The sequence below is a fragment of the Homarus americanus genome, unplaced genomic scaffold, assembly GCF_018991925.1.
Source record: "Homarus americanus isolate GMGI-L3 unplaced genomic scaffold, GMGI_Hamer_2.0 scaffold57965, whole genome shotgun sequence".
In the NCBI taxonomy this organism is placed as follows: domain Eukaryota; kingdom Metazoa; phylum Arthropoda; class Malacostraca; order Decapoda; family Nephropidae; genus Homarus; species Homarus americanus.
In genome coordinates, this window is record NW_024725031.1 from 1865473 (window position 1) to 2009651 (window position 144179).

A 144179-nucleotide genomic window follows, 5' to 3' on the forward strand; every position below is an offset into this window, starting at 1 on the left:
GTTATTATAATAATTAATAACAAACACAGTGAATTATTCTGTTAAAATACCTATTATACTTGTGTCTGTTTACACAAGTGAAGCTGTAACAGATAAACACCTTCCGAGGTTTACATGACAGACGCCTCTCTACCACACCGCGGGGCTAACCATCTGACTCCTGCTGGTCAATAGTTCAGCCCCATAAAGAACCAGGCTCTTTTAAGTTAAAATTCCAAATATTTTTTTAATAAATCTCTGATAATTTAACTATTCAAATATTACAGATTTTAACAATAATTTACCTTATAGTGTGTATTACTGTTAACGTATATAGGTGTATTATCCTTAACACAGTCAGATATGGTATTCATATATATACCTGACGCAGCTAAATAATGTTATTGGAAAAAAAAATGCGAGTTTAAGAGTGTCTGAGTGTGATGGTTCAAGGTGAGTGACACTAATAGTATGGTGGGGGGCCACTAACAGACTACGTTTTGTATTCACTTTATGTTATATTTTCCGGAACAATAAAACACGCTGATAACCATAAACTAATTTCCTTCATTATATTGTGTTACATTAAGTTCATATTACTCGTAGAGAAGTTAACAAAGAAGTAGTTTTTCGATTCTTTTATATAAACTCTGTTGTACAATGATTTAAATGTTGTTGATTTTCTGGGAAGATTTTTATCAACTAAGTTAACATCGCCTCAAGTTAAGTACGGCGGAAACTGTAACTTAATGAAAGGTGCTTAAAGAACTCTGCCCATTCAAGCGCCTTAAAATATATATTACCATTATTATCATTACCATAACCCAAGCAATAATTCTTACTTCCTGGCATAATACCCACCCACCCATCACAGCTCATCAGACACAAACATCCTTACGAGTTTGAATATAATGTAAATTCCTTTTCCTATGTATATTGTCTCATGTATATTGTCTCATCTTAGGTTACGTTCCTATGTTTTTAATACAAGTAAAATATCAGTCTTTGTCGAGTGGTTTCAAGGTAAGGCAGGTCTCCCTTCACCCTTGTAGGACGTAAATACTCACCTGTGGTACCGATTCATTTTACGACAGCCTGAGCTCACTAGTACACCTCCAGTCTACGCTTACGACCGCTACTTGGTGTTCTCACAGATCATGGTCTAAATATATCTCAAACAGACACTTAATGACCCATAAACCACATGGTTCTTTATTACATCATTTACACGTTGATTAAAGACGCTAATCTTACAAAGTCACCCATAAAACACCAGCCATAAAGACTCGCACAGCCTCAGACTATAAGACTCGAAACTATAAGACACATACCACCAGCCCTAAGACAATGGATCACCACACTCATTTCACCAAGTTGCTGCACCACGCCTGGCCTCACCATACACGTTAGCCAATAGACCATTACTCCAAGTTTAGTGCCAGAGTAACAGACGATCACCAAAATCTCCTGGTAATAAAACTCTTTATATGGACTATAAGACTATGCCTACGACAGGTAACTTTTCCCAAAGTCTAATTAAACCAGACTTTGATTTTTTCCATCTACTATATACCTGAAAGATAAAGTCTCTACTAGTCTTTAATTTTTTTACGGTAATCTTTATTAGAATTATTTTCCTTAACCTTTACAGCAGCAGTCTTTATCACACCTTGTCCTAATACCTGTAGAGTAATACTAGCAATATATTACAGAATTAAAAGAAGCATCTATACTGTATCAACATATAATCAATTTTCCTAAATGTTTGTAAAATTATCTAAACAATGTCAAACTTCAAATTATCTCACCGATTAATAATACTTTAGTCATTTCCCTCTGTTTCCTTATCATAAGTTATCCGTCTATGCTTCATCTTTATATCTTTATCTACGTATATTTTTGTCATGTTTCTCACCGGTTCTTTCTATCTCATCAGTTGTTCGTGAACAGCTTGAGGTCCTCTTCAATAAAAAATAATATATATTTTTTTGTAATTATCTCGGAGGTTTCTCATGTTCATTTTTCCTCTTCGTACTCTTTATCTCATGTTATGTCTCTCCTTCCCTATCTTAAATAGTCTCTCCCTCCCCCCTATCTCAAATGGTCTCTCTCCCTATCTCAAATGGTCTCTCTCTCTCCCTATCTCAAATGGTCTCTCTCTCTCCCTATCTCAAATGGTCTCTCTCTCTCCCTATCTCAAATGGTCTCTCTCCCTACCTATCTCAAATGGTCTCTCTCCCTATCTCAAATGGTCTCTCTCCCTGGCTATCTCAAATGGTGTCTCTCTCTCCAGCTGACTTGTATTCTATCTCCCATCAATCTAACCCTTCAAGTTAATTCCTCTATGTAATAATTTCTCCTCTACCTTACACCATCCTCTCTTCTCCCTCTTAAGCCCCCCCCCCACCCTCCCATTTTCTCCTCCTTAATTCTTTTTTCTCATACGATCTCTCTTCTCTTTCCTATTCCTCCTACTATCTCTTCTTCTTCCTCCTCCTCTCCTTCAAGATGTTTTTATAAATGATGCAATAATGTAACCACCTTTAAGTCTATCCTTCCTCCTCTCTTCCCTCTTCCTCCTCACCTCCTTCCTTCTCCTACCATCCTTCCTTCACCTCCTCTCCTCCCTCTTCCTCCTCACCTCCTTCCTTCTCCTACCATCCTTCCTTCACCTCCTCTCCTCCCTCTTCCTCCTCACCTTCTTCCTTCTCCTACCATCCTTCCTTCACCTCCTCTCCTCACACCATCCTCAGCCCTTCAAGATGTTGTATAAATGATGCGATAATCTCTTCTCCTTTACAGCCAGGGAAGTTTTTTCTCCCCTTAGCCACAGGAGGCTCTCTAGGGGGTAGATTGGACGCGGGGCTGGTAAAGTGAGATGCAGGTATTCTATGGTGTCGAGATACAGGTATTCTATGGTGTCGAGATACAGGTGTTCTATGGTGTCGAGATACAGGTGTTCTATGGTGTCGAGATACAGGTATTCTATGGTGTCGAGATACAGGTATTCTATGGTGTCGAGATACAGGTGTTCAATGGTGTCGAGATACAGGTGTTCTATGGTGTCGAGATACAGGTGTTCTATGGTGTCGAGATACAGGTGTTCTATGGTGTCGAGATACAGGTGTTCTATGAGAGAGAGAGAGAGAGAGAGAGAGAGAGAGAGAGAGAGAGAGAGAATAGCCAGTCAGCGAAGACGTAAAAATACACAAAAGACACATAAACACAAATAACGTAAAATTACACAAAAAACGTAAAAACACAAAAAACGTAAAAACACAAAAAACGTAAAAACACAATAAACTTTAAAAATACACAAATATACACAACAAGAGTCGTAAAGATCAGACCCTAATAAAACGCGTCACACTCCACCTCCCGGAACGAGGAACAATGTGTTGTAATCGAGATAAAACTCCATCGGTAACTTGTTTTAGAAAATGGGGATTGTGCCACACCGGATGTTTGGGAGAGGGGTGTGTCTGTCTGTCTGTCTGTCTGTCTCTTTATACATCAGTCCTGTCAATCAGTCCCCTTATTCATTTATCTGTCTGTCTGTCTGTCTATTTATCTATCATTCCTTCTGTCAATGAGTCCACTTATCTGCCTGACTGCCTGTTTGTCTATCTGTCGTCTGTCTGTCATTCCTTCTGTCAATCAGTCCAATTATCTGCCTGCTTGCCTGTCTTTGTCTGTTTAAGTACATAAACAAAAATATATACAGAAGATGAGGCCTGTATACAAATAGCTAATACATGAACACAATAAAAGAACACTGAGATAAATAGAGAGAGAGAGAAGAGAGAACGAGTGTATAGAGAGAGAGAGAGAGAGAGAGAGAGAGAGAGAGAGAGAGAGACGAGTTGACCCGATCCTTCCATTGTCTAAGAAATTTTATCACTATTTTTCCCGAAACATCACCGTTTGCCTGTCGTGTTGTGGCGGTGGTGTGTAGACTATGTGAGTGTGGGATATTTGATTTTCTCGGCCAAATATTGTGGGATATTTGATTTTCTCGGCCAAATATTGTGGGATATTTGATTTTCTCGGCCAAATATTGTGGGATATTTGATTTTCTCGGCCAAATATTGTGGGATATTTGATTTTCTCGGCCAAATATTGTGGGATATTTGTTTCTTGGCCAAACAAATTTAATTCGTGGATTTCTGATTCGTTATTCAAAGACTCCGAGATGAGCTCTTTGATCCAACCGTTTATCTGATTCGAGTTTGATTCGACATGCTTTCAATCAAGGTTGTTTGATCCAACCCTATTTAAGTCGACTCCATTTTATTCGAAGCAGTTTGATTCAACCTTGTTTGATTTCACAATGAATGAACCAAGAACAGCTAATTCGACACTCTCTGGACAGACTACGTTTGATTCCATGTTACATATGATACTGATTCAACTCTTTTGACCGAGACAATTTTTGACTTGTCACGTTAGGATTCAATATTACAAAATAAAAATAAAATCATACAAAAAATCAAGAAATCACGCAATAATTACCCATACAAACAATGAAAAGAAAAGAAAAGAACAATAACAAAAATACAATTCAGTTATAATTTCACCTCACATTAAGAACGAGCATCACATGACCTTCATAATTCTCTCAATGACATTATCTACCCTGGGCTACGTATTAATTATAGTGAAATTAAATTACATTACGTTTACCTGATAAGAGATTTTAATTACCACACGTTGCTTTTCCAGATACCGTGAACCCATGATTCTCAACTCTTGGCATCTAAGGTTCAAAACATTGACCTTAGGGTTATCAGGACTGGTTGAGGTCATCTGATGCCTGTAAGGGTCATTATCAGGACTTGTTACGGGGGAATCATTTTCTCTTTGCTTCCTTGTAATTAGTGTCATAGTATAACAGGGGTCATTACGAAGAGGTATTTTGAGTGATTACATTCAAAGAGAGAGAGAGGAGAAAGAAAGAAGAGAAAGGGGAGAAAGAGGAGAAATATGAACAAAAAGAGAGAGAGAGAGAGAGAGAGAGAGAGAGTAAGGAGGGGGTGGGTAGGTAAGTAATATAGGCTAAGGTTAAAAGGAACAGTCTTGCCAAGTCCTTGTGAACAGCTGTTACCCCGGACATAGGCGTGGCTCGGCCTCCCACGCTCACCTGCTCTCTCTCTTTTACTTCCTTTCTTTTATCTATGTCTTTCTTTCTGTCTCCCTTTTATCTGTCTCCCTTTTACCTGTCTCCCTTTTACCTGTCTCCCTTTTACCTGTCTCCCTTTTACCTGTCTCCCTTTTACCTGTCTCCCTTTTACCTGTCTCCCTTTTACCTGTCTCCCTTTTATCTGCCTCCCTTTTATCTGCCTCCCTTTTATCTCCCTTTTACCTGTCTCCCTCCTGTCTCCCTTTTACCTGTCTCCCTTTTATCTCCCTTTTACCTGTCTCCCTTTTACCTGTCTGCCTCCCTTTTATCTGCCTCCCTTTTATCTGCCTCCCTTTTACCTGTCTCCCTTTTATCTGTCTCCCTTTTATCTGTCTCCCTTTTACCTGTCTCCCTTTTACCTGTCTCCCTTTTACCTGTCTCCCTTTCTGCCTCCCTTTATCTGTCTCCCTTTTACCTGTCTCCCTTTACCTGTCTCCCTTTTACCTGTCTCCTTTTTTCTGTCTCCCTTTTACCTGTCTCCCCTTTACCTGTCTCCCTTTTATCTGTTTTTACCTGTTTTTATCTGTCTCCCTTTGATTTGTCTCTCTTTTTATTTGTCTATCTGTCTGTCTCACTTCCTTTTATCTCTCTCTCTCTCTCTCTTCTATCAAGTCTTTGTCTCTCTCGTCAGTGGTCGTCCTTTACTCTACATTTTTATTATTTTTTTATCTGTCATTTCTTGGCAGTTCTTATTTGGATTTCGTGAACCTCTTTTCTGTTTATCGATTCCTTGGTGCTTAGATTATCCAGCGAAGGACAGGTGTGTGTGTGTGTGTGTGTGTGTGTGTGTGTGTGTGTGTGTGTGTGTGTGTGTGTGTGTGTGTGTGTGTGTGTGTGTGTGTGTGTGTGTGTTTTAAATTATGTCATAATAACAATACGGAAATATAAACACTCTCACCTACATAACCCTTCCATAGAAAACTAAATATTATTAAACAAATTCATGAAATATTATGGAAGGCGTTTGTTATATATGATAAAAGTCTTCCTATATACATACATTATCTAAATATATACATTATTCTGTGTACATGCCGGTATACACATCATGTATACATTATTGAGAAACTTATGATTACAAAGACACAGATCGACAGACAGACACAAAAACAATCTCTATCCCTACCTGGTTGGAGCCTGGCGGGGGGTAAAAAGTGAAAGGAAACACCAGGACGTAAGAGGTAAGACAGACAGACAGACAGACAGACAGACAGACAGTAGGTTGTGGATAGCTAAATCATTAAAAGAAAGACAGAAAGACAGTAGGAAGGCCACACGACAAGAGACAGACAGACACACACACACACAGTAGGACTTGAATAGATAAATCACCAAGAGAGTCAGACAGATAGATAAACAGTAGGATGGTCTCACAACAAAAGAGACAGACAGACAGACAGACAGACAGACAGTAAGACGGTCACACACCAAGAGAAACAGACAGACAGGTAAGTAAAACGTGGACAGCTGCCCGCCAGGACATCTGATAGAGAGAGAGAGAGAGAGAGAGAGAGAGAGAGAGAGAGAGAGAGAGAGAGAGAGATATGAGAATGAATAAACACCAGGAGGGAATAAATGACCCAATGTGTCGCTTTGATTAAACTATCTGGTATCTGAGGTTGTGTTTACATCGCAAGGGGGAAGGGGGGGGGAGGGATAGTGGGAGTATTACCCGACCATTCATTACTGGTTGTGTGGTTTTGGACACGCTAGTCGAGTCCTTGCGTGGGAGGAGTGTAGGGCAGTGTACGTGAGACCCGGAGACCTTAAAAAAAAAAAAAAAACTTTCCTGAGACATTGTTGTTAATCTCTCGTGTCTATTTGTCGGTGAGGGTTTGTCCTAGCCTGACTCAAAGTAGTGGAGATTACGTCTAGCATCAGTGTTTGGGCGAGCCAAGCATCCAGCACTGTTTAACTTCCTGTGTGGACAATATGTGTTCAGTGTATTCTCATTTACGGATTTCCTGAAGATTAGACACCCTAGTTTATTTATTTTGAAGATTAACCAACTTAAAGCTATCTAAGGAGGACTAGATTAGGTTAGGTTAGGTTAGGTCAGCGTTAGGGTGGCTAATTTTGATGTGATATAAGCTGAGGGGTTAATCTTCAGGTGATCCCCCGTTCACTCAGCTTAGCTCATTAACGTGTATCTCTAGATCGGAATTTATTTATGTGTCTAGTATATGACAATATTTCTCTATATATGATTCCATTTCGAGGTCTATACTTTATTTATGTCTAAGCACGTCTATATCTGTTCCTCTGTCAACACACATCTCTCTCTCTCTCTCTCTCTCTCTCTCTCTCTCTCTCTCTCTCTCTCTCTCTCTCTCTCTCTCTGAGTGGTCCAAACACAGCCACATGACCCCAGAACCTCAGGAGGTGACGGAGACCACGGTAGGTCTTGGCAGGTGGTAGCTACAACACTACAGCAGGAGGCGCAGGCGACGTTAACACAGCAGGGGAACACCTAACCCGGGGCATCATTATCATAATCAAAGATGAGATGACCGTCGTGGCGCCATCTACTCTCACCTATTTGGTCATACAGAGAGAAAATAAAAATATCTGGGTCTATCAATCGTCTTATTTACGATTCATGTAGACGAGATAAAAAAATACGATTTAAATACATTTGTGGGAAGAAAAACTCTAACTCCAGATCGTGGATATATAATGAACAGTAGCGTAACCTGGAAATATGTTGTTTACCTTCTGTTTACTTAATACAAGACTCACGAGGTGAATCAAAGCACATTCTATAACTTCACAAAACATTAGGGAAAAAAAACATAATTCCAAATCTTAAAAATTCAATAACAAGAAAAAGATCTACATAAAAAATAAAACGGAATTTTTTATTCGTTTCGGAAACAAAAAATATCTCGCCAACTGATTTATTTTATTTGTTTCTATACATTTTATTCCAGCATGTCAACAACGGTAATAAAATCGAGAATAAATGAATAAATGAATAAATTAATATAGTAGTTATTGATATTTGTATAGTAAGGATAATCTAAAGTCAATTACAGAGAGGTTTATAAAATACCCCATCGGGATGTTTGTATGTTTTTAAAATGGTTTTATTTTTGTGAGGTTTAAGGTATTTATACGTATTACAAAGGTTAATTTTACAGAGATTTAAAACACAACCCAAGAAGGTGTTTTAGACTTTAGTAAAGGTTAAGTGAGAGAGAGAGAGAGAGAGAGAGAGAGAGAGAGAGAGAGAGAGAAAGTATGATAATGAAGGCATTTGTAACAGAGATAGATAATAAAGATAAAGTTTATTGGGTTTCAGGTAGTCAATTATAGCGCTGGTATTCCTGGAAAACTCATCTTGTACTTAATTTCATCATCTGTTTTTTTTTATTTACTATTTCCTGAGGTATGCAAGTTGAGTTTTTTGTCTGTCTGTCTGTCTGTCTGTCTGTCTGTCTGTATCTGTCTGTCTCTGTATCTGTCTGTCTGTCTGTCTACACCCTCTCTCATTCTGTCCTTATATCCTTCTCACTCATCTTCTCTACTAATCTCAAACGAAGGGGATGTTATATTCTCACACGGGTAAGAAGAATTCACCCAGCCTCAGGTAACGATACGATTCAATTCTCACTAACCTAACCTAACCCCTCAACAGAAGACAAAACTAAAGTCTATCCACTGACACAATAAACTATCCACTGGAAGGCTGGAGTGGATGAGTCCAGATACAAGGTGACAAGGTGCATTCAATTTATTCGGATAGATATATGAATTCATGAGTAAATTTTGGCTGACAGTACAGGTAGCTTAGTTCTCAGGTGGTGACAGTATCATACAGGTGGTGACAGTATCATACAGGTGGTGAGAGTATCATACAGGGGGTGACGGTATCATACAGGTGGTGACGGTATCATACAGGTGGTGACGGTATCATACAGGTGGTGACGGTTTCATACAGGTGGTGACGGTATCATACAGGTGGTAACAGTATCATACAGGTGGTGACAGTATCATACAGGTGATGACAGTATCATACAGGTGGTGACAGTATCATACAGGTGACGGTATCATACAGGTGGTGACAGTATCATACAGGTGGTGACAGTATCATATACAGGTGGTGCCAGTATTATACAGGTGGTAACAGTATCATACAGGTGGTGACAGTATCATACAGGTGGTGACAGTATTATACAGGTGGTAACAGTATCATACAGGTGGTGACAGTATCATACAGGTGGTGACAGTATCATACAGGTGGTGACAGTATCATACAGGTGGTGACAGTATCATACAGGTGGTGACAGTATCATACAGGTGGTGACGGTATCATACAGGTGGTGACAATATCATACAGGTGGTGACAGTATCATACAGGTGGTGACAGTATCATACAGGTGGTGACAGTATCATACAGGTGGTGACTTAACCTAGATAAAAATATTTGTGTGTCAACAAACTATTTAACTTAATATTGTAAGGCTGTTTGAACGACTTGGATAACTGGCGATTAGTGACTAACAGATTAGTTATTAAGCGAGTGTTGCAACTAGCTGATTAACGACTAAGTGACTAATCAGTAGTTAACTGATTTGTGATAGTCAGACTAATTGCAAAATGACTTTGATTAGCTATTAACTGTGACTGATTAGTGACTGAATGACTGACTAACCACCTGAATGAATGATTAGATACTGAACTACAAACAAGGGAATAAGTACAGTACAGCGTCGTACCATAAGGAGAGTTACTAAGTCTTTACAATGGCTCAAGGACCAATGAAACTGAACTCCTCGTTGGGAATAACTTTTTATAACTTGGACTAAGAAGGCATGAAAACAAGACGAACAAAAAAACCTAAATTCTATTATATTTTTTAATTTACAAACACCGATTTAATGTACCTCTTTATGCTTTAGATAAAACAAACACCATTTTGTTGTCTTGATTTTGTATACTTCACTTATCATCAAAGATAAATAATTATAAATAAGGAGGTAACGAAAACTGGATAGATTAATGAAAAACAAATGTGGTTAGAAAAATACAAAAATTAAATCATATATTTCGCGCGCAAAAAATATCAACCTTCATCTCGCAAAATTCAATATAACATCGAGCAGCTGGCATTCCCCCACGGTGACGTCATATCAAAACAAAAACAATCCCCCTCCATATGGTAGTCGTGTGGAGGCTATAAATAGGAGGGCGGGGTAAGTCCGGCGGGCAGTGTGACGGCGGTGACCCTGGAGGAGAGGTCGCCTGGTACACCTCTCTGTCTGTGTCTCTCTCTCTCTCTCTCTCTCTCTCTCTCTGTCCTTAATGGTCCCACAATTACATTACAACTCTCATATTCACTCAGGAGGAGGATGGTAGGGGTATATCCTATTACAAAGGGAAGGTAAATCCTAACACTACTCCTATGGTAAAATGAGGATGAGTGAGGTTAGAACAGGATGGAGGGATTTATTCTGTCGATAGAGAAGAAAGTGGGATTTTTTTTGTCTTATTTATTATATTGTGATGTGAAGTATTTTTAGTTGTATTTTCTGTCTATTTTAGCTTATTTTTTTTCGTTGTATTTTTTGTGTTGTGATGTGAAATATTTTTGTTTGTAGTTTTTGTTTGAAGTTTGTTTATAATGTCTTCTTACAGTGGTGTGAAATGGCTAGTTTTTACCGTAGAGTGAAATGGCTGAGTTTTTTTTTTTCCTTACTCTTGTGAAAAAGTTTTATACCGACCCGGGCCATGATGAGAAATATAATGTGTCTTTTTCATATTAGTGACATATGTGATGAGAATTATAATGTGTCTTTTTCATATTAGTGACATATGTGATGAAGAGGTATAATGTGTCTTTTTCATATTAGTGACATATGTGATGAGAATTATAATGTGTCTTTTTCATATTAGTGACATATGTTTATTTTAACCTTACGATTGTCAAATATTTTCCCTTTCGACATATTTTCTTAGTCTTACGATTGCCATGTGTGTTTTTCTTACGATTACCATATGGGGAAAAATGAGCCTTTGCACATTAAAAAAAATTGAACACTGACACGTTAGGAAAATACGAACCTCCCCAAAAGATAAGAACAAAATTGAACCTCTTTTGAAGTTTTTAATAAATAAGATAATAAAAATTGAACTATTTGACCTAAGTATTTCCTTTCTAAAATTCACGTGACATTAACGTATTACTGAGCTGTCTTAACATGTCCCTCTTAACACCTATTGTAACGTGTTTTAAACTTGTCTTAAAACATAACGTCAATCAAACATGTCTTGGTTTAACTTTAAATTACGTCTTTTAAACCTAACGTGCCATAAAATTGTCTTGTGTTGCCAATATGGTATATTGTACCTATCTTTCTATGTCATCTTCATTTATTTATTTTTTAATATTTCATTAAACTTAATACATTAGGTAAGGATTAAAGGATTAAACAACAATAATTCCTTTGAAGAATTATTTACAAATCTCTCTCTCTCTCTCTCTCTCTCTCTCTCTCTCTCCCTCTCTCTCTCTCACACACCTTACTCCAATGTCCCCCCTGCCAGTAAGAAATCCATTAGTACGTTCATGAGTCAAGCGGACCCCATTTCCTCTTAAACTACACTACTTACATATATTCTTATCTCATAACTAATAAGTGAACTTGTGTTACACAGTTGTTGGTACTCGCTATCTGCCCTTATGTTATTTATTCTTGTAGTTGCTTGGCAGGATATATGTACGTACGTGTGTGTGTGTGTGTGTGTGTGTGTGTGTGTGTGTGTGTGTGTGTGTTTCTCTATACATTAATACAAACAAATGTATAAATAATCTAATCAAGAAAAATATCTTGAGAGTAGAATTAGAAATAAAAGAAAAAAAAACCTTTGCGGAGTAAAAACAAATAAATTCAATAAATAATTGTTGTGACATTAGGACTCGACTTGATAGATAACAATAACACGCGAACAAACAAACATATCTTCAAACATAAACACCAGATAAAGCAACAAACGTAAATGGCTAGAAAATACAATGACCAGTGTGATGGCAACAGTGAACCTAGTAGATCGAGAAGGGGAATAATCAGTTATATATATGTGTGTATATATATATATATATATATATATATATATATATATATATATATATATATATATATATATATATATATATATATATATATATATATATATATATATATATATATATATATACATATTTTTTTTTAATAACATTTAACGTCAATAACATTAAAAATATTTAGATTTCACAAATAAAATTATATCTGAAATTTCTTATAGCAGGGGAAGGGGTGATATAGAGGGGTTATATAGAAGGGATGATATAGGGTGATGCAGTAGACGGTTTAAAGCAGTGGTTTATATAAGAGGCGGGAGACTAGTACCTCCAAGAAGGGCTACAGTGAGTTACTACCATGATGCTTCACATCTACTGTATGGTGGAGACCTTCACCCAGCGTTGGTCTGATACTGAATGATCATGATGATCATGATGATGATCATGATAACAGTGATGATGATGAAGATGATTATGATGGTGGTGGTGATGATGATGATGGTGATGATGATTTACGTAAAAGTTTCAGCCAATTCGCTGATCCAGTCAGTCAGTCAGTTAGTAATAAAATTGGTCAATCAGCCTTATGTTTTTAAGTTCAGGCTTACAGTATTCTTTTCAGTTTTACCTTTCAGTCTGAATTATTATAATATCTAGTTCCAGTTTCTTGTTCAAGTATGCATTTTCAATTTTCAGTCTAAGATTTCATTATTAATATTTTATTTTGGCTGTAATAGTCAATGTCAGTTCACAACCTCGAATATTCACTCTCACTTTCCACTATTTTTTGTTTTTACTTTTTTCCTCGACCTTTTATGATTTGTTTTATCTTTAATATCTCCATCATATTCTAAAATGTCTTCCTCAGTTTTTGCAATTACACTTCGAGGTGACAGACTTAACCATAACAAGCCCTTACCCCTTAAAAGTCACCTTAAACGGTATCGAACCATCGTTAACTGAACCATCGTTAACTGAACCATCGTTAACTGAACCATCGTTAAACTGATCACACCTGTAGAGAACAACCCACTACGCCACCGAGGCACCGTAAAGCCTTAGGATCATATTCGTAAAATTTTGTATAACTATTGATGGAAATATTTTTGTTGTGTAGTTTTAACATTTTCGACTTGTTGGAGGTGAGGTGAGGTGAGGTGAGGTGAGGTGAGGTGAGGTTAGGTTAGATCTATCTCACCCTTCAGCAACCCTTCAAATTGTCTCCATGAATTTGAGTCAAGTATTGATGAGTCCTCGCTCAAAAACCTGCTTGTGGGAGGGAGGGAGGGAGGGAGGGAGGGAGGGAAGGAAGGAAGGAAGGAAGGAAGGAAGGAAGGAAAGAAAGAAGGAAGGAAGGAAGGAAGGAAGGAAGGAAGGAAGGAAGGAAGGAAGGAAGGAAGGAAGTAAGGAGGGAGAGTACAGTGAGAGGGAGAGACAATGAATGGAGAGTAAGGAACGGAGTGAGTGAGTGAGGGAATAAGCGAGAGTTTGACAAAGAGAGCAGCTGTTGTCCTTCAGGCCTTGTTGGTGAACGTGATTTATGACCATTGGGAAGAGCGGTGTGAGAATGCGGTGTGAGTATGTGAGTCGAAGGTATGGATGGCTGGGTAGGTTGGAGTGGGAGGATGGGGTGTAGTATGTGGTACGGGGATAGTGAGTAAAGGATAAGGCTAGGTGGGGTGGGGGGATGAGGCTAGGTGGGCGTGTGATGGGGGCTATGAGGGTAGGTTTTAGTAAGATGGGGGAGAGTGGGTGAAACTACCTGTTGATACTAAATTTACAGTCCTTTGTTATTGTTGCATAGTTTACACTGTTATTGTTGTTTATTCTGTGATTCATTTATTAATCCTTTGTTTATACCTATATGTTAAGCAGTAGCCATGGGTTTTATAATATAGAACATATACTAAACTTCTTCACCATATTTATAATTATCATATATACAGTACATTTATTTAACTGTTTATATAATCAATCATTAACTAAATTATTTTTTCATTTATTAAATTATTAAGTCACCTCTACAGCTGTAATTGTTTCATACAGTGTAGTGCAAAAGTAGGTATACGGTAGTTATTTTCTTTTATTTTTATTTACAGGTAAAGACATATATGAGAATTGATTATGGTGAAGGACAACCCAAGCTTTATGGTAGTGGTGAAGGACAACCCAAGCTTAATGGTAGTGGTGAAGGACAACCCAAGCTTAATGGTAGTGGTGAAGGACAACCCAAGCTTAATGGTAGTGGTGAAGGACAACCCAAGCTTAATGGTAGTGGTGAAGGACAACCCAAGCTTTATGGTAGTGGTGAAGGACAACCCAAGCTTAATGGTAGTGGTGAAGGACAACCCAAGCTGGTAGGTGAAGGACAACCTGCTGGTTAACCCAAGCATGGTATTGGTGAAGGACAACCAGAAGCAATGGTAGTGGTGAAGGACAACCCAAGCTTAATGGTAGTGGTGAAGGACAACCCAAGCTTTATGGTATTGGTGAAGGACAACCCAAGCTTAATGGTAGTGGTGAAGGACAACCCAAGCTTAATGGTAGTGGTGAAGGAAAACCCGAGCTTAATGGTAGTGGTGAAGGACAACCCAAGCTTTATGGTAGTGGTGAAGGACAACCCAAGCTTTATGGTAGTGGTGAAGGACAACCCAAGCCTTATGGTATTGGTGAAGGACAACCCAAGCTTTATGGTATTGGTGAAGGACAACCCAAGCTTAATGGTAATGAAACAAACTCATGGGAAGGAAGCAGGAAAACCCCAAATTAGATTATAATTCATATTTGTTTATTGACAAAATTTAGTCTTCTGGAAATATAAGATTACTAAGTTCTTATTGTATAAATGGTTATATCGTTATACAAATACTATAACATATAAGAAAAAATAGAATCCTCCAACCATATATTAGAATCCTTTAAGAATCCTAAAACCATATCTCAGAATCCTTAAAAAATTCTTCAATCGTATACCATAATCCTTTACGAATCCTCCAACAAGTCCAATATAAAATATAAAGATTATATATAATTTACCCCCGTCTATATATAATCAACCAATAAATATGTTATTATATGTATACTAAAACCTCTAATAATATTGTCTATATAGTTATTTTTTGTTTAAGTCATTGATATCTTGTGAAGGTGAAGTTTCCTGTAACTCAAGACACTGTACCGAATAAGGTCATGCAATATAAGATAACACGCAAGAACCCCCAAAAAACTACTCATCATTTACATATTGTTCATATTAATATATTTTCTCATTAATGAAAATGATATAAGCAATATTTAGTGTGGTGAGATGGGCAGTGAGTGACGTATTGTGTACTACTGTGAGGGGAGGGAGATGGGCAGTGAGTGACGTATTGTGTACTACTGTGAGGGGAGGGAGATGGGCAGTGAGTGACGTATTGTGTACGACTGTGAGGGGAGGGAGATGGGCAGTGAGTGACCTATTGTGTACTACTGTGAGGGAGGAGATGGGCAGTGGTGACCTATTGTGTACTACTGTGAGGGGAGGGAGATGGGCAGTGGTGACCCTGTGTGTACTACTGTGAGGGGAGGGAGATGGGCAGTGGTGAGCCTGTGTGGTGTGCCCTATTGTGACTGTGAGGGGAGGAGATGGGCAGTGAGACTACTGTGAGGGAGGGAGATGGGCAGTGAGTGACCTATTGTGTACTACTGTGAGGGGAGGGAGATGGGCAGTGAGTGACCTATTGTGTACTACTGTGAGGGGAGGGAGATGGGCAGTGAGTGACCTATTGTGTACTACTGTGAGGGGAGGGTTTTATAGTCTGTGATTTATATGGAGTTTAAATACTACTAATAATAATGGTTGCCCCTCGTGTTGGAGGATGGCCGGTCCAAGGGCCACCTATGGGCGTGAATTTGCTTAAGGTGTAGAAGATGTCGCCAACACAACAACCACACCCAAAGTTAACGAGTTGCATGACCCAGTGTTAAGGAATAATCCGAGAAGACCTGACAACTCGCCAACTGCACTGGCTAACCATTACCCCAGAATACGATCCGTAAATCGACTAACATCCAGGTCCCCACCTACTGCTGGGTAGACAGAGGCAAATGACGCAAAGAAACCTGCCCATAGTTTCACCCTGCCCGGGAATCGAACTGGAGTCCGCTCGCTTGCGAGGCGAGCGTGTTGACCATTACACCACAGGTCGAAAATTTTACTCCGACGACACACACACACACACACACACACACACACACACACATTTTGCATGTGTTCGTTTTCTGATTAATCATATAAATAAACCCATTATATTAACTAAACAATCAGATAAACAGACAGACGAGACGAATATGAGAAACAAATAGCATTCTTTAGTCGAATGATACTCCCATATCTGATCACTTTACTGAATGAAAAATAAATAATGGTATCTTACAACAACAAGGCAAGTTAAGTGACACTAGTTTTCAATCGTGACGTAGAAATGAATAATAAAATGTATAACAATAATGAATACTTTACTGATGAATAAGTTGATGAGTATGAGGCTCTACATGACCATCAACATATTCATAATGATGATAACTAAGCCTCCTGGTGAGTATAATTAGTTGTTATAGCGAGCTTTAATTTGCAACAACTCTTAAGATAAGCTCATGGTGGCTGTACTATACACACACACGCGCGCGCACACACACACACACAGACCAAGGCACTTCCAGTTCCCAATAAATATAAGCTGCTTGTCTTTTCCCTGATACCTTCCCCGGACACGCAGTTAATAAAAGGTTAAAATATAGTTAAGAATATGACGTAGGAAGATAAGGAACGACCCCGACGCCGCCGCCGCCGCTGAAGCCCCTGCGTGTCTGGGACCACAACGTGTTCAGGATCTGGTTGTAGCTCCGATCTAAATTGTGTTTTCCATTTGCCACGCCCAGCCGACAGGGTCATAGAGTCGACCCGGACAGTCACTTACCCGGGGACTTTAGCCTCTACGCAACACAAACCAGGGGTGCCCGAGAGCTTGCAAACGCAGGGCGCATGCAATAGTTGTGATGCTCTGTATACATTATCGTTGCCTTCCCGCTGAGCTGAAACTTTTCCCGTCGTTTTCGTCGTCTAGGTGATGCCAGTCGTGGTGGGCTGAATTAGAGGCATTACTAGAGGCAGACCTACCCCGAGTTACTTTTATCTTGAGGCCATAAGGACGAATGATGAGGTATAATGACACGATCGACGACCATCTGGATAGGTACAAAAAAAAAAGGAGAGAGAGAAAGAGAGAGAGAGATTGGTTTGAGGTCAATGGGACAACACAGTGGTATGCCGGGAGAGAAAAATGCGCTGAGACGTCACCTTGCGGGCGGGGAGGGTGGTGAGGAGGGGTGGTGAGGGGTGGTGAGGAGGGATGGTGAGGGGGTGGTGAGGGAGGTGGGAGGCGAGGAGGAGTAGTGAGATGAGGAGGGAGGCGTGGTGAGGCGAGGAAGGGTGGTGAGGTGAGGGGATGGGAGTTGAGATGAGGTGACGTGAGATACGGGTGGTATGGTGAGATAAGGGAGGGTAGTGAGGTGAGGTAGGGGGTAGTGAGGTGAGGGAGGTGAGGTGAGGGATGGGAGGTGAGGATGGGAGGTGAGGTGAGGGATGGGAGGTGAGGTGAGGGGATGGGAGGTGAGGTGGGAGGTGATGGGAGGTGAGGTGAGGGATGGGAGGTGAGGTGAGGGATGGGAGGTGAGGTGAGGATGGGAGGTGGGTGAAGGATGGGAGGTGAGGTGAGGATGGGAGGTGAGGTGAGGGATGGGGGAGATGAGGAATGGAGGTGAGGTGGGATGGGAGGTGAGGTGAAGGATGGGAGGTGAGGTGAGGAATGGGAGGTGAAGGGAGGACATGGGAGGTGAAGGGAGGGCATGGGAGGTGAAGGGAGGGCATGGGAGGTGAAGGGAGGGATGGGAGGTGAAGGGAGGGATGGTAGGGTGGATGGAGTTAACATAGTGGGTGTTGATGATTAAGAGAAGGGGTTGATAAGTGGCTGTGGTGGATAGTATGGATTAGATAGACGGATAAGGGATTGGTAGGGATGAGCTGGCGTAGTAGATGAGGTTTGGTGTGGGTGTCGGGGTGTGATGGATGAGTATATGCGTGGATGACTGGGCGAGGTGGATGAATGAGTGAGTAATTAAGCGGATAAAATGACCAGGATGAGTTTGTGGGTATGATGGGTGAGTGTGCATGATAGGACGAATGGATGTGGTGGTTGAGTGGGTGACAGGATGGGTGGGTCGAGGGGGAATAGAGACAGGTTGGATGAAGGTGAAACTGGTATGTGGACGAAAGAGATGAGTGGGCATGATAGAATGACTGTTTAGAGAGCTGAGTGGACATGATAGAATGACTGTTTAGATAGCTGAGGAGACATGATAGAATGACTTTATAGATAGCTGAGGAGACATGATAGAATGATTGTTTAGATAGCAGAGTGGGCATGATAGAATAGCTTCTTCATCTTAGTGGTGTTTACGTCACACTCCTCCACATCTTTGCCCACTCCACAATCCTCCTACATCACTCCACCACATCTTTGCCCACTCCACAATCCTTCTACATCACTCCTCCACATCTTTGCCCACTCCACAATCCTTCTACATCACTCCTCCACATCTTTGCCCACTCCACAATCCTTCTACATCACTCCTCCCACATCTTTGCCCATCCTTCTGCCCATTCGTCACTCCTCCACATCTTTGCCCACTCCACAATCCTTCTACGTCACTCCTCCACATCTTTGCCCACTCCACAATCCTTCTACGTCACTCCTCCACATCTTTGCCCACTCCACAATCCTTCTACGTCACTCCTCCACATCTTTGCCCACTCCACAATCCTTCTACGTCACTCCTCCACATCTTTGCCCACTCCACAATCCTCTCTACGTCACTCCTCCACCGCTACCATCCACCCTTCGCCTTGTTCTTACTTCCTTCACCATTCAACCTCCACTCTTCCACATTCTCCTTGTTTACCTCTTCTTCTCCTCCTCCTCCTGTATCTATCTTCTCCTCCTCAGCCTCTTATCATCAAAGTTTCTTCTTATGTGTTTCTTCACGCTAATTTTCACTCTCTTCTGTACACAACACGAGTCAATATTGCCTTTACAACACGGGTTATGGATAGTATTTTTACAACCTGGTGCTTAAAAAAATAAAAAAATAAAACTGTCTCAACAAGCTTATTAATTGTCAACTGGTCGTATAATAAACTTGATGATCATTATTTATGTGATAATATGTTATACAAATGATATACCATGGATGAAAGTGTGAATATATTACTTACACAAGGTATATATTAAACCACCATTAATATCATTCTTGACTTGATAATGTGTTCTCTAACTGTAAAAAAATGTGTGGGTGTTTTTGTGGGTTCCAGTTCCCGTATGTGGGGTTTCAACATCCATAAATCCCATTATTGTAATATAGTCACTGATTCATTGTGTCTTGAAGGTCGTAATGATAACACGAAGTATCATGCATGACTTATACTTCAACTTAGGTCGATTTCGTTAAAGGTGTTTTGATTATGGACGCACAGTGTGAATTAAACTGTCCTTTTTATCACGGTAACCCAAGATGTAATAAGTACTAATGCCAGTGTTAAGTGTACGATAATCTTCAGAATAGTAATGTAACAAATAGTGTTTACTCGATGGGTGTTGTAGCTTTTATCTGTAGTAAGGTCTTGTAAGTCTTTATGCGTTGTTTATAAGAGTATGTGTATAAGTCGTAATATCATGGATTCAGAGGAGTTGCAAAATATATAAATATCTTCAGGTGATCCTACACGTCAGTTCAATTATGAAAACAACGGTTACAACACCAATCAACCGTCTAGGAATATAATTTTTTTTTAGCGATTGTACTCACTGAAGACACGTCGACCACAACTATATTTTAAGCAAGAGAAGAGACGGGGTGTAGAAGTAACTAGAGTGCAGACTGACAATTTACAAGTGGTCCAGGAATTATTACAAGAGTCCAGTAAAAATTAATTACCATTGCGTCAAGGATTCATTAGTTTTATGAAAATTTTGTTGAGTCAGTAGGTACAGAGTGACCAATGCTTTTAGGAGCCAAGAAACTAAATAAAAACTTAAAAGGATATTATGATAGACAAATACACAAAAGTTACTTACACACAGGTAAAGACATTAAGACACGTTTAATATCAAAGGGGAGTACACCAAGGTGACATTATATACCCGAAGGTTTTTACGACGGTGTTGGGGGGGAAAATATCCAAATAATTGAATTGTGAGGAAACAAATTTAACACCAATGTCACCCGAGTAAACCGACAATAGCTGAAAACACGACTACAAGAACTGAAGCAAGACGGAGGACTAGGATTAAACATGAACTTGACTAAAATTAACATTAATCAGGGTCAAAAGTCTCCTAATCTATGCACGTCAACAGCACAAAACCAGATGAAGTAATGAAAGATAAATATTTGATCGTTGTTGATGTCTGTTCATGCAAACCAGTCCCAAGTAAAATGAAAATTCCAATAAGACCTTGAACTCATGCACTGAACCAGATACGATACAATCAATAGTGACAGCGAACAATAAAGAAATGCTAGCAAGTTGGAGTTCAATTCTTAATGTAAAGTTCCTTGCCTACATCAACTTGACCTTCGAGAACTGCTCAGATATTCAGGTAAAAGACGACACAGGTGCATGAGTGATGTCTAAAAACTGCTTCTATATAAGGTTATTTGAGGTTTATTGCGAGAGGAGGAGGAGGACGAGGGGGAAGAGGAGGACCAGGACGAGGAGGAGGACCAGGACGAGGAGGAGGACGAGGAGGAGTAGGAGGACGAGGAGGAGGAGGAAGAGGAGGAGATGTGCTGACAGTGTGTGTGTGTGTGTGTACCTAATGGATGGTTGGCCAATATGGATCGAAGGAAAGAAGGATTCCTTAAGAGGGGGTGAAAGTGATATGACATGCACTACTGTGGGTGATACTTGTAAGAGAATCATACCAGCTGTGGGTAATACTTGTAAGAGAATCATACCAGCTGTGGGTGATACTTGTAAGAGAATCATACCAGCTGTGGGTAATACTTGTAAGAGAATCATACCAGCTGTGGGTGATACTTGTAAGAGAATCATACCAGCTGTGGGTAATACTTGTAAGAGAATCATACCAGCTGTGGGTAATACTTGAAAGAGAATCATACCAGCTGTGGGTGATACTTGTAAGATAATCATACCAGCTGTGGGTGATACTTGTAAGAGAATCATACCAAATAGTGATATTTGTAAGAGAATCATACCAGGTGTGTGGGTGATAATTGTAAGATAATCATACCAGCTGTGGGTGATACTTGTAAGATAATCATACCAGCTGTGGGTAATACTTGTAAGAGAATCATACCAGCTGTGGGTGATATTTGTAAGAGAATCATACCAGCTGTGGGTGATACTTGTAAGATAATCATACCAGCTGTGGGTAATATTTGTAAGAGAATCATACCAGCTGTGGGTGATAATTGTAAGATAATCATACCAGCTGTGGGTGATAATTGTAAGATAATCATACCAGCTGTGGGTGATACTTGTAAGATAATCATACCAGCTGTGGGTGATACTTGTAAGATAATCATACCAGCTGACTCTAACATTTGTGGATAAATCAAAATTAAAGTCTAAGACCGTAGTAAACTGTCAGGTATTAAATATGATGAAAATTCATAAAATCCAATTTTGTTGAATAGTAGACCATCATATGACAGTAAAATGACTACCAACTTATATCTAGGTTAATAGTAAACCATTTAGAGGTAATAAACATGAGGAGTAGTAGTTTATGTTCCGGATGGTATTAGACTATTCTTGTGTAGGAGTGTTAGGTGATGGTCTGGTTTGATAATAGACCATCTGGTGTTGTGTAGGATGGTGTGGTATGGATAGTGAAGGATGTTGTGGCATGGATAGTGAAGGATGGTGTATGGATAGTGTAGGATGGTGTATGGATGGTGTAGGATGGTGTGGCATGGATAGTGAAGGATGGTATGGCATGGATAGTGAAGGATGGTGTATGGATAGTGTAGGATGGTGTATGGATGGTGTAGGATGGTGTGGTATGGATAGTGTAGGGTGGTATGGCATGGATAGTGTAGGATGGTGTGGCATGGATAGTGTAGGATGGTGTGGTATGGGTAGTGAAGGATGGTGTGGCATGGATAGTGTAGGATGGTGTGGCATGGATAGTAAAGGATGGTGTGGCATGGGTAAGACAGTGACTAGCCACTAACTTGCCATGAGTAAGGCAGTAACTAGTAATGAGTAAGATAATAACTAGCCACTAACTAGCCATGGGTAAGACAGTAACTAGTAATGAGTAAGATAGTAACTAGCCACTAAATAGCCAAGAGTAAGATAAGACATGAATCAGACATTGACTCGTCATGAGTAAGCATTTTGTTGATTAAATATACACATTAGCTAACACGTAAATAAATGGTGGGCCAAAATCTATGTTTACAGGAGTCTGACCTTCAACCTCTCAAACAAAAACAAAAGTGACAAAGAATACTTGCACAACCATCACCACCAACAACAAAAACAACAGCTCAATAAGTAAATAAAAGCAAGAATGGTAGAAACAAAAATATATACATTAATATATAAATAAAAGTAATAAGAAATTTAATAAAATATAAACATATAGCATAAAATAATAGAATAAAATAATGGAAAAGTATTAACCCCTTGAGCATGATTAATTAACCCGGTAAGATAGTTAAACCCCTAAAGTATGATAACTTATCCCTTGAGTAAGATTAATTAACCCGGTAAGATAGTTAAACCCCTAAAGCACGATAACTTAACCCTTGAGTAAGATTAATTAACCCAGTAAGATAGTTAAACCCCTGAAATACGATGATTTAACCGCTTGAGTACGATAAATTAACTCATTGACAAGTTTACAATTACTTAATCTCTTGAGTACGACGTCTTGACTCTTTTAAATATAATGACCTTTTCATTTTGAGTACGATTACATTGTACTCTGGAGGAGAGGGGATGGGGGTAAAGGGAGTGGCTGTTTATACTCAAGGGTTTTATTACCTGCGTCAACTAATGGTATATTTTACTGTATCTTCTAACTTAACATCTGCTTCAAATTCTTATATTCATACGCAGTGTTATAATAAAGATCTATATAATTTCAATGGCAGTAAAAAGAAAATATCACCATACAAAGGAAAAAATAATTGGATTGTAAGGGTTAAGGCGCCTTCTTCAAATGATTAAGTCTGTACTCAAGAGGTTAAGAAATTTTTATCCATAGACTAAGCTCTCTGTACTCAAGGGTTAAGTCACTGCACTCAAGGGTTAACTCGCTGTATTCAAGGGTTAACTCACTGTATTCAAAAGACTACCTCACTGTACTCAAGGGTTAACTCACTGTACTCAAAAGACTACCTCACTGTACTCAACGGTTAACTCAATGTACTTAAAAGACTACCTCTCTGTACTCAAGGGTTAACTCACTGTACTCAAGGGTTAACTCACTCTAATCAAAACATTACCTCACTGTACTCAAAAGACTACCTCACTGTAATCAAAGGTTAACTCACTGTACTCATGAGATTAAAAGCCATCGTAATCAACAGACAAATACACTGTACTCAACCACTAATCCTCGTTTTAAAACTACAATATCCCCTGTACCACAAACAAACACAAACACTTCACCCTCTCACCACTTCATGTCAACCATTACCTACACTTAAAAGGTCGCCAAACTGAACTGCAAATACAAACCACCAAACAGAGGACAATAACTGCGAGAGACTTGTAAATGAGTAAATGAAACGTGGGATTTGTGCCCGTAGAGTTTGATCGTGGTTTACTCTGTTTCTTGTGCTCTTACGATACGTCCATTGGCAAGGTGAGTTAAGACGTATGCCATGGAAGTTGGTTGTAATATGGACTGTGGATATATCTGGTTGTATTGAGATAGCCAGCACCGAGATAGCCAGCACCGAGATAGCCAGCACCGAGATAGCCAGCACCGAGATAGCCAGCACCGAGGCAGATCTAAGTTTAAACCTATACAGAATATTTTGGATATAGGAAGTATATCATCCGTCATCCTTAATTACTCAACTACCAATGAATGTATTAACCAGAGGCTTAAAATACCAATTAACCTGATCTTCAATGGTCCACAAAACATAAAACAAAAAAGTGGTCCGTAAATTTTGATGATGTCATTAAATTAACTTTTTGTGAACTTATCGACCGATGATTAGTGTGTGGTTCAGGAGGAAGGTCTTTGCCAGAATCTATTGCATTGAAGGAATCTCATTTTCCATTACTTACGACTAGATGTTATTGGTAATAGAATTAGACTCGTAATACCTTAGTTGCCACATGCCAAGGGATCACGGCGAGTCTCTAAGGATTCTCTGTTTATGTGGCTCCTCTTCCCTCAGTAGCTGCCTAACCTAACCCTCTATTACGGAGACGCCTTTGTGTATATAATATTTACCAAAAACCCTGTGATTTTATACAGCTCAGAGGGGACCCATAAAAGGGGTTAACTAATATATTTCTTATTACCATCACAACTCTCTACGTAAAGGCAATGTAATATAATACCAGTATATAATTTCTATGGTCCTTTTTCATTAACCTGGTACCAAAAGAACACAAAACTAGTCATTATTTTCGCTTTCATCTCTACAATAAAAAAAACTCACCTTCATGGCAGAAACATTAAAATACAGCGATATTCTTTGTACTGTATGAAATTAATAATAATAATTTATTGGCTGCGTTAATCATTCTCTTAATCTTGACGAGACTGAGAACGGTATCCGTGTATCTGGGAAATAATTTTACACGTGCGTCTTTAGGTAGAAATGATCACGGGTTATCAGTTGAGGTTAAACATCATACAAAGTAGCTAAGTTTAATATCATGTGAAATTGAAATGTTTGTTGGAGAAATGAGGAAGATTGATAAAGAGGAAGATAGAAGGTAGATGATGGTGGTGATGGTGGTGATGGTGGTGATGATGATGATGATGGTGGTGATGATGATGATGGTGATGGTGTTGATGACCATTGAGTTAATGTTTTTTTGTGTTTATGTTTATTTGTGCTTGTGTTTTTTCTGTTTTTTTTTTACTTTGTTTGTCAATGTTTTGTTGGATAATTGAATAAAGTTTATGTTATCTGCACACACACACACACACACACACACACACACACACACACACACCATCTATACAATAATTACAACACACTAAAGTACTTTTGAACAGAGGCAGACGCATATCTCCCTTCCACCACACACAAGAGCCTAAAACAAACATTCAGTACTGATAGGGAGGGAAGGCGGGAGGAAGGGGGGAAGGGAGGCAGGGAGGAAGGGAGGCAGGGAGGAAGGGAGGCAGGGAGGGAGGAGGCAAGGAGGGAGAGAATGGCTAAGTAACACACACACACACACACACACACCACATCCCACACACACACATGACCCCACACACACGACCCCACACACACCACAAACCACACACACCACATACACCACAAACCACACACCCCACATACACACACCCCACACAAACCACCCACACACACACAAAATGCACCTCCAATTGGGGTCATTCATCAGAGGCAGCAGGTGGAGTAGGGTCGGTAATACAGGCTAAGACCCGTGTGAGGGCGAGGCTACGTGGCTGTATCTGACCGTGTCATCTCACAAACGCTGGGATGAATGTCTCAGGTTTATATTGTCTTGTCCGCGGTGAAACAGACGGCTGGCTGAGATACCGTTCGGAGAGAGAGGTGTTGGGTGGTGGAGGAGGAGGAGGGGGGAAGGAGGAGGAGGCGTTAAGTGAAGAATGGCGAAGACGGGATAGTAAGAAAAAGGAATAGATGGTGGGTGGGAAAAAAGGGAGAGTGGGGTGGGAGAGCAGGAAGACGAGAGGAGGATGGGAGAGAGGTATGTAAGAGGGAAAGTCGAAAATGGCAGTAAATGAGAGGATGGTCGAGGATAGTAGTGGCTAGAGAGAAGGTGACAAGTAGAGGAATGATGAAGGACGGTAGTGGTGGGTAGCGATGAGTAACGAAGAATGACGGCACAATAGACTTGTAAGAATGATAGAAGAAGGAGATGAGATGCTAGTAGGTACTAATTTACCGTGGGGGTGATGGGTGAAGGACATCTAACCACGGAAAGGTTTAGGCCACGGAAGAGAGAAGGAGAGAGATATTACCAGCGACTGTGTGATGTTTGATGACGTGGGAAGTACTGTGTATATCTGGCGTGCGTCAAGGTCACATATTTGGTCTCACACTCATAGTAATTTTGTAAGAGTAAACTCCCCAAATTCGGCAAGAGACAGGTGCTCCGGGAAGGCCTTGTACCGGACGTGCGCCTCCTGCCGTGATCTGAAGGGTGATAAGGTCTCGCTGTTGTTTTTGTCTCAGTGTTGATAGCAAATAATATTATGCTGAAAAACACATCTATTATTTTTATTCACGATTGCGTGCCGGGGTAAGATTATGTTTTTATTACGTGAGTTGCATTGGTGATGATATTTAACAGCATTTTCCATAAATAAAGTCAACATTTTTTAATTTATTAGCCACTGACTTCGATAAACCTGTTAGTTATTCTTTTTTTTTTCTGACCACAAGGCCACAGAAATCATTAATACTTTAAGAATATAAGATCATCGTAATCGTCATTTATATCAAGATATTGCCTTGCCTGACTCACTGAAGAATGTTGTGGTGTGAAAAGAAACAAAAACGAAACAATTTAACAATAGTATGTGAATTTTGATAAGAAAACATTAACTAGGAACAAGAATACCTCTCAAGTACTCGATCACATTGCACTTACGCATTTTTTTTTATTCTTTCAGGCATTGTAAATAAGCCTCGTCTGGCTATCTACGAGGCCGGAACTGATCGGCAGTGTTATCAAACCCACATAAGGAGAGTCAAGAGTCCTGCAGAAGGTAACCAGACACGACTACTACTACCACCACTTAGCGTGTTCTTCCCCCACCTTCTTCAGTGTATTCCTCGTACTGTGGTGCCTCGCCTCCCCTTATAAATCTGTGTTGTTATTACTAAAGCCAACAAGATCGCGTGAGTAGGGCGGCCAATGATGTCTTTTGTATCCATGTTAGCAAAAATGTCTACAGCAGGTTTGTACAAGTTTTTTTAATGCATCATGTCTGAACGCAGATGTATGTATGTAGCATGTCTGTACGCATTGTCTACGCAGCATGACTGTACATAACAAACTCAAGAACAGAAAGGGAGACAACATTCATACTTGCAATATACACACATCAAAACATCCACTAAACCTGTCATGCTCTTAAGGTCAAATGGTAACAAATATAGGTCACGGTCTGGAAGAATAGGTACAGCTAAATTGGCACCAACTTCGAGTGGAGTGCAGATGGGCGATGTATTTAATATTGGTTTATTAACTTGTATGAGTTTATCCAATTTTTCGTCAACCTTCTCTAGCCAGCTTCTGTCTTCCCCTGTAAATGACAGTTGTTGTTGCTGTTTTAGTCTAATGAATAAATCTCTCTTGCATTAGTTTTCCCTTTTCCTCATTATCTTGTTATCTTGTTATCCTTTTATTCCCTCGTTAATTATTTTTTTCTTTACTTGTTCCTCCTTGTACGTCTGAGTGACCGCCATTACTCCCGCTGTTCCTGATATTGATAATTTTCTCTTTGTTGTGTTCAATGTCTCTCTATTTCGTATTTTTCCTTCATATCGTATTTTCTTTCTTTTTATTTTCTCTCCTTCAAGTCTCCATGGCCTCTGCCCTCCTCTGTATGTCTCGCTTGAATGACCGAAGCCTTGAAGCAGGTAATGAAGCCTTGAAGCAGACAATGAAGCTTTAAAACGGATAATGAGACATTGAAACCGTTAATGAAGCCTTGAAACAGTTAATGAAGCCTTGAAACAGTTAATGAAGCCTTGAATCAGATATTGCAGTGATGAAGCAGGTAACACAGCCCCGAAGCAGATAATGAAGCCTTGAAGCAGATAATTCAACCTTTAAACAGGTAATGAAGCCTTGAAACAATTAATGAAGCCTTGAAGCAAATAATGCAGCCTTGAAGCAGATAATGAAGTGTTGAGGCAGGTAATATACTCCCCAGGTATCAGAGTCGTATATCATACTGTCACTCTTATGGAATTATACCCAATAAAAGGTTATAAAAACGGGTCATTACTCCCGGCCATAAAGGAACTCCTGTTGATCTAAACCTTTCCATTTCGTTCCTATGTTTATTATATTTACACCAACTTACCATCACAGTTGCTTGTTGCTGATGTGATTGTTTTTACCTTCCTTCGAGGGTAAGTGCCAACGCCAGCAGATAACCGGAGTTAGTCTTTGGCATAGCTTTCCTAGCCTAATCTAATCTAACTTAGTCTTTCCTAACGCTATCTAAGCTAATCTAAGGTAAGCTAATCCAACCTAACATATTCTAACTTAACTTTTCCAAACCAATCCTCACCTAACCTTTCCTAACATAATATAATCTAACCTAATCTACTCTAACCTAGCCTAATCTGCCCTAACCTAACCTAACCTAACCTAACCATTACACCATTATCTAGCAGAGTAACAAACAGGTGGTGGTCCAATGAGCCTCCGTCTTAAGACCCCAAACTTAACCTAGTCGAATTAAGGCCTAATTCACATACTCTAATCCTAGAGGACCCAAAAGCTAATGGACCTCAAATCCAATTAAACTAGGGTCTATTAGGATTGGGCTTTATTAGGACCGAACCCTATTAGGACTGGACCCTATTAGCGGTGGGGGGGCCCATTCGACCTGCATTCCTTCCTTCGTTACCCCCATAAAGTCCTCTACACACACACACACCTTCTTTAATAAATAATCTTTCCTCTCTTGAAATATCATTCTCATGTGTAACTAATTCTAATTCCGTTTAACTTTTCTTCATTCCATACCATCTTAAAGGGTAAAAACGAAGCACAAATGAGTAAAAAAAGATTCAACACACTTTGCCCAACTTAAAACTTCCATTCCAACGCCAAGCTAATTTCTATGACGTTTTTATTTGTCCAGATATATATACTAACTCTATAAATGCTAAGCAACCTTAACCATACGTCACCTTACCTACGATAACCCAACCTGACTAAATGTATTTGTATTGGTGAAGTAGTTGTTTGATTTCCATTTGTAACATTAGTAGGGATTCTTCGGGGTTTTTTTTTTTTAGATATCTGAATTCCTAAATCCTGGTAGTACTTGTGGTAAGGATTCTCATTTTTTTATTATATCAGAGTTCCAGAGTCCTATAAGTGCCGGCGGGAGCGATTCCTAATTTCCCAGATAACAGGTTTCCTAAATCCCGTTAACAGCAACGGTAGGGATAACCTGTTTTCAAGGTGACTGAGTTCTAAAACCCCGTTAGCTGTGGCGACATGTTTCCTTATAGATACCAGGATTATTTAAGCGTTATTTGTCATATCCCAGGATGACTACTAGTGATAATATTCAATAGCTGAGAGCGCTGGCATTCCTCACGGTCAAAACACGAAGGCTTCAAAACTGATCAAATCTACTCACTAGTTCAGCGCCTCAGTCAATGAATGTAAATTTGTTAAGTCACTCAAGGATATTACTGGCGGTACTTAAATATCCCATTGGCCTTTCTGACAAGGTCTATGGTCACTCCTACCGCTAGTAACTACCCTCCCTGGTAATTTATTGGACTGTTGGTGATTTTTAATCGAGGTCGTCGCCGCTGGTGTCCCGCTCACAATCACATACACCTTCAGGTAAAATTTATTTCCTCCCCAAGACAGGATTCCTGGAGTTCGAAGGACCGCAAAGAATATCTAATCTTACAGGAGTCTTTCTGCGTCTCACACCAGGGGCTCGAGCAGGTCCAAATCCAGGTCTCTCTCTCTCTCTCTCCTCCTCCGATGTGCTTCTCTTAATCAATTATCGAATGTTTAAGTTTAATGAGAAATCAGCGAGGTCGATTATACGGTGAGGTAGATCATACGACATGGGGGTAGAATGTTGACGAGTCGCTGACATAGATTATACAACACGGAGAGGTAGAATGTTTGCAAGTCACTGAGTTAGATTATACAACAAGGAGAGCTAGAATGTTTACGAGTCACTGAGTTAGATTATACAACACGGAGAGGTAGAATGTTTACGAGTCGGTGAATATCGGCGGGGTAGATTAAGCAACTTTGCGATCCAACACCAACGACTTGTAAGGTAGACATTTCAACAAGAGTTTAAATTGGTATTTTGTGATGCGAGACACTATTATGCCAGGAATGGGTCAAAATCAATTACCTGCATGTAGAGAGATTGTCGTCTTCCTCCCTCCCTCCACCAGTCTTCTCTCTTCGCCTCCCTAACTCCCCCCGACCCCCCCCCCCTCAACACCTCTCTTAGTGTTCGACTCGGATTCTGAGAGGATCATACGTCTTTGTAAAATACTTATGAGAATCCAACTTTGTGGTGAAACCTAAGTTGACCAAGTAGATAGGTTCTCTTGTTTCCAGTATGGGTAAGAAAGAGCGTGCGATCGTTTGAGAATTTCAGCCCAAATTCTAAACCTTCCGTTGTTACCCAGGTGAGGTTTGCCACTCAGCAGGTGACCTCAGTTTACGATTTGGCGAGAATTCTAATTTCTAGTTGGAGACGTACTTTCCTGCTGGGGAAAAAATCGTGAAAATAAACGAGCAGTTAATGACATTTTCAGATTTAATGTCTTTGGAAAGTAGTTTTAGTGAGGTTCAAGAATTCGCTTTCCTCCACAACAATCTTCAGGTAAGGTCGTCCCATTAATTATTAATTTCGGCAATGGTGAAATTTGTAGGTCATGGTGTACTGGGCCTTACTTAATCTCTCAAGTCTCCCCTAATGAGGATACTATTCCGACAAGTTGTATACACGTGTACTTAAACACACACACACACACACACACACACACACACACACACACACACACACACAAACACACACAAACACACACTCACTATAAAGATACAATTTTCACTTTAAATTTTCTCAGTAATGTTTAAACATGATGAAAACTACAGCTCATGGCTACTGCATGTAATACACAACAAATGAGCAAAACTTGGTGCTAATTTGTATCGTTGAGCAAAAAGGAACCACACACAAAAATAATCTTTCCCAGCGACTGACAGTGGTCGTAAATTAAGATAATAAGATATAATGAACTTACTAGCTGTGTGTTGCCTCGGTCTAGTCTGAGGTCACCACCTCCTCTGACCCTCACACGGTTTAATATATTTACATTTATTCATCTATCTGGATATTGTTTTTTTTTCTTTGATACAACTAATACGAATAATCATAAACATCAACTGATTTTCGAAATAAATACCAACAATATATTCCCAATCAAGTTATATACAAATAATAAATAAAAAATAACTCATCGAATATACCAAGATTTTGAGAAGTCTTTTAGGAATGACTACACATTATTGACCAGACGAACAAATACTGTAGGTCCTAATAAGACAAGGTAAAGATATTCCCGTCTTAAGACAAAAACTTGCTGACTGAGAGTTACAAACACTGAGGAAGGACAGAATGTAAACAATGGAAATAGACGCTGCAATATCAACACGTAAACAACAACAAAAAAGAAGGTGGAGACGATAACAAGAATAAGAATTAGACAAATACAATATCAAGGATGAAGGTGTCAATAACAAAAACAACAACAACAGAATAATGAAACGATATAAAAAGGGAACAAAAATACGAAAATAAAGACAATAAGCAACATAAACAAGACAAACACAAGGATAAAATGTATGTGAACATCAAGAATATGTAAGAAAACAAACACAAAAACAAAAACGCTAGGTCAAGTAACAAACAAAAACACACACATAAAAAAATGAGAATTTGGTGAGGAAATCAAGAAATACAAAATATCACAACAAACAAACAAGAACAATGACAGTAAAATCAAACAAAAACACATACACATAATGGGACGAAATCAAGAATAAACAAGAAAACAGAAACAAAAACATAGATACAAAGTCAAGAATAAACAACAAAAACAAAAACAACAAACACAAAGACGAAATAAAAATAAAGAAAAAAAACAGACGAAATCAGGAATAAACAAGAAAAAAAACGAAATCAAGAATAAACAAAGACAAAAACGAGAACAAAAATAAAGCTACATTACCATCGACAAGGAAAAACACGAATGACTTTTACTGTAGCATCAACACATCTTCAGTAGTAAGGGCAGACAGGTACAGTTACAACAGGTACATGAATCTCGCCTTTACGCACGTCTACAGTGATCTCAGGTGTAAGCGGCCGCACCCTCCACACATGACCAAGATAGATGGGGAGGGCAAGAAATGGGTAGATAGATGGGGGGTGGGGGTAAGTGGGTAGATAGATGAGGGGGTAAAGAAGTGGGTAGGTAGATGGGGAGGTAGAGAAGTGGGTAGATAGATGGGGTAGAGAAGTGGGTAGGTAGATGGAGGGGTAGATGGAGTGGGTAGATAGATGGGGAGGTAGAGAAGTGGGTAGATAGATGGGGGTAGAGAAGTGGGTAGATAGATGGGGGGTAGAGAGTGGGTAGATGGATAGATAAGGTTGAGAAGTGGGTAGATAGATGGGGAGGTAAAGAAGTGGGTAGATAGATGGGGAGGTAGAGAAGTGGGTAGATAGATGGGGAGGTAGAGAAGTGGGTAGATAGATGGGGAGGTAGAGAAGTGGGTAGATAGATGGGGAGGTAAAGAAGTGGGTAGATAGATGAGGGGTGGTAAGTGGGTAGATAGATGGGCAGGTAAAGAAGTGGGTAGATAGATGGGGAGGTAGAGAGAAGAAGGTAAGTAGAAGAGTAGAAACAAGTAGGAAAGTACTTTAGGGTAGACAGAAGTAGGTAAGTAAGTGGACTATGTAAGTAAGGTAAAGGAAATCAGTAAGGTATATTAAAAAAGACAACTATGCCCTCTAGTAAACGTATAATATAGGTCAAGTTGATAGTTATATAACATGTATATATGATATTATAGTCCAGTATATACAACGTTAAGATTAACTCCTTCCTCCTATCTCCCTCCATCTGTACCTGCACAAGCTTCCCTCTCCCTGCTCCCTCGACACCTCCCCAGTCCTTCCTCCCTTGACACCTTCCCCCTCCCTCTTCTCCCCCTCCCTTCTTCTGCACATTCCCCAGTCCTTCCTCCCTCGATACCTTCCCCTTCCCTCTGCACCTTATCCCCCCTCCCCCCTCCATCAGCGCCTTCCCCTGGAGGGTGGGAGGTGGCCGGAGAGGTACACAACCCCAGGTAGTAGCCAGCAGGTGGACCCAGAAGGTCAAGCGTAGCACGCGTCGCCGCCGTCCACGTGCAAGCAAGTCACGCCCAGCCCCCGGCCCGCCCACCGTCTCCTTTGTGTCGACTCAGGGCCCCACATATGACCCTCTTGAGAATTATCATTTTGTCCCCGGCAGGTATCCCAGGCGTGCACATGGCTGGGAGGACAATCAGCTGGGTGCAAAAGAAATATGTCTCTCTTATTCAACTCCATCAGAAACGGATCATACAATGGAATATCTTTGCATAGTAAAAAAAAAAATATATATATATATATATATATATATATAAATGGTTTGAATGAGCTCCGCTGTGTTAGCAAGGATGCATGAAGGCCAAAAGCTACATATCATAAGTTCTTCCTGGAGTTGGTGATTTTTTTTCCCCTCAGGATGTCTTGACTTAAGCTGTAGTGAGGAGTGATGCTCAGGGAGGGGAGGGAGAGGTGGTGAGAAGATGTTAGGGAGGAGGTCAAGACAAGAGGCGGCTCCACCAAGACAAAGTAACTCGCAATTTTCCAGACCATCCTTGAGACGGTCTACGTGAGGGAATCTGTGAGTTTGAAAGACCAACTAAGACCTCCCCTCCGTCCTCTTCCTCCCCTGACCAAACCCCCTCCCTCGTATACCTCCTACTGCATTCCCACTCCTCTACCCCACTCCCCCTTCCTGTCCCCCACTCCTTCTACCCCCACCTCCTTTCCCACATTCCACTCCCTACTCCCCTCGGCAACCACTCCTCCTCCCTACTTACCTCCCCACATCCCAAATCATCCTCCTCAACTCCCCTCCCCACATACCACATCCTCCTCCCCACTCCTCTCCCCACGACTCAAACTACAGGAGCGAGAAATACAACCCAGGTGGAGCTAAAGTTATATCTCAGGGATCATTTAATTAGCTCGTCATGAAGCATTAATTATACTCGATTTGAAAATGAAAATAGATTTTATATCAAGGCCAACGGCGATCCAAACAGTTATTACCAGTGGCCGTACATCACAGGCGGGACGATAAGCTATGCGAGGGAGTTGTCTGCCATTTTTACACACACACACACACCCCAAACACTACACTTCCATCACACCCAGGGTACGTTTTCATGCCCGCCTCGTATACCCAGCACCCACAGTTGTATATACCCAGTCTGATATACGCATACACACCGTTGGATTATGTGACAAGAGACCACTGCTGAGGTTAAGGTGTAGTGACAGTGACGCAGGGAAAAATGAAGAGAGGAGAAAAGGAATATATAAGAATAGAGAAGATATGCTAAAGATGGTTGACAAGAGAAAATAAGAGAGAATAAAGAAGAGAATGGAGGAGATATGTTAAGAATACTAGAGAAGAGAAAAGAGGAGAGATTAAAGAAAAACCCAAAATTATCTAGAAAACACTTAAGAAAATAAACCAATACAGAGAATAAGTACAAGAAAGAAACAAGAGACAAAGGAAAACTGAAGCCAACAAGAAATAAAATTGCAACAACATACACCAACACGTCCTGCACAGGTTATTGGAATTTAAATGATATTGTTAGTGGCCAAACTAGGGAGGGACGGGGTAGGGAGAGTCCTCAAGGATAGGTCAGTCAAGTAGACACATCAAGAGGTCAATATTCTGTTTATTTAGTTTCATTGATGTATACAATAAAATAATGTTGTAGGATTTTTCTGTATTTGATTTTTTCCCCCATCTCTCTTCCTCCCTCTTTATGTTTGTCTTCTTCTATCCATTTACTCTCTCTCTCTCTCTCTCTCTTAGCCTCGTCTGTCTGTCTGTCTGTCTCCCTATAAACACACCGATATTTGTACCTATATGCAAATACGTTACTAGTAAAAGAAATATATTAAAATTAGGAACACCACGACGCATATGAACCAAAACAAGATTCAAATGAAATCACGTAAGACCGCACCAGATTTCATGAGGATTCCTATTAAGGTGACGTTGAAAGTCTTGCATTCATATTCTATTGCAGTGAAATTTATCTAAGTGTTCGTGGTCGTCAAATTATACTACGAGTTTTTGGTCTGTAGAGATTTTGAATATCTTCTCACTTTGAAATTGTCCTCGGGAGAGTTTATGGATGTGATTGCATTTCGACCAGACCATCAGGTATTGCTAATTGACTATGGCTTTATATTATCAGGTGAGAAATCTGGTTCCTCTTTACGATATATAAATAAATGTCACACTTAGAGGCAGAATATACCTTAGTACTTAGATGAAAACAAATCCTATGGGGACTAAAATTCAACAAGACCTCGTTACAACTTCTCTGTTCTGTGTTTTTGTACTTTGCTCCACCCCTCCCCCCTTATCCCCTACTCTCTCCAGGTGAGGGTGAAGTACGTGACGGTGTAAGCTGCTCTTAACGCTACTTACCATGAATACTTTTTATCAAATGACTATCGCTAGCACATAATTCAGACAATTCATGGTAATTTTTTTTATGTGAAATAGTACTGAAGCGTCTATTTTAATAAATGACAGTCATTACTCTTAAACGTAACTACCATGAGCGAAGTTCCTGACCATTACCGATCACCAGTGTGCAGTAAAGATTATGATAGATCTGTCGAGTACAATTGTTATGATTAGCACCAGATAATACGAAGGTTATTTCCATGAGGGAAATGCCACTATTAGTTGTGTCTGTTAGTAAGTTGGGTCGTTATTGTGATGAATGTCCTGTATATCTTCTCGTTCTTCCGTTTGCATTAATAATTAAGAACGTCATCACAGCGATGTTAACCCCATTATTTGCTCTGTTTGCTTCAGGAAGCAAGTAGGTCAATGCTTCAGGTTGTCATGTCTGTATCTTTTCCGATGACGCAGTCACTCTCCTCAAGTATGACTGCCGTCTGGCAGGTCAGTAATTGGGGTGATCACGTGAGTGATTTTACTGATTTCGCCACCAGTCATTGTGATTAATTTTCGTGACATAAGAAAATGATACAACAAGGTCATGATGATATTTCGTAACATCATTCTTAATTTCAGGGTCATTCCATCGTTCGTTTTTTTGCCCTTCAAATTGCCTGGTTCATTGTTCATATACTCTGAATCTGCATCGTCACTAATTTCTTTTCAAGGCTGCATTGCTTGCACTGTAAAGCATCTGTAGATCCGTCCATGTGAAGCTGATGAAACAAAAACTCATCTGGGAGATAAACCATGACTCAGACACCAGAGGGTAAACAAAAACTCAAGTTCCGGTTTCAGAATCCAGACTCGAGGTACAGTAAGAAGAGTGTCTTCACGCACAGCACAGCCCAGCCCACAGGTGGAACAGTAACAGTGCCCACCTGTAACCCCTCGGCTGGGTCGTCAATTTGTAATAATCCAAGGCTCTGAGCTGGAACACGAAGGGATAATAATCTAAGGCTCTGAGCTGGAACACGATGACATAATAATCTAAGGCTCCGGGATGGAACACAGGAATAATAATTTCAAGCACTGAGTTAATAGTATTTGTCCTCACAATTCAATACGTAGGATACGAACATAAATTATATAGACTCCATAAACTTAAGACTGGAACAAGTCATAACCCAACACTCATGGCTGGGATAGAAGTCGTATGGCAATCCAAGAGTCCTTGCTGGAACAAGTTATAATCCAAAACCTGAGAATGAAACGCAAAACAAACCGCTAGGAAACAATGAATCTTGGAATGCGAAACAAAGGCATAAACCCCAAACCCCCAAATCTGACCATTGTAGAAAGTTATTTATACGGAGCCCTCAAGAAGACAAGAACAAAGAACAGTTTTTATACAGGACCCAGTGAAGAAATCAAGACCCGTGATGTATTAATGACAACCTCGATATTGTAGTCCAGATTGAAGATGAGGTGTTCGATGATGGTAAGGTTCGGTACAGGTGAATAATGATTAAAGAGACTTATTTTATTTATGATTCATAGTTCACAAATAGAAATTAAAAACAATTCTAGTAGTTTACGTGAATTTCAGCTGAGGGCAAATTACTTACTTCTCACTACTCTTAGACGTGAGAGATTTAGACTGGGATTCTCACCTGATAAAAAGAAGGTAGCATTAAGTCTTACTATAACTTTGCCTTATACGAGTTACCGTCTGTGGGATTAATTAACCTCATCTAATGAAGTAAATATATTTGTGCGGCGCTAAAAACCTGACACCTTGGTTTAAATACAGTACCAGGAAGAAAGGTTTCCAGCACTGAGTCTACCAGTTACTTACCTCTTAGGTGTGGAAAGAGAAATTCACTTCTCTTTAATGAGTTTTTCATGAGCCATTAATGCGGTGTAAATGGTGGCCAGACTAACAGTTTCTGGGGAAGGTTGGAACAATAGGGTTCTAAACATTTTACTGCCGATGCTCAAACATATTATATAACAACCAGGAAGAATTTATCAACTCTTTGTCGGTCTTTCGCATTAGTTTTACAGCCGGGAGAACAAAAAAATTAAACAGTCTTTTCCTCCCTGCGACACGGTGGTAAACTGGGGCCAGGAGGGGCAGTAAATGACGTGCGTACCTTCTGCCGCTACACACCACTACCAACCTCCAACACTAATAAAATAAAAGACACATCACGCTTCCCTCTTAACACACATCCTAAACTCCTTTTTCCTCCATCCAGGTCGAGTCCCGTTGCGGCTGATAAGGATTGACGGACGTCCTTTATGTCACAGTAAAGGATATTTTTCACTCAGGTAATGGCCTATTCTAATCTGGTCTCATTTATGGCCCACCTCTCAGTATGTCTTCCGGACCAAACCGTGTACAAAGCCACTACGTCAGCGTCTATTGTTGTATCACTGTCAGCGGCGAGTAATGACTGGATTTTGAAGCTCTCAATTACCAACTTCGAAGTCTCATGTGTAAGTTGTCCTTGATGGTTGATAGACTGTAGGAAGAAATGGTGGTGGTGAAGGAGGGGTGGTGGTGAGGGAGAGGTGGTGGTGAGGGAGGGGTGGTAGTGAAGGAGGGGTGGTGGTGAGGGAGGGGGTGGTTAGGGAGGGGTGGTGGTGAGGAGGGTGGTAGTGGGGTTGTGGTGAGGGTGGTGGTGAGGGAGGGGTGGTGATGAGGGTGGTGGGGAGGGAGGGTAGGAGGCCATAAAGAAAAATGGATGCTGTGGAGAGATTCTGTAAGATAAGGAAGGGTTAAGGACCTTGTAAGGGTGTGGATAGTGATCTTAGTGAAGGGTGTGGATAGTGATCTTAGTGAAGGGTGTGGATAGTGATCTTAGTGAAGGGTGTGGATAGTGATCTTAGTGAAGGGTGTGGATAGTGATCTTAGTGAAGGGTGTGGATAGTGATCTTAGTGAAGGGTGTGGATAGTGATCTTAGTGAAGGGTGGTGTGGATAGTGATCTTAGTAAAGGATGTGGATGTAAAGGAACAGACAGTAAACGTGTGAAGATAAGTGATCAACTAACTAACTGGCATGGTGATGAAACAAGAAGATCAAGACTTGTACAAATGGCTCTAACCTTCATCACATCTGTTTACATCAGGATAACGATCAAATCCAAACCAAAATTACGATTTAAAAAAAAACTAAATTTCTTAAACTCGTAGAGAAATATTAATACCATATTCTCATCGTCTGAAATGTACCAGGTATCAGAAGTAAACCATGATTCATTGGTACATGAAGAAAAAAAAAAGTTGGGATATTTATGGTGAAATGTGAATTGATAATTACAGGTGACCTCCAGGTGTCGACCTTGTACACAGGGATATAAACCAAGTTAACGAGTTAATGATAATGAACTTCCACAGATCTGAAGGACGATGGTCGGTGAAGCGAAAGAACGTGATAACTTCATACCAAGGTAATACGTGATAAACAATGATCATATAGATAAATAGATAAAGACGAGAAACAACAAAAAATTACTACTACCTTGGAAGCAAAGGATAATATTTATAGATAAACCATAAATGTATAACCAGCTTGAATAAAAAAAAATCAATCAATGTATCTTATTAATATTATCCAGAATCATTTCACATTTTTTTCCTCCTCAGTGACTCCACCCAAGAATACAGCGACTTGTTTTCCTTTAACAGTATTGTAATTGTCTCTTATAATTTATCCATCAATCCCTTTATTTTTATTTAACGACAAATCTTATTCTTATTAGTTGCATCAGGCAGCTCTATGAATACCAGTCTTAACTATAGTCATGAATGAATGATCTTTTTAAACCCTATGATGACACAATGACTAATTCTTGCTGGTTTATGTATAGTGACCTGCATTGACCTTTCATCTACACTCTTGATTACTTCGCTACACATCGGTTCTCTACAGCTTCTCTACATAAATTTACTACAGTATACCGTCTACACTTCTCTCTTTTTCATTCACCTAAAATGTTGAGTTACTTCCATTTAATATATTCTTTCCCATAAATGTCGCCTATCACGCTTTATAAATATGTGGGTTCGAATCCTACATTGGGCAAAGGGGTATAATGTCGCCTACAACTATTTATAGGTATGTGGGTTCGAATTCTACAGCCATAGATTCCTTACACCCAATACCGTCTCAGTTCACAGTCGCTAATTTGCACTTAAAGAGATTGGACTCCCCAGGTGTGTCGAGAGTGTACCGTAGCCGTAAGCAACATGACGGTCCAGTCTCGTTCAAGATTCTTCGAACACTGCTGGAGACAGCTGGCAACTCAAGGCCGTTTGTTTACTATAGTACGTAGAAATAATATAATGTGAAACAACAAAACCCAACCATTAATTAAGCAACGGGGAACTAAGTAACCAATCACCGATCACTTTTACATTCATTCATAATTTTTACTACCTACTATAGTAAACAAACGGCCTTGAGCAGCCAGCTGTCTCCAGCAGTGTTCGAAGAATCTTGAACGAGACTGTACGTAAGTTAAGTTTTCCTTGTGACTGGAGATTTAACAGACGCATCTAACTGTCTGATTTAAAGGACAAAGGTATCAATGTAGAAAGAGAGAGAGAGAGGATATATAATGTACTTCCATATCACGAATTCAATTAATGATCCATGAATCCAGTGGTACCTGTATAATCATTAATCAGTCAATTTACCTGAAAAAAACCTGTTTTCCAAAGACGATAAAAAACGTAGGCAAGATGATGCTTCCTACCATAGTATATGTTGAACATCCCTCACGTAGGACAAACATGATCAGAAAAACTGGCTCTCTCTCTCTCTCTCTCTCTCTCTCTCTCTCTCTCTCTCTCTCTCTCTCTCTCTCGTTGTTACAGCTCAAATTAAAATAATCTTTTATTGCAAATTTTCACAGTGGACAAACATGAAATTACAGAGCTTATCGATACAGTTATCTCACCATTATAGTCAAAATTATGTTTTGTATTTATGATGAGGATAATTTCATAATGACCCTGTTACAGACGTCAGCTGGCCACTCGGGTGTAAAGCTCCGGCTGGACTGTAATATGATAATTAAGGTTCAGGACTTGCATTTTCAGTGCTCTTAACTTAAATTTTTCCTTAAGTGATAAGGTGAGAATGCATCTAGTTGGTGTTTACTCAAGATACGACAAAAGAAACAGACCTAAATATCTTAAAATTATCACGATGACTCGACAGTAACTACAGCGACTTGACACACGGAGCTTTGAGGATGTAAAGGCCACAAGACCGAGAAGAAATAAAATGGCAAATTTAGCGTTTGTAAACTAGGGTCATTATACACCAAGTGAGTGTTGGAGAGATATTTATCCTATCACTTACGTCAAAATGCTGCGAGATATAGAGACTGTCAGCTCATATATTGCCTTATTTTTGTGGTGGGAGAATTACCGTTGATAATGGAGCGATACATAAACATGCGGTGGTAATTATTCTAAATATGGTAAGGCAATTAGACCTTGACATAAAGTTGAGTATGTTTAGGTTAACTGGTTCTTCTCCGGGGTTTATTGTCGCCGTTCTTCACCTGAGGGACAGTTATGTTTATTAACTTTCTTAGGTGCTACCGCGTCACCTGCGGCATCTCATCATTGTAATTACAAGTTGTATTTCAGGGAGATGAAAGGCTCACACCTGCTTTATTAGCTGTGCTAAAGCCATAATACCAATTATTCGGGAGCATAATTCCTGCTGCATAACTTATTGTCGTAATCTCAAGGCTGATTATGTTAATGGGGGTGTGGCTTTACGATAATTGTGTGTAATGTATATAAATACATGCAGCTCTATATACAGTATATCAGCTGACACACACAAGCGAGGAAAATGGTTGATCATATATATATATATATATATATATATATATATATATATATATATATATATATATATATATATATATATATATATATATATATATATATATATTATATATATATATAATAAACGTGTGTGTAACTCCTATCCTTTAATGATAAATTACATCACCAGCAAGACAATTATTTACTAACCTGTTTTAATTTCACGCTGAGCGAAACACTCACAAACCTCGCACAGGTAAAAAGAAACAAGACAACACATAACAGCTCTATCCATCTTGACGACAGGGGCAGCACGCGGCCCTCCACCTCTTATCTCACGAAACACTAGATGATGTGGGTGGAGGGTGACGCCCCCTTCACCTCTCTCCATCTTCCCTCCACTGACAGCAACTAATACAGCAATCAGGTGATCTCCCTCCACCATATACAGATGAAGATGGATGGGTATGGGACGTTTACAGGTAACTTATTAATTACACCTGTCTCAAGCTCAGCTAGGAGTCGCTGTAATACGTAATGGGTTCAGGCTCCCGGGGGCCTCACCCTAGTGCACCTCCTGGCCACACACGACGTACACACACACACACACACACACACACACACAGCACAACACCCAACAGTATCGTTCCTACACGCACAACAATCAGTATGTAGAGCGCAGGCGGCCCATCAAACATTTACCTAACCTCAACCCAGTTCACTCCACAAGTCTCTCTCTGTTCCGTGCATCCCCTTCCCTTCCACGGTACAGATGTCTCGCGATGTTGAAAACCTCTACACGTTCACCAACATTCACCTCACACATTTATCACCACTCTCCTTTTGGCACTAATGGCTTTTATTTTTAGAAATTTTGATAATCATTTGAAAAAAAAACCTAAAAGAACGTGTTATACTTATGGGATCTTAAACAATATTTCTAGTTACGTTTTTGAAGACTTTAAGGCTTTACATAATATACTTACCATGGTAATTCCAGTGTCTTAATCTATATTATTTACACTATTATTTTTTCCATCCAGTTATTTTCATCTCTCTGTATTACTGTTTCTGTAATCTTGATGCTTTTGTTACTGTATTATCTAACGGTATCTGTCTTGCTGGTACAGTATTATGTTACAGTAACTTTCGTTTATCGCATGACAACGACTGTCTACCAGGAATTACATAGTCCTATCAACACACATAATATTGCATGAAAACACTTATATACCGGAAACCCACAATACTACCAAAATATTACCTAACAAACTGGTATTGCATGATAAAATACCTACTTACCAGGTATACATGATGGTAAGTATTTCTCATGCCAGGTTCGGTATGGTGGTACCTATCTTTCTGGTATACATTGGCGGTATATATACTTGGTATGTAATAGAAACAGCTCCGTAGGCTTATCTACTTTATGACGTCATTAGCTTTAATCATTTCGAGGGGTCAAATTTTGCGTTTTATTTTTTTTAAGGTGGAGTAATGACTTAGGACTATTTCAATATAATTTTCACCCCTAATTGACTTTCCCCCCTCTCTCTCTCTCTCTCTCTCTCTCTCTCATCACTTACTTTTATCTTCCCATCTCTCTTCTATTTTGACTAATTCCCTGTACTCTTCCTATCCCCCCTTTCTGTTCTTCTCATTTCCACAAACCATCCAACCTCCTCCTCCTTCTCCTTTTCAAACTCATTTCCTCTCATCTTCCCTTCTCTTTTTACTCAATTCCTCTAATCCTACACCTTCTCCACCTAGATTCACTCTCCATTTACCAAGACAAGTTCGCCATATTACCAACCACCTCGCCCAAAGTCTTTATCCGCAGAAACACATCTAAAATACACCTCCACTACAACAAGTGATTTTTACCATATGAGAATGTGCAGTAATCTCGTCCAGTATCCAGCTTAAGACGATTTCAACACCGGGTGATTGAGTAACATTCAGCCCTATAATGAAGGAATGAAAATGCACTACGACTTGTAATTGTAGGCTTCAGGTAAATTAATATCCGTACTGAGGTCACTTAGGGCATAGCTCTCTTCCCTCCCTCCCTCCCTCCCTCCTGGTTTTGGTCATGTCATTACCTTCATCCCTCTCGATTAATTGGGACGGCAGAATTTGGAGCAGTTTTGTGTGCGATGTTGAATGTAGGTGTGGGGTGTGTGTGTGTGTGTGTGTGCGTTTGTGGTGTGTGTATGTGTGTGGGGTGGTGTGGGGTGTGTGTGTGTGTGTGTGTGTGTGTGTGTGTGTGGGGGGGTGTGGGTGGTGTGTGGAGTGGTGGGTGGCGTGTGGAGTGGTATGTGTGTGAGATAGATTTTTTTTTATTGATTTTGCCGCTTACAGCGGCTAGTTTTTTGTGCACCCCACACTCGCCCTGTGAGCGGTAGCACAAAAGGATTTCAGAGTAGAGTTTACAACGGGTCATAATAATTAATCCCCGTGGTCAGGATATTATGGCACTGAATGTTATACAGTATTTCAATTAGGGTATGTGTGTGGTGTGTGTGGATGAGGGTATGTGTGTGGTGTGTGTGGATGGGGTATGTGCGTGGTGTGTGTGGATGAGGTATGTGTGTGGTGTGTGTGGATGAGGGTATGTGTGTGGTGTGTGTGGATGAGGGTATGTGTGCGTGGTGTGTGTGGATGATGGGTATGTGTGTGGATGAGGGGTATGTGTGTGGATGAGGGTATGTGTGTGGTGTGTGTGGATGAGGGTATGTGTGTGGTGTGTGGATGAGGGTATGTGTGTGGTGTGTGTGGATGAGGGTATGTGTGTGGTGTGTGTGGATGAGGGTATGTGCGTGGTGTGTGTGGATGAGGGTATGTGTGTGGTGTGTGTGGATGAGGGTATGTGTGTGGTGTGTGTGGATGAGGGTATGTGCGTGGTGTGTGTGGATGAGGGTATGTGTGTGGTGTGTGTGGGTGGTGTGCGTGGTGTGTGTGTGGATGAGGGTGTGTGTGTGTGGATGGGGGTATGTGTGTGGATGGGGTGTGTGTGGTGTGTGGATGGGGTATGTGTGGTGTGTGTGGATGGGGTGTGTGTGTGGTGTGTGTGGATGAGGGTGTGTGTTGGTGTGTGTGGATGGGGTATGTGTGTGGTGTGTGTGGATGAGGGGGTATGTGTGTGGTGTGTGTGTGGATGAGGGTATGTGCGTGGTGTGTGGATGGGGTATGTGTGTGGTGTGTGTGTGTGGGTGGGGTGTGCGTGGTGTGTGTGGATGAGGGTATGTGTGTGGTGTGTGTGGATGAGGGGTGTGTGTGTGGTGTGTCTGGATGAGGGTGTGTGTAATGGTGTGTTGGAGTGGTATATGTGTGTGGGGGGGGTATGTATATGTGGGGAGATCTGTGTGTGGGGAGTATCTATGTGTGTGTGTGGGGGGTGTGGTGTGGTATATATTTACCTCGTTAACACACCAACCCCCCAACACCAGGATTCCAGAATCGCGCAAATCCCATGATTACGCTTAACCACGCGACCTAACACCAAACAAACCCAAAATACGACACAGACAAAGGGCTTACAAGCAACTAAAAAACTTTATATATAAGGAGTTCACAATTTATAAAAGGCAAATTAAAAAAAAAAATTAGGATCATGTGACCATCAACATCAATAACGAACTCAAAATAAACGTCAATAAACCTCGAAAAAAAATGGAATTTAGATTATACACAAAAATTGATTTGAGAGAATTCTAATCTTGTGAGATTTTTAAAATAAGAAAATGATAGGAATGATAAAAGACATACACAGTGAGGATTAGACATAGACAAATATTACTGAAAGGACACATTAACAAACAGACAAACACAGACAAAGGGAAAGTGAGCTACAAAGACAGATAAAGACAGAAACCGTTTAAAAAAAATAGATAGATAAAGATATACATTAGGGTTTAGAAAGCTATCACACACAGAGACTGACAGACAAAAAAGGAGAGCAATCTACAAACAGACATAAACAGACAGAAACAATTAGACAGACAGACAAAGAGAAGCAGTAACAATTAGACTGACAAGCGAAGTGATGGCATTTATTGAAGACAGAGAAACAGTAACAAATAGATTATGGATATGAGATAGACAGACAGAGACAGACAGAGACAGACAAGACAAACAAGGAAAGATAGTTACCGAGACAGATATATATATATATATATATATATATATATATATATATATATATATATATATATATATATATATATATATATATATATGTATATATATATATATATAAAGAGCAAGAGTAAATACTAGACAGACAGACAGACAGACAAAGAGATAGTTACGGCAACAATTAGAAGGACAGAGAGTCAATATCACTTAAATAGACAGAGACAGACAGACAAAGAGAGAGAGAGAGAACAATAACACTGCCCACACACTTGAGACGGGATGAATGGAACAGTGAGAGATGACATGACCTGGCCTGGCCTGGCCTGGCCTGGCCACACTACCAGTGGCCAGGAGTCATAAAGGTGTTCCTCGCCACGCCCCGACCACCCGGCCACACCCAGGTCACCCACCACCCACACGCCCCCCTCACACGCACCACACGCCACCCACCACGCCACGGCCACCACACGGCCCCTGTGACACGCCTCGGCCACCTTCAACACACCCAGGCCATCGTCGCCAAGATTCCGCCACCTTCTCCATATTTTCGACGACCGTCACCACATCCGGCCAACAGTGCCACACCCTACCCAATACTTTAACGACCCGGGCCACATCTGGTTACCCTTGCCACGCCCTACCCACCCTCACCACACCACCATCACCACACCCCACCCACCCTCACCACATCCGGCCTCCTTCGCCATACCATACCTACCCTCGCCATACACAATCCACCCTCAACCACACCCTTATACCCTCACCACACCCCCTCCACCCTCACCACATAATTTCCCACCCACACCCCACCACGTCACACCTAACCTCATGAAACCACCTCCACCCTCACCACATTACCCCTACCCACCTTCACCATACTCCTCCACCATCGCCACACCGTCTCCAGCCTTACCACACCCCATCTACCATCACCACACCACCTCCACCCTCATCACACGCCCCTCCACCCTCACCACACCCCCTCCACCTCCACCCACCCACTCCACCCTCACCCACCCCATCCACCTCACCACAACCCTCCACCTCACCACCTCCAGGTTACGAGGAATCCCACACACTCATCCTACAATGACGTGCACTTTTAGGAGTTTTTTCAATCATAGAGAAAAAAAAACCCGAGAAACACTGACACATTCCTTCAGTGGGTGTTGGCAGACCCCACCCAACATACACACAGGTACTACACAATTAAATTAGGTAAGTTAATCGAATTATATATTTTTAAAGGCAAACTCTAGTGATCTTACTACATTTTCAATACGTTCCGTTAAGATAGGAAACATTTAATAATCGTTGGACACTTTTAATATATAAATCGAGGTAATTCTTCCGACTCTGAAAGACACAGGGGAATAATTTGGATTATTTTGCTTCCTATTATTCTCTCTCTCTCTCTCTCTCTCTCTCTCTCTCTCTCTCTCTCTCTCTCTCTCTCTCTCTCTCTTTTTTTTCTTTTTCTCATTATGACGTCAGAACTGAACCTTGAATTAGTCACCTCGAGAATTCTGTTCCTTCCCGAGAGGGTGGCGGAGGTCCGGGGGGAGGAGGAGGAAGAGAGGGGAGAGGAAGAGGATGATTGAGGAAGAGGATGACTGAGCAGGAGGAGGACTGTGGAAGAGGAATATTGAGAAAGATTCAGTAGGAGGAGGAGGAGGCAAACTGAGGAGGAGAGGGGAAGAGGAAGATTGAGGAACAGAGGAAAAGAGGAGGAGGAGGAAGAAGAAGAACATTGAGGAGGAGGAGAAAGATTGAAGAGAAGGATGAGAAACATTGTAAAGGAGGAAAGGAAGTACGTACAAGAGTATGAGACAGGAGGTATACCAAACAACAGCAGTCAGGCCTCGTGGATGCCAACACACAACAGTGACGCACCATGATAACCAAGTCTTAGGAAATAATACGTGTAGAGCCTTTATGTGAGAACTGGGTATATGATGTGAGGGTCAAATTGTATGTCTTCCTTCAATGACAGAATGAGTGTGTGATCTGTAGGTCATATTGTAAGACTAAAGAATAAGGGTGTGATCTGTAGGTCATATTGTAAGGCTAAAGAATGAGGGTGTGATCTGTAGGTCATATTGTAAGACTAAAGAATGAGGGTGTGATCTGTAGGTCATATTGTAAGGCTAAAGAATGAGGGTGTGATCTGTAGGTCATATTGTAAGGCTAAAGAATGAGGGTGTGATCTGTAGGTCATATTGTAAGGCTAAAGAATGAGGGTGTGATCTGTAGGTCATATTGTAAGGCTAAAGAATGAGGGTGTGATCTGTAGGTCATATTGTAAGACTAAAGAATGAGGGTGTGATCTGTAGGTCATATTGTAAGGCTAAAGAATGAGGGTGTGATCTGTAGGTCATATTGTAAGGCTAAAGAATGAGGGTGTGATCTGTAGGTCATATTGTAAGACTAAAGAACGAGGGTGTGATCTGTAGGTCATATTGTAGTTCTTGTTTCAGGAAAGAACATAGTGTACGAGGTGCTTGATCTAAAACTCTAAAATCAACAGTAAATTTACTCTCATGTAACAGGTAATCTTCCTTCCTATAAGACAAGAGGTACATAATGGTGATCTAAGAGGCAGTGTTTACAAGTCTTCATTTATGTATAGGAATAAAGTAAACAAAACAGAAAATTGTATCTCTCATTACTTTTCATTGTTGATTGGACCTGTGTAGCTGCTAACCTTGTCACGTGTTTAAAGACCTTACTTGTTGAAGCGCAGTAATAACATAATGTCTTTTCTGATTAAATTTGGGGAAAAAATAACGAAAGGTGTTTTAGGTAGCGAACTTATGCGTCATTCACAGTCCTATAATGAAGAGATGTTTTAAGTTATATTTTGTATAGTTAATACATAATTTAAAGCAATCTTGCCTCCGAGTTTACATACATTGTTGTGCACAAGTTTATATGCTTGTCCCAGGTGTTATAGTACGGTATATAGGGTAAAGGCCTCTTGCTGTCACGTAAACACGATAGCTACGTACACTTCTGAGACGGGAAAAAAACTTGTATATATCTGGCAGTACCAAGGGTGTGCACCAAGCCTCGTATACAGTGAGTACGCAGGTTATCGTTATTATATGTAACTTTTATTCACACTCAAAACAGTCTCTCAATATATGTAGTTTGGTCCACTATTTTTTGTATACAAACTACGAGTAGTTACCCCCAGTGGAATTTCCTCTGATTCATCAACAAAATGTTTCATGGTAGTAAAGGTCATGGTAACCTCCTTAAGCCTTACTGAGAGTAGACCAGCAGGTATAGTTCACCTGCAGCCTGCCGCTCTAATACTAATATTACGAAAACGGATAACTATTTACTGTTGCATCACTGTCACCTTGCCACTTCCTCTATTGGTAACAAGAGTGTTCAAGGTAAACATACACTGATACTCTAGATATATACCGGTGTGTACACGGTATATATATGTGTGTGTATATATATATATATATATATATATATATATATATATATATATATATATATATATATATATATATATATATATATATATATATATATATACACGCCAAGTTGCCCGATTTAGCTTTAAAACGCAATTGCGGATTTTTATTCCTTTAACGTTTAACGTAATGGAAATTATTTCACAAAATGAAAAATTTCTTGGCTTCCTTAAGACGCTTAATATTATACTGTAGGTTACGTTAAATTGGGCTATTCTGGTTAGTAATAATGCTATCTATATATAGTTTACACAACTATTATCTCCAGTCATACCTAAATATAGACCAGTATGAATTTTCCTAAAAAGAAAGTCACAAATTATCGGTATTTCCAAATTAAGACAAAACAAAACTGTCAAAACTAAGTGACAGGAGAGAACATGTCGCTCACGATGTCAACATCTTTAATAATAACCTGTGGCCGAGCCTCACCCTCACCTTCGCCTTCTGATGATAATGTGGTGAGAGGCGTCCGTCGTCACCCTTAACACATAGGTATTAGTGCACCCACAGGTAATTTAACACAGTATCTTAGGCGCCTTTACAACAGTACCTCACACACGAGTCCCTTAAACCACGTCCGCACGCACTTAAGCTTCACACACTCATCACCCGACGAAAAAAATAAAAAGTCAACATAATATAAAACGGTCGCAGGTGACGTGAGAGACCAGTTGATGGACGACGGGTCAGACTACTTAATCACCAGCAATGCGGTCTCTCTCTAACCCTATACTAGCGAGTGTTGCATTAGTGTGTTGCTGGGTGTAGAAACTCACAAACGCATGGAATCAAACAATAACACAGGCGATGGTTAACAGTAATAACACGAAAAGGCTGGATGTCGACTGCACTTACAATGCTGAATGAGCTTATTTTATTAATGGTTAATATAATATGGTAGTTACGTGCAGCACAAGACAAGTGAAAACCATTTAATGTAACAGGAATATCAACACAATATTCTACAAGGAAGGTTATTGAAACAGCCGAACAAGTAGTGTCTGAATGCTTTTGCAATTAAATAATTTGGAAATGTCAATAAGTGGCGAGGGTAACAATTAATTATTCCAGGGCCTTGGTAGTCATGGAAAGCATGTCAATAATGTAATATTATTTACCCCAAGTTTTACTAACAATTGCCTTAAACGGGGCAGTAACAATAAATGTTTCGCTAATAATGAAAATTTTAAGTGTGGATAAATTAATCTATGAATTATGAAAACCTTTACCTGCTTAAATTAGTAAGAAAATATTTCTACATATCCAAACTCCTTTAATTCACTGTACTCGGTGCTTTAGTACAAATTATGGATCAATTTACTCAAATTAACTAAACGTATCTGAGGTTACGATCTTTTGCAACCTTGTTAAACGCTTAGCATAATCAAACACTTATGTTTCTGAACATATGGCTCGTACGTTACACGGCGCACCTGAGGTATCTGCCGTCTGCCTCATTAAGGTAAATATAAACAAGAATGATTTGTGGTGTCTGTATAAAATCCTTCACAATGGAGACAAGATTTTTCTTCTTTAATATAATTTACTAGATCTTACTGAGGAGTGTTGTATGTTTATAAACTTTCCCTCACGTCACTATTGCATACAACTAACTGCCTATTTGACGCCGCCTGGTTACACACACACAGGCAAAGTAGTGTAACGAAAGAATGGTCACGGTAGTTAGTACAGTATTTAAAAATAGATACAACATTCAACCTTATTGGTCTTTACCATCAATATACCGACCAGAGAATATAATGTTAAGCTGCTGAGAGACCTCGTAGTTTTAGAATTACACAAGTAAATATTTTATTTATTTATTTTATTTTTTAAGAAAATTGTTCATATACTGTGATGAACAAACCCAAGTTCATCATTGTGTGACATGGGAAAAATGTAGAGTCCAAGGTAAAGTACACGAGAAGCTACTTGTTTGATAATACCTCCTTCACGTTTCTCTGAGATCCTGGATTTTTTTTTATTTATCGCTTTAGTTTAATTACCTCCTAAATAATAACTGTCAACCCTTAATATCCATAATCAAAATCAGGCTACTACTCTCTCACACCAAAAGCTGCGGCTACAAGTAACACAATCTACTGACTGCAAATGAAAGTGAGAACGAAGCACTGTACTGTATAAGATTTTAATAAACATGTAATTGTAAAATGAAACTAGTCATTGTCTACCAAAGTAACCATTGTGCAACCTCATTCTGAATCCTAGGCTAACTTAGTTAGCCAACAAACTCTGTAATATGTAAAACAAGGGGTGTCGTCCCCCTCTGTTTAACTCATTAAACTTCTTTTCCAACCTTTCCCCCCACGACTATATGTTGTGACTTCTCTATCCCTCACGTCTGGCTGTGCCTTGAGCCCCAGCATGCCTTCCATCCATTCCCCACCTTAACCTACAAACCCACCCCAAACAATCACCTCGTCTCAGCTCGGTGGACAGCCCACCTGCTATCACTCCCTACTACTTTACTTCCCGTTTCTATGTTTTCCTTCTCTCTCTCTCTCTCCTCTCCCATGGCAAAGTCACTTGCCACTTTACTTCATTACCATCATCAAAGGGGCAGTTAGTTGCTCGGCCCTGTTCCTAGTGTAAAGACTAATAAGCTTAGCAGAACAACTGAAGACAATTGTTGTGCAACTATTGTGGAATTGTTGTGATTAATATAAAGTGAGAAGACTAAGGAATTGTAAACTGGTAGTGTGCTGACTATATAGTTGAAGTGAGGAGTTAAGTTGTGAAGACATTACCCTGTTAGCAGTGTTGTGAAGAATTGCTGTTTATTAAAGAAGACTAACAGAGCACAAGTGTTTCTGTGACCTGGTGAAAATCTACCTGCCTGTTGTTGGTCTGTGCAGTGAAACCGATCGTCGGGGAATTACCGGAGACTGGCGGGACAGCCAGTGGTAATTCCACAACTCTTGTGAGATATTTACTTCTCTGTACATAGGACCTTAGCCGCTGGTAACCGGTGGTGGAAGCTGGGTAAGCGGTGAAAGGAGGAGGGTCATAATAATAAATAGAAAATTTAGTTATCCACCAATAAAAAGTAATAATACAAGAAAAGACCACACCTAGACGAGCCATACGATACATTATTTTAAAATTTTCAAGAGGCGAAATGTTTTGTTTTTTTAAATCTAAAACAACACAAGTCAGGCGTTAGCATCTAGAAATTCAGTATTATTTTTCCAGTTTTTACTCGTGATGTGAGTAGGCGCAAGTCCCCTATATTGACAGAGCCAATTACTGTACAGTACATGTGTTGTAAGAACACTTCTAAGCTCCAGTTAGTAAAAACAAATTCATCACTGAACTATGTGTGACTTAAGCATGAACGAATCACTGAGCAATATACCTAAGACTTGGCCGTTCTTTTTGGATTATTCCTGCTAAAATCATACTTCAGAGACAGTTTGTTGTCATTCACATGGGGCCAATGAGCTGATTCTGAAACACAAGCACACTATTGTGATCTACTTGCCGCGTAACATTTAAAAGAAACATTAATACTAAATTTTAAGAAGTCTTCACCGGGTTCGTATTATTCTTCAACAGATCATTTTTTACTCTACATAAAAAAGTTTATAGTATCGATAATTTAAGAGCGAGCCTTTCTTATACTATTACCCATAAATCAGAGGTTAATGACGGAGCAGCCTAGTATACTAGTCAGGTTTTTATACGAGTTGATAGAAAAAGTCTAATATTTAAGACCATTTTCGGCCAAGCATTAAACAATTTATTGGAATTTCCGGGAAGGTTAGATAACTCCTGGGCACCTTTGTTAATAAAACCTGTTCTGAATACACACCACAACTGTCATGAACTTTTATTAAAAAATACGATAATTACTAACCCGTCGCCGATTTTTCATATTAAATTAATTTAAAAACGCCGCAATTTCACCGTGTTTTGCAGTGGGCACTTGTAGATTGGGCAACTGTGTTAAAATTGGGTGATTTCTAAATTAAACTTTACCTAACCTTAGTTACTAAGAAACACAAGCGGCCTAAACGTTGTTAGAAAACCACACCAACCTAACCTAACCCGGCATATTAAACAAAGAATTTACTTTGATATAATGTAACTGTAGGTTTTTGTGGACGTGAAAAAAGCCGCTTGGACCGAGAAGCTCGTAAACCTACATTGATTGAACCATGGACAAAAATCAAGCTGGATCGGTCCGTATTACTGTTTTATCGCCGCGAAAGACTTCGCAATGCAGCTAGTGCGAGGCCTTGCAAAACTCTTCTCCGACCGAGAAGCAACGAAAAACCTCTATACAAAACACGCCGATAGTCTGGACCAACACCCACCAGTGTCTTGGAATCTGGTTCGACCAGAAACTCACTTTCAAGCCGCAACTTGAGTATCTCAGGCACAGGACGAAGAGCAGACACAACATAATGAGGTCGCTCACCAGCACAACCGCAGGAGCGAACATACACGTGCTTAAAGCCTACTACATGGCCGCCATCAGATCGCTGGTAGATTACAGTGCTCCAGTGCTCATTGGACTGAGAGAAGACCAGATAGCTAAGCTAGAAGTTATCCAAAATAATGCTCTCAGCACCATGCTCGGAGCACCCATGTGGACCAGAATTTGCAAATAGAAACTGAACTACCACCCCTGGCAGTACGACTCAAGCAGGTGACAGCCGGACTCCTCGCCAAAATCTGTAGATCAGATAAACCCACAGCTGCCAAAACGCGAATCAGTGCCTCCCTCCACCTCGACCACAGAGCGCGAGGGGCCACCTGGTCGCATGAGACAAGCGAGGTCATCGGGCACCTGCGAGCAGAAACACTCGTCATGAACAACCAAGACATACGAGACAGGGACTATGTAGTTCCTCCACCATGGAGCCCTCCACCAGCCACATTCAAAATCGCCGAACTAGGTGATAGCAAAGCCAACCTCCAGAAGGAGGACCTCAAAAGAATAACTCAGGAAGCCATAGTCACCGAGACACCGGCTGACGCAGCATCATACTTCACAGACGGTTTGGTGGGCCCAAAACATCAAAGATCCGGAGCGGCCTTCTACACCCAAGGTCAGACCCTCCGATGGAGACTTTCTAATGACTGCTCCATCCTACAAACAGAGTTGGTAGCAATCTCAAAGGCCCTACAACACGCTGCAACAGAACACAACAAGTCCATCATAATTCACACGGACTCAAAAACGGCCATGCAGGCGCTGCAACACAGTCAACCAAGAGACAACGTCCACATCATAACCTCGATCCTCGCACAGCTACAGGACTTCCAAAGACAAAATCGCCCAGTCGTCTTATACTGGATTCCCAGTCATGTAGGGATCGGGGAAATGACACGGCAGACGAAGCAACCAAGGCAGCCACACGTTTTAGAAGCGTACATATTCAAGTTCCACCAAGCGTGCAACAGATCAAGAACCACCTCAGAAAGACTACCAAGCTCCACAACCAAAAGAGCTTCCTTGGCGCATTCAACGCTGGTTCCCAATCAGCCAAATGGTACCTGGTGGCTACAAAAGGGGAACCACCATTCGCGGACAAGAAAATACCAAGACAAACCCAAGTTAGCCTTCATCGACTACGACTAGGGTACAAGTGCACCTGGCAGACGATCAGAAATGTCGTCAGGGAATGCACCCACTGTCAGGAGCCAGCGGCCAACCCACTGGAACACTATCTCCTCGACTGCTAAGTCACACAAAATCTCCGAAACAGAATTCGAAACTTCCAAGAACACAAAACACCAGCGGCCACTCTAACCCGAAAGGCCCAAACAAACCACACTCACCACCTTCTCCCGGTCATCACACGATACCCACCACCCAGATAGCTTAGGAAGTATCCTCCATCAGCAAGCGCGGACCCGAGTTCGGGGGGCGCGCCACTCCAAAACTGACCACGTACGAGAGTGGGGGTTGGTGGTAAGCGTTCACTGACCGAGGGTCCGCCCACACTTGCTAACCTGCAGTATCCTTTCACATCTGCAGGTAAGACACCTGCCATCCCCAATCCGGAACCACCAAACGGGCCGCCTACAGGCAAAGGCCCGTGTCGGACTACGGTCCGACAATCTAAACAACAACAGTGCGAGCCTAAGGGCCTAATTACCTACCAAACAAAGTATTTGCCCATCAATTAATTAATTTATCCGAAAAGAACCACCCAAACAAACTACGCTGCGATGGTAGGTCGTCATATTAACCAAAAATATATTCTACTCACCATGCCGAAGACCATTTACCAAACCCTGGCACTGCACACTGTTGGTAACCGCTGGAACAGGTAACACTCGCTAAACACTAACACTTAGGTCCTGGTACTTTCTATTCACTAAATATTGTCAGTAAACACTGGAATTTCCATAGAGTAAATTAGTAAGTTTTAGGTTTATATAATAATCTTTCCACTGCTTTTTTCTTTGTATTTTTACAGTTTGTCCAAATTGTCTTTAAAAGTTTACTTTCATTTTTCTATATAAAGAAAATATTACCATTCATCACCACACTGTAGTCCGCCAGTGCCAGGCTTTAACGCAACATTTCTCAGTTTTTATTTACATGCCGTCAACACTTTTCTTCAACACAGGATAAAATCTTCATCGTATTCACCACTTATATACCTGCAATAAGAAAACAAAAACAACATTAGCTTTATTCAAACAATACATAGGTATATTAGTCAGTGAAAATTAACTTGTGGACAATTTAAATGGCCGCGTAAGGAGTAAGTAAAACTGAAGCCTAGTAATATTTTTTAAACGTTCGACATACTCATCTATATTCTCAATACACTTTCGTAATAAGTTTGTATAATGACGCTGCACTACAAGATATCTATTATCATTTTAACACAAATATAGCGTATATATCGAATTTGTATATAAATGTAATTATTCTTCACAGCGTCTGTACTCTATGGTTGAAACAATCATGGCGGCTCTGAACACGCCAACTCGTCTCGCCACAATCGTTGTTATTCCACGTAGTTTAAACACTCACGACAATAAACAATTACTTCACCTTAATCTTCAGTATACCTACATACCCATAACATTTCATAATAGTTTTTTAAAGAGCTAAATCACGGTCACTCACCTTACACACCTCCATTGCAACACATGGTGGACGTCTCTGACACGTAAACATTGAGGTATTTAGTCACAGGTGGGAAAGATGACAGGGCTCGGCTTAACGACCAGCGCCATCTATTATCTGGAACCCTAACCATAAATATCATATTCTTAATAATTCGATGTACTTTATTTTGTCTCGAGTTAACATGATTGGTGATCAATATATTATAATTTCATACTTTGTGAAGAGCTGGTTGTACAATGTTTCGTGTGAATTTTATTTCATTAAGATTATTGTTATGGATTATATTTTACTCCGCCCAGTTGCCCTTCGCCTACGTCCATGAAACTTCCACACAATATGCGCCATTACTCGAAGTTTGCCTTAAACATTTTAAAACGCCAGAACTCTTTTAATATTCATGGAACCTCGCTCAAGTTAGTACAACCAGACAGACGTCATTTATGTATAATAATGCTCATAAGCTTTACGTCTGGTGGCATCTTCTCTTATTATTCTCAGTGATACCATTAACGTGGAGTGGAACAGAGACCAATGATTCTATAAATTTCTTTGACATTTTTTATTACAAATTCTGATTTATGTGAAATATAGATATACAAAAAAATAAAACAAGTTTACTCGAGTGTGGATGTTTTCCTAACTTTCCTAAGCTGGTCAGGAAACTAGCTATAAACAGTCTTTCTTATATCGTCAAAAAACAAATAAAAACAAGGACACTATTCAACAACTGCTCACTTCAGACCAGTCGACGAGAGACCTAACAAACACTGGGCAAGTGTCGGGTCCGACCGATACTTGTTTGTTTTTTGTTTTCACTCTGCAAATATGGTAACGTAATTGGTGGTTAATAATATTATTAAACAAATCTGATTTAATATAATATAATCAGACGTAATTATGTAAAATTGAAACTAAACTGACAAACTTAATAAAATCAAACTTAGCCGCCGATACGCACAGAAAACTTAATTTACTGAAATAACCATAATGTAACTGAACGTATGCAAACTGAACATAAAAGATGATAATAGCGATAAGCGAACACTGTACAGTACACCGCCTCCCGTGCCAAGCCATGAATAAATTATGTAAAAAATAATTGCACTTCTTTACCATTTGTGCCCAAACTTCAGCTTACTAGCTCAAAATATCCCCGGCTAACAAACAAGAAAATAAACAAACAACGGAGCAACAACTGAGTCCCACATTTCGGAATTCATATCCTCGAGGCACGCGCTGCACGCTGCCTGAGGAGACGGAATGGGGAGACGTAAACACACTCGGCGTCTCATGGACAAGAGGAAATCCGTTTACAGTTGGGACGGCGTGTGTGTGTGTGTGTGTGTGTGTGTCGGAGAGTCAGTCGTGAACACTCCAACCTTCCCCCTCCCCTACCTGTCCGCTCGTCCACCACACCGCCACAAAGACCCGCCCCGCCTCCTTCCCGACACACACACACACGCCCCACCTACCAACACCTACCGTAAGATGGGTCGACTTGCCCCTTCCTGAAACTCGTCTTAGAGTCTGAAAAGTCTTCAGCCTGGAACTGGTCCTAATCGTTTTACTGCCTGTTCTTCTTTCTATTAAACCTGGAGTAATTTATTTGCTTTCCTAACACTTAAAAGAGAGAGGATAAAAGCGGCGAAGCCTTAGAGTTTTATGGCTTCGAAGTCGTTGTTGAAGTGTGTGTGGAGTTCTTGTCCGATCACTTTGATTTATAGTGAAGCTTTAACAAGACGGGAAAGACTGCAAGTTTTTTTCTTTTTCTCTATTTTTTTTTAATTTTTATTACGTTTTCGTGAGTATACTGATAAAGGAAATCTCCCAATCTATTTCAATTACATTTATCGAGTTAAGAGGGGGAGGGGGGAAGAGGGGTAGAAGGGGGAAGAGGGGTAGAAGGGGGAAGAGGGGGAGGAGGAGGGGGAAGATAGCGAGTGTTGTGAGACGTGATCGGGAGGTACACGTTAATGGGTCTCGCATGTCTGGTTGCTGCCCACTTCTCGCTTCTTGCCCTCCTCCTTCTCCTCCTCCCCCTCCTCCTCTCTTCTTACGTTACCCCGGCCTGTGTTAACCATTTACATGATCGCTTTTACCATTTTTTCGGCCGAGACGAGAATTTTATCTTTAATTATTTTTCTTTCCGAGAGAATTTTTTCCTGTTTTCATTGGGGATAATTTTTTTTATTTATTTTTTTATTTTTTAATTCTTGAGTTAAAAATACCAGTATGAGTTTCAATTCAGAAAATATTCAATTATATTATTATTTAAATGTAGGTTTTAATGTATAGGTCTTTTGAATGTATGTATGTATGTATGTATGTACACGTATGTATGTTCTCTAGGTATTTACTTGTCGATCCTTGTTCTATTCTTCTCTCTGCTTTAACAGTATTCATGAAAGTCACTCCAAACATACACACACATATGCATACATAGACAAAAAACATGCGCATATGCATGAAAACACACATGTACTTAAATACATAAAAACAACCACACACACACACACACACACACACACACACACACACAGAGCATGACCCTAAGTATCCCGTCCATGAATAAATTGCATCATCCGTGAATTTCCATATAAAAGAGAAGGTAAATTTTAACCCACTGGTAACAACTGTATTCTCTCTCTCAAAAATCACCCACGTGTACTATTTATCACCAAGTATATGTGTTAAATCATCATCTACGCGTTATGAGAGATAGTTAGGTCGCAACATGCATCAGACTAATATCTATGATTATTAAGGGTCATCGAAAAAGAATGCCCAGGATTTGATTAGTTTTGTATTAAGGTCAAGGGATTGTTTTTCGTTGAACGTGTATAATATGGTGATGGGTAGGGCCTTGCTGGAGACATTTTCTACTGTAAGGCGGCAAGAATTAATACATAATGGAACAGCTGTGAAGGACTTAACAGGTACCAATGGAGTGGTCTTTTCTTTATCCTTACTATGATTAATTCGTATAATAAATAGTGATTACAGTACCTGACTCACAAGTACAGAGTCTAAATGAGGCATATGCGTACATAACTCACCGAGGGATTGCCAGATAAGCAAATCCTTTAAGTTTATGGCATCCAGCACAGAGCAGCATTCATGACTGTTGCAGCGCCAGGCCTTCTGAGAGCGGCCCATAAACTTGCTTTACTAACCCGTAATAACTGTTCCCGCAGACACAGCGATAAAGGTGGCATTTGGTACGACCTTGACGGAGGAAGGAGGAGGAGGAGGAGGAGGGGAGGAGGTGGTACGTCGGGAGTTCCCCAGGAAGGATGTCTTGCCTCTACCCTGTTTGTTTGTAGTGGACCGGGACTCTTGTTCCTGAACTCACTACCACGTAAACAGTACATACATGTGTGTGTGTATGTGTGTGTGTATGTGTGTGTGCGTGGTGTGTGTGCGTGGTGTATATGTGTGTGTGTGGTGTGTGTGTGCGGTGTGGGTGTGTGTGTGTGGGTGTGTGTGTGTGTGTGTGTGTGCGGTGTGTGTGTGTTTATTATACTTTGCTTACTTCCAACATTAGGAATATCTTTATTGCTAATATAATTCGCCATGTGGAGTATATGTTCGTGTTGCTCATTCATCTTAAGTCTTATCAGCCACTTCAATCATTCACTGTGTAGCATTTTCTGGTGTTTTTTCTTCTCATCTCCTCAGTGATAATTTATTTCTTGTTAATAATTCCTCTTCAGTCATAACTTCATCTATCTTCTTTCAATGTTTTCTTTGTGGTTCTCTTTTATCTTATTTCACTGTTTTCTCTGTGACTCTTCTATCACTGCTTTTGGTCGAGTCCCTCTTCTTTCACTGCTTTCTTTATAACCCTCTTCTTTGACTTCTTTCTTGCCGCCCCCCCCCCTTTTTTCACTGTCTTTCTTGTAATGAAGTCTCAATTATTATTTTTTTAACTGCTTTCAATGCGTTCTTCTTCTTTCAATGTTTTCTTTTGAACCTTCTTCTTTTAATCTTGTCTCTATTGCCCCCTTCTTTCACTACGTTCATTGTGCTTGTATCTTTTTTAATGCTTACTTCGTGAACTTAATCTCAATGACCCCCCCACCCCTTCTTTCACTGCATTCACTACAACCTTCTCCCTTAACACTTCTTTCATACCTCACCTACAGCCGTGCGTCACTCCATCTTGCCCCTCGTCCCTCATGTCCTCGTTACTCACACTGAAATATGATTATGAGTTTAACAAGTGGCTGCCGGGGCTCTCTCTCTCTCTCTCTCTCTCTCCACCTCTTTCACCTTGTTAATTCCTTTTCACGAGAGGCAGAAATTCCCAATAGAGGCATATATTCCTACTAAAGGCACAAACAAATACCATGAAGAGCATAAACTCTTATTGGGGGCATACATTCTACCTTAAAAACATCCTATATTCCTGCTAGAACTATGAAAATTGACTAGAGGCATAAACTTTGTTGAGGCATAAATTCTCACTCGAGGCATATACTGTACACTGTCCCCGAGGGACTTAAGCGTGCGTTACCTTCACTCTGGTCTAAGTATGCCTGAACACGATGCCCACAGCCGATGAATTGCTTGTTGAAATTAGAGTACTCAAATTATAGTTCTCAAACCACTATCATTATTTACTTAGAAGAAGGTTATAATGATGATTTATTCCTCGATGAAATTATGTGTGATACATCTTTTTTTTTATACAGCTTCGTACCCTGATGCTATAATTCATACATAAAAAAACCATTTATTCATTCAAGAAAGGAGATAGGTTTATTTTTTTGTACCTTGTGGTTTAAATTCCATGTTAGTAGAATATATTGCTTTAGCTTTCAACATTTAGGGGATTTCAGAAATATGATCGATATTTTTTTTTTGGGGGGGGTGTATGATGTTGTGTTTGAGGTCAGATTAATATATCAATGTTGATAGAAGTGATTAGCTGTGTTGTGGTTCTATCGGGTATTTAATTGTTTATATATTTGATCTTTATTTTGATATTTTATTTTATTCTTTATTGATGTATCTTTATATTGGTTGATAACACACACACACACACACGACCACCGGAGGGTCAAGACCTACCAGGCGCTGCTGCCATGTTCGGCCCCACTCCCCAAGTCCCTCTCCCCGACCATCCTCACCACCGGGATATCAACATAATCAAAAGTGACAATTTCGTTTCGGAAAGAAGTGGGACCAGTGATGAACAGTGATGAACAGTGTTTAAGCCAGTGAATTCAGCACCAGACAGTACCAGTGAGAGCCGTGACCCACCACTGTGATAAGTACCCCTAGGAATCATCCTCTGACCAGGAGGTGCTAATCAGTCCACCATGGGAACAACAGTCGGTCGGCTTCACACATGACTACGAGATAGCACATCACCACCTAGCAGAGAGTGGGGTACTGTGACACCACCCCACACCACCAGGTGACTATGACCACGTGAGGTCCTTCATCTCAACACCTACGGACGAATTACCGCATCACATGGCCTACGTGCCCTCATACAGTATAGCAAAAGACCAGCCCGGGCCATCAGCTGCAAACTATAATAATTTGTATGTTCAATTCATGTTCCTTCTTCTTTCAGTAATGAAATCTTTCGTTAAGCGACCCACCCACCCTATGTCTTTGCATGTAATAAGTCATTTTTGTCTAATGTATACAGTATTTTCAGCCTCCGGGCTGCAGAACTTTTTCAATAAACCGTTTATTATTTATTATTATTATTATTATTATTATTATTATTATTATTATCATTATTATTACACACACACACAAATGTAAGTCTGTATATTTTAAGCCACCGGCTGCAACTCTATTAATAAGCCGTTTATTAGTATTATTACACACACGGCCAGGCATCGGTTACCAGACATCGACCGTCAGCCATCGTCTCTCTGCAGTAGACCACCCAACTATAGTCACAGCCTTAAGTGGACTCGTGTTTTCGGACTCTGCTTCAAGGATTTTCACATATTTATAACAGTAAATCATTAAGCCAAGTTTAATTCAGGTTCTTGTGGATGAGTCGATGGTGAGACTAAGTGTTCATCCACCTAAAGACTTTATGTAAAGGTAAATCTCCAGGGGGCTTCTTAATAGGGTGTCTGGACCATCCTTAGGCCCTTTGATAACGTTATACTGTAGATGACATCGAGAGTCGTAGTATGTGTAAGATAATGGTGGCGCCTCCTCACTGGTGTAGCCCCGCTGGCGTTTAGGTTCCTGTCGTTATATCTAGAGTCGCTTAACTATCACCGTTGATAAGATTACTCCAGCTGACCGGTGATAAAGTGTGTGTGTGTGTGTGTGTGTGTGTGTGTGTGTGTGTGTGTGTGTGGGTGGGTGGTAAGAACATATTACAAGTTTTATTTCTTCAAGGTTGTGTCTATTTACAGTGAGGTCAATACACTTGATTAGTATTCGGTTTTAATACGTCAAAACTTTCTCTATATTGGACCAGTACTACGCCCATGTTACTCCAATTAGTGCAAGGTAAATGTAATCTATGCACTAGCACTAAATAATATGGTTTCACGACATACCTTTGTTTTTATGATTATGTTGTCTCGAGTGGCAACATTTTCCTCGTTCTGGTTATTGCCAGGGCCAGACGGCTGAGATTTATAGTATCTTACTATCCACTTGATCTAGACAGCTGGAGGTGTACAACAAAACCCAGGTCACATTCTTGTAGGTTGTTACTTAATGGTCCTACATATAACTAAAAAACATAAGAGAAAACATAGTAGTCCAGTATTCATTATAAGTATGTTGTTGCTACCTCGAAGCTGCTGTATACAAATCAGAGAATCCAGAAAATATTATCTTTGGATATAGAACATTTAGAAGGTGAAATGTGTGTTCATGGGGAGACAAGGGCAGTCACAGCTATTATCAAAGGAAAACATGATCTCGAGGACTCTGGTGACCTGTGAAACACCTTCAACTATGAATTCCTGAAGATACATAAAAATTGCTTAACGCGTCAGTCTTGCATGGGTCAACGTGAGGCATTATTGTAAGGGCTTTATTACAGTAAGTGAGCTGTAATAGCACAGGAGGTTTATACAAGAAGTTGTTTCGATGTCTTAATGTCATCTTAAGAACTGAAAAGGAGGAGCTTCTGAGGAAAGTTGATGAGGAAATGGAAGTTCCTTTTCGTGATGACAATCGACCAAATGTTATAATAATGATATATTACTGCACCCTAACAGCTGAGGTCTTAAAGTGTGTATTCTGGGTTAGAAATACACAAGGCATCAACAATTAAAAAGTAAGAGAAATACGTCTCTCTGGTCCACACTACTGTCTAGCTAATGTTCAAGATGCTTAAATCCAAAGACTCGAGCTTATTCCATACACATAACTGATTTAAGTCTCGTAGTGAACACAGATGAAGTGAGTTTCCTCGTAGGACTGCCCTCAGGAGGTGTCTGGGGGAGGAGAACGTCTATAAAACTTCTGATGGATACGGAATGACCAGTCAAGAAGAGCGATGACGGAACCAGAAGGATATCTGCCCAGAGGCTCACACACGAACACGCTCCACCACACACACACACACACACACACACACACTCCAAACATATACTCAATATCTTTTCACCTTCCAGCGCCCACAAATAATGAACATTCTCCAGTGTCGTATATATATATACAGTATATATAAGTACACGTACACATATTAAGAGAAATTATTACAGTCTTTATACTTCATGTTGGTGATTCCTCGTGTCCTCTAAATCTAAAGGTGACTTGTGACATCCCTCTTTAGTCTCAGTGACATATGATCTATCTTGAATATTTGGTGACTTATAGACCCTCTTAAATGCTTGGTGACTTGTGCTGAGTTTAATTTTAGCCGAGTTGGGTTCTGTTAGACCTTGAAGATTTGGGTGACTCTTAATCCTTCTTAAATGTTGTTGATATATTATGTGTTTAATTTTAGTCCACTTGTGTTGTGTATATAATGAATATATCTAAAAAAAAAGAAGCTTGGTGACCTGTGTTCTTTAACTTGGTGTTGTGGTGGGGTTTAACTTTACATTACCGTAAATATAACCTTAAGGACTAGTGTACCATGATTAAGGATGGTGATCTATACCCTATTGTACTAAATATTGTTGGGTCTTGGTGCTTTGTTGGTGACTTGATGAAGGAGCGGATTATTAACGAGTGTTTTTCTGTTTCATAGTGGTGATTTTTGTAGTCTATTCTGTAGTCTTGGTGAAATGATGGGTGAGGCTATTGGCGCTTATCTCTTAAGACAACTGGGCGTAACTTAACTATGATTTCGAGGAATATATTGGGAGACGTTAAGAAAAATTAAACACCCTAACCTAACCTAACCTAACCTATCCTAATAAAACCTAATCTAACCTAACCTAACCTAACCCAACCTAACCTAACTTTTCCTAATAAAACCTAATCTAACCTAATATAACCTAACTTAACCCCCCCCCAAGAAGAATTAGGGTGTTTAATCGTCAGGTGAAGTAAATTGGGGACTAATCTCCAGGTATTCCAATTTGGGTTTTGTTTGTAGCCGTAAAGGTGAAAGGAAGTTGGGGCATCCTAATATAAACAAAATATGTTCAGTTGACTTAAGAGTCAAAATTCCAAGTCTCTGTTATGTATTTAGTGTAACCTATAATAACTACAATTAGTAACTTGTCTTAAATTATATAAATCTCTCTGACTTAAGATGTCTGAGAAATCTTATAATGTTTTTATTTCATCTCAAATTTGGCTCAGTTCCTAGTTTCCTCCTTCCTTAATGTCGAACTAACATGACCTCACTTTACTGACATGCGTGTTTATATCCTCGTACAGTATTTAGTAATATTTAAGGTTAAGCAGCTGGTGGTTACAAAATTGATGTTGATGTTGAAAGTTATACGAGAACAATAAATTTATCACCTGATCTGGATAATGTGAGATATGATGGACTATTTCTCGTGTCATTGTTTAAATTTCATACATTTTGAGGAATAATTTGTCTCAGTGATAAATTTAACATATTTTTATCTTAAACGAATAAGGAAAAAATATATATGAATGAACACAATACAAAATATAAGTGAATACCATCATTACTAAACTAATCAACCTATTCCGGTCTCAACTAACCTAACCTAACCTCAGCTCACTTAATCTAATCTAACCTAATTTAAAGAAACTGGTCACGTCAGATAACAAAAGTGTTCTGAGGTGAAGTAAAGTTAATTTTCATCCATTTACACTAATGATTGAGGTACAAACAATAATAACACAAAATATATCGATTACACAAGAAAGTCGGAGGTGTTGTAATACTTAGATACGGAAAATTATACCTTAAAACACATGCCATAAATAGGTGGTAAGTGAATAAAACAGTTACCAAGGATCTCCAGATTGAAGGAGTGACAGGAAACAGACTAAAATATTTCTAGGTCGAGCTGTCGATTGAGGTCATGTCCATCAATAAAAACCAAGTATTGAAAAAAAAAATAAAAATAATCACCAACATTGAATGACAATAAATATCAATTCATTTATTCACTTAAAGATTAAAATTCACTCTGAATCATAAAATTATATCTATGTTATCTATGTAAACAACCACTGTGGATAAGATTCTGAATAAGGCGATGAGAACTTTATATAGATAGTGTTGATGTTGTTATAATGTATTACTGTGACTGAATAATTAAGGTATTTAAAGTGTGTAGTCTAGGTAAATAGGCCTACTCATACGCTTGTTATCATTAATTAAAGAAACACCTGATGATTAGGTCGTCCCAGGCTAATTCACTCGAAGTTCAATTAATGACCCTAAAAAAACCTGGTGGTGGGGTTAGGTTAGGTTTGCGTTAGAATGCCTCATGTTCAGGTAATCCAAGTTCACCTGCCAGTCATAAAAACAAGTAGTTCAAGGTGACTATCGAGGGAAAGTCGAAACTCTTAAGTCCCAGTTACAAATTTTTCCCTAGGAAGCAGAAAAATACATTACATCATTGAACGTCTATTATTTTATCAACGGGTCGGAAAAATCCAGTGGATAATTCATCATCGTTCCTCAATTTAATTTCACAGTGGTTGAGATAAAAATTATTAGTTGACACTCCCGGCCTTGTTGATAACTGGTTTCCCCTTCCCCGGTGAGCAGGGAAGGTCTGGGTTATTTGTCTTCACACGTCGAAGGTAAAAAAAAAAAGTAAAAATCTTACGAAAATGAGAAAATATCATAAGTGAAAAGAAAACAACAATAACTTACCGAAGGAAACATGAATTTGTTTATTTTTAAAAGTTAAGGTCAAATAAATATATATTAACCATGAAATTTGAGAATATCTTAAAAAAAAACCTTTTATTTTACAGTGTATAAGGAAGTATAAACTTTTTAAAAATATATAAGAAAATTAATTTATATATAGAAACTAAGAAAAATTACATTAAAATCAAAACAACATAAGACTTCCTCGGTGTAGAAGGAAGCTTTAGTTTGTCTATCTTTACACAACCAAGGTAAAATAATCTCTTAATAAAACTACGAGAGGAAAAAAAAAACACTAAAAATAATCCCAAGAAATAATAACAGTAAATTAATCTCAGTCTCATTATATTTACATTCTTATTTCTTGTTTACTTTTCCTTGAGCTAATTTAACACAGTTTTTTTTTTCCTTTTTCCTTCTGTCTTTAAACAATCTCAGTAGTCGATCACTCACTTGGGATCTCGGGAGTCATTTTTTCCTGTCCTTCGGGAAATTTTTGTAACGTGTCTCATTGAACGGGAGGAGTTAATTGAGGTGTGTACGTTGCATTTTACACTCGGGATCATTTAAATCATTTAATTCTATCCTCTTATCATTTTAGTTCGTTGATTTAATTCTATTTTCTCTCTATTCTCTCTCTCTCTTTGTTTTTGGATTACTTTGTATTTTTGTTATGGAACTTTGTCTTCTCTTCCTTGTTCGTCAATTGTTTTTTTTGTTTTGCCCTTTGTTATTAAAGTTTATTGTATGTTGTTGAATGGTGGTTTTGTGTTTGTGACCTCTCTCTGTGTCTTTACATTTACCTTCCACTGTTTACTTAAAAAATCTTATTTTTAATTCTCCTGACATCATAACGGTGAAGTTCGCTCGTTCGTACTGTACTGCCGTTGTTATCTTTCGTTATCATGCCTCGGGTCTTATATATTAATGATGATTTTCCATAAGGCTCTATAATATATTACGATATATTAGTATTCTTCTACCATCTCTGATTTATATACCATCCATCTTTATTCACCCTTCAGTCTCTCTCTCTCTCTCTCTCTCTCTCTCTCTCTCTCTCTCTAGCCTCCACCTATTCTCAGCTCCTCACTTGTTCCTCTTCCTTATTGTATTTGTCTCACGGTCCTTCATCATTCTCCCTCATCTGTCTTTCCCTTCCTCCCTCTTCTTCCATCTTCCTCCTTAGCCCTTACTTTTCTTCCTTCATCCCCCTTCTTCCTTCCCACTTTCTCCCATTTTCTTCATTTTTCCTTCAGTTGGCCCCAGAAAACCCTCCTTAAGGTGGCCCCAGTAAACCCTCCTTAAGGTGGCTCCAGTAAACCCTCCTTAAGGCCCCAGTAAACCCTCCTTCAGGTGGTGGTAGGCCCTCCTTCAGGTGGCCCCAGTAAGCCCTGGCCCCAGTCCCTCCTCCAGGTGGCCCCAGTAAACCCTCCTGGCCCCAGTAAACCAGGTGGCCCCAGTAAACCTCCTCCAGGTGGCCCCAGTAAAGGGTGGCCCCTGGTGGCCCCAGTAAACCCTCCTCAGGTGGCCCCAGTAAACCCTCCTCCAGGTGGCCCCAGTAAACCCTCCTCCCAGTCCCTCTTCCAGGTGGCCCCAGAAAACCCTCCTTCAGGTGGCCCCAGTAAACCCTCCTTCAGGTGGCCCCAGTAAACCCTCCTCCAGGTGGCCCCAGTAAACCCTCCTCCAGGTGGCCCCAGTTAACCCTCCTCCAGGTGGCCCCAGTTAACCCTCCTCCAGGTGGCCCCAGTAAACCCTCCTCCAGGTGGCCATGAGCTCTCCTTCAGGTGTGGTGTGACGTCAGCTCCCACCTTCTAAAAATAACACCAGCTTGAAGAGGAATTTGATTTGCTAGTCTTTACAGATCACTGAAATATTTTATATTCGGGTAATTTCAGGTTGCTTCAAGTCCTTCATTCTCTCTTCATTGTTGTCATCTTTCTCTTTATATATCTTTATCTCTACCTCGCTCCTCCTTCTAAGCCTTTGTCTACCCTCAGCACTCATGGTGTTCTCTGTTTCTCTCTCTCTCTCTCTCTACCCTACATTCATCCTCCCTATCTCTCATCTTTGCTTATCACATACACTGTCAGTCCTCCCTTTACCTCCCTCACTCCCTCATCACTCATTCCCTGACCATCCATCCCTCATCACTCACACCCCTCTTCCCCTCACAACCTACCTCACCTCTCATGCCTCAACATTCCTACCTGTGACTAAACCTCACCTCTCCATCACCTTAATTAGCTCGGCGAAAAGAATGTGCGCGTGAGGCATGTATTTTTAAGTCGCACTGCGCAGGTGGTGGGGTAAATAGATTAATCAACACGAGGTCGAGAAGGTATTGAGCTTGATGGAACAATGGGAGTGAAGAAGTCGGGCGGGTTTTATGTTGTTTGACAAACGTTAATTCGCCTGGGACCAGGATGTTGTGTGTGTGTGTGTGTGTGTGTGTGTGTGTGTGTGTGAAATCTTTATTACTGTCTAAAGTCAGATACAGAAGTGATGTTTCTGTGATGTTTCTGCGAGGCTTTTAATGGGTTGAATCTCTGTTCTGTAGAGCCGAGAAGATATACCCCGTTTCATTATTTCCCCTCCCTACCACCCACACCTACCCTCACTACCACCCACACTCACCCTCACTACACCCACACCCACCATATCTACCACCAACACCCACCCACCCAACCACGCCTCCCTGGCACACCGGATCACCCTCTCACCCTCCACCAGGACTCAACATTCACCCAAAGAATAACTGCCTGGATGAACAGTACACCACAGTGAGATCCTGCCGGAGCCCCTTCTGAGGGTTCCTACCGCTTAGGACCCGAAGGATGCTGGACATTAATATATTATTCCACTTTTAAGAAGACACAATATCGCCAGCTTCGACAGTCAGCAGCAAAATCTTCACTCAACGGGTGTCATTTATAGCTGTAAGCGTGCTAATGGGGTTTTAAGACTCGTATTGGTTGAAGAAATCCAGAAGGCGAACTCGAGAATGTGTATTTGAGGCTATTATGAGGGAGCAAGATCGTAAAGCCTCGCAACATATTAACAATACGACCCTTTAAAGCGTCTCCCGTGTCAGAATTATAGTTTTAAAAATGCGTAGACTGAGAGGCGTGGTGTAGTGGTCGGCGGGGGTGCTTGGTGGCGGCGGTGCAGGAGGTGAGCTTCCATACCTGCTAATGGCCCTCGTCGAAGATCCTATCAAGGGTCTTGCGGTGAGCCGATGAAGAGGCTTACACTCCTGCAGCTGCTCCCGGATCTCCGCCGACCGGTTTGTACGGACTCTGTGTGGTCTACCTTGGAGGAGGACCCCCGCGTTCTCTTAGGATTCTCGAAGGATTGTGAAAGAATACAGACTTTTTGTGGGAACTCTCCAGGCTACAAGAGGACCCCTGCATTCTTTAGAGTCCCCATCGAATACTAAAATAAAACTCACCGTGTTGTAGGATTCCCAAGGCTTTAAAGAGAAAAAAAAATCGAGGTGTAGGACTCCATTGACCTACAATAAAAATCCGATGTTTTGTTGAACTTCAGTTATCTTGTGAATGGAAACTCGTGATTCATTGGATCTCAGCGTTTTACGGTAGGTTGTGTCTTTCCACCAATATCCGGTAAGTAAAATGATTCCTGTATTCGAAGTTAATTAAATTTGAATATTATTAAGACCCTCGTAAGATTTTGATAATTTCATGAATTCTACATAACGCAAACGCACACAGTCCATGGACAAAAATTCACTGTAGCCTAAAAATAAAGGTAAATTCTCCTTGTGGATATAAAACAAAGGAAGCTGGAAAATCAACTAATATAACGCACTGAGACTCTCATACAATCTCCTGTCTGCGCCACTCTAAACTGTGACCCATTGCCATTTTCTTCATTTCATGTTTCTTTATCTTAAAGTGTCGCACATTGTTCTCTGTCCACTCCACAATCCTCCTCCATCTGGGCCGTTCCTCTGCCGCTTTCGTCACCCTCCACCTCTCCTCCTCCGCTCTTTCAATTCATCTTTTTTACGTTAAGTCTTATAGATGCGTAAGTCATTACTTTATTCTCCATCCATTGTCTGATGACTTCTCTTGAGTTTTTATATCTTCCCCTTTACGTAAAAAGTGGATCCTTTGTTCCCACTATTGAACAAAACTCTTGTCTAGTCTATGGAATTAACTGGATTAGGCATTCCAGCTTATTTTACCTTAAGATTAACCTAATCTAACCTAACCTAACCTAACCTAACCTAACCAACAAATAGCGTTAGTGTGTTTAAACCAACAGGTGAGATAAAATGAGTTGGTTAATTTTCATGTGATCCAAAAGAGAAGTAATATATCACCATGACCAAGAACATCAACGATCCCTCCTTCCCCTCGTTAGCTAATACAGAAGATGGACTCACTCACTCCAGAGCCAACACGTAGTCGCTCTCTCTAAACCAAACAAGGTTATTTAACACCTGTGTCCTGCACGCCCTCGTCCATCAATCTCTTGTACTGGTAAAAGAGGCAGCTTGTTACTCCCACCACCAGGGCGTTACCTCATATTATCTCTCTCTCTCTCTCTCTCTCTCTCTCTCTCTCTCACGACATATACATCTATTCTGAGACTTATTTCGGAGCTTTATAAAGGGCAATCTTGCTTATGTTTTCCAGTCAATTTTGAGTTAGTATGGACATAGTGATAATTAGACTATACTTCTTAAATAGTTTTGTAGTTATTTAAGTTAATGTAATGAGCTGTTTGAATTACAGCACTGGATCCCTGAGATGTTCATGACCTAGGCTACACCCCATGACCTAGGCTACACCCCATGATCTAGGCTACACCCCATGATCTAGGCTACACCCCATGACCTAGGCTACACCCCATGAAGGCTAGACCTGCTACACCCCATGACCTAGACCTAGCTACACCCCATGACCTGGGACCTAGGCTACACCCCATGACCTAGGCCACACCCCCATACACCCCCATGGGGCTACACCCCATGACCTGAGCTACACCCCATGATCCTACACCATGGGCTACACCCCATGACCTGAGGCTACACCCCATGATCTAGGCCACACCCCATGACCCAGCTACACCCCATGACTGAGGCTACACCCCATGACATGACTATACACCCATGACCTAGGCCCCCCATGACCACCCCTATGCACCCCTACTACACCCCATGACCTAGATATGACCTAGCCATGATACTAGGGGCTACACCCCATGACCTAGGCTACACCCCATGACCCTACCAGGCTACACCCCATGACCTAGGCTACACCCCATGACCTAGGCTACACCCCATGACCTAGGCTACACCCCATGACCTAGGCTACACCCCATGACCTAGGCTACACCCCATGATCTAGGATACACCCCAAAGGCCGTTCTGATGCTCTTATCATACACCTTCTTGATACACCTCGTGACCCACGTTAAGACCACCTCAGAGGTCTTACTCTAGTCTTTTTGACCACACCCTATAATCTCTCTTTATCTCTGCCCTTCTTTCTTTCTCTCGTTGTTTTTCTCATTTTCTTCCCTCATCTGTCTCTCCTTCTTTCCTCTTCTCTCTTAATCATTATGCCTCTTTCTCTATCTGCCTCCCTCTGTTTCTGTTTTTTCTCTCTCTCTATCTATCTTTCTTTGCGTCTGTTCTCTTATCTATTTATTGCCCTCTGAGTTACCTTCTCGCAGTCCTTGGCCTGTTCCTCCCCCCCCCCACAGATGTAGCCTCTGTGTAGTGTTCACTGTAATATTTCTCGAACACCGATTTTTAAGGAGTTAAAAATCATGATTAAATGCACCCACCCACCCGAACGCACCCACCCACCCGAACACACCCAGCAACCCTAACGCACCCACCCACCCGAACGCACCCACCCACCCGAACGCACCCACCCAAACGCACCCAGCAACCTAACGCACCTACCTACCTTCACCCATTTGACCCCCTCCTCACCCATTTGACCCCCTCCATCTTCCCGACCACCTACCACACCCACTGACATACGACTACCTATTACATCCACCTACCAGACTTACCTACCACACCCATCTAACACACTCCCCTACCACACCCTTTTGACATGCTTACGGTCCAGGTATGCAACCCTTACCTATCATACAGGTATATCTTACTATCTTGAGTTATACACCTCCCTCCCCCCCCCGCGCCACACACTGCCCTCCTCTTCTATGTCTATCTATGTAGGCCTAAGTACACTACAAATCGTAATGTAAAAATAGAGACACTTGTTAATACACTTCATTAAAAGGAACGAAATCAGCTGATATCACAGATTAATTTTTTTTATCCACCTTGAAACACCTGTAAAAATCGATCACCTGACTTCACTTTACCTTGGAACACTTAATGGACCTCAATCCTAATGGACCTAGATCCTATTAGGTCCTAATCCAAATGGGCCCCAGACGTGATGGATAGGTGTAGGTTAGATAGGGGATCCCATTAAGATCTATAATAATATCCAGACACTTGACAGTACGGTAGAGGTTGTTGTATCAGATGGGGTAATTTTGCTCTGATAGTATATTGATAATTCCCTTGTAGTAGGTAATTGCATCTTCCTATTACACCTACACGGGGAGAGGGAGGGAGGGGGAGGTGGGGAGAGGGAGGGAGGGGGAGGTGGGGAGAAGGAAGATAATTTTTCCCTATTGTGTTACGCCATCATCAGCTGCTATGATGTCTTACCTTGTCCCTAAAAACAACTACCCATTATTCCTCCTCCACCACCATACATGATCAAGAAGTTAGTGAACCATATATTCACCATCACATGTGCCGCCACCACCTACCACCACACACCATTGCCTCTCTCTAGTGACAGCCGACAGAGAGAGATCCCACACCCATAGTTACCACCAGCGGCTTTATTACAATATCAATTAAACCATTCTTTACTTTATATAGTTACCACCCACTGGCTACCTGAACCACCTGTCGGCACTTGTTCATTAAACTTATTACCTCGTTGGCCTTATTAGCGTCCTCCTCACCTGGCCACCCAACAACCCTGGTTAATTAACGTTCATTTACCGCGCGCTCTAATTGTTTACTTTATTATTTATTCGCTCGGAGTTAATTAATTACACCTGGTGGTTGTATTTTATGTAACGTACGTGGTAGTAAGTGGATTAAATCATGTATTAATTAGTCATTATCATGAAGCATAAGTGAAGGCAATAATTACAGAAAAAAAAATAATTAGCAGGATTTTTTGTGATAGTCTGGCCTAACACACACACACACACACGCGTGCGTGCGTGCGCACACATGCGCACAACTACTTACTTTGCTGTCACTCGAAATCGAGTATGACGATCATCCAGCTATGATACAATGACATGAGTTATTAAGGATGTCACATAGGTTGGTAAGTTTTGAGGGGGCTAAGGAGGCCGATACGGGACCGGCAGGGTCGATCATAGATGTTGCACATGTGGGGGGCAACATTTAGTGCGGGAGGGGCAGCGGCAGCGTCTTTCTGGCGTTGGTGCATGTCTGCCTCGGTTTGCAGTCTGGCTAACTCGAAAGTATTGACACCTTCTCGTGTGGTGCTCCTCCAAGCGTTACGATGTGGAGTAATCGTCTCCCAGGGGACGGGGTCGATTTGGCACTTCCTCAGGTTTGTCTTAAGAATATCCATATACCTTTTCAGTTGCCCGCGTACACACACACACACGCACAAATGCATACAGCTTAAAGTACACAGCTTAAAATCCAAACGAGCGCCGCGCCACTGAAGGCAAACACTTTTACGTTAGTCTGGCGAAGAGAAGAAGGCCAGGCGCTGTTGATTACTTGTACTGATGTAGTTTTTCCTGAAGGAGCCTTTACTAACTGGTGGACTACCAGGGAGGCCTTGTAATGCGGTGAAGGGTGAAGACCACACACCCAAGACCTCCCGTCATGACTTATGTTGTTCCCTACGGCTGGTCCACCTGTCTACGTGTCTGTTTTCTCGTGGGTCTACTGAAGGAGGAGGCAGGTGTTCCCGCGGGGTGGTGCAGATGTTTGTGGCAGATTTAATAACTGAATACATTAAAGTGAATGCATTGTTTCTGATTTTGTAACAGGGAATCTGTTTAACTAACCTAACCATTAACTATGCTTAGATAGGTTAGGTTAGGTAAGATGATTTCAGCCATTACAAGATACTTATAAACGTTTTAGAAATTATCGGCAATTTTGGAACGTTTTAGGGAATATGTGAAATCCTTAGCTACACGATTTCCTGTAACATAAAAAGTTTTATTCCTTACAACATCAATCATCTTGTTTCACTTCCTTTCATTTATGTTTATACTTTCTACGCATCATATCTGTTATGTAACCTTTTTACTAAACATTTGATCTCATTTTCTATACCATCAACTGCACCCTTTCTAACCTAACCTAACCTAACCTAACCTAACCTAACTGTACCTCGTTCCTTCCAACAAATTTTTTTGTTGCCGATTAACTCAGGTATTTCTCTCATTACCATACGAGAGTGAAAGAATTAATTAAGGGGGAATAAAGATAATGAGGAGACATGAAAGGTAATTGATTAAAGGAACGAAATAAATATAGACGAAGAGAAGAAAATACTCAGATAAAACAGAGAAGCCAAATTAAAACGACGATTTTTTTTTTAATATAACAGAATAGCTTTTGTCTCTTGAGGGAAACACGTTACATTTTACTCACAACTAGGAAGACAATAAACGAACAAGGTAACTCATTCTTATCGCATTAAATTACATCTGTCTGGCATGAGTATAGCACAGTAAACAGTGACGAGGTTCAGTTTCCCTTTTCTCAATGGTGACACCCGGAAATAATATTAGGAGTTGCTCTGGTGAAGGTAGACAGGACTAGTAGGCTGAACTGGATTTAATTGTTAGTTGGAGATTATATGTACGAGGACTTTTAAACACTGGGCGACACAGCAACAACCGTAATACACAAAGGACGATGATAGTAATGGTGATAATGATGATGATGATGATGATAATGATGATGATGATGGTGATGATAATGATGATGATGATGATGATGATGATGATGATAGTAATGATGATAATGATGATAATGATAATAATGATGATGATGATGATGATGATGATGATGATGATGATGATGATGATGATGATGATAGTAATGGTGATAATGATGATGATAATGATGATGATGATGATGATGATGATGATGATGATATGATGATGATGATGATGATGATGATGATGATGATAGTAATGATGATAATGATGATAATGATAATAATGATGATGATGATGATGATGATGATGATGATGATGATGATGATGATGATGATGATAGTAATGGTGATAATGATGATGATAATGATTACAACAATAAAATATTCACCATCAAGAAATATTACAAGACAAAACTTCCAAATTTTCTTATTAAACTGACACAACTTTGCTGGTATCACTTACAGCAACACTGAAGAAGAAGCAAGAAAGAAAAAAAAAACAAGAGCCTTTAAGAGCAGAGCAACAAGAGCTTAAGGGTTTTAGAGAGTAGATCAGGGTTGAATGTTAATTAGGTCACCTCTGTATGCTTCCAGATACTCGATGAACATTTATTTATTTCCAGGTAAGTCTCACTGGTTGATACCAATTGTACTGTCGCTATAAATTATTTTTACTCAAACTGCTTCACCGATAAAAGAACCCAATGATAAATTTGATCAGGTTAGGTTTGGTTAGGTTAGTTTAGGTTAGGTTTGGTTATGGCAATGTCGGTGATTTTTGTAAAGACAATCAAATGATTTTAAAAGAGTAACAAGACATAGGTGGGTGGGTGGGTGGGTGGGTGAGGGTGGGTGGGGTGGGTGGGTGGGTAGGTAGGTCGGTGGGTAGGTAGGTCGGTGGGTGAGTGGGTGGGTGGGTGAGTGAGCAGGTAGGTAGGTAGTAAAATCGACAACCATGTTCACATTGAATTAAGGTGTTCTAGTACATATACAGGGCAAGTATAGTATATAGAGATACATAGCCAGTACAAGTATATAATGTACATATACAGTGCAAGTATACATTGTACATATACAGTGCGAGTATACAATGTACTCAAGACAGTGCAGGTTTGGGAAGAGTAAATAGAACGAGGGACTTTGTATTCTGGGGGAAACTTGGAGTGGCTGTGTAAACTTGTGTAGTGAATGTTTATACGAGGAGCCACGGTCACTCACGGCCACTCTCGGTCACTCTCCCACCTTGTTACTCAGTTAATGTTTCCTGCACCAGTGATTTTAAATGGTAACATTTTGCTAATTTTATGTTCGTAATTTTTTTTTCTTGTATAAAGTGAAATCAAAGGAAAGTTAATTAGTTTTATGTTTGAACAGGTACTCAGGTGATTATTATTTAGTTTATTACCTTAGTTATTTGTTGCTTAAGTCATCCATTTACAGATGACAAGAGTATGTGAGCTGCTTAACACTCACTTTGGTGGTCAGTCATTTATTCAGACATTAATGTATTATAAGATGGCCCGTTGGCTTAGCCCTTTACTCGAGTAACGGAATGAAATAAATGAATAGACATTTGTATAGACGAGTGATAATGTCTTACCATTCACTAAATTATCAAACAAACTCTTTATGTTTATAATAGTGTTAGAATCAAAGTCAAAATAACATCTTAGTGCGAATTGAGAAAATATTTTTGAATGTAAAAATAATCGTATTGTCATTATATTTACTGATGATTAACTTTGTATTTATAAGGAGAAAACTAACAAATATAAACAATATAAATCATTTTCATACATCAAAATATATGCTCCAGAGGTGAGGTTATTCTGAATCATCGTGTATAAGAGTCACACACTCCCATAGGTTGTATCATCGTGGCTAAATTAACCTAAACGCTCCTTAGAACAATTTTAATTTATTTAGTACCTAATCCTGACCATAATGACTGTGTTGTACTCATGAACCTTCACAGTCGTCGTCAGTATGAAGTGAGACGTGTTCCTAGCATTAAAAACAATCAGTTAGTCGTGTCTGAAGAAGTAATGCCAAAAAAATCCTCTTGTAATTTATTCAACTGATGTCAAGATCAATTCTGTGGCAAAGAAAAATAGCCTGGTGGAAGTGCATTTAGTATATAATTTGTTAACAAGTCGTCCACGATTGATATTACGTTTCGATGATTATTATTAAATTCATTATCGCTATAAAAGAGAAAACATCAAATGAAATCCTCTCAAACGGACATTGAACCCCTCAAAGACATGACAAGAAAACTGTCCATATTTCACGATTTTTTTTAACTATTTAATGAATTTTGTTCCGGAGAGAGAGAGAGAGAGAGAGAGAGAGAGAGAGGATTCTGAACGTGTAGTCTGGTGTATCATTAACAACAAACGTTTAGGATTTTACTACAAATGCGTAATACCAAATGAGACATGGGAATCAATTTCATGTGGTGTTCGATCCCGTGTTCATGGTGTTGTTGATTGTATTATTGAATTGAACAACTTTACATTTGATATCCTTGCACTTCAAAGTATGAAATGTGGTTTCTAGACAATTTGGGGGAAAATATTCGTTAGTCGTTGTAAGAATAAAGGGTTTGTAAGGATCTCTAGTAACAATACTGAATTGAATATTTGTATAGTACCTTATCGATCGTAAACCTTTTCTTCCCGACAAATACAAACAAAATTACGACAACCAATCTCAATCATCGTTGAAAATAGACAAATTCATAATTTATGATTCTTCACTAGGGGTTACCAGGTACAGTCGGGGTCAAAAGTTCGAGCCCTCCCAATATGAAGCAGTATCGACCCCAAATGAGATGAAACAACACACCCACACCAGATGATAGTCAGGGTAACTCAGTTCGGAGTCTCATTCCCGCTACTCGGTTTCACCAAGGGAAAGCACTTTTGTCCGTGACGAAATAATATGCCAAACAAAAATTCAACCAATAAGAAACCAAGGCGAAGATATATAGCCAATTAGACAACAGCTTTTCCTCTGGCTGTTTTCATTACTAATATCAACGTGGAATTAAGACTTCAAGGAACTCTCGACTCAAGTGTCGTTTGAGAGATCACTTCCATATACATTGTGTTTTTGTTTCCTTTAACCTTATAATATCCTCAAGTGACCACCAAGTCGAGGTGCAGTTTATCAAAGATTATTTATTTTTTAATGATTACGTCACTACCGGCGTGGGTGGAGTGAATGTCTGAGTGGATGTCTAATAACTTTATGACTCGGGTTCGAAATCCGGTCCTACGTGTGTGAACTGTTAACTAAAGGATTACTGCTCACCAGCCTTGTCTCTCGAGCCATTAAAGTGTCAGCAGTTTATCGACTGTACATGTCTCGATGATGCCCTATGAATACATCTCCACTGTGTTTCACTAAGGACCGGTTATTGCAGAATGACCTACTTATTTTTCTCGCTTTCTCTAATAAAACCCTATTTTTCCGGAACATAAACACACGTACAGTCAACTCAAAAAGTCCGTGTCCTCGGCAATCAGAATGAACCATTGGAGCGAACCTTGTGAGTCCTCTGGTTCGGTTTTGATTTTCAACCCATAGATGGAGCTTCTTACAGCGCCAGGTAAACAGCACGGCGCATAGTCGGGAATGTCCCATCAGTTGGAGCTATTCACGCCTGGCGACTTTGTACACAAATCACTAATGTGAGAGCAAGCTAATATTATAATAAAATTACACGACAAAAAATAAACGAAACCCCATAAACAGAAAAATCAGAAGGACTTGACCTAACCTCCGTTGTGTAAAAGACTTACCTTAATTAACAGATGCTAGAGGATAAAGTGATGCTACTTGTTGGCGGAAGTGAGTGTTGTCTTCTGCTTGGAGAATGTACAGAGCAAAATATTGTTGGTGATGTTCCTTCTTCTTGCCGGCACAAAGCACCCAACTCTTGATATACTTCCACAATCGTTCTATATTTTACAGATGAACAACTGTAGCACTTCACAGAGATTGGTAAAATATCTTGAGCATTAAAAATATGTCAGTGTCAGCGGCTTCGTTTTCAAATACACGATGAATGGTTTGCCAAGCTGAGGAAGAACACCGGTGCACACAGAAGCCATCTTGCGAGTCACAAAATTCAAAACTCTGAGCATGAGCAGGAGTATCAAGTGACACCGAGACAAAAATTATGTAATATGAAATATAGGAAAACTCGAGCTTTTGGTGTGTGTGTGTTAGTTACGGGCCTCTGAGGCAGAGGGCGTTGATATGGTCTCTTTGTTTACGGAATACGTCACCTCGGTGGCAGGGCTACCGTCTTAAGGAATATCGTCTGCTAACGGGGAAAACATATGACAGTTGGTGACGTCATGAGGAGAGACTGTCAACATTCTACGTCACCGAGACGCCATGATATATTCCTCATTGTTCAAGAAATGCATTTAAAATGTAAAGGACTTAATAATTTTTTCTCCATTAGTATATATCAACAGATAATGAATAGTATAAATGGATTGTAGGTAATAAATTAAGTGGAAAATAAACATGGGACCCTCGATTGATGTGGAAACCACACTTTGTTCTCGTCCGTGGATATGGTAAGAGCTCTCATCATCAGCTTGACGTACCCACAGAACTCTATCTACAAGCCGGTAAGGATATATTTATTTATGTAATTGGCATGTAATTAACCACAGCTTTCATTACCTACAATATACATGAGCTGGCGGAGGTACTGAGACGTTGATCTTGTGGAGTCGTGTTCAGATACACCGAAATATAAAGTAGAAAAACTCCAATTTTACGACCATCTTTTACCTTTAAAAATATTCAAGTGAAACAAAATGAATTATTCTGCTAACTGTTACTTATGTATTAGGATATTTAATTTTAAGGTAATAAAATGGTGGCGAAGGTGTGGCTACTGCTACTACAGTACTCCTCAAAATAATATATAGGAGCAGGGTAAATATTAAACATACGACATTTTTACGATACATAAATATTGTCATTAATACAAGTTGTAAAAAAAATACATCGAAGCTTTAAAAATTGTCAATATAGTGAAGATGTTACAGGAGAGTTGCCATGGTGGTGGATGATGAACAATGTTACCAAGGTTGGCGAAATGGTTGAGAGTATAATGACGAAATGAGGAACTGTATGAATAAAAGAGAGGAAACACGTAAACCTACACACATAAAGAGATGAACACACACACACACTAAAGTCACATACACAACAATGTAGACACACACACACACACACACACACACACACACACAGTAGAAAGCTCGCCCTCGATTCTTGCAACACGGCTTTTAAGACATCTGATGCTGATACGCCTTGAGTAATTTCTTCATTCCATACTATCGCATGTGTGGAGATCAGAACACTACGGGGTGAGTAAAATAATCGTATTTGGAGATCAGGAAATTTATTCGAATAGATATTTCTTATGTGGAAATGAGAACACAGTATAAGATATATACGGATCTTATTCATTCTTACTCTGATCTGATAAAATTCTCAGCTAATTTTCAACTCATTATCTCATCACAAGTAATATTTAATATGAGGAGATTGGTAATTACTTAAAACATTATCACGTTAAACCAAGACTTACATAAACGTATAGCAAACACTTGGTTCATTGTTGTGGTCCACGCAAACTGAATTACAATGTTATATATATATTTTTTATCTTATGTTACCTTTATAAAACTAGACAATTTGGTTATGAAATGATAATTTGTGTAATTTTGTATATGGTGTTTGTCTGTGTGTGTATATTGAGTTGTTTCCTCTCGTTCATTCACAGTTATTCACCTCGTCATTATACTCTCAACCATTACGCCACACTTGGTAACATTCTTCATCATTCACCACCATGGCAACTCTCCTGCAACATTTTTATTAGACTGACAATCGTTAAACTTTTTACATGTTTTTGTATCACTTGTATCAGACTATATATACGGTAAAGTCTCGCAGGATATATATTTACCCTGTGATGTTATCTGTCCGTTCGTATTATTATTATTATTATGAGTAAAAGTGGTAATATAATTAATATTAGTTTCCTCTGATCGATGTAGATAAATTATTTTTCTATAAGAAATTCTTACCCACAGATGGTCGTAAAATTGGAGTTTTTCTCCTGTATATTTCGGTGTATCTAAGCACGACTCCATAAGATCAACGTCTCAGTACCTCCGCCAGCTCATTTATAGTGTAGTAACTCGTGAAGGATGACGTAGGTACATAAAACACACGTCATTACATTTCCTGAAACATTCTGGAACTGTTCAGTCGTATAAGAAAACAATATGATGTATGGTAACGTCTTCTATTGACAATGGGTAACTACACATGTAGTTAGACAGACTTGTTTTGTGCCAGAAATACGTCACCACTGGAAGGCCATTGGACAAGTCTTCTCCGTGACCATGAGCTAAACAGTTCCCGGGCTGTGGTCCCATTGGTTAGGTCAACGTTTAGTTCATGATTTTACCAATAGATGGAGGAAGCTTGCACGTTTTGTGAAAAAATCGGTCCATAAGGCCTATTTTTCAAACAAAATAATACGTGTGACTTTGCGAGTCTAATCTGATTGTTTATAATTGTTATTAATATTATTCATAGCCAGATTTATTTACAAAACAGTAAAGGTACAGTAATTCAAATAATGTGTCTGTATCGGAATATCATCTATCAGACTTTGATTAGTTTGAAATTAATTTCCTAGGAAGATAAAGGAGGTGCCTTAAATCAGCATGACATTCTTAATGTCTCTAAAATACTGAGACTCAAACATTTACAACCTAAAATAGTTTTCAGTCGTATTTATATTGTGCCCCAACACGTAACACTAAGTTAACACAATGTTACAGTCTTAACCCCGAGTCTTTTATTCTTATACTCGAGCACTCTGGAGTAATCCATGACCCACCCAGAAGAAGAGAAAAAAAAACCCTGCTTTGAATCATAATCGTAATCAGATGAGTAATGTAGTCACGGTGTTCCACATGTCAGGTGTTTTATCTCCGGTTATTTGTGACGGTTCTCCACCCTAGTCATTTCTTCATTCCTTTTGATCGTGTTTAATGTACACACACACACACACACACACACACACACACACACACACACACACACACACACGTAATTATCACTATGTATGTATAATTTATCCGTGGTTACATTACAAACATCCTAAAACTGATCTCTGTTTATGCATGCATCCAGGACGCCTCTACTGTACACTAACACCTCGAGCCTACATACTCCCTCTCTCTTTCTCCCATACTCACTCTTCTCTCACTCTCTCTCTTACTTTCTTTCTCTATCTTATCATTGTCTCCATCTCCTCTCTGTCTCTCTCTCTCTCTCTCTCTCTCTCTCTCTCTCTATGTCTGTTTATCTGTTTATCTTTCTGTATTTACATTTCTCCATTGCTATATTTCTCAATTATTCAATTTATTTATCTGTTTATTCATCGCATTATTTAAATAGTGAATTCCGTGTACTCAGCCAATTACTCAGTTCTTCATCTACTTTCCTTTATACCACTTCTTTTATTTATATTTCCTTCATTCATCTATATATATTATGTGCATATTTACATTATTCATATGTTCTTTATCTGGTAATTTACATTATTTGTGTATAAATGTATGTTATTTGGTTGAGTTTTTAGTTATTCAAACATATTTTTTTTTTAGTGTTTGGGTATATCAGTACTGGGCCAGTGTGGTTCTGCTGCCCCACCAGCCCCCACAGGTAAACCCCTTCACTTCCACGACAAGCTGGACAACCGTGACATTCGTGGCTGACGTTTTGAAACAAGTTTTGTGGTGTTGCACTTCGCTGACTTTTGTATATTTGGAATTAAATACAACACCGTTTTGCTGCCCCGGTAATATCCTGTTCGGAATTGGATTTTTTCTTCTTTTTCTTGTTTTTTTTTCTCAGTTTTTACAGTTGTTGAATACAAAATAGGAATACTGGTGAAAGGCTTTACTGACTTAATATATCCGCTTATATAAAATAGCGCCTTTAATATTGTTCTAATCTTTGTGTGTATGTGTGTGTGTGTGTGTGTGCGTGTGTGTGTGTGTAACTAAGGGTAAGTTTCTTTACGCCATTTGCCTCTGTCTACCCAGCAGTAATTGGGAAGCTGGATGTTAATCGAATTGCGGATCGTGTTCCGGGGTAATGGTTAGCCAGTGCAGTTGGCGAGTTGTCCGGTCTTCTCGGACTATTCCTTGACACTGGGTCATGCAACTCGTTAACTTAGGATGTGGTTGTTGTGTTGGCGACAGCTTCTATGCCTTAAACAAATTCACGCCTAGGTGGTCCTTGGGCCGGCCATCCTCGTTACCCGAGGGGCACCATTATTATGTGTATGTGAATGACTGAACTCTTAGTGCCATCGTGTGTGTGTGAATGTATAGATTTTAATGTCACTGTGTTTGTGAAAAATTGCATCTTAGTGTCATTGTGTGTACGTTTTTGAGAGTCTTTATTTGTGTGTAATTATTCCTGATTATCACTAAAGTTATCCTGTTATATATTTACCTTCGTCAGAGCGTTTAAATCTATATTTATTCTGTGGGAGAATTCGTAGGGTAACATTTGTAGGATTTGTAGTGAGTATAATGCTACGTGAAGGTAGATAATGCACTTTAAGACGGAAACAAAGGTAGATTTTACACGTCAAAATATTAATTGGAATATAGTAGAGTTTAAGGGTACCGTATATTAGAGTTTAAGACATACACAAGGGTATATTATAAAGTTTAAGACATACACAAGGTTATATTATATAGTTAAAGACATACACAAGGGTATAATATAAAGCTTAAGACATACACAAGGGTATATTATAAAGTTTAAGACATACACAAGGGTATATTATAAATATTAAGACATACACAAGGTTATATTATATAGTTTAAGACATACACAAGGGTATAATATAAAGCTTAAGACATACACAAGGGTATATTATAAAGCTTAAGACATACACAAGGTTATATTATATAGTTTAAGACATACACAAGGTTATATTTTATAGTTTAAGACATACACAAGGGTATAATATAAAGTTTAAGACATACACAAGGGTATATTATAAAGTTTCAGACATACACGAAGGCATATTGTATATTTTAAAGCATACAACATCGACCTTCAAGCCAAGACAACTACAATCAAACGAAATACAACGTGATGGAACTTCCCACTAACTTGTCTCGACCCCTCCTCCCTCCACCCAACTAGTACGCTGAAGAGATGGGGTGGGAAGATTTCATGAGATACTGTTTTTTTTTCTCTATAAGTACATGACGTTAAGTGTTTTGATCCTCCATTGTGGTGTTGGATTTATATAGCATTTATGATCGGACTAGTTAAAATAATTTCATTTGGGTGGTGTTTGTTTTAGGGTACGTAGTGTTTTGTGTTTGTTTGTTTGTGTGTGTGTGTGTGTGTGTGTGTGTGTGTGTGTGTGTGTGTGTGTGTCTGTCTGTGTGTGTGTGTGTGTGTGTGTGTGTCTGTCTGTCTGTGTGTGTGTTTGTGTGTGTGTTAGTTTATGTGCATATGTGTGTCTGTATATAATCTTAGCTCATATACTGTATACAACTACACATACACATGTAAGCAAACTAACTCACATAAACACAAACTACGTTACTTGCACACACAAACTACCCCACATATACACACATTAGTAGACAAAGAACTCCTCACACACACACACACAAGCAGGAGGCTAATTTGTGTGCATGTGTTAAATTTCTGCTTTTGTGTGTCTGTGTGTGTATGTGTGTGTGTATTTATGTAAGGTTTGTGGCTGTATGCAAGAATATACGTGTGTTAAAACCCACACAAACATATGCCTACGAGTGGTCATGTTTCCTCCATGTTTACAAATGTTTCCCTGTAATATTGTTTCTCCTCAATGTTTATACATATGGCTATTAATCCTCATATCTATAAACATTGTGATTATATACATTCACTCATCTTAGTACTTCATACCTCTTGGGTTTACACAAGTTAATGAGATATGATAAGTTTAAAACATATGATATAAATATACATACGATAGTGGTTTTGTTCTCAGGACTTACTATGAAGGTATTAGCATTTATACAACTTACAGTATATATATATAAAAGAATCATTTGTGCACGTTTTATTTATATTCATAGCGTATGTATCTAGATGCACGAGTTTGTGTTTGTGTGTGCACGCGCGTGTGAGGGTTGGGGTCATCTAGTGGTTAGCCTTCATGTACTTGGTTGTTTGAATTCGTTGTTTTTCTGTGTGTTTTATCTCCCATTTGTTTTTATTTTCTTAACTTGTTGTCTTGTGTCTCTAATTGTTTACCATTGTATTTTTAATTACTGTACTTTTTCTATAAGTTTAAGTATAATTCACAATATTTATGTGATTACTCTTCTTTATATAATAGTAAATCTGACTTGTAGTTGAACGGGATACCATCTGGTCTCCCGGTCGTGCGATGCATCAGTTATAGTCACTAGCCTTATTAAGAATGCATTGACCAGAGCATCGCATTAATTTCATTGGTTTACATAACTACTGTGACATATTGTGTAAGTGAGACAGAGTAGTAATCAAACACGTAAATCAGAATCACCTCTTAAAAAAATACTAATCAGATTCATATTTAGAATCAAAATTACAATTATTTCGGATAGATATAATTTATTTTGACTCTTTAGCTAAGGATAAGACTCTATACTCTTGTCAACTGAAATCTATATTGACATGTTAAAGTGGATTTAACATGTTATACTAAACCTTCGGTACCCAGGGAAGCAGCGTTGTCCATACTGTACTCGACTGCCTTCACTTTCTCATCTGTAAAGTTAGGTACCCATTTACAGCTGTGTCTACTGGAGGTGCCCCGGGTTCAAACTCGTGACTCTTAGGACTTATTTAGATCATGTTTAGGACAGGAGGCTAGTGGTATCCTCCTATAAACCGTTATAACACGATATATGCCGATTATTATACCTGTCAGCATATAACTCAACAGTGACTATATCCATCACTAATCAATATACCCACTTAATCATAACTAAAAATTACCTAACTTCTTCACTAATCACATACCAATTACATAAAAATAACTCAAAAGTGACTAATTTAATAATAATTGAAGATACCTATATACAGATGACTCAAGTGACTAAAATAATAACTGACTCAGATAAACTGTTTAAACATGACTCAGGCCTTGCTTAGTCCCTACCCCCAAGCTAATTAGCCCACCCTCCCCCACCTCAACCTTCGTTACTAGTAGTGTGTTGGTGTTAAGGCTGACAAGGTGTTCTATTTAGTATTCAATTCCAGTAGAACAATAGTGAAGGTTTTCCTCCAGCTGCCACTTGACTGAAAATATGAGCAAGTTGTCCTTGAACCTCTCCCTATCAAGCCAGAGGAGTCGAGTGTTGTAAATTCCTTGATGGTATTTTTTTTTCCTCCTTTATATTTCAGTGTTTCTTGTTTGTGTTTCTTATTAAACATATCGGTTCGTAATGGTGGTAAGTTAATTACGTAGAGTAGAACAGTGTGTTACTATAGTGGAAAAGTGTTACAACTGAGGAAAGGTGTGTTACTTGAGTGGTAAGGTGTGTTTCTTGAGTGAAAAGGTGTGTTACTACAGTGAAAGGGTGTGTTACTTGAGTGGTAAAGTGTGTTACTTGAGTGGCAAAGTGTGTTACTTGAGTGGTAAGGTGTGTTACTTGAGTGGTAAGGTGTGTTGGTTGAGTGGTAAAGTGTGTTACTACAGTGAAAGGGTGTGTTACTTGAGTGGTAAAGTGTGTTACTTGAGTGGTAAGGTGTGTTACTTAAGTGGAGAGGTGTGTTACTACAGTGAAAAAGGGTGTTACTTGAGTGGTAAAGTGTGCTACTTGAGTGGTAAGGTGTGTTACTTGAGTGGAAGAGTATGTTACTTAAGTGAAAAGGTATTTTTAAATGGAGTGTGAAAGTACATAAATTGGTATGCTAATAACGTTAAGTGGAAAGGTGTGTTAACAAGCCTGGGTAGAAATATGTGTTTTCTAATGTGGAAAGTTGAATCTACCAGAATCAAAAGTTTTATTATAGACACAGCGTAGGAAGGTGTGTTACTGAGGCAGACTGGGTTAGGTATGTTTATTAAGAAGTGCGTTGATATAAAAGAGTGCGTGGTAGTTTATTAGGACCCATGGTACTGGGGGGGGGGGTAGGCGTTACTATACGGACCATCCATAATAATACTTGGATATTATATAAGAAATCAGAAATCAATTACTAAGCTTCATAACTTTTATCAGATTTTAAGTAATATAGATAAATGCTTTAGTAGCTTCATTGACTCAGGGTTCCGAATCATGATTGAAATAACACAAGAGTAATATTTCACAAGATAAGATAATATATTTACAAGGAAGAACTGTAATATAAGAATGATAAACGACCCCCTTGATATATATACTAATGTCCAAGTAAAGATTTGAGTTGTTTGGTTAGATTAGGTTAGGTTAGGTTAGGTTAGTTGAGTGTTTGATATTAAGGATTGAAGGGTATAGCTCGAAGCATTTACCAGTAAGTAAAGGTTAAAGTTTATAAGGTACTGGGTAGAACAACCTTTACCGACCCACCAACATTCTTGACGACTTTCTTTAAATGGGGAAAAAATGAAGAGGAAAAACAGTCATATAACTAATAAGATCATGAGAGGTGAGCACTAAAGTGAGAACAATCAACCAGGATCTTGTTTACTGTACCGAGTGACCAGGCCTATTAGTGACCAGGCCTATTACTGACCAGGCCTATTACTGACCAGGCCTATTAGTGAGCCTATTAGAGGTTTTTGGAGTTCACCCAACAAATTCTGACTTGTACTAGGCACAATATATATACCGGGTATATATAAACATTCTACTGAATCTATTTTTTTTAAGGGTGTATCTAATGAAGATCACAGAGCCACGATAATTCAGTAGTATAGCCTTTAGTAGCCTCAGGAGGCGGGGAAGCTGCGGCAAATTGGCTCCAATTAGTACTGTAGTGCCCGCTGCTCTGTCATGTGGGTGCCTGGCACTAATTAAGTTTTCTCCAGGGAACCAACCACTCAAGATGGTATTATTTTATATACACTCGCGTTATGTGTTGAATTAGAGACATTATTCATTCATCACATAGAAAATCCGCCATGTAAGATAATCTGTCAATATTAGTTCATTGGAATATTTCTATTGATGTTTTCAAAGTGAATTCGTCTTCAAGAAAAAGCAATAAATTTTGTTCAAGATCCATCACAAGTTAAAGCAAAGTTTTCACGAAAGTTGTGTGTGTGTGTGAGTGTGTGTGAGTGTGTGTGTGTGTGTGTGTGTGTGTGTGTGTGTGTGTGTGTGTGGCACGATGAAGCCTCACACGTCAACCACCACAAGAACACCGGATGATTACCTTTCTTGAGTTACTGCCTCCAGCCTCTTGAAATAGATTCTTCAGTTAACTTTTTCCCTGGTCCAAATCGATCAAAGGTGAAGGACACTTGGGGGGAGGTTAAAGGTGAAGGACACGGGAGGTCAAAGTTCATCCAGGTGGGTTAGTTTTTAGCTACGACTTTCATTTGTTAATCTGACAGATATGTTAAATTATTTGCTTACATTTTAGTTCAGGTCACAATTCACGTTATTTTACATGTTATTCAGGTTCTTTTTAATACACATTATCCACTTAACTAACTCTTTAGGGTGAATTTTGGTGATATTTAACAATTATTTTCTCAATGGACTTTTCGTTTTAGTGGTAATAGTGTGTGCACTAATTCTCGCCCTCACAAGTTTGGTTTAAACAGTTGAATGAGTGTAAACTGGTGAGAATAAACAAATGTAAAGGAATAACAAAATGTGAAAGAATAAAGAACGGAAGCACGAAAGAGTAGAGGATGTTAAGGAGAGAGAGAGAGAGAGAGAGAGAGAGAGAGAGAGAGAGAGACAGAAAGACAGAAAGACAGACAGACAGAATCAGATAAACCAGATAATACAAAACAGGTTGAGGCAGCTCTACTCTCAGGTACGTAACACTTAACTTCCACTAGCAATTAATCAAATCACACACACACACACACGCACAGAGGTTATAATCCGAGCTCCGGCCAGCAACACCTAGAATTAAATTTTCATATCTCGGCTTGGGAGGATCAGCCACCACTACCTGGCCAGTACAGGTGTGAGTGTGGGTTGTTCTTCCGTCTGTCTTGTGGGTGAGGGAACATCATGTTGGGTCTTGCTTTTCTGCTGGAGATATTTTTGGTGTTTTTTTTTGGTAGTCTCTTCACTTTTTTCTTCTTCCTCCTTCTGTTGATCTTCTTTCATCTTCGTCTTGCTCCTCCATCAGTTCTTTCTTCCTCCTCCTCCTCCTCCTCCTCCTCTTCTTCTCCTTTCTTCTTCTTCCTCCCTGGACAGCCACCCCCTGCAGCAGGTGCAGACAGCTACCGCACCCACTCCTGTCCAATACATCTCACCCCTTGTCAGCCATCTCATCTCTCACACCCCCCCCACCTTCCCTACCCCTCCAACGTCGGGTCTCTGGGTATTTACCACATCGAATTGAATTTAGTTACTCTGATTAACACCGAGAGATCCAATCACGGGTGTCTGGACTCCAAGAAGCACACGGGAATTAGCCGATAAGACAATGAATGAGGAATATATATACGAAGATACCTTTGAGGAGAAGGGTTATGGAATGGCGTCCTCCTCTCCCCCTCTGCTCCTCGTCGGTCTATTAGTGTCGCGCAATTGTTTTACCATCACAATGCATCATGGGTAGAATGATATACATTGTGGACGATGAATCACCCCGGCGTCCATAATTGTGGCAGTTTGGGAAGCACATAAATTATTCTCGAGGCATCTCCTGACTTACATTTGCAACTCACGCTAGGACTCCACACACCGATATTTTTACAGAGAGAGAGCTTCGTTTTCTTGTAAATTCTCTCTCTCTCTCTCTCTCTCTCTCTCTCTCTCTCTCTCATTTTTTCTTACATATATTTCTGAGGAGAGGAATGCCAGCGTCATATTCCCTTGTCGCTCCTCTCTTTTTTTCCCGTCTCTAACATTACCATCAACTGAGCTTTTGTGGGGCTTAATGGATATGTGCTCCACCTCAGCCAAACGACGTTGCGAGCTTGAGATGTAGTCTTAATGGCGGTCCACGGCTGGCCAAGTGTCGGGTCGGTCGTTCCCTGCATGCTCAATGTGGTGGTGGTCTGGGTGGTGATGGTGGTGGTAGTAGGCTGGATGGTGGTGGTGGTAGTGGTGGTAATAGTGGTGGTGTTAGTAGTGGTGGTGTTAGTAGTGGAGGTGATGATATTGGTGGTGATGGTGGTAATGATAATAATGGTAATGGGAATGATGGTGATGGTAGCTTGATTGGTAGTGTTAGTTGAGGTGATGGCCGTAGTAACACGAACGATAGATAATAACGAGGATGGTGGTGGTGGTACCGGTTGGTATGGTTGGTGGTAATGACCTGGATGGTGTTGATAGTGGAAGACGGTGGATCACAGTCTTGCCTTCCTCCTTCAGGTAGAGGAGCTGTGATCAGAGGTGGAGACAACGACCTCATCATCTGCGTGAGGTCCTGGGTTCGAGTCCTCTTATGGTCTATGGTATTGTAACGCAGCTTATAGGAGGAAATTTTTGGATCACCTGAAGATTTGCCCCTTCCACCAACCCCCCTCTTATTTCACCTGATGATTAAACCACCCTAATGCTAACTGCAGGGATAGAGTTAGGTTAGGTTAGGTTACGTTAGGTTCGGTTAGGTTAGGTTAGGTTAGGTTCGGTTAGGTTAGGTTAGGGTGATCCGTTCAACTTAAAGGTAATAGAGAACATTTTGTTAATATTTCACCCGATTTATCCTTCAAGATTACAAGAAACAGGACAATGAAAGTCGATAAGATCACAAACAAAAAATTACGAGTCGGCATTGAGAAATATTTTAAACTTTTATGTTGAGAAATATATACTGACGAGTTTCATCCTTACGTGAAACAACCCAACTATGATATACAGGATGAGAAATACCTTAATGCTGAATTTAAAATTGAGAAACATTATATATTCTCCTTCATGCTTACCCTGAATGAACTGAGAAACACCTTTAGATAAGATAATATAAACGGAGTTATATCCTCTTGTCAGAAACACACCACATACGACACTTGACACTTATCACTCTGGGTACGGTTTATTCCCCTCATAATCCTCTTACCCCATGTCAGGATTATGAGGTTGTAATCTGTCTGTCTGTTTTTATCCTCCAGAGTTGTAGAGTTTGAGTACAACACTAAAAGTTATGCCTCCTGTTCCTTGACGGGTTAAAGACAACACGGGGTGATTTGTAAATGCAACTTCCGTCTTCTTTTTAATCGGTTCATTTTTATTTATTGTTTTCGTGGAGTGAGTCACAGTAACTTAACCTACATTTCCTGGAACTCAAGAAAGACAATGTGTGTGTGTGTGTGTGTGTGTGTGTGTGTGTGTGTGTGTGTGTGTGTGTGTGTGTGTGTGTGTGTGTGTGTGTGAAGGACTGATTTTCTGCTATCTTACTGTCAAGCCTTGGTTAATAAAATTTTATGAGCTTGGTATTTTTGTTTTTTTTTCTTATCGGTATCAAGAACAACGTTTTTGTATGCATCTCAGGGGACGATCAAACTGTACCCAACATCAAGTAAACAGATTAATAAACAGTAATGGCTATATTTACTGTATCCGAAATTAACCATAATGATAAATTCCAGGTTGATACAAACGTTAAGGTGAATTCTGTCGTGTTCAGGTAATTTTGTTGTTCTTTTTTTGTCGCGGTAAGGCTCTCCCTTCGGCTGCCACTTGTGATGACTCTATCCAGAGTTGTGCCTTTATTGTATTCCACTCACAATCTTGCCTTGAGCACAGCTTCCCCTAATAGAGATAGGAACCACGTGTCCAGCGTCCAGATCAGCTGACAAATATTAAGATCAGCTGACAAACATCCAGGTCACCTGACTAACACTAAGATCAGCTGACTAACATCCAGATCAGTTGACTAACACTAGATCAGGTGACTAACCAGATCAGCTGACTAACACTAAAATCAGCTGACTGACATCCAGATCAGCTGACTAACACCCAGATCAGCTGAATAACATCCAGATCAGCTGACAAACATCCAATGATCCAAATCAGCTGACAAACATCCAAATCAGCTAACTAACATCCAGATCAGCTGACAAACACTAAAATCAGCTGACTAACATCCATATCAGCTGACTAACATCTTAATCAGCTAACTAACTTCCAAATCAGCTGACTAACATCCTGATCAGCTGATTATCGTTAAGATCAGCTGACTAACATCTCGATCAGCTTACTGACAACTAGATTAGCTGACCATAGAGATCCCCTAACACCTTGCTTGCCATGATATCACCTCTTCCCCTCTGTTTCATCCGTGTCTTCCGTGGCAGGCTGGGAGTGATCTGCCAAAAGGAAGAGGCTGGGAGAGAGAGAGAGAGAGAGAGAGAGAGAGAGAGAGATAAATGGAGGGGTCAACTTAGGAATAATCAAAGTTTGCCTAATCTTGATTTTTTGGCCCACATGCACACTATAAATGACTCCTTCACACACACACACACACACACACACACACACATATCAGCACAGTAACTACCAAAACCAATATATTTAACACCTATAATGTATTTCAAGGGAGGAGTCAAGTACCCATTCCTTTACCTCTTCAGTTTTTGTGTTGGGTTGACAAAGATAACACTTGAATCAAAAAAACACGTCATGGCTCATTCACGTGGACAAGGATCTAAGTCATGTAATATGCACGTGAATCAGGCCCCACATTACGCAACATTCACGTGATTTAAGATCCACCTTATGTATCGTTCACGTGGACAAAAAAAAAATCCACCTCATACAACATTCACTCTGACCAAGAATCCACCTCATGCAACATTCACCAGGACCAAAAATCCACTCTATGCAACATTCGGCAAGACGAGGGACGATGCTAAACACTCACATGGACAAAGACAAGGTATAAACTCCCCCCCAGACTGTACAAGGACTTATCACCTTCACCACCTGTTGATTAGATCGTCTCCTACAGAACCAATATAATGCTCGACCTTACCTGGTTCTATCACAGACTTATGGCTGACTCCTGTATATAATTACTGCCCAGGATGAATTATTTATCTGTCTTTCCTCACACAAACACGACGTAGTCTCCTCATAATTTTTTTTCTTCTTCCAATACTCATATTATTTACCTCGATTCATGTCTTCACAGTGGGTGGTTTATACATTATTTACTTCGGTATTCAGTAGTTTACCCGTACCTAAATTTCTTAAATAGTTATCGAAGGTTTATATACGGTTTATGTTGAATTTTAAACGATTTACTTTAATTGACAAGAATAATTAAATCTCCTTTTCATAGTAAACTTATTTTTTATACAATACTTTTTTTATTAATTTTTATCATGACAGCCTTATGTATATTTTCTTATCAATTTAATCTACAGACTATATCGTGTTGTATATAAGGTAACGCAGATATTAACGCAATCTTTTTTTTCACATTCTGTTTCGTCTTGTATCTGTTATAAACTGTGCTGCATAAATTGGAAAATGTTCACCATAGGAAGAGATCCAATATAGTTTCTTATTTACATGTACCTGATACCATGACACAACTGACTTTAACTTATTCTTGCGCTGATCCTCCTACCTGATGCTGGAGGCTTTGTCTGGGCCATGTGTTGGGCATAATTTTGGCTTATCTAACGAAAATATATTCATCGCATAATTTTCAGGCTTTTTCATAGACAGAATATATTGGCGGGAACAGAGAAGAAGCATGTCAGCACCGTGGGTATTCCAGCCTCATTCCCTGTAGCGATTTTTTCTTTTTTAACTCGAAAAACAGGTAATAGACTATCATTACTTGTTAAACCTCTGTGAGTTATTGTACTTTAAAAGGTAATAAACTTGTTACTAGGGATACTTAATAGACATATTTACAGATAAGCAGCGCCTTTCATACGATGTTGCTTCACATCCCGTAAAGTGAACAAAGGCAGTACTGCTCTTGTGTTGGGGGAGCCGAGTTGCTCAACCTCTTCAGGTTCTCCAGTACCGTTTTACTGGGTGTGTTTCCTCCTGTAATCTCTCCTCTCTCATCGAACGTGAATGACATCCCTGAAAACGACATTTCGGTGATGATTTTTCTCTGTAAATGAGGGGATTGAGACACACAGATGGCCCCGATGTGAGTTGAGATTTAACAGGGGAAAAAGGTCTTCAATAGAACGGAGCCTCTGTTTCCCCACCTTCGCTTGGTCAAGGAGAGATGCTCGATACCAGGTTTATTGCCACAGTTAAAGGGGGCACTGTGACTCCCTCCCAAGAAGAAAATTTTAAGCTTCACCTCAAGATTTCTGTGCTGCAACAACTAAGATATCTAAGCAAATACGCTAAGGTGATACAACATAAACCAATTATCTAAAATATACAAAAATAAGGGAGGTAATTTTTCCTGTTGCCTCAGACATCAAGGTTCTGTAATCAGTGTTAAGATAAGAGTAAATGATGTCTTAATATTAAAACTCATGGACGTCTGAACTATATAACACTGCACGATGTGTTTATAATTATCTGAAAACTATAATATTTTTTTTTTTAGTTTCTACATAATTTTCGAAAGTAAAAACATCATTGCATCATTGAGTTACATATTTTTATTTGTGTTGGTATTATAATCTATCAGTAATTTCGTTATTTGTTTTTTAATTTATTTCTCATATAACTTATTACTGTAAAAAAAATGGTTCTATTATAATTGTTTATGAGGAATTTTGATACAGAATTTACTATTTTTGTTTTCCTTTTTGAATTTAGTTTTCGATAAACTTTCAAACGGAACAAAAAACTTCGAATAGCAGAACGATATCATAAGTTAACCCATAAAATTCCTGTGTTTTTTTATTTAATTCTCATAACTCGTATTTTATTTCTGAATGCAACAACAGACTCGACTTTCATTTCTTTCTTCTTGGCCAGGTGTTGACACAATGATAAAAAGTAAAGGTTACATACAGACCACCAAGATGTTTATTACCATCCAGCCAACACCTTTATGCGTGAACTTTGTGGTGTTAATATATGCTGCGTGGAGACCCATAAAAACCCAAGTTTTAATCTCCATGTTCGTGCAACCACAGAAATGAAAATGTTTTAGAAAGTTTCAGAAGAGATGTCAAGGATATGTTGTGATGAAACTTCTTAACAAATTGTCTTTCCCCTTAAACACGATTGGTTAAAAAATCCCCTAAAGTGAGTTGTGTTTGTATGTGTTTGAATAAAATAGGAGTAATTGTGTTTTTGTTCCTGAGTGGTGTATGAGTGATGTTTGTGTGTTTGAATAGTTTATGGGTAATGTTTATACATATTCCATAATGCATTAGTAATGTTTATATGACTTTAGATAATATACTGAATGTACTATATTAGGTAATGTCTATATATTCATAAATTAACTATGAATACTGATTGTAGGTTTTAAATAAATTACAAGTAATGTATTAAGTAAACAAAATAAAAGTGTAGGATATATTATCTCATCGTATTTATTTTTACTTTAATAAACTATTGAGATACGATAGATATGATGAAATATTCATGTGGAATTGATTTAAGACATTCCTTTATGGCTTTAGATAGTGTGTGTGTGTGTGTGTGTGTGTGTGTGTGTGTGTGTGTGTGTGTGTATTATTCTTTGTCTGCCACGAAGTATATTTCTCACGTCACCTAACCAGCAACAACACAAACCTTGCGTCTTAACTTTCTTCAGTGTGTGTGTGTGTGTGGCACCAAGGGAGCTCCTGCCTCTGTGAATGGATTGACAGTGACACTTGTCTGATCTCATCTCGTGCCATATTTATTAACCTAAAGAACATTCTCACATATTTCAGAATCTAATAGTAATAAGAATAAGCACAGAGGCACGGACTGTCGACAGAACCATGCTTGAGTCTTCGGAAGATTGATCTATGAGTGTTTTTATCACCAGATTAAATATACAGGTTGTCTCAGAAGAATGTTTAAACACTAACTTCTAGACTTTTGTGGAAATCAAGTGAATACTTTTATTATAACAGCGATAGTGTCATTATTTATTGATATGCGAGGACATTAACAAATTAGGACATGATTGCTGTTATAAAAAATAAAAAAATATTCACGCGACCTCCACAAAAATATGTAAGTCAGTGTGTAGACATGTTTTTGAGACACCCGATATTTTATCTTGCTCGTGTAAAATTTAATCCTCCTCCTTATTCGTCAGTCAGAAACACACAAGTAAATAGTTATCGACGAGTAAATGACTGATGCGTAAACTCAGCAGATTGACAGCCGCGTCCTAATATGGATCCCGGACATGAATAAACACCTAATTTAAAACAATATTGCTGTGGAGGTTTTCTTTACTGTGAAAGTTGGTGGAGTAGAAATTATTTTGAACACAATGTTAATGATTAATGTAATTATTCTTAAAATAAATGATGGAGTTTAATGCTCCAGACACTATATCTTAGGTTATAATGCTCTTGACTTAACGCATAATAAATAAGTCTTCACCAATCTCATTATAGTCTTTGTTATTAAATTTTATTCCCTCCTTTGACTACAAGACTTAAACTGTATTAGTTACATATATAGAGAATAATATATATATATATATATATATATATATATATATATATATATATATATATATATATATATATATATATATATATATATATATATATATATATATATATGTATATATGTATTATTTGTGCCTCAGTTACTTAAACAAGCTGTCAATATGTCTGTCATATTCGTCTCATTATTTTTCACTCCACAAGTTTAGCCAAGTTGAGCATTTGCTGTAAATGACATGTTTCAGGTTTTTGTAAGTATTTATTAATAGGAGTTTATCAGTAATCATCATTGAAATAATTACCGGTTATCTGTTAGTATCACGTATATTTACTTGAATAATTGCTTAAATCATTAAGTTTTACGTAAATAAAATTTATGACTAATATTTAAAATAATGTAAAGTAAATATTTTTATGCAGAATTTGTTAGTACATTATTAACGTAAGCATTGTAAGAATTACTTCATGGAACATTTTTACGAATCGAAAATTAAAATTTCTAGGTATTATTTAAGTACACAATCAGTTCAGAGATGCTGTCCACTGTCACAGTATGTTATCTATCTAAAGACTTGCAAAACCTTTCATTTATTTTACTCAGAAATGATTCCTAAATGCCATATCAGACGTCACCTACTTCGTTATATTCATCCCTACAAGTCTCACCTGCTGTAGTACAAGGTGCGTGGACAGCGTAATGACATGACCGTAGTTGCGTGAGAGAAGAAAACTTAGTAAGCCTTAGAGATAGTTAGTTAAAGAGGGGGATGGTTTAATATCTTCAAAGTGATATATTAAATTCTTAAAGACGATGGTTTCGCCTTATGAGAACAATGTTTAAACCTCCAATAATGTTCCCAAGAAAATGGTTCCTCATTTTGTCTATGATATTAATATTCCACTTACAAGATGAGGTACAGTCCATCATTAGCATCATCCACTCAAAACTTCTTCGTCTATTCAGGTCGCCGCCACAGGGTCACGTAACAAAACATGACTCACGGAGTACCACAAGGCGCCTATTTGAGACCACTAACGTTTTTTGACAACGGTTAACGAGATTTTATAAATATTTCCATAACCATAAAATTTGTTAGTGGTTTTATACAGTGGGCGTCATCAGGGCTTCTCCAACCTTTAGTCCATGTTGGATATACCGTATAAAGATATGTGAAATCATGTTCATCTGTTCATTATGAGGATCAATAGAGCAATGTGTCAGAGTCGAGTGAGTGGAGGAAATGTCAGAACTGAAGATCATGTCAGAGGTGAGGCATTGTGGAGTAACATATAGTTTAGTGAGTGGAAATCATGTCTGAGTTAAGGAGGTGAAGTGGATAACATGTCAGGACAGAATGAATGAAAAAAAACAAAATGTCAGAACCATGTGAGAGAAGAACACATCAGAGTTAAGAGAACGGGAACTAAAGCCCTACAGTTAACTAACAACTCGGTGAAGATAGATTGCTTGCCTTAGCGCCTCGCTTCTACGGGGTCAGCTTCCCACGTCAGTTGAAGAGATGGATCAGTGTGGAGGAAATGGATCACCCGGGGATGAGATGAAGCAGTTTGGTGAGGTATAGGGGCGGATCTGTGACGAGAAATAAAGGTGAGTAATAATAATAATAATAATAATAATACTACTACTACTAATAATAATAATAATAAGAATAAGAATAATAATAATAATAATAATAATAACAACAACCACACGGGTAAGATACCTTTAAACACTAAGACAAAACGATGCACCAACCAGTAAGTGTTAAACCAGAGCTATAAAAAGCTAATCCAATAAACTGTGCCCTATATCATATGAGAAAAAAAATGCACAAAAATCATTTACTTTTATTGCTCTCAAATGTGACACTATTAAGCTTGTATTCGTTAACTTATCGAGTGCAATTTATCCCAAGTGTAATATAACTGTCGCGATAATTTTCTTCAGGAGCTGATGGCAGTGAGGTGGTGAGCAGCCATTTGTTGCCTGATGGAGGGGAGAAGTTAATGGATGGCGGGGAGTGAGTCAACCTGGGTGTGCTGGAGCCCGAGGGTCCACCATCACCACCAGGGTCTTAACACGACCTCGTGGAGCACTACACGGGTGTTGATGGGCCACCAGAGTCTTGCTATATTCAAAGAGCACTATTAGCAGAGTGCTGGAACACGGCTAAAATGTTGGAGCACTTACTAGTGTCTCTTTGGGCACTTAAGAAGTACCACCTGTGTCTTAGAACACTTAAGGAGCACTACTAGTATCTTGGAGCACTAAAGGAGTACTACTTGTGTCTTAGAACACTCAAGGAGCACTACTAGTATCATGGAGGACTAAAGGAGTACTACTTGTGTCTATGAACACCCAGGGAGCACTACTGATGTGTTGGAACACTCAAGAAGTACCAAGAAGGTGTTGGAACATTCAAGGAGCACAGAACACTTCAAGGAGCATGGAATACCTCAAGAGGAGCCACCCGGGTGTCGGATTTCCTCAAGGCAGTCTTCCCGTCACCTCCCGCTGACGGTCAACTGTTGTTAATGATGCCAACTATAATGACAGAACTTAATCAAATACGGAGGTTCATTAACCTAAGTGAAAAAGAACTCAAATATGTGTAATCATTATATAAACATACTCGTACACGCACATATATATATAAGGAGTAAATGCATACTCGGGCGAACCACTGGGGACAGGTAGCGGGGAGGAGTGCCAATGTTAATTCCGTGTTGAAACGCTTCTCTTGACCTCCACATCCTGCCTAACCTCGCTTTTTGCCTATGGCCTCTCGGGTAAATGAGGGCGGTGACTATTATGCCCTCGGACCTTGGGTATTATACCCATAATTACTGCACAACCCTTATTTGTCGATTTGTTAATTATTTTAGAATGGGTCATCATGATTTTATGATTTTAATCTGTTGTGAGAGTGACAGCCGCTGACTGACACCCAAGTGTTACTATGTAAATTAGCCTAAACACTGAAGCTAACAATAGTGTAGATGGTTGATGCTGATCTGTATACAGGCAAGACCTTTGGCCCTCCGGAATATTACTTTCAATCTGCGATAAAACTACAAGTTACTATAAAGCGATGGATTTGGATAGGTACAACATCAACAAAGACCAGAATGCTTTTAGATCTGATGTGAGACAGACAGACAGACAGACAGACAGACAGACCTTGAGTAGAAAGCAATTACTGAGGATACTTGTGGTCTTATCGAAGAAGAATGCGAGAGATAACACCATCAGGAGTGAAATATTACGTGCAAGAATTAGGTGATGTGTTACTAGGTGTGTGCATAATTTTGGTCTTGCATCATTTTAACATTAACATTAAACAATAATATAATAAATAATCAGAAAAATTTTTAATCTTACATTATTAAAGATTTAATTTTTTTACCGAAATACTAAAATTCTCAATAATAATTCCAATAATAAAGATCTAACGAAAAAAAATATAGGTCAATTTCAATATAATCAATATAAATCGATATAAATTCAGATCAATATAAGAATCTATATCTTACACTTCCTGATACAGCGGTCCTGTAGTCCATTAAATTGACCGGGTACAAATAATTTCAGTCTACAGTCTGTTAATACATAATTGTACGTCGATTATCTCTACAAAATCACCTTCCTACAAAAAAACTAAAAAATTTCTCCTCTATATGATCATGTTGATATAAAATTCATATACCAACAGGCCTTTTCTTCGGTGATAATCAATGTGTAGATCAGCGTAAAATAATTAGATAAGAGGTTTTGCTGACGAAGTGTTTCTTTACTTGCTAGTCACCTCTCCTTACCTGGCCTGCTTTTTATCCGGGCTACTTTCGTTGTACGTGTGTGTGTGTGTATATGTGTGTGTGTGTGTGTGTGTGTGTTTGTATAGATGCACATACAGAAATCAAAGAAGGAACGCAGACAGAAATATCAATAAGGTGAAGAATGTGGAGGTACAAATAGTTAAGATAAGAAAGATAACAAAGGAACAGTAAAGAACAGAGAGAAGGCAGTGATAGATAACATAACAGAACACTAAAACAGATGCAAAGTAACAGGAGTAATATGTATATGTAAAAACATGTATAAACTAATTTGGTCTTACTGTCAGAGAAGCTTAATAATCTCGTATATAAGAACATAAGAACATAAGAATGGAGGAAACTGCAGCGGGACTATTGGCCCATACTGGGCAGTCCCGTTTACACCCAACCCCTATTGCTCATATGAGCATCCAACCTATGTTTGAAGCAATTCAGCGTATTCGAGTTAATGATGATATTTGGTAACTTGTTCCATTCATCCACTACTCTGTTTCCAAACCAGTGTTTACCTATTTCACGCCTAAATCTAAATTTGTCTAATTTAAAACCATTGTTACGAGTTCGCTCCTGGTTGGATAGTTTGAGTACCTTTTGTAATGTCCCTTTGTTTAGCCCTGCCTTCCACTTATACACCTCTATCAGGTCGCCCCTCGCTCTATTCTCTCGAGGGAGTGCAAATTAAGATGCTTTAACCTGTCTCTATACTCAAGGTTCCTAATGCCCGGGATTAGTCTTGTCATTCTCCTCTGAATTCTTTCCAAGGATTCTATATCCATTCTGTAATACGGTGACCAGAACTGAACTGTGTAATCCAGGTGTGGTCTCACAAGAGCAAGATACAGTTTTAGGATGACCTCGCTAGTCTTGTAACTAACACTCCTTTGCATGAACCCAAGTACTTTATTAGCCTTGTTACGAGCAAAAACACATTGTTTACTTGGCTTAAGGTTCCTACTTATCATAACTCCTAAATCTCTCTCGCAGTCGGATTTCTCTATGGCATCGTTGTTCATCTGGTATCTGGTTTCCCTGTTTACATCTCCTATACTGATATTTTTAATTTTAGTTAATACAGTAAGAAAGAAAATATCGAAAGAAAACATGAAAAACAAAATTTCAAACGTAAAAATTTTGGAAGATTATTTTGTCACAAATATTCCAAACAGATTACAAATTTCGACACCGTGGGACAGAGAGATCGAGTATTTACTGTATATACATTTAAGCCGACGAAAGTGAAATCGAGTTTTTCTTATTTTACGAGTGCGAGTGTAGAAGAATTACAAAAAGCTGTTCAAGTTTTATTGTATATTTTTATCCACCACTGCTCCTACTACCACCACCACCACTACAACCCCCCCCCCCCTACTGTCATTACTACTACCATGTTTTTTTCGACGTGGCCTCCAGCCTCTCCCAATAACCACACCTTCTCCGCCATTTTATTACCTTCAAATTAAATATCCTACTACAAAAGTAGCTACCCTAGCTGTGTTGAGTTAGTTGAGCCGCAGATCTATGCAGCATAGTCAATATCTACTACCGTTGCCGGGTTTGGGGCCGACGATCTCGTTCCCCTGAGGTTGACAATGCAGACCTTAGCAGAGAGAAGGACAGTCGACATCTCAACTAGGCTGTGACGTAACTTCAGGGCTGCTGCTTCCGTTCAGAAAAAGCCTCCGCGAGTCTGGCGTAGAAGCATCTTGCACTTGGTCCCATCCCACCAGAGGTTGTGAACACCAGAGAAGTGAAGCTGCCCTCATCAACATTTAGAATTCTCTCCCCATTTGCCCTGATCTTCTCATTCTCGTTCCTCCTGTGTGCAGCGTCGAAAGCTGTAGGTTACGGTGACATGCGCCCATTACTACTACTACTACTACTACTACTACCACCACCACTACTACTACTACCACTACCACCACTACTACCACTACTACCATCCCTACAGTCACTACTACCACTACAACTCTCAGTGGCTGGTACCTGAGCCGAGATACTATACTGCCTGTCTGTCGGGTCACGCCCTCAGCACCCCGAGACCTGGCCTTGGATTATGGCCTCTAGGTGAACCAAGTATCATTACGCCTCATTCGCCTTCTTCAGTAGCGTCATAAAGTCAGATAGATACCAACACTCATTTTCTATAATCCTTCAGACCCTCCTCATACGCCTTCTACAGTAGTGTTATCTGGTCAACTTATTACCAATATCAGTCTCCTATATCCATTAATACGACCTTAAGGGATCATATGTCGGTGCTGAAACTGCGTCGTCATAATGTATGTGTGTGTGTGTGTGTGTGTGTGTGTGTGTAAGCTTAGGGTCTCCTCCTTTAGTTCCTGTCAACGCACCACTTGAGGCTGGGTGACTAATAATATGGGTGTAACTCGGTTTTCTACACTTGTCTTGTAACTTTCGCCTCTTTATCGTGTCTCCTGCTTTCCCCTCCTGTTTCTTTAAGTTTCCGTGTTTCTTTTCAACTTTACACGAGAGAGAGAGAGAGAGAGAGAGAGAGAGAGAGAGAGAATCAGCAAAGACGAATAATTATACGTGTCAGCAAGCATTACTCATCCTCTGCATCGAATTATACAGTGTAGGAGACTTGAACCTGTTGTTAAATAGATGCACCGCCAACAAGATCTACGAGGAATTAGCGGAATACTGATGACGACATGGATTAAGTACTTTCATCGAGGTTATACTCAAATATCTCCTCGAAGCACAACGTTTAAGACAATGTCGCTTGGAATAACAATGAGGAGACTGGCCACACTCTACTGTAGTCGTCCAACAAGTCGTTAAGAAGTTCTTTGAGCGAGGCTGATGATGTGTGTGGAGGTGAAGTTTTACACGGGGTTCCTTCGTGGCTTAAAAAAAAAACAATCAGGTTACTAGACTGGTTCCCCGAGTTAGGGATCATTTAGTGGACCAAAAAAAAATACTCAGCCTGGACTAGAGGTATTCACGTTAAGTTATGAGTTATAGAGACGATCATCAGCGGTAGTGAGTCGGGTGTTATGAATCTGTGTATAAGAGTTTTGAGGTGTTGGCTAGACTCTACTCATCAGCGTTACTAATTCTTATATAATATTGGATCACGTGAAGATTAGACACCTCAGCTTAGTTCACCTCAAGATTAAACAACGACTTAACGATACCATGGGGGGGTTAGGTTAGGTTAGGTTAGGTTAGGTTAGGTTAGGTTAGGTTAGGGAGGCACTTAAAAAATCGATATTATGGTGGAGAGGATGTACCAAGGAGCTGAACACCAAACAAGAACTATCGACGGAGACCCAAGGCAGTGTGTAGTGAGAGTCGGTCAACATCGAGGTCCATCTTTGGGTGTCTTTCTGGCCCTGATCGTGAGGGAGGTACTGAGTGAGAACATCAGGAGCTGGTGGTTATGGAGGGTTCTATTTGTAGATAATCTTACCATAGCAGTTGAAACAGATGAAGAACTATCGAGAAGAGTGTTGCCGTGGCAGGAGAGTCTTGTGGGCCAGAAGGTAAATAATGGGATGACAGAGATTATGGTGTATGGCAAGACGGGAGGAGATGGGATAGAATAGGATTATGGATAGATGAAATGTGAAGTTGACGCAGGTGGATAGGTCTGACTACATAGGCTCGGTGCTGAAGGCTGAGGGAGGTTGTGAAGAGAAAGGGAGGGATAGGATGAGGACAGTTGTGAAGAGAAAGGGAGAGAGAGATAAGGAAAAAGGAGACAATATTAAGACGGTTTTATCAGGTGGTAAGACAAGGGGGGAGAGAGCCGATCAGAGGAGCCAAGAATGAGTTGATCTGAAGAAGGAGATGAAGAGGAAGACGCAAGTGAGAGAGATAGGCAGAACATTAGACTGACCCGAAGGTTGATGAGGAAGATGATAAAATACTTCCTAGGTAGAATATTCTGAGTGTCTGATGACTTCTAACACACACACACACACACACACACACACACACACACACACACACACACACACAGTCGACGTATAAAATCCAAATTTATATCGTGATTAATTTTTTACCATACTGAATATGTACTGACATTATATGCATATTAATTAGCTCTCCTTAATGAATATATAACCAGATAATATAGAAAGCATCCAAAACACCAACTGAAATAAATATACGTATATAATTTTATAATCCTTGGATAATTTTCTCCTTGATATGCAAAAATGATGCTGATATCCTTGGGTGCTCAGTGGTTATGGTGTTATAATCCAGGCGGGAGCTCTGAGTCTACCTGTTAGATTATAGGTCATTAAGGACCATTATAGCAGACCTGCCACCCACCTGTTATACACCTCCAGGTAGCCTTCACTAAACCGCTAGAGTTATTATAGTCATGAGGCAGACCCGTTTTGCCATCATGAGCCTCTGTATAGCTCGAGTCTGTCTCTCTCAGATATGTATAAAGAGATAAGTGTAAACTGTAGTTCTATAAACAGTACATTCCCATTTAGGAAAGTAAGAGCAGGTATTATAATCGGTTTGTGTGTGAGTCAGTCAGATTTTGCATATCTAAACGGATACAGAAAGCAGATTCCAGATTTTCGATGATTCAAACGATGATTTTCCCTTATAATTAGATATATTAGAATGGCCCAAAAGGACTAATGTAAAATAGAGCAAAAGAAATAAGTCCTATTTTTAATATTACAGTATAACCAAAACTATTACTCAAGAAGAAATTATCGTCATCCTCAATTATCCCTGAGGTTTCGACAGGTCTTGACTATTGTTGGCCTTGAGTCATGTGTTTGGAAGCTTGAGGCGAAGAAGAACATTAATATATTATAAGAACAACAATCATGTCAACGATATCCACGGAGGGTAAACTTGATTACTTTAGTCTTTATTAATTAACTAACGTGTAAACACCACTAGATAAGGAGAGAGATATAACCCATTTTAATTATTGATACTAGTGCATATATTAATCTAGAATACACATTTGAAGGCTTTGGTTTATGCAGCACAGAAATATGTCATATCATCTTCTCTTGAATTCACTTTCTCCTCACGTATTTTCTCGTTAATTTGTGTTTCCATGGTCCTGACCGTTTACTGTATCTCACACATAAGAATATCTCAACACTGAACAGGCGTTTGTTTACATCGACTCTTATCACGAGGATTGACTCTAGATATCATAACCAGACGCTATTCAGTCCCTTAGTTAGAACCCTCAGTTGCTCTATGGTCGTGAGCCTTGTACTGCAGCTTTTGTAGCCTTCTTTCATATATATATTTCATCTTGACCGTAATTACCTGCGAAAGACAAATGAAACGACAAGTAAATGGACCTCAGATTTAGACATTATTCAGAAAGCAGTTCCATAAACCGGCAGAACAAAGCCCCTCAGTCCTCTCACTGCAATTTAGTCAGTGAGAGTTAAACCATCAGCTGTAACCCACTAGTAAGTCATGTCCTCCCGGCTGGAAAAAACAACATAATTACCGTTCAAGTTTTAGTTCTTTATGGTGGGGTCATCAGAGATATCATTAAGCTGCCTGCCATAGTTACTTCGAGCGCTCAGGGCTGGAGGTACTGCGGAGTGAGCAGTTGGGTTGAGTGTTGCTAAAATTATATTTAAACTCTAAACTTATTATCAAAGGACAAAATATGCCATCAAGGATAACGGGTCTGAGCTAAAAAAAAAAAAATTCTTGCAGGTCGTAAGTTTGGATTACTAATTGATGTGTAAATAAAGTCTTAAGCGAAAAAATATACAAATACACACCTGTATAGTCGTATTGTGAAGCATTATTATCAATTAGGAAAGTATGCACAATGCACATACGCAATTGCAAAACATTTTCTTGACCAACTGCCTAGAAAATAAATAACTCCGACAATTGCGTGTTCTTAAGTTTATATTCTGGCGTGGATAAATTCTGTTACATCCTGTTCACAAATCATGTCATATTAACACGCCATGTCATCTTGGATTGTTTGTTAATTCTCCTATCTAACACCTTACACCATCTACATTACCACCATGAACACCACCAAAGAAATTCTCTCCATTCTGAAACCAATTTTTAACCATTTTAGTGTAATTGTACTAATGGCATCCATAATTGAACCTCCAGAGAGAGAGAGAGAGAGAGAGAGAGAGAGAGAGAGAGTGTGTGTCCTGCGTTCATCACTTAGTTGGATGGACCACAGAAGGTGACCCCAGTAATTGCACACACTGACGGCCAAAAAAAAAAAAGGTTTCAAGAAGCCAAGAGAGACCAGAGAATGACCAGCGCTAATGAGAAGTGAAGGAAGTTGAGAGTGTGTGAGCGAATAAACGAATTGGAAAAGGATGAGAGAAAGTGGGAAGAAAAAGAGGGAATAACAAGAGTAGATAAAAATAAAGAAAAGGGCAAATTCTAGTAAAATTGTGGAAATGCAAAAATCGAGTAATCTAGGAATAGGGATCAAAAAGAAGAAGAAGAGGAGGAGGAGGAGGAGGAGGAGGAGGCAAATAAGAATAAGAGACAATGATGATAACAGGAGCAACTGAGAAGGAGTGAAATGAAACAACATGAACAAGATGCCTAAATCACAAACTCGAGTGACGTGTAGATGTTTGAGGGAATGATATAGTGACGTCTCTTTGTTGTTCGTGCAAGAGAACAAACAAGAGAAAGAAAGAAAAAATAAAGAGATTAGTTGAGACAGGTGGTCAGTGTTGGGTTGTGAAATTTTCCTGAGAACAAGTTTCACTAATAAGAGTTGTATTTGATTCCTGTTAATTGTTATAAAGCTGTTGAAGAATAGAAAAAAAAACTACCCAACAAAATGTAATTACTGTAATTGTTATTATTATCAATGGGAATATTATCATTATGATGGTTTTTTGTTTTAAGTGATGAAAAATGAGACGATGGAGTAGAAAATACTCCTCTGGGTAATGGGAGGCCCAGGATGTACAAACAATAACAAAAGGTATCTCTACAAATTGTGTGAGACTAAATGACACAACAGACGAAGGATTTTGACAACCCTACCCAGACAACAGGAGTCGCAGTGTTCATTTTGAGATTCATAAGACCAAGCACAAATTAAAGGCTTGTCAAGAGAAGTGACTAATGACAAATACATTTACAAGGTTATGAAGGTAAATCCTTATTAAAACAAACACCATTTTTTCGTTCTCGATTGTGAAGTTATTGATCTATATATAAGTTAATAGATGCTTATATAATTACAGATTTAGATTGACTTTCACTCATTCAGATGTGTAAGTTCCAGTTACAGGTACTAATTGGCTACAGGTATGAGTCTACACCTTAAACCCGACATTAATAAAAGTGTAAATAAATATGAATTCAACCCAATTATAAATGCATGATACAGCCAATTATTGTTGAGATAAACTACATTTTCTCACTGGAATACAAATACTGTAGTTAAAACTTGCTATTTTCCAAGTGATGATACTTCGTTATTCATATTTTCGGTTGTATGAGAAGTTGTCCGACAACAGAAACCACTAATAAGGTACACGTGTTCTGTACGTGTATAAATAATGCTAATGGTTGCCTCTCGTGTTTGAGGCTGGCCGGCCCGAGGGCCACCTTCACGTGAATTTGTTTAAGGTATAGAAGCTGTCATCAACATAACAACCACACCCTGAGTTAACGAGTTGTATGATCCAGTGTCAAGGAATAATCCAAGAAGGCCGGACAACTCGCCAACTGCACTGGCTAACCATTACCCCGGAACGCGATCCACAAATCTATTAACACCCAAGTCCCCAATTACTGCTGGGTAGACAGAGGCAAATGGCGTAAAGAAACTTACCAATCGTTTCATTCTGCCTGGGGATCGAACCCGGAGTCCACTCGCTTGCGTGGCGAGTATGGCAGCTATTACACTACCGGTCGGGTATGTAGTACATACACACACAAAAAAACACACGAATAAACACGTAAATAATAAGAAAGACACACATAATACCACAAGAGACTATATGTTTTGTATACGATAGTCAAGGACACAAATAATTGTTCGGTGCTGCATATTAGCCCCACCTTATTTCACCTGAAGATTAATTACCCAAACACTGACGCTAACCTAACTTAACCCCCATGTACCATTAGGGCGGTTAATCTTCGGGTTAAATAGTTGAGGTGCCTAAGTTTCTGGTTATTTTAATTCACCTATCTCAGAAGTATAAAAATCCCCATTATAATCGAGGTGGTCACAGTATTGTTTACAACACGCACTATGCAACATAATGAGAAAACTGTACGTAACAATACTCGTAATAAGAGTGAGTACGAGGCTTCAGATAGTTAGTATTTGAAGTATTTGTAACATAAATAGGAGAAAAAAAGGTGCAGTGCATGAGGCAAAGTGAGGGAATGTACAAAGGTCTCTTTAGTGCGAGAAGCATGTCGGTGTTTAAGTGTCTCAGGTTTATGAGAGATCATTTGTCTGTCTCTGCCACAGTTCTGGTGTCTCTTCCTTAGGACCTTGAATAAATATGTAAATATTCCTTCTTTTTTCTTACAAGTCCTTTGAGATTTTGTCGAAGAAAATGAATTGTGTACATTTCCAAACACATCGAACTCAGGTGGTCAGATTTTGTGTGTGTGTGTGTGTGTGTGTGTGTGTGTGTGTGTTTACCTCGGGTTAGTGAAGTACCCCAAGTAGGACGCGAAAAGACCCGCTCTACACACGGGAGGTGTCGGGTGAGCGGACCACAAGTAGTACTGGAGTGTCACACTTATATATGTGTTTCTTATTCTATGTATCTTAATTACCTTACATATCACACACACACACATTATATATATATATATATATATATATATATATATATATATATATATATATATATATATATATATATCGGATAATTTTTTTATCTAAGCATTAAACCTGTTGCATTAGGAAAGCACAGCAACAAATGTTGGATAAAAAGAAGATGCAATTCCTGCAATCTTGATTGTGCAGTTAAGGAGAGTCATTTACATGATTACCAGCGATGCAAGAACGAGACGCAAAATAAACACACCTGTGGTGTTTTTGTTGCCGGAGTGACCGTCTTGGTACACGACTTGGAGACTTTGTTATGAGTTGTTGCCAGAGGCTAGTTCTCAACTCTCTTGGGGCAAGTTCTTGATAATGACCCTAAGAATGTATAGTAGTGTTAGTAGTAGTAATAGTAGTAGTAGGGAAACGATATTTTCGGCTCCAAAGCCGACAACGGTCGCAGATATTGACTATGAGGCAACAGTCACTGAATGCCGCATAGATCTGCGGCTCAACTAACTCAACACAGCTAGGATAGCTACTTATGTATGAGGTATTTAATTTTAAGATAATAAAACGGCGGCGAAGGTGTGGCTATTGGGGGAGGCTGGAGGCCACGTAGTAGTAGTAGTAGTCGTAGTAGTACCGTAATGGTTGTTAATAACTTCATTAAAAAATTGTACCTGCGTTAGTACATTTAGGGGATTATACAAACTAAGTGTGTTTGGTTACCTTCTGCAGTGATAGATATAACAGGTACAGTAATGTGTGTGTGTGGAACCGTGAACAGATACGAGAGAGAGAGAGAGAGAGAGAGAGAGAGAGAGAGAGAGAGAGAGTATTTATTATTAATTTCACTTCGATTCCTAACACACACAGCCCTACCAGGAAAAAAAATTCTCACGATCTCCCATAAACATTAACAATACAACTCAGACCCACAACCCGATCCACCTAATTCCACCAAAATCAACAGTAACTTCACCACAGACGTAAACAAAATCTATCCCAAACTTTATTCCGTGACCACAGCCCCAACAGTAGCTAACGGCAATAAATTTATATGGCTTTTATTATCTCTTTATCTTCACGGTATCTTTGATTGGTTCATTCATTACGTCACTTGCTTTTATGCTCGGCCGTGGTGGCATTTATGTCTTGTATTGGCTGTTACTTTCTCGTGGTGTTGATAGTGCCAGCGACGCCTTTTATTACCTGGCTAAAGGTATATACTGCCATGTTCTTATATACAGTATATCATGGATTGGTATATTCACTGCCATTATGATTATTATTACCTTGACTCTCTCTCTCTCTCTCTCTCTCTCTCTCTCTCTCTCTCTCTCTCTTAATATCTTGGTGTTTTATCCAAATACGTGTAAGACCTAAAGCAGTTTCTAAGAAGGGAGAAGTTAAATTCTGCCGGAGATAAAATACAAGGATCATCCCCGGGGTGGGAGCGTTTGTGGGTTCGTGGGAGCGTCTGTGGGTCCGTGGGAGCGTTTGTGGGTTCGTGGGAGCGTCTGTGGGTCCGTGGGAGCGTTTGTGGGTTCGTGGGAGCGTCTGTGGGTCCGTGGGAGCGTTTGTGGGTTCGTGGGAGCGTCTGTGGGTCCGTGGGAGCGTCTGTGGGTCCGTGGGAGCGGTGGGGTTGGCGGGAGCGGCCTGTGGAGCGTCTGTGGGTTGTTGGGAGCGTCTGTGGGGTTGGGGAGCGTCTGTGGGTTGTGGGAGTGTCTGTGGGTTGGGAGCGTCTGTGGGTTCGTGGGGCGTCTGTGGGTCCGTGGGAGCGTCTGTGGGTTCGTGGGAGTGTCTGTGGGTTGGGAGCGTCTGTGGGTTGGTGGGAGCGTCTGTGGCTTGGTGGGAGCGTCTGTAGTTTATTATTATTATTTTTTTTTTACGGGGAATAGCCCACCCGGGCACAGGTCATCGCCCCACAACGGGGCCTGGGGGGCGCACAAATAGGAGTAAAAAGAAATAAAAAATAGAAAAGAAAAATATTATATTAATCTACACCGCGAAGATGGCGGAAACCAGCTTTTTGAAATGAGACAGATTGTATGAGTATGGAAACACAGAAGAAGGCAGAGCATTCCACAGTTTGGCTGTGTGAGGAAAGAAGGATGTACTATAACACTATAACAGGTTATTCTAGTGTGACCGACATCCACAGAGAAACGGTGGGCACCGCGGGCAAGACGAGTGTTACGAGCCCACGGCCTTGCCGGCGGTACTCAGGATGCCAAATCCACCGAACATTGCCCGTTAAAGTACCTGTAAAAGAGAGAGAGTGAAGCAACATTGCGGCGAAGAGAAAGGGAAGAAAGATTGTCAACTAAGGGAAAAGAGTTAATAAGACGAAATGCCGGTGATTCCATCCAATCTAACAGTTGGACAGAAGAAGAGCCACCCCAGATATGAGAGCATGAATCCCTTATATACTTGAAGCAACTGCTCAGGAGTGAAGTAGCTACGGCATCTGTACAGCATTCCCAGCTTTCGGGAGGCAGCTTTAGCAATGTTGAGGAAGTGTGGCTTCCATGGGTTGGGAGCGTCCATGGGTTGGGAGCGTCCGTGGGTTGGGAGCGTCCGTGGGTTGGGAGCGTCCGTGGGTTGGGGGCGTCCATGGGATGGTGGGAGCGTTCGTGGGTTAGGTTAGGTTAGGTTAGCATAGAAAGGTTAGGTTAGTTATGCTACGTTAGCTTAGGAAGGGCTAGGTTAGATCATCATAGGAAGACAAGGTTAGTTACCGGGCTGAGGGCAAATTCGAAGATGACAGACAGATAATCGACGGAGCTCTGAGCCCAAGACGACCCAGTTCTAACCATCACTCATCAACCTAGAATATATATTTTTTTTGCATTATCATAAAATCTTAAATAAATTCACAATTAACCTGAGACAACCTGAGCAGAATATTAAATGGTTCATCGCTTTATACACGGTCTCGGTGTTCACAACAGCTGTAATAGATTGCCTGGTTGACTGACTGCTTTCACTGGTCAGCTTAGAAATATAATACAGTGTAAAATCGTGATAATGCCTCTCCTGTAGGGGTAATCTGTAGCAGGTGTTTATAGTTGACAAATTATATAATTATGTTGTAAATGGAAGAGAACCGGAGAGACTTGTGGAAATAATTCGTTTTTGTCTTCCAATAGACGAGTTAAACGAGTGTAAGTCTATCTGTAGATGTATAATGCTGATGGATTTTAATGCTCCACAAGAGAAAGAATTGCAACTGTGTGTGGTGTTTAATTCCCTGGAGCTGTGCCTTGTGTTTGTAGCCTCGCTGTAGGCCTGTCAGTGTTCAGTGACCCAAATTAGGATATCAACGTACACCGATAATTCTATAATAATGTCACAGCCAAGCTTATTATTTTCTGTTGTCATTCAAGATTAGCGTGACATGAAAAAACAATTATTTTATCCGCAGCTTTGTATTAACCGAGTAATCTATAGTTATATCTCCAACAAAATAGTTAGCACCAAATATACCTGTTATTTACCAAATGAAACTTCATGGATCGTTAAACAGAGTAGGTTACCTCACCAGCACGAGCATGCAGGTTGTAATCATCTGTGTCGACAAGGAAGAAACTCTTATAACGCCAAGTTTCCCTCAGCTGGTGGTGAATCTCCTCCAACATGTTTTAGTCTACTTTTGGTAGACAAAGTTTGTTAGAATAATCATACTGAAAACACCCGAGATCTTATCGTGGTGTTCAACGAGTCATCAGTCTGGGTGGTCTTGTTCGTAGTCTTTTTTGGTCTGGAAAGTCGTCCAGCTTGGAGCTGACGCCACGATCAATTACATGTTTTTTGTGAAAAACTGGACCTTAGGATGAAAGATTAATTTGACTTTTTCGGGTCGTCTTAATGGCACATTTTCGCGTCAAGTGTTTTCAGCGGAACAATGGCACGTTAGCAAGCACTTTCAACAGCACACTATGGTAAAAGTTATGTTCCAAGACACCTCTGTCAGCGGGTACTGTGGGCTACAGCCGACCTCCTAAGGCGGTAGGACTTTTAAAGGCTTGTGGACACTTATGAAAGGAAAACAGGAATGAAGACTTGCTGACATTACCAGCATTATAAGGTTTATCATCATTATTATTATTATTATTATTATTATTATTATTATTATTATTACCGGGGACTGAGAGCCCTTGGGTTACCATCGAGGACAAACAATATACTAACCATGAACAATAAGTCGGTCAGTCGTCTATAATACTATAGCAGCATTACTATTATATTTTACGGATTATAATCTGGAGTATTCTATCTAAAGGCCTATTTACGGGTTATATTGTTGAGTATTATATCTGAAGGTTTCTGATGTTTGGTTTAGACAAATATAGGATGAGTAAAAGATGAAGTTATTCCTTACATCTTAAATATTACATTCAGGTTTATAACTGATGACTTCTGTATTAACTTATTCTGTACTAACTTAAGTGATATTTACCAAGGCCCTCAATAATGATAGACCTTCAATGGTAAGAATATATAACATTTTAAACGAAAAATCATCACAAAACCAAAATGCGCGAAGTGAGTACAATTTATATATATAGAAATTTGAGTTTGAATTCCTCACAGCATCATCAAAATAGAATGTAATGTCTAACCCAAACCCCTATGTAAGGTATCTGAACCTTTATAAACGCAATCTAATCCGACTAATATCTTCTCTCTGTAATACACTTTGTAATTTATATTTTACTGCAGGCGGAAATGAACCTTTGTGCAAATATATAATGAGTATTGGCAGCAATCAGAATATGTCCCTGGAAATGACATATAAAGACAGAGATTCGTTGCGGTGAAAGCAGAACAAATCAGGTGGTAAGGGTGTTCATTCTGGCGTACCAATTTATGATGGTAGCTGGATTAGATTTTGGCTGTGTCGCACCCCGGGTGATGGGGATTCATGGCTTTGGGATGAAGAAGAAAAACTCTATGTGAATACGACGATGAACTGGCTCTCATAAACACCCTCGTGCAAAACATAAACTCATACAGATACTCACATATATGTACACAGACGTACGAGTCTATATTAATATTCACACATACGCACACGTAAGGAAAAAATATATTTGGAATATAAGAGAATAAGAATGGAGGAAACTGCAGCGGGCCTATTGGCTCATACTGAGTAATCCCGTTTACACCGAACCCCTATCGCTTATACTGTATATCCGTCCAACCTATGTTTGAAACTATCCAGCGTATTCCAGTTAATGATGATGTTTGGTAACTTGTTCCACTCATCCAAAACTCTATTTCCAAACCAATGTTTACCTATCGCGCGCCTAAATCTAAATTTGTCTAATTTAAAACCATTGTTACGAGTTCGCTCCTGGTTGGATAGTTTGAGTACCTTTGTAATGTCCTCTTTGTTTAGCCTTGGCTTCCATTTATACACCTCTATCATATCGCCCCTCACTCTACGTCTCTCAAGAGAGTGCAAATTAAGATTTTTAACCTGTCTCTGTACTCAAGGTTCCTAATGCCCGGGATTAGTCTTGTCATTCTCCTCTGAAATCTTTCTAGGGATTCTATATCCATTCTGTAATACCGTGACCAGAACTAAACCGCGTAATCCAAGTGAGGTCTCACAAGCGCAAGATATAGTTTTAAGATGACCTCGCTTGTCTTGTAACTAACACTTCTTTGTATGAACCCAAATACAGTACTTTGCTCGCCTTGTTTCGAGCAATTTTGGCACAGATTCATGCACGTACAATAATATATACACAAAAAATTGAATGCAGTCACGAAAAAACATACACAGACACAGCCTCCCACACAAATATACATACTTAAAAGCTTCTGTACACGTTAACACAGACAGACAGACAGACGGACAGACAGACACAGACAGACACAGACAGACACATACACACACACACACACTTACAAAGAGATACACAGACACATCTTCTCACAGAATTAAATACACATATAAATCAATACCATTAAGAGGAGGAATATCATCCACAAAAAAATCACATTGACATACAAGTACAAGACGATACATTAAACGTGCATTACCTCTCTAAGCTTAAATCATTCTTTGTTTTTATTACTGACTTATAAATAACCTAACCTAACCTAACCTCACCTCACCCAACCCAACCCAACCCAACCCAACCCAACCCAACCCCACCCCACCCAACCAAACCTAACCTAACCTTCTCTATAAACATTAATTAATTAACAAGTTTTCTTTACTATCTCATAAACAGGAGATACACATCATCCTATAATTCAACAAAATAATAAATTATTCTATTATTTTTCTTTATTACTTTACCTTGTAGAGCAATAAGATAATATCTAGGTTATACATTTAACTTGATAATGACAATGGTGACAATAACGAGGTTAATTGGAGCTATTAATTATCCAGTTCTTTATATTTGTTTTATTTTCCTATTACTTGACCTTGTGGGAAGAAATCTATTTAGGTCATAGATTCAACTTGGGAATAATAATAATAATAATAATAATAATAATAATAATAATAATAATAATAATAATAATAATAATAATAATAATAATCATCATAATCATCATAATCATCATCATCATTAATCGATTTATCATTCTTTTTTTCTATTATTTTGGTACATATTGACCTCGTTCAGAAAATAATCAGGTTACACTTTCAAATTAATCCCCATCATCATAGTTTGATTTAAAATTCTTATTACTATTCTTCTTTTTTTTTGTATTGTCTAGTCTTTCAAAAAATAATAATTACAAAAAAAAAATATTGAGGTCAGGCATTGAGCTTGAGTCAGTTTCTCCCTGTTGACCTCAGTAGAATAGATAATGTCTGAAAGAACGAGAAAAAACCAACAATGTATTGAGTGGTTTTATTTTACGCCACGCCTTGAGAAAAACCCACAAATGTATTAAATATTCCATAAACTTGGCAATTAATGGTATACAGTCTTTTAAAACATAAGAACATAAGAATGGAGGAAACTGCAGCAGGCCTATTGGCCCATGCTGGGTAGTCCCATTTACACCCAACCCCTATTGATCATATATCCATCCAACCTATATTTGAAGTTATCCAGCGTATTCGAGTTAATGATGATATTTGGTAACTTATTCCACACTCTTTCTTTAAGATAATAATAATAATAAAAATAAATGCGTCTACACATCTCACCCTCTAAAACACACACACACACACACACACACACACGTACGTTTTTTCACGGTCGACATCAAGCAGACATAGATGACCAGGAATAATCTTTAGTTAATCCGCCTTTGGTGTATAGAGTCAATGATGTTATTTTTATGCACCAGTGTACATCGTGAGGCTGGGAGCTCTACTATGCTCTAAAGGCTCTGTGGTCCGTGGGTGGGATTGGATTAGGTTAGGTTAGCTTGATTTAGGGTAGGGTAGGGTAGGTTAGGTTAGAATTAATTAGGTTAGGTTACGTAATGTTAGGTTAGACTAAATTTGATTAGATTAAGTGGATTATACTGAGTTTGGTTAGATTAAGTTTGATTTAATTAACTTAGGGTGCATTAAGTTAGGTTTCGTTGCATTAGTTCACATTATATTAGGTTAAATTACAGTGGGTTAGGTTAGGTTAGGGCTAGTGAAATTAGATTAGGTTACGTTAAAGGTAAGGTTAATTTATGTATGGTTTAAATTAGATTAAATCATATTAGACTAATTACGAAAATATTACTTTAGTTTAAGTCAAATTAGTCAGGTTAGGTTAACTTAAGTGTAGAAAAAGTTAACCTATACTTTATCTAAAGGGTAAAAAAAAAAAGGTTAATCTATGCTTTATTTAAGGGTAGATTACGTTAATTTATACTTACACACACACAAACCATCGGAATACAGACTCCTTGACAATAAGAGAAGCATTTGACTCATCTGACTTACAAACAATAGAAGAATAAAGAGAAAATTTACTCTTACTTCTTGGTGACAGAATAACAAAGTGAGTTGTGTGACAGGTATGCACTTGTCCACTCAGAGGCTTATGTATAAACGATGTTACTGTTGGGAAGACTTAAGTAGAGGTTGTTTATCCGTACCGAGAGAGAGAGAGAGAGAGAGAGAGAGAGAGGAAGGGGGGATGATCATTAGAATGTGTTTCTTTTCCAGTCAATCCACCTCTGCATTGATCAGGACAGAGGCCATTTTCAACACCTTCGATAAACCTGAGACCGAGTAAGTCACTTCTCTACTCCTACGCCATGTAATATAAGTGTACTAGATATTATTTTTCTTTATTTATTTAAGATAAAAGAAGCGAGACCTTACCCGTGTTTATGGTTCAGTCTCTCTCTCTCTCTGTCTGTCTCCCTCTCTTTCTCTCTCTCTCTCTCTCTCTCTCCCTTTCCTCCCCTTCGACTGTAAACGTAAGTGACTCAGTTAGCCTTGAGCCAATACATCCTCGTAATATTGATGTCATATATTTTGATAAACCAAACACGAAATATAAAATGTATTTTTACAACTCCCGCTGCGACATTCGGTACAATTTATGATACCAATTATGTATCTCTAAATACACAATATGTAGTCTTAATCAACGTGTTAAAATTGAAAACATCTACAGATTTCAGTGAGGAAAAAAATAGACTTTATGCTTGAGTGATTCAGACAGTTTTTACTCACGGATAATTCTTGGTAAATAAACTTCGCTAATAAATACTGTTAACTTTATATGTTTTTTTTTCATAAAGAAACTAAACTAAAATATACAGTTTTTACAAGAATATTTTTATAGAGAAACTAAACCGAAGAAACACGTATATTTCGTCTCTCATATTCCTTTATGTAAATTATGACATAAGAGTAATTTACTCTAAGAGGTTAATCTGATATATTTCAATTATTTGTAACCTGAGTAAATATAATATTTGTATACTAATTACATCACACCATGCTTGGTATATGAGTAAAACAAATAAAAAAGTCTGATATATACTACGCCAAAGTTTTTCCTAGTATATATTACGTCAAGGTACATCACTAAAGAAATTCCCAAATTAATTGCGTCATATAAAAAAAAACCCCTCCCCTCCTGTACCCCGGCATGGAGTTGTTCAATTTGCATGACCCGGCTGTGTCATGCAAGAAATATTAGTTATTAAAACTAAACAGTCCGGAACGACTACGCAACTGAGAGGAAGAAAAGAGAAAAGAAAAGAAGACTAGTTAAAGATTATTGGTAATGTATTTAATGAGTAATTTGATCTGTGAATGCATGAGAAAAAAAAATAGGCTGAGAATAACACTGAAAAATATAACCGAGGCTGAAAATATGATAATGGACTGAAAGTAATTTAAAGAATGCATCTAAAGCTGTCGGTAAGAGGAAAAAAAATAAGGTTTTTAGTTGGGTAATAATATACAGTACATAAATTTGTCAGTACGTGGAAATAAATATAATATTATTTAGACGTCATTATTTTCAAGGGAACTTAGGCAACACAACAACAGAAAAAAACATAGCAGCTTTCGAACTCATTTCTCATCCACGAATCAAGAAATTTTATGTGAAAAAAAAAATAATTTGTTGGGATCATTGTCTTATAACTGATGTAAAGAGAATTTTCTTTTTCCAGCTTAAGGGATTTTGATGTACGTTCGTGGATATGAGATTCGGCTCGGATATATGTTTTCTTCTCACGAACGACAGTAACTCGAGGAGGAGGCAGCGGTTAAATGAATCTGTTGTGTGTTGCAGTGGTCACGCTACCCCACCAAGGGAGAGTCTCATTGTTTTTTGCCATCCACTCAGACTCATATATATTAATGCTTGGGTTAATATGTCAAGTCAAATCTTTTTCAACTGAACCTTTTGGTTTGTGTGAATTTAATCGTGTCACATTATTCCACTATTTACATACGACATAGCCTGTATAATACTAAATAACCTTCTCTAACAGGTAAACCATGTTAGTCGTTGTATATTCTATAAGGAAGCCGTAGGATAATCTAAGTTTACTGTCAGACCACAGCTTTGGCTTACGTTAGATATAAGGGGCTCTCGTTCCTTGCGGGAGTAAACTCGAGGACATGTCACACATCGGGAGCCACGGACCTGCCTTCGGGAGGGAGGGGGGTCGCTCTTACTGGGTCCCCGCTGATAAGTGTCACAGGAGCCTTGCAGGACGATAAAGGATTGACTCGAGATGGTCACTTGATAAACCAGCAAGGGAAAGCCTTAAAGATAACATGTGTGACGCTCTGAGTGTATCCCTGTGTACCACGTCACTCATTCTGGTGCTGGAAATTTTATCGCTTGTGGTGGCCAGTGACCATGAGTTACTGTCAGTATGTTTCTACTGCAAGGTTTTTTCTCAATAACTTTGCTTATTATTTAACCTATTTTAACGATGTTGTATTAAAATGTTAAATTACCCTCTGCTTCGTGTTGAGGAAACCCATCACAGCTTTATAGCTTAAATTCCAGACAATTATGAAAGAATATGAAACAAAGGAGGAAAGACAAGACGGGCAGTATGTAGGTTACCACTGTGTACTGATCCACTAGGAGCTGCCTGTAGGCGGGGTGTGGTAAGGCCGACGCAAGCAGGGTTGCAGGAAGTGCAGGTACTGAATACATAATGAAATAGGAGTAAGACCATTTGCTTATGCAGGAGAGTGACGTCACATTTTGTGTAAGAGAGAAAGTGATGTTCGTTAACTGCGATAAAAATTATGATTACTGCGAGGTTTTGTCTTTTATTTTCTCTCTCTAAAAAAAAATAATCTACGTCGAATACATAATATCGTAAATTATAACATGTAAACAATCTTATCTTCAACAGCCATCCTTAGTTACAAAAAAAGACGAGAAATAGGACAGAGTCAAAGCAGGTTTATGGGATAGAACTAAACCGTACGACAGGTAAGCATCAGCATCCTTCTCAATAGATCTTACCTGTGATCTATGAATCCTGCACTAAAGGAGGCAGACGAAGTTTTCCTAATGTAAATATGAAGGTAAATACATCATCCAGCATCTTAAAGTGGGAGCCTTGACGTGCTGCAAATTACCCAGTGTGTCGTGAGTGTTCCATAACCTTGGCCAACATGAGACGTAGTACCACGAACACTTAGAATAAATAAAAAGAGAAACTTGATACAATACATTAAGTTGATGTATTAATATAAAGAATCAACTGTGGTGATTTTTAATATGTAGTCTTCTGTTTATCTCACATTCACGTTTTTTTTTTATTCTCTTTTGTATTATCTTCTCTCTTAGTATTTCCTTCCTCCTCTATCCGATTATTTTCCCTTTTTGTCTCTCTTCTCTATCTCTCTATTTCCTTTCCTTCTGTATCCATTCTCACTCTCCTTCTCTCATCTTATATCCTTCCTCCTATCACAGATCATTCTCTCTCTCTCTCTCTCTCTCTCTCTCTCTCTCTCTCTCTCTCTCGGTTATTCTCTACCTCTCAGTCTGTTTATCATTTTTTTTCTATCATTTTTTTTACCAATACAAACATCCACTTCACACCCTTTCTTCCTCATCAGCTTCCCTCGGAGTCACACAAACTCCGACACGTTTGGCATAAGGAAGAGTCGCACCAGTTATCGTGTATGTAGTGTAAAAAGAGTCGTGGTCTTTCGTACTTTTTAGCGTTTTACAGTGTGTGTGTGTGTGTGTGTGTGTGTGTGTGTGTGTGTGTGTGTGTGTGTGTGTGAATACCGAAGGAATGAATGTACTTTAAACCTGGATAATTATAATAGAAATGATTTTTTTTTTCGTAATATCCCATTAGATTATATACACTCGGTTGAATATTAATTTATAGGTTGATGCACAAGAGATCCATTATTACTTTTGAAGAGCAACGATAATATGAGAAGCAAAAATAGTATTATTATTATTAGTAGTAGTAGTAGAAGTAGTAGTAGTAGTAAAAATATTGGTAATAAAAGTAATAAATAATAAGTATCAGTGGACTATGAGGCAACAGTCACAGATATGCAGCATTGATCTGTGGATAGTTAGGTAATAAAATGTGTGGAGTAGTAGTAGTAGAAGTAGTAGTAGTAGTAGTAGTAGTAGTAGTAGTAGTAGTTGTAGAAGCAAGAACCAGATAACAGCACCACAAACCAGGCCGGCAAGACTCAATATTTCAGGCCAGGGGAAAATATCTATTAATACACTTGTTATAATAAAACACCCATTTGTTCCTTTCGACCTCCATTCATTCAGGCAAATGTCAAGAGTGAAAGGCGTGCACCATCGTGAATAGGGCGAGGCACTCAGGATTATTACAGAAGGTTATTTTTATCATAGTGATATTTTACAGGCTGAAAGTTGTTGGCTATTTTAATAGAAAAAAAAGTAAGACTGTGATAATATATGACGAAGGAATAATGAGAGGAATAGAAATCGGTGTCAGAAGATTAAAAGACAATAGAAAGTGATAAACAGAATAAAACAGTTAATTGAGTGTTCATTATTTAAGATTCTGAAATGTGATTAAAAGAACACGAGTTTTTCTTTTTGTTTAGTCATGAAGTCTTTTGAGTACCAATGACTCAATGTTTTGAGTACAATGAATTAATTTAGTAAGTAAGATATCTGAGCGTCTTGAGTACGATGCCAACCTCTCTGGGTACAATGAATTAGCCCAATGAGAAAGATGCCATAATCCTTTGAGTACAATAACTTAATCATTCGAGTACAATGTCTAAACTATTACTTTGACACTACTTCAAGGGTGGGGTAAGTCATCATATTTAAGGGGGTTAAGTCATCATATTCAAGGGGGTTAAGTCATCGTACTCAAGGGGGTTAAGTTATCGTACTCGAGGGGGTTAAGTCATCGTACTCGAGGGGGTTAAGTCATCGTACTCAAGGGATTAAATAAACAGAGAACAGAGTTTTCTTGACTATAATTGCAGTAAAGTTAATGAATCTGAGACACATAGAAAGGAGAGAGAGAGAGAGAGAGAGAGAGAGAGAGAGAGAGAGAGAGATTGTATAGAATGAGGGAGAGATGGAATAAGAGAATGAAACAAATTAAAAACGTGAAGGATAATAATCAAAACAAAATAATGGATATTTAGAAGAAAAAAAAATGAAAAGACCTAACAGTTTGTAAGGAGATATAAGATAAAAGTGGGAACTATAAAACATTGCTAAAGAAGAGATAGAAGTAAAAGGTAAGAAGGAAGAGAGAGAAATATAGGTGAACGTTGCAAAGGAGAATTAAGAAGATTGAAAGACTCTGTTATAAGAAAGAAGTGAGAGTTACAATTTTTTTTTCGACAGGAGGAAGAAAGTTTACAACACCAAAGATGAATTGGGAGAAAAGAGAAAGTTTACAAGGAAAATGAATGTAGTAGGAAACGAGAGAGAGAGAGAGAGAGAGAGAGAGAGAGAGAGAGAGAGAGAGAGAGAGAGAGAGAGAGAGAGAGAGAAGGAAGCTTTAGTAAATTTGGAAAAGGTTGACAAAGGTAAAGAAAGAAATAATTACTATATTTTCCTTTCGTCTTGTCAAGGTTGTCTGTAAACTTCTTATTTACTCTGTACACAAACAACACCTTGACTTATTGTGATTAATTATTATGACGAAAACAAAGAGCGACACCTGATAATTATTAAAGGCGAATTAGTAGTAAATAATTTATATATATTTAAACTGAAAAACTTGAATCGAAAAAAAAAATAATAATGTGATTAATTGTAGAGGATATAGTGGTGAAAATTACATGTTTTTGAAGAATATCCGAGTCTAAATGTGAGATGTGTCCTACCTTGTCACACCTGAACAACCTGGTCATTACCGGCTGTCGGGGAGCATATTAGGTGACAATACAATCAGTAGTGTTGCTTAAGTTTGTCGATTTGGATAAAAACACTATTTACAATAACACGATACTCAGTACAATTAAAGGCGACTGGTAAGAAAAGTTGACATCAAACAACTGTACACTATTATTGTCTTTAGTCTGGTCGTTACTGACATTTTCTCACGTTAACAGTCAAGAATGAGAGAGAGAGAGAGAGAGAGAGAGAGAGAGAGAGAGAGAGAGAGAGAGAGAGACCTTCAACAGCTACCTGAATCATTCCTGCCCACCTGCTTACAATGTGGCTTCTTCTTTTTCATGGAATACTTTCCTGGCCAATTGAACACCTGGCTAGCCGGCACGTTTACATCCTGTCAGTTCTTGCTGCCGTGTCTGGAATATTAAAACTGTATCCGCTATGTGGAGGTCGTTTACAAAATCTGGATACAGTGTAGTTGTTGGGTAGGTTAAGTGAGGTGAGGTGAGGTGAGGTGAGGCGAGGTGAGGCGAGGTGAGGTTAGGTTATTAAAATATAAACGTAGGTGGATGAGATGGATAGTCGGAAGCACCACGTAGATCTGTACGTCATAGTAATAAAGGAAAGATGATGATAAAGATAGGAGGTAGGGCAGGCTGACTCATGAGATACTGAACTGTCAACTTTATGCAGCTCACACATCAGACAAGTTATTTTGTTTATATAAAATTTAAGATTCGTCATAATATTATATGAGTCTATGAGTGAGAGTTAACGCTTATATATATATACATATAATTCTCAGCAATGCCTCTTAATTCTTAATAAGATAAATGAATTATAAAAACGATCGAATCAGCATCATTATACGTACCAACACACACACACACACGCACACAGACACACACACACACACACATACACACACACACACACACACACCATCTGGGAGGGAGTTACTACACTACGTTTTTGCTGTTCAACACCTACATTAATCTGTATGTTCACTGTATGTTCCTTTACCTTTCTCTAATGAAGGCTTTTGTTAAACCACCAATGTATGTAATAAGTCATTTATGTCCAATGTATATTTTCAGCCTTCGGGCTGCAGAACTTTTCAATAAACCGTTAATTATTATTATTATTATTATTATTACACACATACACACACACACACACACATACACACACACAGTTATATATTCATCAACAATATTCACTAGAGACGGAGAAGAGTTGTTGTGACGTCATCGTATAGCCAGAAACAAACAATGGTTCACAACGTAAGTCTCGGGAGGTATACTGTAAGTGGCCGGCTGAGGCGATATAAATCACCACACATGGGAATATGTTCATCGTACAAACACACACACACGACGTAACTTATGGCTTCGACATCACCAACCTGGTAACTCTCAAGTAGCTGTGAATTTCCCTATTGTTCCATATCTTGACAGTACATCAATAGCAAGTCATCCAGCTATAATAATAATAATAATAATAATAATAATATTAATGATAATAATAATAATAATAATAATAATAATAATAATAATAATAATAATAATAATAACTACAATAAAAACAATAATATTAATAATGATAATAATAATAGATGTAGTCAATATCAATTTTACCTAAAATAATAAATGTATCTTAAGCTATATCTTATCAAAAGTCAAAACAAACGTCTATAGTTACAATACAAAGTTAAACACTGTTGCCAAATAACAACAAAACTATAACAATCACGAACATAACTGTGATTACCAGGTAGAGCGTGAAGCACCTGCTGGTCTGTTTTGCCGGCCAGAAAAGCTTGAGATAAAATAAAGGTCAACTCTGGGTTTGACTCCCTCTTGATCCAGCCCAATAAACACGCCCACCTGACAGCTAACGGTCACATCGTCCTAAATCTCACGGTGATAATGGATATAGGCACGACAAGAACCCCTGACCACCCTCGCCATTATACTCCTACGCGGGATATTTCTCGGTCTCATCCATAATAGATTAAGATGATGAACAATGTATTGTGGCTTATGGACGACAAGGTTATACATAAACATATATCGTGTATATATTCAGGAGGTATGGCCTAAAAGGTGATGAAAAAAAATATATGAAGGGAAATTAATGAACCAAAAGGGCAAAATCTATGCCTTTTATTGTTACATCTTTGACCTCGATAAATGAGCTACGTCCGACCCTCAAGTTGTTTACGTCAAGAAAGCATAAATCTTTCCGCTGCTTCTATACTCACGTCTCTATTGTTGTCCTCAGTTTATCATAATCGAGAGGACCACTTGACAGGCAGGTAGGTCCTCAGAGGTCGAGGTAAATTATAATCACTGGGAGTCAGGTCACAGGTGTGGGGTAGGTAGGCGATTCAACACGGTCACGACCTACGGTTCTTAACAACACTGAGCATTGTGTGCAGGAACATTGTCCTGCAGGAGCTGGAGCAGCAGAAGCAGCAACAACAGAAGCAGCAGAAGCAGCAGCCGCAGTATCAGCAACAGTAGCAGCAACAGTAGCAGTAGTGGGTCATTAATCTTCTCCTCCCCTTAATGGGTTATCTCAGTACTTGTGTCACACTCAGCATTGTATCTTGCTGTCATTACAATGTTGGCGTGGTGAGTAATCCATCACAGAGCCTGGATGTCATGACCTTGTCAGCGGCTGGTCGAGGACGGAGCCTCACAGGTAGTGGTGATCTCCGAAGCTTCCTGCTGTGTCTCAGGATCCCATAAAGGAGTGTTGGATTCTTCAACAGTTACCTCATCAACAACAAACTTGGTTGTGTCTGTGCGATGAATCTACACACCTGGTGACTATTATATGATGTTTGTTTTTTCTATTACATTTAATGCCAAGGACCGAAGGGAGATCATTAGTCCAAAACACCTTTTTGTTGTAGGTGAGTCATCAGCTCTATATCTGACGGCACTAATAACAAACTGATTCACTGAAGCACAAAGAAGATTTTAATTTGGAGAAAAACAGAAACTCACTCATGCACTCACTGGTAGGTAGAAAAATATGTCATAGAAAAATGTGTTACTGTTTAACTAAAACTTTTTCAGTGACAGACTGTCTTACTTACTCAGTTACTCAATCACTGACCCAAATATTAAATTTCTCTCTCATTCACTCGCTCACTTTATACCAAACAAAATAAAGTTCTCCGCCAGCTCAGTCCACGAGTGTCATGTATATGTTAAGTAATGCCTCTTATCGTTACCTATATCATAATTCAACCTTATAAAATACTTCGTTATATGTCTTCAAAATCACCAAAAACAAAATCCCAACTTGAGTACAATAATACCCACGAAAGATTTAAAGTAGCTGTGTGGACGAGAGTAAGAACGCTGTAGATCACCTGTATAAATATTATAACAGTGATCTATATACAGTACAGTACGTCACGTCGTCTCGATCATATCACTGGACCAAGACCGTCAAGTTATTAATGATGTGCCAGTGTTATCTCTCAGTACAGTATATATAATGAATATACTGTATATACATATCACCTGAAGATTATCCCCGCAGCTTACCTGGAATAAGGTTAGATTAGGTTTAGGTTTAGGTTAGGTTTGGTTAGGTTAGGTTAGGTTTAGGTTTGGTTAGGTTAGGTTTAGGTTAGGTTTGGTTAATCTTAAGGTGAATTAAGAGGACAGGGGGGGGGGGAATTTCCAAGTGATCCGAATACATAATTTATAACAGTAACTAGGTTTATAGTCACTAATTGATCGGATTGGATTCCTAATGTTAATGGTTTATTGACTACACTTACTAACGACTGTGTGTGCTAGAGGAATGACTCATTGGTTTAGTGTAGAGAAGTTAAAACACTACAGATTATTATTATACGTGTGGGTATGTTTCCTCTTTGTTAGGACGATAGGATGTTAACCAGTCGATATAATGGCCACTAAGATTATTGGTTTACTGAATATCACAAAAACTTATATTGATTACTTGTCCATCAATACAGATCAGTCATACACTAACATCATCACCTTTATCTTTTATTGTTTTTCCCTCTATTTTATTCTTGTTCACTTGTATTCTTTTAGTTATTTTGTTGTTGTGTTTATCTCTTTCTCACAACCTCATAATGAGTCTACTGCTCCATGGAAAAAATAATTTTATGCATTTTTTTTTCGTTTTTCTTTTATTTCTCCAGTGTATTTTATTAGTATTTCTGCTCAAGTTCCTCTTTTATGTTTTCCTATTCACTTTCTTACGTCATCCTGTATTTCCTGATTATAATATATATGGCCTTTATTTTCTTGTTATTTGCTCCGTCTGTTATTAAAGAAATCGTCAAAATATTCTTCCTATCTTTTGAAGTAAGGCATTGGAGTCCGTCTTGAGGGTACAGTTTAGTGTTTAACATTTTAGTATGAAGAATTAAATTTAATTTTCGTAACACCGAAATTTCACTCCAAGAAAAACCATATTTTTTTTTCATATATTTCTTTCATCCACAAATTGTTTACTGGTTGTTTCGTTTCGTTTCGCTTCGTTTCGTTTTAGTTTATGTTATTTTATTTTATTTATGATCATTTTACTTGATTTTTCTTAAGGAATTTGTAGTTACCTTTTACATGGTGTGGTTCATGACCTGACAGACAACCTCACTCATCACTTGCATCAATACTTCTTCACTCTTCCTCGTCACGGGTCTTCTCTTCCACCACATTGTTCATTCTTCTCATCATTCTTCTCAGTTTACATAAGACACCACTTGCTGAACATCCTCAAATATTTCACTGAATTTATCCAAGATTTTCGACCTAATACATTACGCTCTTCCTGAAAATTTCCTCATCCTGTTGCACTCATTGGTGTGTATGTATATATAAAGGCAGTAGAAAAAATCCCCCCCCCAAAAAAAATGTAAACTTAAGAGCTACAAAAACCAATATACAGGAAATCATTAGCATACTGTACAAGTGGTATTTACAGTCTCACCTGGTCACTCTCACACCTGCGTTCGCTCAATAAATTACCATAAATATTTCATCCAACATTTACAATCGTTATTTATTGGATATTACTACACCAAGGTCAATATTTTTGCTCTTGAAATCCCTTTTAGAGAATATTTAATTTTTGTGTGTGTCGTAGAATTACGATAATGTGAATTCACGGCGATATTTCGTAAACGTTTCATTGCGTTGTTATTTAAGTGAGGATAATTATGCCGTGGCGAGAGAGAGTGGTAGATAATTTTAGAGAGAAAAAAAAGCCGTTTCAATATTTGATTAATAAGTGTTGGTTTAATTGTGTGCTGGTTTTTTGTAGATGTTATCAAAGGATTTTATGAGCCTTATTTACGGGTTCACACTGAAGAGAACAGGAAGCGGATTCAAGATGATCTTACAGGTATATGAGAAACTTGTCTCGAAGAAGGTTGCATGTCAAATAGTCCCCAATCTTAATTAGCCCCAGTCTTAATAGTCCCCAGTCTTAATTGGCCCCAGTCTTAATAGTCCCCAGTCTCAATTGGCCCCAGTCTTAATAGTCCCCAGTCTTAATAAGTCCCAGTATTAATAGTACCCAGTCTTAATAGGCTCCAGTCTTAATAGTCCCTTGTTTTAATAGACCCCAGTCTTAATAGTTACCTGTCTTAATAGTCCCCTGTCTTAATAGTCCCCAGTCTTAATAGTCCCCAGTCTTAATAGTCCCCAGCCCTAATAAGCCCTGGTCTAGTCCCAAGTCATCAATAGGCCACAGTCCAAGTTAACCATCATCACTTGTACTAATTAGACCTGGGGAGTATCAGGACTGAGGCCATTTGACCGGCTTCTCTGCAAGAAACATCAGATAACAGTATTTAAATGGTGTCTGGGTTTACCTTGTGTTCCCTCACATATTGTTGAAGAAATTGGTGGAAAATAATATGAAGCGTTTATGGATTTTATTGACTCCTTATATAACATGTTGCAGGGCCATGAACACTTGACCATTGCAAGTTTACCTGAATGTCTTAATTAATTACGGGAAATTAATTTAGCGTTCTCTGTCTCATTTTTTTTAATACCCAATGATTAGAAACCCCAAACTATTTCACCTGAAGTTTAACAGCCGTAACCTAACCTAACTTAACCTAACCTAAACCTAACCTAACCAAAAAACAAATAGGATGGACAAATATTAGAAAATCAAATACAAAAAAAAAAACTCACCATGAAGCCATATACAATAAACGTGTTCATGTGTATTATTATTTTTGTATTCCCATTTTTGCAATATATAGTAAATCAATTAATTCCGATAATGACAAAGATTTTCTAATTACACAAGAACGTAACGGCTTCACAAACCTTCTAATTCACCTCGACTCACTTAATGACCAGTAATGAGATGTCAATTCCCCGTAAAATTATCCCCCAAACAACGTGACCTGATACCGTCAATTCTCTTTCATTTGTCGATGTCGTCATACCGGGAATGTGTCGAGGAGATTTGGGAACAATTCTCCATAATACTTTCGTGTACTAAATAAGACGTGTGACCATCCGTGACGGTAAGCTGGGGCGTGTCCCTGTTATGACTCGTGCAGGTGAGATAAGAGGGTGAGAAATAGGTAAGTTCTAGTGAGAGAAGAAGGTGGGGAGAAAATAGGTTCTGGCGAGAGAAGAGGGCGATGAGAAGATAGGTTCTAGTGAGAGAAGCGGGCGACGAGGAGGTAGGTTCTAGCAATTATAACCCCAGGCTTCTTAGACTTCATACAGTCATCTTTTTTTCCCCCGTAACTCGAGTGTTTAAAGCACATCTATTTATGGTAGAGTCTCAGCACAATTTCTGAGCCATTAAAATCACAGGGATAAGACAGGGTACAAGGGACAGACTCTCTATACTTCATGCAGTGATTATTCCCTCCCCATAACTGTGATTAAAGCATAGTTATTACAGGTAAGAGTTAGGGTAGAGTCTCGGTGCATTTTCCCCGACATTTAAATCGGCAAGATACTTCAGGTAGATTCAGGAGAACAGTACATGTATTTTTAAAGCGTCTTAGGATATTTTTTTTCCTCGTAATAAGGCTGAAAGAAAGTTTAGTTACAGTCGAGTCTCAGAGGAAATTCGACTCCATTATAGTTATCCTATTTGACATGTATAGCCTGAAGTGAGATTGTCGTAATGAAAGGCGTTAGATCATCCTCAGGTACAATATATGAAGCCGTATATGAATCGTCGATAATCCGAAGCCAAGTTAGTCTCTTTAAAACACTCATTACCTGATCTGATGTCTCGATGCGTCTTTGTTTTTCTCATAATGTAAACAGATCGAATATTATGTTTTGTTTTTCTACCTGGAGTCTAGTGTAGAAAATCAACCTTGCTTTTTGTGTTAATGAACTTTAGCGAATATATTGAAGTAATATTATGCGTAAGGTGAATAACAGTGAATAACAGTACCAACGTGTGGATAAACAAGAGCATAGTTTTTTGTTTGTTTTTCGGGAGGGATAAAATTTCTCCAATACATAAAATACATGAAACAAAATTACAATAACATGGATATTAAAAGTTGTATCATGACATCATTGAATGTTAAAAAAAAAAATAAATGCTAAAACTTAAAAAAAAATTACACTCACACGATGAAAGTCAATTGGAATAGTATTAATAATAAGGATCGGGATTAAAGGCACAACTCATGGTGGAATTACACGAAAATGACAGCAACTCCATAATTATTATTTTTTTATTTACGCCACGAAATAAGGTCAAATGTTTAAGGTCGGGTAAGTTGTCTTGGTGAAGGTTTCAATATGGTTATAAAAAAATTTTTCTCTCGTTTGTGGGTAAATAATATTCATTTCCTATTTCCTTTAAATAATAAAAAAAAAGAAACTCGTTCTGTTCACCGGCCATTTCCAGAACATAAATAGAATGGTGTGGTTAAGTGTTTATATATTAATTGAAAAGGGAAATACGGGAGGTGTGCGCGCGCGTGTGTGTGTGTGTGTGTGTGTGTGTGTGTGTGTGTGTGTGTGTGTGTGGGTCAAGGCCGGAGTTCTTGCGTATTAATCGTGTAGACAATGTTACTACTCCTAGACTACACTTCTAAACCAGGATATTCGCTAAGAGCTCACAACTCTTACTATTCTACTGACTTATGGGATTCCTTAGGACGCGAGCCTCTGAAAGCAGCCTGAGAGAGAAGTCCATGTGTTAGAGACGGACTTTGTCATTATAGAATCTCGAACGATCAAATGGAATGGGAATTTAAAACCGTTCCAAGATGCTGTCTATCACGTAAGAACTTTAGAGAAAAAGAGCAAGAATAGGAACTAAGGAACTGGAAAGATAGAAGATTATTTGAGAACTGAAAAAGAAACGAAAATAAAAGTGTTTGAATGAAATGACCTGTACTCGTGGAGGTGGGGGGGGGGGGGTTCATTATGCAGAGTACGACCCTCTTCCTGCCCGGGTAGACCAGAGGCATCTTTGCTCTGGGTCAACAACTGAGACTGTCTCCTTGCCGACAAGTAATGTACATCGTGTTGCAGGAAAAGGCGAAGAACAGTGGTGAGGATAAGAGCAAGAGGAGGAGGAGGAAAGAGCAAGAGGAGAAGAGGGAGAAGGAGGAGAAGGAACACACTGGCCCAGCTGATAAGCAGAATACTACCACACACCCATTTCGTCTTCGACATTGAGGACCTACAGTGAGCCCTGAAGAGACTACCTGTGGCTGGGTACACTAAAACATCCTATATGGCTGCTCCCTCTAATGAACAAACGACTTAACCTACCACTGACGGGGGTTGTGGTTGGCCAGGTAATCAGGTCCTCGTCCACCCCCCTAGTGGGTTAAGAGAGCTATTTGTGGAGTGGGAAGGCGCTTGGGATGGAACTGGAACCTCTTTAACTATCCAGGAGGTTCACAGCTCACGGGGAGAACCTGGAAAGTGTGTTATATGATGTTTAATAACGGTCATTACCTTGTGAGCTGATATAGGGGTCATATTAATATCGTGTTGAGGGAAGGCGGAGCACATATGTCTACTTAGCGGGGTCATCTACGTGTGTCTACCAGTAGGTGTCTGGTCAGCACGTGTCTACCAATTTGTACCTGCCAGTATGTATGTATGTACAAACATGTGTCTGCCAGCATGTGTCTGCCAGCATGTGTCTGCCAGTGTGTGTTTGCCAGCGTGTGTCTGCCAGTGTGTGTTTGCCAGCGTGTGTCTGCCAGTGTGTGTCTGCCAGTGTGTGTCTGCCAGTGTGTGTTTGCCAGCGTGTGTCTGCCAGTGTGTGTCTGCCAGTGTGTGTCTGCCAGTGTGTGTGTTCTGCCAGTGTGTGTCCAGTGTGTGTCCAGTGTGTGTCTGCCAGTGTGTATCTGTGTGTGTTTGCCAGTGTGTGCCTGCCAGTGTGTGTCTGCCAGTGTGTGTCTGCCAGTGTGTGTCTGCCAGTGTGTGTCTGCCAGTGTGTGTCTGCCAGTGTGTGTCCAGTGTGTGTCTGCCAGTGTGTGTCTGCCAGTGTGTCTGCCATGCTGCCAGTGTGTGTCTGCCAGTGTGTGTCTGCCAGTGTGTGTCTGCCAGTGTGTGTTTGCCAGTGTGTGTCTGCCAGTGTGTGTCTGCCAGTATGTATGCACTATATTGTGTGCCACTATGTACCGCTTGCATCAGGCCAGTGTTCTAACCTGGGCATGGATAGAAGCAGTTTATTCGTACCTGGTGGTCAATTAACGTCACCTACCCCCAGGAGAGACACTAATAGAGGATTTCAAGCAATTGTTTTTGAATTATATTTATTGAAAGTTATTTAACGAGTAATTGTGGATAGTAACTTAGTTCACCTCTGGGCTATACGTTGTTTGTGTCCGGTTAAAATGACATTAGTTTGTTCAGCCATTGAGGTAAATATCTAGAACTGGGGAAACTTGGTAGGATTTAAAGTATTAGTCTTGTCTTTAAGGTAAATTCTTAATACTCTGTAGGACTCTAGATCCCTGGTTAGTATTCCAACAACTTGCTTCGTCTTGAGGCAAATCTCCAATGTCTTAAAAAAATAAAAATCTTACGACTCATCTATGTTACTTGTACATGTATATAGCTCTCTCTCTCTCTAATTTGCATACGGTATTTTTTATAAGATTGTAAATGAGAAGAATCTTTAATTACACCTGTGCCTTCGTTAGTTCCTGTGGTGCTGAATATAGAAGAAGAGAATAAGAAACTGTAAGGAAAGTCTCCATTGTGTGTTTGTATTAATATTCTATCCTTGCCTCTTTGGTCAAGGCCAAATAATTTACAGAATAATAATACCTCTTCATATATATATATATATATATATATATATATATATATATATATATATATATATATATATATATATATATATATATATATATATATATATATATATATATATATATTTATTTATTTATTTATTTATTCACCCCCCCGTGTTTAAAAGCGATTCAGCCTCTCCCTTTAGGCAATAAGACCACATTCTCATAATGCTCCCAAGTCTACTTACGTTATAGCAAGATCATTATACCTCTCATACAATGACCTGAAATATATACCATTAAGATTTCTTTATGACTGCCCCCACCCGTATGCTGAAGGCAGAGTCATGACAGCTCTGAATACTCTCGCATGAAACACTACCATTAATCACAGATAATGTATTGACCAGATAACCGTGTTGTCATCTCAGGGATATTTTGTACGTGATGAAGCAGCGTCGTTTATTCTCGTCCCCTTTAAACATATTCTACACTGCTATGTTCTCTAGTATATGAGAAGATGATCGTACGTTATAGGTGGGTGGAGGGAGTGCTAATAATATTCTTCGGCTTGGTCGGGAGGGGATGGCATTCCTGAGTTAAGATGGGTTGTTAAAGGTGTGTGTGTGTGTGTGAATGAGGTAGCCATGCCATCAAACACAGGAAAAATAACAAAGCCTCAGGACTGGAATCCCAGCCGAGGTGTATAAAGCAGGAGGACCTCTGTTTACCAGCCGTCTCCACTCTCACATGGAGAATATATGGGAAAAGGAGGAAATCCCCCAAGATCTTAAGGGAGACCGATCAGACTGTGGTAACTACCGCGGGAACTTGCTGCTGTCCGTAGCTAGTAAGATTATCGCCCGAGTCCTCCTAAACAGATTTTTTCTTGAGGTGGAAAACTTCCTCCCAGAATCTCAATGTGTCTTTAGAACATCACGTGGCACCACTGACATGATCTTTGCTGCCTGCCAGATACGGCAGGCAGCCATCTTGGCTGCCCACTAAAATTCATCGTCATTGTAAGGCAACTCCACGATGACATGAAAGGTCGTGTCCTGTACAATGGCACCCAGTCTGAGTTCTTCCCCATCCAAACGGGGGTTAAACAAGGGTGTGTACTAGCACCAACTTTCTCTTCCATTTTCTTGGTTACCTTCTTTACTCGTGCCAGTGCCAATTTAGCTGGCGGGGTGATCATCCGATACCGGATGAAGGGTCCTTTCAACATAAGATGACTCCAGGCAGGAACAAAGGTGTTGGCAGCTTCCATTACTGAGCTTCAGTATGCAGACGATCCCACCCTTGTCGTTCACACTGAACACGACCTACAGAAGATATCCTGAACACCTACTCAGTTGCGTGTGCACACTTCGGCCTTCAGGTGAATGTACGTAAGACTCATATTCTCTTTCAGCCTGCCCCTGGTTCAGCCACACCTCCACCATCCATCCAGCTTAACGGTACTACCCTCTCTAATGTTACCCACTTTCGGTATCTCGGCTCCCACCAGTCCACCACCGCGGACATCGATGAATAGATTCAACATCGGATCAGATGTGCATCTCAAGCCTTTGGCAGACTCTGTACCCGTTTTTTCACCTGTAGGGAGCTGAAATTAACTACAAAGTTGCATGTATATCGAGCAGTGATCCTCCCCACCCTGCTATATGGCAGCGAGACATGGGTCACTTACAGGAGGCACATCAAGGCACTTGAAAACTTTCACCAACGTAGTCTACGTTCCATCCTCCGAGTTCGCTGGGAAGACAAGAGAACACATGTCAGTATTCTTGCTGACACCAACTATAGGAGCATCGAGGCTATCATTATCCATGAGCAGCTATGCTGGACTGGTCATGTTACCCGCATGGACGACAGTAGACTGCCAAAGCAGCTACTTTACAGTCATCTAACGAATAGTAAACTTAACGCTGGCGGGCAACTGAGAAGGTATAAGGATAGTCTTAAGACAAACCTGAAAGTGTACCAAATCGACACCCTCACCTGGGAGTCGATTACTCCACATCGTAACGCTTGGAGGAGCACCACACGAGAAGGTGTCAATACTTTCGAGTTAGCCCGACTGCATACCGAGGCAGACAAGCCCCAACGCCGGAAAGACGCTGCAGCTTCCCCTCCCGCACTAAATGTAGCCCTCCACAAGTGCAACATCTGTGGACGACCCTGCCGGTCCCGTATCGGCCTCTCAAGTCACTTCAGCTCACCAACGAAGGTGACATCCCTATTAACTCATATCATTGTATCATACCTGGATGATCGTCATACTCGATTCCAAGTGACAGCAAAGTAGTAGTAGTGTACAAACAGTCGGAGACCTTTGACTTTTTTATTTTGATTCAATGCACAATTTTTTGGTACGTAAATATATTCTGAGTAACACCATGAGCTAATTACCTGTTTATTCAATATCAAATTTTACATAACAATGAATTAAGGAAAATACAACCATCATCCGTGCATGTTAAATTAGATTTTAATTTGTGATTACCAGTAAGGAAAATTTAATCTGTATATTTAAGAGCGATAATTAAGAAAATTATTCTCACAGTGATAACGATGTCTCAGATACACTTCTCTCTCATCAAGCATAAATTACTCCCATTATAACTAACTTTGCATGAAGATAAACCACTATCAGAATAATCACATATGTTCAGCATCGTGTTAGAGGGAAGAGAATAAATAAATACAGAAGGGAATTAAAACCGGTACGTATAAATTGAATCATTTTCACTCACTGTCTTGTTGGTCGGGTTACAACACGGTCACCGCCACTTTTCATCCTAATCAGATTATACTCAGGAACGAGAATATACCCAGCGGTAGGGCGTTGAGGAGGGCACACAGTCAAAGAAAAGGATTCACAACAGTTTGCACTCGACATCTCCTACTTGTTTACACTCGACATCTCCTACTTGTTTACACTCGACATCTCCTACTTGTTTACACTCGACATCTCCTACTTGTTTACACTCGACATCTCCCACTTGTTTACACTCGACATCTCTTACTTGTTTACACTCGACATCTCTTACTTGTTTACACTCGACATCTCTTACTTGTTTACACTCGACATCTCCCACTTGTTTACACTCGACATCTACTTGTAACAGGGTATTAGAGTCTCCAGGGAGTTACGTCTCCATTTTAGAGGTTATTTAATGTTTTTGATTTTACGATACACTATCACTTTCACTATCAAAATACTATCACAGTCACCATCAATAACATACCATCATCATCACTATCATCACTAAATTACCGACATCATTATCGCCAGCAACACATCGCTTCTTCGAAAAATCAGTATCACTATCAAAACATTTTCACCATCACCATCATGCACCAACACCACCATTACCACCAAACACCATCACCACCACCACCATCATCAAACACCATCACCACCATCAAACATCATCACCATCACCATCAAACACCACCACCACCATCACCATCAAACACATCACCACCATCACCATCAAATACCATCACCACCGTCACCATCAAACATCATCACCATCACCATCAAACACCACCACCACCATCACCATCAAACACCATCACCATCATCACCATCAAACACCATCACCATCAAACACCATCACCACCATCAAACACCATCACCACCATCATCATCACAACCCTCAGCTCCATCATCATTACAGCGTCAATGATAATAGATATGAACTAAACATCTCACCATTAACATTACATCAATTTTCACATCATGTTAATTCTGACAGACAACATCATTAATCCAGTGTCATCATCATCATTATCATCACTTCATCATAATAATTAATTGCACTAACCATCATCATAATTACTCGTCTTCAATACAACATTCCTTCCTCCCTGCCCACGTCTCCACTTGATACGGTGGCATTAACCCTTTGAGGAAGCGGGTTTGGAAATTAATTATTCAGAAGTTAAGTCATTCTTCGTCTTCAAAAGGGTTAGAATTTAGGCCTCGAAGGGTTAAATCATCATCCACAGAGGGTTAAACCATGATTATGTTAACTCCTCCAGCCCGCCCCCAACACCCACCTCCTACTCGTCATTACCTTCCACACCCATACCTCCTCGTTCCTAAATCCTTTCACTCACGCCCAAATCCTTAACACACACACACACACACACACCTTTAAACACTCTCTCTCAACCACGCCCTCACGTCCCGACCCACACCCAACCACCCACCTCCAACTCCTCCATGTCCTCACCCACCTCCATCAGAAGACGACTGAAACCTAGGCCATGTGTTTTGAGTGCCTGACGCCTTAGCCTGTGCAAGTTAAAATTTTACCCCTTGTTCACTACGCCCTTCAATTTACTCTTTGGTGGAAACTTTAATATATTTTTCTAACTCTCTCTTACATTGCTCTTCTAATTATACTTTTCAGAGTAATATAACAGAGTTTTGTATTTATAAGCCATGTATATCACACCGAAAAACTCCCACTAAACAGCTAAATTGCATATCAAGGTATATTATTGTTGAGAGGGGAGGGGGGGAGGTGGGTGATCCTGAGGCGTCGACCTTAATGTGTGTTACAGTTGAATTTCCTGATTACTGGGTGCGGAGGGGATTCCATCTGTCAGCTGTGACTCTTCTCTCACAAACCAAACAACAGAAGAAATGTTTAATAATATCCCTACGGTGCGGCGTATTGCAAAGTGAATTTATGTTTGTTAAATATTTAATTTCCTCGGGTTATTGGGACTTTAGCTATAATGAGGGTGATTACGCGCGTGTACTTTCAAGATCACAAAGAGTTCATTGAAATGTTAACTTTGTGTTGAAACAGATGAAGGTGAACTAAACAGTTCTCAATACTTTTATCGTGTAGCTTACAATCGCTTTCGGATTTTTTTGGTGGTATAACGTAGTGTTTCTTTGTCCATAATGATGGTTGTGTGTGTTTAAATGGGGGATTACTGTGACCTCTGCCACTTTCTGAAGGTTAGGCTTCACATTCAAACCCAAAGAAAAAAAAAGAAATAATTATTGCAGTTTATTTATATTTTCTTGGCCTTTAAACGCGCTACGTAATTTTTCTTAAGACAATATTTTACGAGATGTTACTTGCAATCAGATTTAGAACAGCATTACACGTATACTCAGGTCTACACACACACACACACACACACACACGATAACTTGAGTATATTGGACCAAGCGTCAGGCCTACAGTATGTACAGTACCTTCGCTACGGGGACGCCATTTTTGAGAATGTATTTGGTTAACGCCAGACGATTTTACTCAGCTCAGAGAAGACCCCGTACACAAGGGATTAATACTCGTCTTCATGGGTCCAGTTTAAGTTATAATCGGAAACTGGAGTACCTTTATAAACCTGCCATGTTTGGTGGGGTTAATCTGGACAGAACTCTCTCAATTCTTACCTAAGCGGGAATCGTACGAGGGACGAGGGTCGCAGGGGTGAGAGGAAAGCGAGCTAAGGCTGTACAACTAATGATTTGGTCGCCCATTCTAATACTGAGTGGAAAAGGATCAAACTATATAAAGAACAGAAGGTTTGATCTGTTTTTCACTGTCTGTGTCTGTGTGTCTGTCTGTCTGTCTGTCTGTGTTTATAAAGAAAAATCAAAGTTAAATAAAAATCAGTACAAACCACCTTCAGTTTTTCAATCAGTCGTAAAGAGAGTTTGTATAAAAATCTGGTGCGATACTTTTTGATATCTTTTCTCACTGATTCGGGATACGAGTCTTGAGTTTTTTCCTTCAGGGGTCAGAGGTGAAACGAGATGAATGTGGAGATACGTACTGCTCTCCCTCGTGGACGTCGGCGTTTTCAGTTCTGGATATTTGTAAGCAATGAAGGTTACTGGTATGTATTAAAGTGGAAAGATAGATAGAATATATCGTAAGAAATATCAGAACTGCAGAAATCTGAGGTTTTTTTTAGTTTTTTACCATTAATATAATACTTTTTTTGTACATTATTTTATACACAATGTAATTAAAATCACTTTCGATAAATAAACAAAATATAGTATTGTAAGGTAGTATAGAGGCTCATAATTCACTCTGTACACTGTATATGTAAGTTGAGATTCGTATTATGTGTACTGTATGCATTGTGTATTTCCGTCTATGTTTTAATTCTTTCTTGTATATTATCATCACCTGTCCTCTTGTTGATGAGTTAATGTATTACTAAGCATTAACAACTAAAAAGTCATTAAGTACATAGTCAAGGTTTAGTTAGGTTAGGATAGGTTAGGTTAGGTTAGGTTAGGTTAGGTTAGGTTAGGTTAGGTTAGGTTAGGATGTCTAATCTTCAGGTGATCCTTATACACAATAATTAGATTGTTTACCTGTATAGAATTTATCGAAAATGGTTGAGTAATATTGCGTAAATTCCCCCTGAGTGAGAGGCAGCTAACGCCGCACCACCAATAACTATAATCAACCATAACAGAGAGAATTATCAACCAAAGAGAATAAAATAGGGATAATTATCAACCAAGGGGCATCAGAATGATAATTATCAACCAAAGAGGAAATAAATTATGAATGTGAACAGTTGAAGCCATAACTTATAATACAGTTTACCAGCTCAAGGGATGAAAACTATAGAGTCTTTTATATAAGAAACTACAATGGTAAGACAATAACACGAAACAATAAACAAATCACAAAGTAAAAAAACACGAGAGTTAAATAAAAAAAATCGGATAACCATGAATGTAAAGAAAATAGATAAGAAAGATAAAAAAAATTGTAACTCACGAACACGTAAATGATACAAAACTGATAGCTAATAATACGGAAAAGTAAAATAAAAATGTGGTCACAGAAAGATGTAAGATAAATGTTAGTGAAAATAATGAAGCCGATAAGATTAATCGGCCAGGTTAGATGAGAATCATTACATAAAAAAAAAAATCAGGAAATCAGGAAAATTGAGGACAACTTCAGAGCCAGTGGAAATAAGCTGCTGGTTCTTGTCAACGATAATAAGAAATAATACGGCGAATTAATTTACAATTACGAAACCGTCATTGTGAAATACGTATTAAGACCGTATGACGTCAGTAGGAAAAAAAATGAAGGAAATGGATTATAAAGATCGTAGAAAAAAATACACAGGTGAGAGAGGAATGTTAATTAGCATGGACAATAATCAACTACACAGACATAAATTCCTTACCTTTGGAGCAAAAGAATTCGTCAGGAGAATTATAATTACAAATTTAAAAAGAAAAGAAACAAAAAATTGACCAAGAAGGAAAAATAACAAGACGATAGAAATTTGTATTAGGAAGAGAGGGAGAATTAATTTGTTGTGTTGAAGAAGAAAGAAGAAGAAAGAAGAAGAAGAAGAAGCGATAAATAAGAAATTAACGCTTGAACAAGAACAATAAATCAATCAAGGAAGAAGAATATAATCGGCGTAGGAAGAAAAAATATCAGCAAGAAAGAGAAATTATTAAGTAAATAAAGATTAACAAGATGTAAAAAAAAAAAAAAAAAACTGACGAGAATCAAGGAAGAACTATGATGAATCTTATAGAAAACGGGTCATGGTGTCGCCAAACAAAATGAGTAAGTGTTTATAAATGAGTTTAATAATTACCACAAGGTTATACTCAAGATAATAAAATCACTCTGGATAATCTGTATTGGAAGTGTTTAGTCGAGGTGGGTGAACTCAGGGATGGTGATGGTGGTGATGGTAGTGATGATGATAGTGGTGGTGGTGGTGGTGGTGGTGGTGGTGGTGGTGGTGGTGATGATGGTGGTTGGATATTTTGTTTTAAGTTTTACCTCAGAAAGCGACTAAGACCTATATCAGAACTTGGTGCCCTTGTCAACAGGACGCACATATTTGCATCTAGTTTCAGACACAGGCGCGGGACAATCTGAGTCAAGGATGTCAAGGGCAAACAGTGACTATAAAGAGACGGTGATGATGAGACTCTCTGTGGCAGTGACTTCAACAAGATTCAGGGTTGTGAGTATGATAAATAGTTCAGTTTGTAGAGTGGCTGCCCAGATATTGATTCTAACTCCTCTCTCTGTTATATTACCGTTAGGCTGAGTCACAATGACAACACTTCCAGCCCTCCTACAGGCAGTGTTAGGACAGTCATCAGTGTCGATGGTCTATATGAAGTTATTTTCAGTCTGTAGGTTATGTACAGACGCGGTCAAAAGAAATCATGCACCCCCTCCTACTACCATACCGGCGAGCCCAAGGCCTTTCTACACGATGGGTCACAAGAGGGTGGGGGAGGTATTGATGGGGGGGGAGCTAGAGGTGGTGGACCCGGGTAAGGTAGGGGGCACAAGTCAAGGGCCACATACAGTATATAGTGAGAGTGAATGTGGTCTTAGAGTTATCCTTAACACCTGAAGGTGTTATGGTTGGTGGATGTAGCTTGACCTTGACGGCCTTAATGACCCTGGCAGTTGATAGGCCTAAGGCCCAAACAACCAACCAACCATATTAACGTTCTTATAAATATCTAATTGTCGTTGTTTAAAACCTAAAGCACAAGCTGATAAAATGATAAATAAGGAAATGGATGACACATTATAATAATAAGGCTCCTCATCTATCACTCTTTCAAGCTCGTAAACCTAAGATAATATAGTGACAAATTACATCCTTCCTTCCCTTCCTTCTTTCATGAATTACTTTACTTCCTTCCCTCCCCTTCCTCTCTGATGACCAACTAGCACCACACACCACCCTCCAACACCCCTCCCCCCACCAAGCGGCCCTCCCCCAAGTCAACCTCTCCTCCCCACGTGACTTACCGTGGAGAAAGGACCCGGCCAGACACAGGGGTTAGATGGTGGTGTGTATGATTACTTTTGACCAAGACTGTACATGTTCAAGAGTCCTCCATTCGTCAATGTGTTGGAGAATAGGTCTGTGTATATATGGCCGGTGGGGGGGGGGGCATTATGTAGGAGTTGTTACGTAGAAAGGGAATTGTATCCGCCATGGTGGCCGGGAGCGCTGTTGTGTCTCAGCTTGTAGTGGTGTTGTAGTGACGATGATTGTGGTGAAGGTCGTGGTGATGTCGAGTGTGGTGGGTGTATTGGGTGTGGTGGTGTGGTTGAAACGGGTGTTATTGTTGTTGTTGTTGGTGGTGATGATGGAGGTGGTGTTAGTGGTGATTGCAGTGTCCCTATTGGTGGTTATAGCGGGGTGATGGTGGTGGTACTGGTAGTGGTGGTGGTAGCCGGCGGTCAGGTTGTGGTCGTTAGTTTAATGACGACGTTTAGTAGCTTAGGCAGTCACGCTATATGCAAATGTTAGTGTTTGGCAGGAAGACGAGAGAGAGAGAGAGAGAGAGAGAGAGAGAGAGAGAGAGAGAGAGAGTTACTTGTTTTTCAACTGTTACCTGTTCTCTATAGTCAACTGTTACCTGTTCTCTATAGTCGACTGTTACCTGTTCTCTATAGTCAACTGTTACCTGTTCTCTATAGTCAACTGTTACCTGTTCTTGCACCACTACAGTTCTTTATCACAGTATCCTCAACCTGTGTAATAATCAGGCAGATAATCCTCTAACTCCACGTGATAATTCAACATAATCTGACTCTCCTCCTCCCATGGCTCTGAGGTTCTCTAACTGGCGCGGGATGACGTCCTTAAGGGCACCATTAAGCCACAAGGATGGACCACTAACTCCACCACTAAGATCACGAAGTTCCACGCCACTCCCATTATCCTCCATCTCTTCAATATTCAAGTAGGTCAACCTCCAGTCCTTGAGGTTATTCTGGAGGTCTGTCAATCACTGGTCTTTATAACTCTTGGAT

At 39.4% G+C, this 144179-nt stretch overlaps 1 protein-coding gene across 1 annotated transcript; it reads left to right on the top strand.

The window, feature by feature from the left end:
* The first annotated feature begins 7519 nt into the window (after nucleotides 1-7519).
* LOC121864690 (proline-rich proteoglycan 2-like) lies at nucleotides 7520-68537 on the top strand. The gene is made up of 3 exons (XM_042363847.1): nucleotides 7520-7555; nucleotides 14318-14575; nucleotides 68301-68537. The coding sequence occupies exons 1-3, from the start codon at nucleotides 7520-7522 to the stop codon at nucleotides 68535-68537; spliced, it is 531 nt and encodes a 176-aa protein (XP_042219781.1).
* Nucleotides 68538-144179: the final 75642 nt, after the last annotated feature.

Bases quoted from the DNA above. Each gene is read 5' to 3' on its own strand.
- LOC121864690 (XM_042363847.1), top strand. From the start codon at position 7,520: ATGACCCCAGAACCTCAGGAGGTGACGGAGACCACG. The intron at 7,556-14,317 runs GTAGGTCTTGGC...TTTTATTTACAG, and splicing joins AGGAGGTGACGGAGACCACG to GTAAAGACATATATGAGAAT. The intron at 14,576-68,300 runs GTAGGTGAAGGA...TCCCTCCTCCAG, and splicing joins GTGAAGGACAACCCAAGCTG to GTGGCCCCAGTAAACCCTCC.